This window comes from Pecten maximus, chromosome 11, assembly GCF_902652985.1.
Source record: "Pecten maximus chromosome 11, xPecMax1.1, whole genome shotgun sequence".
Lineage (NCBI taxonomy): Eukaryota > Metazoa > Mollusca > Bivalvia > Pectinida > Pectinidae > Pecten > Pecten maximus.
This window is the reverse complement of record NC_047025.1, coordinates 34,400,091-34,519,325: the sequence shown is the minus strand read 5'-3', so window position 1 is coordinate 34,519,325 and position 119,235 is coordinate 34,400,091. Positions and strand designations below refer to the sequence as shown.

General features: G+C 35.9%; 4 protein-coding genes and 1 long non-coding RNA gene across 7 annotated transcripts; 4 read left to right on the top strand and 1 right to left on the bottom strand.

The window, feature by feature from the left end:
* The first annotated feature begins 4,673 nt into the window (after positions 1-4,673).
* LOC117337114 (engulfment and cell motility protein 1-like) lies at positions 4,674-34,847 on the top strand. 2 transcript variants are annotated; one of them, XM_033897907.1, is made up of 22 exons: positions 4,674-5,086; positions 5,979-6,019; positions 6,335-6,410; positions 6,588-6,638; positions 6,916-7,085; positions 7,382-7,481; positions 8,965-9,050; positions 11,295-11,372; positions 11,887-11,959; positions 12,281-12,331; positions 13,062-13,184; positions 13,527-13,637; positions 13,828-13,935; positions 14,230-14,338; positions 21,233-21,369; positions 23,945-24,114; positions 25,415-25,530; positions 26,079-26,180; positions 27,330-27,406; positions 28,076-28,090; positions 31,573-31,713; positions 32,511-34,847. In XM_033897907.1, the coding sequence occupies exons 1-22, from the start codon at positions 4,964-4,966 to the stop codon at positions 32,664-32,666; spliced, it is 2,214 nt and encodes a 737-aa protein (XP_033753798.1). In that variant the 5' UTR covers positions 4,674-4,963; the 3' UTR covers positions 32,667-34,847. The 2 variants fall into 2 exon arrangements, with proteins under 2 accessions (XP_033753798.1, XP_033753799.1); XM_033897908.1 differs by lacking the exon at positions 28,076-28,090.
* A 79-nt stretch (positions 34,848-34,926) lies between these two features.
* On the bottom strand, positions 34,927-35,294 carry LOC117337115. Its single transcript, XR_004534755.1, has 2 exons — positions 35,214-35,294; positions 34,927-35,168 (listed from the first exon to the last, which is right to left on the bottom strand). It is a non-coding gene; the product is annotated as an uncharacterized LOC117337115 (long non-coding RNA).
* Positions 35,295-42,428: 7,134 nt separating this feature from the next.
* Positions 42,429-91,735, top strand: LOC117337581. Of its 2 annotated transcripts, XM_033898626.1 has the most exons (17): positions 42,429-42,702; positions 51,971-52,078; positions 53,900-53,998; positions 54,114-54,218; positions 54,826-54,924; positions 55,222-55,320; positions 62,838-62,942; positions 65,180-68,610; positions 68,957-69,104; positions 71,019-71,210; positions 71,863-71,974; positions 73,631-73,704; positions 76,172-76,365; positions 76,692-76,775; positions 77,189-77,270; positions 80,729-80,844; positions 91,242-91,735. In XM_033898626.1, the coding sequence occupies exons 1-17, from the start codon at positions 42,499-42,501 to the stop codon at positions 91,378-91,380; spliced, it is 5,391 nt and encodes a 1,796-aa protein (XP_033754517.1). In that variant the 5' UTR covers positions 42,429-42,498; the 3' UTR covers positions 91,381-91,735. The 2 variants fall into 2 exon arrangements, with proteins under 2 accessions (XP_033754517.1, XP_033754518.1); XM_033898627.1 differs by lacking the exons at positions 42,429-42,702; positions 51,971-52,078; positions 53,900-53,998; ... (2 more) ...; positions 55,222-55,320; positions 62,838-62,942 and adding an exon at positions 64,921-65,019.
* Positions 42,907-51,774, top strand: LOC117337584. Its single transcript, XM_033898628.1, has 6 exons — positions 42,907-43,577; positions 45,276-47,652; positions 47,899-48,376; positions 48,656-48,781; positions 48,979-49,638; positions 50,541-51,774. Exons 1-6 carry the CDS (start codon positions 43,524-43,526, stop codon positions 50,770-50,772), a joined length of 3,927 nt encoding a protein of 1,308 aa, XP_033754519.1. The 5' UTR covers positions 42,907-43,523; the 3' UTR covers positions 50,773-51,774.
* Positions 91,736-111,871: 20,136 nt separating the features above from the next.
* LOC117337024 (sex peptide receptor-like) lies at positions 111,872-114,543 on the top strand. Its single transcript, XM_033897772.1, has one exon. It carries the CDS (start codon positions 113,130-113,132, stop codon positions 114,252-114,254), a length of 1,125 nt encoding a protein of 374 aa, XP_033753663.1. The 5' UTR covers positions 111,872-113,129; the 3' UTR covers positions 114,255-114,543.
* Positions 114,544-119,235: the final 4,692 nt, after the last annotated feature.

Sequence of the window (119,235 nt, the reverse complement as noted above, 5' to 3'; positions counted from 1 at the left end):
GGTCAATCAAAAGTGTGAATTATATGGTCCTCACCCCCCAGGGGCCTGAGGGGTGGGGCCAAAAAAGATCAAATTGACTAAAACTTCACTATAGTTTATATAGGGAAATCACATTTTTGGCTATTATTTGTTGGATTTGTATTGGAATTCATTCTAACCTGGTTAACATTATCAGCATGGGATAACAGTTTGATGGTATGCACATGTTGGCCCTGACTGACCCCCAGAGGCTGATGGGCGGGGCTAAAAAGGGTCAAATTGACTGAAATTTCCTAAATCTTCTTTTCTAACTCTCAGATATGGTAGTATCAAACACGCTTCAAAGATGGAAGGGTCTTATGTTGCTTTACCAAAATTGTGAATTTCATGACCCTGGGGTCTCACGTTTGCCCCTGGGGAGGGGGAAAACTTCACTATAGTTTATATAGGGAAATCACATTTTTGACTATTATTTGTTGGATTTCTATTGGAATTCATTCTAACTTTCTTAAAATTATCAGCATGGGATGACAGCTTAATGATATGCACATGTTGGCCCTGACTGACCCCTTGGACTGATGGGTGGGGCCAAAATGGGTCAATTAGATTAAATGAAATAATTCAAATCTCAGGTGACCGTTAAGGCCCATGGGCCTCTTGTTACTCAATTAAGTGATGTCACTAAAAGTTTTAGGTGATATTCACAATGAAAGGTTGACGTCACCACAATTAATTGGTGTTATTACTGTAACAATTAGTTAGGTGATATTACATTAACTATTAGATATTACTTTAACGATAAGGTGATATTACTGTAACGATAAGGTGATATTACTGTAATGATTAGGTGATATTACTGTAACAATTAGGTGATTTTACGTAAACGATTAGGTGATATTACTGTAACAATTAGGTGATATTACTGTAACAATTAGGTGATATTACTGTAATGATTAGGTGATATTACTGTAACAATTAGGTGATATTACTGTAACAATTAGGTGATATTACTGAAACGATTAGGTGATATTACTGTAACAATTAGGTGATATTACTGTAACAATTAGGTGATATTACTGTAATGATTAGGTGATATTACTGTAATGATTAGGTGATATTACTGTAATGATTAGGTGATATTACTGTAATGATTAGGTGATATGACTGTAACAATTAGGTGATATTACTGTAACGATTAGGTGATATTACTGTAACAATTAGGTGATATTACTGTAATGATTAGGTGATATTACTGTAAAGATTAGGTGATATTACTGTAACAGTTAGGTGATATAACTGTAATGATTAGGTGATATTACTATAACGATTAGGTGATATTACTTTAACAATTAGGTGATATTACTGTAACGATTAAGTGATATTACTGTAACAATAAGGTGATATTACTGTAACGATTAGGTGATATTACTGTAACGATAAGGTGATATTACTGTAACAGTTAGGTGATATTACTTTAACAATTAGGTGATATTACTGTAACAATTAGATGATATAACTGTAACCATTAGGTGATATTACTGTAACGATTAGGTGATATTACTGTAACGATTAGGTGATATTACTGTAAAGATTAGGTGATATTACTGTAAAGATTAGGTGATATTACTGTAAAGATTAGGTGATATTACTGTAAAGATTAGGTGATATTACTGTAACAATTAGGTGATATTACTGTAACGATTAGGTGATATTACTGTAAAGATTAGGTGATATTACTGTAAAGATTAGGTGATATTACTGTAACAGTTAGGTGATATAACTGTAATGATTAGGTGATATTACTATAACGATTAGGTGATATTACTTTAACGATTAGGTGATATTACTGTAACGATAAGGTGATATTACTGTAACAGTTAGGTGATATTACTGTAATGATTAGGTGATATTACTGTAATGATTAGGTGATATTACTGTAACGATTAGGTGATATTACTGTAACGATAAGGTGATATTACTGTAACAGTTAGGTGATATTACTTTAACAATTAGGTGATATTACTGTAACAATTAGATGATATTACTGTAACAATTAGATGATATAACTGTAACCATTAGGTGATATTACTGTAATGATTAGGTGATATTACTGTAACGATTAGGTGATATTACTGTAACAGTTAGGTGATATAACTGTAACAGTTAGGTGATATTACTGTAACGATTAGGTGATATTACTGTAAAGATTAGGTGATATTACTGTAAAGATTAGGTGATATTACTGTAACAGTTAGGTGATATAACTGTAATGATTAGGTGATATTACTATAACGATTAGGTGATATTACTTTAACAATTAGGTGATATTACTGTAACGATTAGGTGATATTACTGTAACAATAAGGTGATATTACTGTAACGATTAGGTGATATTACTGTACAGATTAGGTGATATTACTGTAACAGTTAGGTGATATAACTGTAATGATTAGGTGATATTACTATAACGATTAGGTGATATTACTTTAACAATTAGGTGATATTACTGTAATGATTAGGTGATATTACTGTAATGATTAGGTGATATTACTGTAACGATTAGGTGATATTACTGTAACGATAAGGTGATATTACTGTAACAGTTAGGTGATATTACTTTAACAATTAGGTGATATTACTGTAACAATTAGGTGATATTACTGTAATGATTAGGTGATATTACTGTAATGATGAGGTGATATTACTGTAATGATTAGGTGATATTACTATAATGATGAAGTGATATTACTGTAACAATTAGGTGATATTACTGTAATGATTAGGTGATATTACTGTAATGATGAGGTGATATTACTGTAACGATTAGGTGATATTACTGTAACAATTAGGTGATATTACTGTAACAATTAGGTGATATTACTGTAATGATTAGGTGATATTACTGTAACGATTAGGTGATATTACTGTAACAATTAGGTGATATTACTGTAACAATTAGGTGATATTACTGTAACCATTAGGTGATATTACTGTAATGATTAGGTGATATTACTGTAACGATTAGGTTATATTACTGTAACCATTAGGTGATATTACTGTAACCATTAGGTGATATTACTATAATGAATTAGTGACGTTACTATAATGAATTAGTGATATTACTTTAACAAATTGGTGATATTACTGTAATGATTAGGTGATATTACTGTAATGATTAGGTGATATTACTGTAACGATTAGGTGATATTACTATAATGAATTAGTGATGTTACTATAATGAATTAGTGATGTTACTATAATGAATTAGTGATATTACTATAATGAATTAGTGATGTTACTATAATGAATTAGTGATATTACTATAATGAATTAGTGATGTTACTATAATGAATTAGTGATATTACTATAATGAATTAGTGATATTACTATAATGAATTAGTGATGTTACTATAATGAATTAGTGATATTACTATAATGAATTAGTGATGTTACTATAATGAATTAGTGATACTACTATAATGAATTAGTGATGTTACTATAATGAATTAGTGATGTTACTATAATGAATTAGTGATATTACTATAATGAATTAGTGATGTTACTATAATGAATTAGTGATGTTACTATAATGAATTAGTGATATTACTATAATGAATTAGTGATGTTACTATAATGAATTAGTGATGTTACTATAATGAATTAGTGATATTACTATAATGAATTAGTGATATTACTATAATGAATTAGTGATGTTACTATAATGAATTAGTGATGTTACTATAATGAATTAGTGATATTACTATAATGAATTAGTGATATTACTATAATGAATTAGTGATGTTACTATAATGAATTAGTGATATTACTATAATGAATTAGTGATATTACTATAATGAATTAGTGATATTACTATAATGAATTAGTGATGTTACTATAATGAATTAGTGATATTACTATAATGAATTAGTGATATTACTTTAACAAATTGGTGATATTACTATAATGAATTAGTGATGTTACTATAATGAATTAGTGATGTTACTATAATGAATTAGTGATATTACTATAATGAATTAGTGATATTACTTTAACAAATTGGTGATATTACTATAACGAATTAGTGATGTTACTATAATGAATTAGTGATGTTACTATAATGAATTAGTGATATTACTATAATGAATTTGTGATATTACTGTAACAAATTGGCGATATCACTTGATTCTCCAGAATTATTGATACTGTATCACCAATTCAATTTGAATAGGTAATATATCACTAAAACGATTAGGTGATATCTACAACTGTCAACATTATAGTGATAGATAGTATATCTGGCCAAATCAAATGTCATTAATGTTCATACATGTATAAGAAATAAAACTTAATTGTTTGCAAAAGGGTGGAATTGCATTACATTTATCTTGATAATAGGGTTATGACGTCATAAACACAATATTAACTCGTTTCTAGAAAAATAGAAACATCAGGTTAATTAGCCCGAGTTTCCTCTGGCCCTGACACCATATACAGTTTTGAATTCGCCTATATCTTTCTAATAATAAAAAAAAATCAAAATTATGTGAAATCAGAATAATTTATCCCCAGTTTTAAATAGAAAACATCGTTTGAAAATTATCGTTTTTAATAACTTGTGTTTCCCGCTAGAGTAACATTTTCCCACCGGAGCCCCACAGTTCAAGCTCTTGTGTGACACTGATGAGGAAGACGAAAACAGGAAGCTGAAAGGAAAGGGGAAGAGAAAAGCAACAACTGCAGTTATAAGTGTAAAGATGATTTGTTAACACACAATGGAGACATTAGATGGGCCTACCAGAGTAGTATTGGTCTCATATTTATATAGTTATTTCCATTTAAACATTTGTACAACTTCATAATACGAGTAACACTGCGAAACCAGTTGACAGATCGAACATAGTGAACTTCTCGAATTCATATTAGTTTTCATGTGGGTCTAAGTTTGGGTCACGGAAGACCTAAAGATCTGCATTTTATAACCAAGATGGATCCTCCGAAAACTTTACCCATCAATTCTCGTCTTTCTGCCAAGAACCAACAGGAAAACATCAAGAAAGTCGCTGTTACAAGATCGGGAGAACAGGCACTGTTTTTGGAGCTTGATCAAGTGGGTAGTTTCCTGATGAATTCAATAATTTAAATATATAATTCTTAAACCATTTGGTTGACCTACTTTACTGTATAGGCCCGTATATCGTAAACCCATTTCAACTTTTATAGAAAGAAACCTCTCTACTGTGTAGTCACTTTTAATTTATATCATCTGTATCATATCAAGTTTATAAATGTACTTGTCTGTGAAGGTCATGATCACATCCCGCACAAAACAAGAAGTTTCCCACTACTTTACAATAAGTATGATCTATAAGTATAAGCTTCGCAAATAACTTTATTGTATTATACATAAGCATACTATTTCCGTTCCATTCACCATGAATATAATTATCAACAGTATGCAGTAATTAAAGTTCCATTTAAATGTTTATTTTTTATTGAAAAGTCACAACTAGGACAAACAATGGAAAGTGTTATGTCTCATATAGTTGTCACAAATTAAATATGCTGCAATTGTCATTTGGAGAAATGAATGCAACTTACTGCTCTGAAAACAATTAGGACTCCCTTTAGTTTTGTCTTACAAGTGTTAAAATTTGGATCAATGAACTTACACATGTAATATTTCTGGAACCAATATAAATTGCACTGTATAATCTATATCAGTGATCATACTACATCCTAGTCCGAATTTTCTGACAATCTTACCTCGTAGATTAACATCAGAACCCTTATACTAGGATTAGCTACATCCCTACGACAAGGTAAGGGCAAATTCCCACCAGTTGACCATGGAGTAAGTAAGAAGACTTGTACTAAAAACTTTTACCATACCATGTACAGTACTCATTTCTTCATACAATCTAAGTTTATATTTACTGAAGCCCATTATTCTGTGAAAAAAGGAAAATTCTCATAATGTGTAAAATATTTTTGAATTTCAGAATAGACCACTTGCTGCTATTATACAAGACATTTCTAAGAGGTAAAGGCTGAGAAACAAGTCATGACTGTATTTCAAGTGAAAGACTTTAATTTGTTCAGTTGACCATTTAAAAATTTGATTAAGATAACTGTTCATTCCATGCATTTCTGATCATAATAGTCCCCAAATGATTCTAATCAAATTGAAATAAAAGAAGAAGTCAAACTATAATAGGAGATTGATTCACGATCATGTATGCACCTGATAAGTCCACCAAGATCAATAATTCTGTTAAATGGTGATACTAACAATGATAATTTCATTTTAATATACAGTATATTTATATATGTTTTAAGTTTTTCATTGTATTTACAGATGGAATTTGGCGAATCCCGATGATTATGCCCTGCAGTTTTCAGAGCCTAACAGACAGACATACATCACAGAAAGGGTGTGACTGTTGTATCAAATTATTCTTAAATGTTGAAATGATGAATTTCTATATTTCACTGGCCAAAATGCAATAAATATGAATTTCATTTGATTTAGTCAAATATGAGGACTAAAATGGTCCATTAGTTATGAAAGTGGTACCATTGGTCTTAATTTGGTCTTTATTTATTTTCAGAATCGATCTGAGATTTCCAATGGCAACGTGCTTCAGCTTACCTCCTCACCGGTTTGTAGTTTTGCTCCATACACAGACTTGAAATTTCGAAAGATACATTTTAGCTTGAAAGAGTTAGAATTCAAAGATTTTGTAAGGACATTGAAATGATGTAAGATAAATCCTATTTATTTAGCTGTTTTAGAGTATTTTTGCTGATTGTTGAGCGGTAATTTAATTGGATGATTATTAAATCAAAGATTATTACTGATTTGATATTTCACCCATACATATTCCTTAATTTAGAAAAAAAAAGATGAATTATCATTGATTACAACTGTTTGTTAAGGCAAAGACGGCTCTTGGTATTTATGCCAAGCTCAAAGACGGAAAACCAGAGGAGAGACTTGAGTCCATGAAGAAATTGGCCAGTCTCTCATCAGACAGTACATTTGCTATGGAGTTCATTAACAAGGACGGCCACCAGCTCATCATTAAGTTTGTTGTGGATGGAAAACAGTAAGCTTTTTAGTATACTCTTGCTAAAGAGTGTGTGTGTGTGGTGGTGGTGGGGGGGGGGGGGTGTTATACTGAATATCAGCTTGTCCATCCGTCTTTTTTTAATTATTTTGGGATTGGCCAGTACAATATAAAGTTGTGCCCCCGCCGTGATTTTCTGTCGGGCTGTCATCGTAAACTTGTGGAGGTTGCAGGGGATATTCAACAGTTCTATTTATAGCCTGAAAAGAAAGAGATCATGTATTAAGCTTTAGTTTAACCTCTGAAGTAAAGTACTATTTTGTTGTTGTTGACAGTCACGGTGAGCCCTTATCCTACATCCTTAAGGGTTTTGTGGCATTGATGGATCACAATGTGGTGTCCTGGGATGTCCTCCAGGTTGACTTCACAAAGAAGGTACATCACATCCTACAGTATATCACATCCCACAGTATATCACATCCTACAGTATATCACATCCTACAGTATATCACATCCCACAGTATATCACATCCTACAGTATATCACATCCCACAGTATATCACATCCCACAGTATATCACATCCCACAGTATATCACATCCTACAGTATATCACATCCCACAGTATATCACATCCTACAGTATATCACATCCCACAGTATATCACATCCCACAGTATATCACATCCTACAGTATATCACATCCTACAGTATATCACATCCCACAGTATATCACATCCCACAGTATATCACATCCTACAGTATATCACATCCTACAGTATATCACATCCTACAGTATATCACATCCTACAGTATATCACATCCTACAGTATATCGCATCCCACAGTATATCACATCCTACAGTATATCACATCCCACAGTATATCACATCCTACAGTATATCACATCCTACAGTATATCACATCCCACAGTATATCACATCCCACATTATATCACATCCTACAGTATATCACATCCCACAGTACATCACATCCTACAGTATATCACATCCTACAGTATATCACATCCCACAGTATATCACATCATACAGTATATCACATCCCACAGTATATCACATCCCACAGTACATCACATCCTACAGTATATCACATCCTACAGTATATCACATCCCACAGTATATCACATCCTACAGTATATCACATCCTACAGTATATCACATCCTACAGTATATCACATCCTACAGTATATCACATCCCACAGTACATCACATCCTACAGTATATCACATCCTACAGTATATCACATCCCACAGTATATCACATCCCACAGTATATCACATCCCACAGTATATCACATCCCACAGTATATCACATCCCACAGTATATCACATCCCACAGTATATCACATCCTACAGTATATCACATCCTACAGTATATCACATCCTACAGTATATCACCAACAACAGTACATCACATCCTACAGTATATCACATCCTACAGTATATCACCAACAACAGTACATCACATCCTACAGTATATCACCAACAACAGTACATCACATCCTACAGTATATCACCAACAACAGTACATTTTGTTTATCTGCTATAAAAAAACAACTATTGGTAGTGGAAAGTGTATATTAATTTTGAAATCGAACATAAAATGGTGGACATTATGTATAGTAAAATCATGTCTACTTTTGTGTTTTTAACAAAATAATAGTATATAACTGATGTGTAGTGATAATTTATTGAAACTATAATAAAAAGAGTCATAATTTACTGCAGGAGTTCATGCAAGCAAAGTGCTAAAGTAATAGCACTGCCAAAATAAATATATTCACCGTTTAAATTACATCATTAATTCAAAAACTGATTCTTACTTCGATCTTCTAGATGTAGCAAGCCATATGTAAGGTTTATTATACAAGATGGAAAACAATGGTTGTGTATTGATGTTTAGGTGACAGAATGTGTGCTTAGTTCAAAGTCTGGAAATAGCTGTATACAGGCCGGTCTGGAGATCCTGGAGTGTATAGTATTACATAGGTATGTATACAGGCCGGTCTGGAGTGTATAGTATTACATAGGTATGTATACAGGCCGGTCTGGAGATCCTGGAGTGTATAGTATTACATAGGTATGTATACAGGCCGGTCTGGAGTGTATAGTATTACATAGGTATATATACAGGCCGGTCTGGAGATCCTGGAGTGTATAGTATTACATAGGTATGTATACAGGCCGGTCTGGAGATCCTGGAGTGTATAGTATTACATAGGTATGTATACAGGCCGGTCTGGAGTGTATAGTATTACATAGGTATATATACAGGCCGGTCTGGAGATCCTGGAGTGTATAGTATTACATAGGTATATATACAGGCCGGTCTGGAGATCCTGGAGTGTATAGTATTACATAGGTATGTATACAGGCCGGTCTGGAGATCCTGGAGTGTATAGTATTACATAGGTATGTATACAGGCCGGTCTGGAGATCCTGGAGTGTATAGTATTACATAGGTATGTATACAGGCCGGTCTGGAGGTCCTGGAGTGTATAGTATTACATAGGTATGTATACAGGCCGGTCTGGAGTGTATAGTATTACATAGGTATATATACAGGCCGGTCTGGAGTGTATAGTATTACATAGGTATATATACAGGCCGGTCTGGAGATCCTGGAGTGTATAGTATTACATAGGTATATATACAGGCCGGTCTGGAGATCCTGGAGTGTATAGTATTACATAGGTATATATACAGGCCGGTCTGGAGATCCTGGAGTGTATAGTATTACATAGGTATGTATACAGGCCGGTCTGGAGATCCTGGAGTGTATAGTATTACATAGGTATATATACAGGCCGGTCTGGAGTGTACAGTATTACATAGGTATGTATACAGGCCGGTCTGGAGATCCTGGAGTGTATAGTATTACATAGGTATGTATACAGGCCGGTCTGGAGTGTATAGTATTACAAAGGTATGTATACAGGCCGGTCTGGAGGTCCTGGAGTGTATAGTATTACATAGGTATGTATACAGGTCGGTCTGGAGTGTATAGTATTACATAGGTATGTATACAGGCCGGTCTGGAGTGTATAGTATTACATAGGTATGTATACAGGCCGGTCTGGAGGTCCTGGAGTGTATAGTATTACATAGGTATGTATACAGGTCTGTCTGGAGATCCTGGAGTGTATAGTATTACATAGGTATGTATACAGGCCGGTCTGGAGTGTACAGTATTACATAGGTATGTATACAGGCCGGTCTGGAGATCCTGGAGTGTATAGTATTACATAGGTATGTATACAGGCCGGTCTGGAGTGTATAGTATTACATAGGTATGTATACAGGCCGGTCTGGAGGTCCTGGAGTGTATAGTATTACATAGGTATGTATACAGGCCGGTCTGGAGATCCTGGAGTGTATAGTATTACATAGGTATGTATACAGGCCGGTCTGGAGATCCTGGAGTGTATAGTATTACATAGGTATGTATACAGGTCGGTCTGGAGTGTATAGTATTACATAGGTATGTATACAGGCCGGTCTGGAGTGTATAGTATTACATAGGTATGTATACAGGCCGGTCTGGAGATCCTGGAGTGTATAGTATTACATAGGTATGTATACAGGCCGGTCTGGAGGTCCTGGAGTGTATAGTATTACATAGGTATGTATACAGGCCGGTCTGGAGTGTATAGTATTACATAGGTATGTATACAGGCCGGTCTGGAGTGTATAGTATTACATAGGTATGTATACAGGCCGGTCTGGAGATACTGGAGTGTATAGTATTACATAGGTATGTATACAGGCCGGTCTGGAGGTCCTGGAGTGTATAGTATTACATAGGTATGTATACAGGCCGGTCTGGAGTGTACAGTATTACATAGGTATGTATACAGGCCGGTCTGGAGATCCTGGAGTGTATAGTATTACATAGGTATGTATACAGGCCGGTCTGGAGTGTATAGTATTACATAGGTATATATACAACTAGTGAAGATAATCTGCAAGTGTTTACATATCATGGAATTGTGCTTGAATATTTCACAGCTGTATTGAATACAGTTTTTTTTACATTTACGATAGTATGTACTACTTACAATATCTCTTTGGTACATGTTTATATTTGTGAAGTTCAAATTGATGTGAAAGTTTTGAGATTGACAATAATTTTCAGTCTCTTTTATTCAGTGTATTTATTAAGTCATTTTACCTGTCTCAGAGCAAGAGGTCAGATACACTGCTATTAAATCAGCTTATTTTAATGCCTTACAGTAGTGCATCAAACAAGGTGGACATTGTGGAACATTACATCCTCGGTCAACAGGAGAAAGTACACAGCCACCTCCAGACGTAAGTACAGACAAGTCTGACACTACAGGACAATTCAGTTTGTGTTGGCTCTGTGATATATTTCTTGTTTTATCTTGTCTCCTTGATTTCTGTTACCTTTAAAATTGTCTTTGTTAGTTTATATTTTGGTGGGTGTTGCTGTTGTCCAAAGCAAATATAATTCATTTTGTAACTGTGTCAGCAAGTTAGTTTGTAAATCAGTATAGCTGCATTGATTTAAAGTTTTTATCTGGGGGTGTGACTGTTTTACCAGATAATAGTGCCATTAGTTGTCTATTTGTTGAATGTCAGGTATGTTGCATCACATCAGTAGAACTGAACCAAAACTGTCACAAGTGGTACAAATCCATATCACATGTCTATTTACCTTTGCCACTCATTTCTTATCTTTTGATCTTTCTTCACCAAACTATGACATAGAATATAAGATGTAGACAATACTGCATTTTACTTTCCATTATAATTAAATTAAGAGGATTCCCTTTCTGTTTCTAATATCACTGTTTATATTTAGGCCTGAACTACAGAAAAACTCCATGGCTCTCCTGAATGCTTTGTTTTCAAAAGCTAATCCAGTGAAGAAGAAGGTAGTGCTTTATTTTTGATGATGTACTCGATAATGCATTATCTGAGATACTTTAATTTTCAATACACGTCAGTTCAGAAAAATGCTTTCCTGTGGGTCATTTAAAATAAAATACCTACTTTTTTTATCCAGGCAAAGTCTGTAAATATTGGAAGATACCATTAATCTAGTCATTGGTAATTTGATAATTTGGAACCTTTCTGAATGCTTAAATTGAACTAATTGTTTTACTATACAATAATGAAACTTAATTGCTGAACTTGTGTCTTATTTTTCAAACCTATAAAGAAATGTTATCATTTGTTAAAAATTTTGTTTGTAGGAAATATCAAAAATGGTGCAATCAAAGAGATTCAGAAATATTATTTCCACGGTAAGTTGAGGTCTGATGGGACAACCAGAATCAATCTAATCAAAATACGGATCATCATTATACACTGCATTATGGAGATCTGACAAATGCTGGGAAGGGGTCATTTTCAGATTACCTTTCAACCAACCAATCAAAATGTGACTGGCGTAGTTTTTCTGGAGTCTGATTGTCTTTACTGGAATCTGATTCTCCTAGGCAGCCATTATTAATGATTATTATTGAATGGATAATATCGAATGTACCCAAATTAAGATGGCAATACCTATCATAATCCACTCCACACTCAAGAGGATGCATTTATTACTCAGAGTTTGTATAGTTTGTGGATTTTCTTTTGCTAATATGGACGCTACTCTGGAGTTAACGTAGCAAGAAAATGGACAGATCAGACTTTATTCAATGTTTTTACAACTGTTAAATTAATTGATTAACTTCTGATTATCGTTCCATTTGCACACAATGCCAAACAGGCATTATATCATAAGAAACAGGTTTGATTAACTAAAAAATCCTGTTGTATGGAAATCATTAAGGTCAACTAAACATGACTCCATACCGACCATCATCTGTATTTCAATCAGTAAACCAGAATTGCTGTCTAAAATGGAACAAAAAATAGCGGAAAGATAATTAGTCTAACATTTGAAATTTTTATTTTTCATGATAAGAAAGTTTGACTATATATGTTGAAAATTGAAGGTAACTGGGTTTTAATTATTTTGTGTTTCAGTATGTTATTGGGAGTGGGCGTGTCCCAGGCAATGACATGGCCCATCATCTGTACGTCTTACAAACACTAATACTGAGTATGTTTGAGGACCGTATGAACACTCCCGCTGATCCACAGGACCAGGTAGGTTACTGTATAGTAAGGTTACTCTAATTAGATCTGTATAGTCTAATTAGATCTGTATAGTCTAATTAGGTCTGTATAGTCTAATTAATTAGATCTGTATAGTCTAATTAGATCTGTATAGTCTAATTAGGTCTGTATAGTCTTATTAGATCTGTATAGTCTAATTAGATCTGTATAGTCTAATTAGATCGGTATAGTCTAATTAATTAGATCTGTATAGTCTAATTAGGTCTGTATAGTCTAATTATGAAGAGAGAAAGTTATCTTGTTTATTTTCTAATTTTCAAATTGATGTAAAAAAATTATCTCTTATTTATGATGCGATAAATTTTCCTGTAGATGGTGATTAAGAACATCGATACATTGAGGCCTACAGCTATTGCCATAGACAGCGACTCCAACCAGCCAGGGACACGCAAATCTAACCTTTACAGAAAACTGGGGTTTGAGGTGAGATGATTCCCCAGGTAAAACTGAATATTTATGTAAATCAAACCAATTCCTGTCTATAGAAATAGTCCTGAATTATCATTGGATATTGCACAAATGAGGTCATGAAACCATTCTCAATTCTGATTGGCTGACACGGTTAAACATATGAAGCTATACATTATCATTCTTATATAATGTATTTCTATAGGATCTTTCAATGCCAGCACAAGACTTTGCCAGAAACACACCTCCAGGAATTTTAGCTCTTGACAATGTTGCTTATTTTGCTGAAAAACACCAAGAAAATTATGTAAAGGTAATGATGCTTTCTGTCAGTTTACACTGTATGTAAAGGTAATGATTCTCTCTACTAGTTGACATTGATCATCAATTACATGTATCATATTTTCTAGATCTCTGTAGACTAACTATATTCCATGTTGAATATATGTTCATCATTTTTTCAATGACCAATCACTATCATTTTATGACTTTAAATATTACTTTTATTCTTATTACATTGTATTTTATATTTTGGGATTGCTTTTGAATTATATTAGATAATTTTCTTTTGATGTATCTGTTTATATATTAACTGTTGATATTGTAGGTAGTCCTTGAAAACTCAAGTCGTTCTGATGAGCATGACTGTCCATTTATAAAAGCCAGCATCATGCTAACCAGGATCCTTTGTGAAATCCTAAAGATAGGAGAGCCACGTAAGTTTAATCCTAAAGATAGGAGATCTATGTAAGTTTAATCCTAAAGATGGAGATACACATAAGTTTAATCTTAAAGATAGGAGATCCATGTAAGTTTAATCCTAAAGATGGAGATACACATAAGTTTAATCTTAAAGATAGGAGATCCATGTAAGTTTAATCCTAAAGATAGGAGATACACATAAGTTTAATCCTAAAGATGGAAATCCACGTAAGTTTAATCCTAAAGATGGGAATCCACGTAAGTTTAATCCTAAAGATGGAAATCCATGTAAGTTTAATCCTAAAGATAGGAGAGCCACGTAAGTTTAATCCTAAAGATAGGAGATACATGTATGTTTAATCCTAAAGATAGGAGAGCCACGTAAGTTTAATCCTAAAGATAGGAGATACATGTAAGTTTAATCCTAAAGATGGAGATACACATAAGTTTAATCCTAAAGATGAAGATCCATGTAAGTTTAATCCTAAAGATGAAGATCCATGTAAGTTTAATCCTAAAGATAGGAAATCCATGTACGTTTGATCCTAAAGATAGGAGATACATGTAAGTTTAATTCTAAAAATAGGAGATACACGTAAGTTTAATCCTAAAGATGAAGATCCATGTAAGTTTAATCCTAAAGATGAAGATCCATGTAAGTTTAATCCTAAAGATAGGAAATCCATGTACGTTTGATCCTAAAGATAGGAGAGCCATGTAAGTTTAATCCTAAAAATAGGAGATACACGTAAGTTTAATCCTAAAGATGAAGATCCATGTAAGTTTAATCCTTAAGATGGAAATCCATGTAAGTTTAATCCTAAAGGTAGGAGAACTATATTTACAGATTGTGAAGTTCAATTTATATGTTGTGTAATCACAAAGTTTCATCGATGAGTTGTCGATCTTAGAAGAGCCTTGACCATGACTCACTTTCTTTTCTTCCTATACAATATGTAGGATGGAATATAAACATGTCCACAATACTTAGAGATTTTACAATTAATTATTGATTACATTTTAACCTAGTGTGTTTTTATGGAGGCGTTTACGCCTGCCATATTACAATCACCTACGAGTTGTGACGTCACAATCTCTCACTTTCATTTTCGTTATATTTCCTTTCACAGTTCATTTTGTAGTTTCTTTCGGTTCATATATGATGTAGTTGAACTATATATACATTTATGAAAACTATCACGACTACAAATAAAGTGCTATTACATGAAAAAAGGTATATTCAGTATAAATTTCTCTTCGGCGGAAGCCCGGAATTTGAGACCTCTGGTGGTAATTTCTGTAACTAGGGGTAATGATTCGCTTAGTCCAAGTATGAGGCACGTCATTGTAGTCCGTCATTCAAAGTAGATGTGCACAGAAATGTATTAACTATGCTGATAATGTTGTGAACATTTCAGGAACTATTTTGAATAAACAATAAGAATAATGTCTTGTAAATATCTACACCTGCATCGATTTTTGCAAATCTATATCGAAAATACTGATTGAAGGGAGATAACTGCGATATTCTGACGTTAGCTTACAGAGGACACTTGTTTAACTACTAGGAATAAAGACGGCATAACAACCCAAGCGCAAACAAATGTCCGATTTTCATAATACCCTCCAGGTTTTGGCTAACAACATTTCTTTTGTTTACAACTTGGTAGTTTGTTCACGAGATTTTATGAGATTTGGTCCGATATTTAGCGATCACGTGTTTCGTCTGTTTACGTGAGCGAGCACTCTGTCAAAATGGAGGCACGTGGACATGGGCTTCACACGAAGCATCAAAGTGCGATGATTGTCGCTAGAAATTAATATCTATCATTATGAATTAAAGGCAAGTTGCTTACAAAGTTTAAATCTGTTTGTTGACCCACTGAAATAAGCGTTTGTTTATTTAGGACGAAACTGTTTACGATAAGTTGTTCAAGCCTGGCCAGACCACAAAATCACAATATCTACTGCGATTATAGTCCGAATTTTCTGACGATCTTGCTATATACTATATGCAGACTTTAATCAGCTTTAAGGCAATATCAACACCAGAACCTTTCGGATTACTGCGATAACTGATCGAAGTCCCTGTGTTTCAAATCTATGAATCGGCAGACCTACGTGATGGCGTGATGGAATTCGATCGTTTATTTTTCAAAACTAAGAAAACTGGCACATATCTGTCGTGGTGGTCATTTGTGCTGTACCTTCCCCGACAGAGACAATATACAGAATCTGGATTTTTGTGATAAGGTTAACTGCAGTAGCTACTCGCACTCGTAATATATATGAAAATGCTAAATTATTATTGAACCAGCTTGTCTTATTTATATATTATTCAGCTCACGATTCAATGCAACCTTTTCAAATGTTTTCATGTAATATATATATATACATTTGTATGCACCAAGCTGTGAAATGTTTGTATTACATAGAATATTTAAACAATACAAAGTAATTGTAGATTAACAACATGTATACCAATTGCATTTTAACGTACTAGTACAACTTTTTGTTGTTTTCATGTAATATAACTTTTTGTTGTTTTCATGTAAAATGATAAATACATGTATATCTATTGGCAATCGATATACAATCCATATAATATAAGACTTTCTCAAATATCAATATCCTCATAACTTTCAAAATAAATCTATATTTGCTTTTGAAATTTCATTAAAAATGTTTGATTTTCATGTCACGAACAAATCCCTTAAAATGATCATCAATCTCCTTATTGGTCTCCAGAAAGTGTGAAAATAAATGAAACTTGTCAATAATTCTATTCATTATGAATTCATGTATAACCATTTAGGTTTTTTCCAATGTTGACCTTTAAAACTATATATATATACAAGCAACAATCTGTGGGATGTCAAATATGGAAGGCTATAGCTGTTTCAGGATAAATTGCCAAAAATGCTTATAAGTACTGTTTCGTATCACTGATCACATTTATTGGGTTTTTGACTATTATGTGTTATTACTACTTAAGTGTGAATTTTTTCGGCTTGTTATTGCTACTTAAGTGTGATTTTTTTCGGCTTAAGTGATAATGTATTTCTTTGTACTTATGTGCAACAGACATCGCGAGAGTTTAATTCTCCTACATATAATATTGACTCCTACAAAAAGAAGTTGAGTGATCAAGATTGGTTGACTACGAGAGGCATTTTATCAAATCTCATATTTACCATACTGATTGCTCATGATCATATTTCATCCGGCCTAGTAAACTCTAGAAAAAACATCTTAATTTATGAAAGTAGCTAACTCCTTTAATGTATGTGTAAAAATTAAGTATATATATACGTGTATATCGTACAAAACATCAAACTTCTAATATGGTAGATATGAAACATACATTTAGGCTGACTGCCTGATAATATAATACAATTTGTACAGAGTTTACAATCCTTTGACATTCAGCTCATAATATACACCATTATAATTTGATCTGTCGTCATGCGTCGGTCTTCTTCTTAAGACCAAGATATCGCAGAATGGTGTACAAAAGATTCTTAAGCTGTTTTTATCAAAATTGTTAATTTCATGGCCCCCTATGTGTCCCATTCTCCCTGGGGAGAGGATACATTTTACTATAGTTTATGTAGGAAACTCATCACACATATTTTAGCATAATTTGTTACATTTTCATTGGAAATTGGTTAGCACGTGGTTAGGGCAAACTTTTCTCAATGATATATTGTCAGAGAATGTCAAGGCCAACGACTTGTTATGGGTTCGAATGTCAAAAATAAAAATCTTATATTGATTATTTTTTTCATTTCGTATGAAAGAACATAGTCCACTGAAACAGAATGTGCATATTTTATTGTCATCAGATAAAAATATGGCAGAAAGATATGGCACTTGGAAAAGAATCATAAAGCTATTTTCTCCAGCCAAAATTAAAAAATAATTCAAAACTGCAGAATAAAGGTTTCTGCTCTTTTATCTATAATATACACATGAAGGCTTGATGTTTGACGCATAGATAACGTATGGCTGGCTACAAATGTTATACTTATATTTGACCTTGACCTTCATTCAAGGTCGCGGGGGTCAAATGATGAAGAAAATTCAAAGTTCTTTCAAAATTATTAATTTGGGTCACATTTTAAAGAATCGGCCCTTTTAAAGGTGTGTGCAATGTATCAAGGTCAAATAATCAAAATGACGCAGATATGGCACTTTTAAAAAGAAATTCCTACCAAAATGAAAAAAAAATACCCAAAACTGCACACACACACGAAGGCTAGATATTTGGCAAACAGATACATGTAACATGTGTGACTGGCTACAAATATTGAGTTTATCTCTCTGACCTTGACCTTCATTCACATTTTAAAGAACCGGCTCTTATGAAGGTGTGTGCGAAGTTTCAAGGGCAAATTATTAAAAATGATGCAGACATGCCCTTTAAAGAATGTTTTCTTGCCAAAATCAAAAATTATCCATAAATTGCAATTCAATTGTTGACTCAAAAGGGATCAATTTGGCTCAATTGACAGAAATAACTTCTTCTCTGAAACTAAGCAATCGATATAGCTCATACTTGACTGGTAGCATCCTTTTGGGTAGGGATTCAAAATTGTAAAAATGGTGGGGTTGACCCCCGGGGGCAGGGTCAAAAGGGGTCAATTGGTTTCTCTGAAACTAAGTTATGGATATAACTCACATTGGTATGGTAGCAATCCCTATGGGGTTGTACCCAAAGTCAATTTCACAATTTGGTATAAAACCTACATTCGTATGGTAGCATGGTTATGGGGTGGGTATTCAAAATTGTACGAATGTTGGGGTTAACCTCCCGGGGGCTGAAGGATGGGACCAAAATAGGTCAATTTCGCTAAATTGACATTTTTAGAATAACAATAAACCAATGTACATGTACCCATATAAAATGCTTATGATATATTGATAAATAAACTTAAGCATCATTCTAGTTTCATATCTCATAAATCCAGGTGAGCGATACAGGCCCTCTGGGCCTCTTGTTTTATCTGTGAAACCATTCAGATCCCAACTCCATAATCTTGCTGGACACCAAGAGATGAACACAATCCTGATGTAAAAATAGGCCCAGGGTTCTTTCCACACCCCAAGAGACTTATACAATCATATTGAATTGATATCAAATATGAAAGTTTTCTTCAATATTTTGCATGTAAAACGCTGTATATTTATATACAGTACATATAGCTACTAGGCTATTATCTACATCTTGGTGGTAAATTAAAAAGCAACAAATCACAAATCACAGTTTATTGTTAATATTGCCATTGGATCTATTAAAATAGATGGAATTGATATCTAGTTTTGAAATAATTGTCCTTAAAAATGAGGTCTTTGTTGAAAAAAAAGTGTAATAACTTTTAAAAGCCGTCAATCTAATTTTGATATTATTCTAAGATCAAAATAGAAAGGAATAAACAATTTTGTTTACAAGATATTGAAAGACATTGCACACTTTCAACAAAAAAGTAGCAGACACTCCCTGTATTTTCAATACATATCGTGTATTGTTATAACTTATCGAAATGCATATCATATTGTTTCGACATTTCTAATACCCAGGCCTATAAAATATGTTTGTTTTAAACACATAAATGCAAATTTTGAACTACTTAAGTATAAAAGATGGTTTAAAGTATGAATGTTAATGACATGTACCTAAGTAGAAGTTGATTTGAAAAAAATTAAAATGTTCGACTTTTTAAGTAAAGGTTTGATTGAAATAAGAAATGTTTAACTACTTTTAGAAGTAGGTTTGCAACTTTTAAGATTAAAACCATTATGTACATCGGAACAGTCTAAACCATTACATTCATCAGGACTGTGAAAACCATTATGTCCGGTTGGTTTGACACACTTAAGTGGAAATGTTTAGTCATGTTGATATCAGTTTAATCTGTATTCTTGCTTTATTTCAAATATCTCCTTTTACATCTGATTAACGCCTCCTACAGTACTTTCAGTACTTTGATTTAGTATTATTTAAACATTAAATAGGGATTCTTTTTTTTGGCATTATACGAAAAGATGTAACAGCCGGACAATTAATGGAATCGCTAGTAAGCTGATTCAAATTTGGTGGTAAAGGTGTCAACTACAGGAACAAACAAAATATAGTTCCACAATGTGACAGTAACATATCTGAAACATTTAATTTTTTTATTGTTATAGTTAATTCTACCATATTCCATTCATATCTTATTGGGAAAAAAAAAAGTAAAAACAGAAACAATAATAGTCATTGCGCATTAACACTGTGTACTGGTCCAGCTTATGTATTCCTATCCATCAAATTTGATGTTTTCACACTTGTAAACGATGGTCTGGTTAGTAAGGTTAAATTAGAAACACACTGGAAATGTAAATATAATTGTGTGTGCATGCAGCCATGCTTGCAGGGGAGGCTGTATGTATGTGTGTCTGGCCGTCTGTAATGAACTCCATAAGTAACAGGTATCTATGAAACCCTGGAGATATTTAATCTTGTTCAGACAATAACATCACACCATCAAAGTACACACCTGCTTAGATCTTTATCGTCATCGCTCCAGGTTAAATGTCAAGGTCACACTTATCCACTTTTGAAATAAGAAAAAAATATTGTATGCAACTTGCAAGGTATTTCTTGAAATTCTACATTTGATAAAAATTTTGGTGGCCATCAGTCAAGGTAAAAGGTCCAAAGCCACTTGACCACTTTGAAAATAAAAAAAGCTTAAGCTTGTGTACAAGATATCTCATGAAACCTGAAAAGATTAATTAAATTGATTTGGGGGGGGGGGGGGGGGGTATATCTGAGTCCCCAGTATCTTTGCATTTTAAATGTAAATAATTAAATAGTATAGCTAAGGATAAGGATTGGTATGAGTAACTGCTATTTGTGTATACAGCTCGTGAGGAGGGAGAGAAGTATCACCCAATGTTTTTCGGTCATGAGGAGCCATTCCAGGAGTTCTTCTGTATCTGTATCCAGCTTCTCAATAAGACCTGGCGTGAGATGAGGGCCTCCACTGAGGACTTTCAGAAGGTATCAAATTGGTGTATTAAAGGGATACAACATGGTCAGGAAATAATGAACCGAATATCATCAAAATCGCCTCGAGTTATCTTTGTACCACCATTGTATTTTTTGCAATTTTTCAATCTTTGGATGAAAAAATGCCACTCTTCTCATAAACGTTTAGAATCCTGTTTCAGTTGCGAAACTTTTAAGTACAAGGTAAGAATTTATGGGGGTGGGGGGAGCATTTCTATTTCTCCAAAATATGTAAATTTGAAAATTTTTGCAAAAAAAAAGCAATTATTTGTCATGAATAAAATCATACAAACTTTTTTTGCTGTGATAGTTATGATAAATATTTGGTTAAGAACAAAAACATGACCAATTATGACCTTACCATAGAAAAAAAATAGCAAATTATTCTATTTTTTATATCACATGAAAGAAAGTTATCTCCCCTATATATATATATGTTTTTATCACGTCATTCGTTTTTAGCCCACCATCATCAGATGGTGGGCTATTCAAATCGCCCTGCGTCCGTGGTCCGTCGTCCGTCCGTCCCTCCGTCCGTAAACAATTCTTGTTATCGCTATTTCTCAGAAAGTATTGAAGGGATCTTTCTCAAATTTCATATGTAGGTTCCCCTTGGTGCCTAGTTATGCATATTGCGTTTTGAGACCAATCGGAAAACAACATGGCCGACAGGCAGCCATCTTGGATTTTGACAATTGAAGTTTGTTATCGCTATTTCTGAGAAAGTACTGAAGGGATCTTTCTCAAATTTTATATGAAGGTTCTCCTTGGTGCCTAGTTATGCATATTGCGTTTTGAGACCAATTGGATAACAACATGGCCGACAGGCAGCCATCTTGGATTTTGACAATTGAAGTTTGTTATCGCTATTTCTGAGAAAGTATTGAAGGGATCTTTCTCAAATTTTATATGAAGGTTCCCCTTGGTGCCTAGTTATGCATATTGCGTTTTGAGACCAATCGGATAACAATATGGCCGACAGGCAGCCATCTTGGATTTTGACAATTGAAGTTTGTTATCGCTATTTTTGAGAAAGTACTGAAGGGATCTTTCTCAAATTTCATATGTAGGTTCCCCTTGGTGCCTTGTTATGCATATTGCGATTTGAGACCAATCGGAAAACAATATGGCCGACAGGCAGCCATCTTGGATTTTGACAATTGAAGTTTGTTATCACTATTTCTGAGAAAGTGCTGAATGGATCTTTCTCAAATTTCATATGTAGGTTTAACTTGGTGCCTAGTTATGCATATTGCGTTTTGAGACCAATCCGAAAACAACATGGCCGACAGGCAGCCATCTTGGATTTTGACAATTGAAGTTTGTTATCACTATTTCTGAGAAAGTGCTGAATGGATCTTTCTGAAATTTCATATGTAGGTTTCCCTTGGTGCCTAGTTATGCATATTGCGTTTTGAGACCAATCAGAAAACAACATGGCCGACAGGCAGCCATCTTGGATTTTGACAATTGAAGTTTGTTATCGCTATTTCTGAGAATGTACTTATTAAATGGATCTTTCTGAAATTTCATATGTAGGTTTCCCTTGGTGCCTAGTTATGCATATTGCGTTTTAGACCAATCTGATGAACAACATGGCCGACAGGCAGCCATCTTGGTTTATTGGCAATTGAAGTTTGTTATCACTATTTCTGAGAAAGTATTTAAGGGATCTTTCTGAAATTTCATATGTAAGTTTCCCTTGGTGCATAGTTATGCATATTGCGTTTTGAGACCAATCAGAAAACAACATGGCCGACAGGCAGCCATCTTGGATTTTGACTATTGACGTTTGTTATCGCTATTTCTAAGAAAGTACTGAATGGATCTTTTTGAAATTTCATATGGAGGTCTTTCTCAAATTTCATATGGAAGTTCCCCTTGGTGCCTCGTTATGCTAATTGCATTTTGAGATCAATTGGAAAACAATATGGCTGACAGAGTTATCTCTATTTCTCAAAGTACCGAATGAATCTTTCTCAAATTTCAAATTTCATAAGTAGGTTCCCCTTGGTCCCTTGTATTGCATTTTTGGACCAGTCTGTCCTGAAAACAACCTGGCAAACAAACAGCCATTATCGTTAAATATCAAATTTCTTATATAGCTAGGATTCCCTTGTTTGAAAAGTACTGGAGGGATGTCTCAATTTGCACAGATTAGTAAAATGAAGGGAAAAGTAGAGAAAAGATCAATCTGACATGGAACCTATGAAGATCATTCAATGGTGGGCGCCAAGATCCCTCTGGGATCTCTTGTTCTTGGTGTCACAGCCTAGCAGGCCTCCTGGCTATATTCCTAAAAGCTGTACTCTAATGTAGTCTGATGTTCGGTTGAAAAATCTTTTTCAAGAGATACCATTTTATGAATGTTTCATATTCCATTAAAACAGAGACCACTACATGCTTTCATGTTTAAATCCAACTGTTGACTATTGATTTATCTGAAACTTTAAAGCTGAGGCTTTTTGATGACATCTGAAACTAGGAAAGCTGTATATACTGATTGAATGTAGCTTACATACTTTACTGAATCTGTTAGTATGAAACATTATTTTATATTATCTAGGTGTTGGGAGTGGTGAAGGAACAGATTGGGCGTGCCCTGGACATGCAGCCCACCTCGCTGGAAACTTTTAAGTCTCGTCTGAACCAACTCACATATGATGAGATAATTAATCTGTGGGAGAGAGAACGCTTGTCAAAGGAGGAATGGGAGTCCCAAGCCAGGCCGATAATGTAGGTAGCGGGCCAGATTAGACGTAGACGTAATCAGAAATTCTCATCAATAGTTACTGGTCTTGATAAAAAAGGCTCTGCTAGAATTGTACCTGCTGCCCCCATTGCATGATCATAACAATCAACAAAATTTGGAATCTTATCTTTTCTCTTCTTTTTTCCTCCTTTTTTTCTTCCCAATGTTGTCCCTTGACTCTGCCTCACTTTTAGCCTAGAGCTGAGTGCTCGCCGATGTGAGGAAGGCTTTGGGGTGTGTTCCCTGGCCAAGACATACCAGAGTCTATTAAAATGGTAGTTGCTACTCCTGCTTAGCGTTAGGTATTTTCAGGAGTGGGACGACTGGTTTGCCTGTTGTCAGTATAAAGTGAACAGGTGGGGTGTACTGCTGGGTCTCCTAACCAGTATGCTTCAGTGAGATAGCACTATAAAGTTAGCATCAGTTCCTTTCCCTCACAAGGAGACAAAACACAAACCTACCACAGCCTCCCAAGACACACACATTCACCACACAAGCATTTCGTACACAGGGGAGGTTGTCCTTAGATGGCCTTAGCTGATAGGACGTTAAATAATACTAATCTTAACTGAACTAGAAGCTTAGAAGAAGGGCACTCAATTTAGTTACATGTACTAGACATCTACACATGCGTGAACATTAAGAAGCATGGCCGTGTAATTTGTTGTTTATTGGTATGTAATTGTACTAGATGGTAACAGCCCGACTAAAGTAAATAGTTGATGATCGAACTTGTCCAGAGTGAGCACCCACCGATAATGTAGGTACGAAGTCAGACTAGTCATGGTGTGAATCCTTGACTTGATTTTTATGCCTCCGCCATGAAATGGGGGGCATATTGTGTTACCTATGTCCGTCCTGTCCAGCCCCATCCTGTCCCGTCCTGTCCTGTCCCATCCTGTCCCAATACAATTTGACTAGGTAATCTTGGGAACTGCTGAGCCTGAGGTTTTTGGGTGAAAAGTGGCAGCGGGGGCATTTATGTCTTAATAGACATTTTCTAGTTATAAGTCGTGTACTAGGCAAATGATACAGGATAGTTTCTTTATTTTCTGGGGCTAGGCACATTGGATAAGCCAAAGTCTATGATTAGAGGTGTAATTTCATTTCAAAAATCTGATGCTGTCAGTGTTTTACAAGTGTAGTTTTTGTATCCATAAAACCTGTAACTAAGGTGGAAAAATATGTCTGAGCAATTTCTTCTCAACTTATGAATTTGACAATGATAATTACCAAAAGTCTTTTTAAAGTGATTTGTTAAACTTGATGTTTGTGTTTCAACAGTGAGCTTCGCCAGGAAATAACGCCATGTATTTTGGATCTGATAAAACAACAACGTTTAAACTACCTGATGGAGGGGACCAGGTTCCACAAGTATAACATGAAGGGTAAAAATAAAGGTCAGTACAGAGTAGGTCCAAACAGATTTTAAAAGGCCACTTAAACACATTGAATACCAGCTACACTTCGGCTATGTTGTACAAACAGCACATTGGTGACTTGATAGACCTAAACATATTGCTGATCATGCTATTCATAAAACTGGAATAAAGTGGATGTTAAAAGAAAATTCACCCAAACCATATCTTTCAAAAATCACATTTTGTGCAGACATGTACTTGTAAATGGATCATTAAGTCCATCTTTAACTGGACCTAGAGGATTTGTCTTTGGAACCTAACTCTATTTTAATGTTTTATTATGTGTGACTAACAAGAAGTATGGCAAGATATACACCAAATCCACATGTTCCAAGTTTCAGGTGTAATTACCTTGTAGCTTACAGTTCAATATTTAATAAAAGGTTGAATACATCATTTTCTGTAAACAATACAAATATAAAATTAATGTATATTTGTCATCTATTGATGTTGACAGATTGTAAAAAAGGCTTGAAGTCATTGAGAAATAGGTGTCGTACAGTAAATCCTGTGTGTTGTTATTACAGACAAGATGTGGTGTTGGCGTCTCTCCCCCAACCATAAGTGTTTCCACTATGCTGACTGTACTGAGGGTGATATTCCTACCCTTGACCACATGCCAAATAAACGTAAGTCTGCTTCCTTATAAGGACAGGGATATTTACATTCAGCAAATATGGTATTAAAATTACTTTTCTAAACAATGAAAATAACATTTCTGAAAATATTGAAAAATTAATATTGTTTTGACAAGAATTTATTTCCATGGTCCTACTTCAATCCATTTATTTCATTTGTAAGTTTTAATGTATCAATAGACACCAGGTATCTGTCAATATTGTAAGTTTTAATGTATCAATAGACACCAGGTACCTGTCAATATTGTAAGTTTTAATGTATCAATGGACACCAGGTATCTGTCAACATTGTAAGTTTTAATGTATCAATAGACACCAGGTATCTGTCAACATTGTAAGTTTTAATGTATCAATAGACCAGGTATCTGTCAACATTGTAAGTTTTAATGTATCAATAGACACCAGGTATCTGTCAACATCGTAAGTTTTAATGTATCAATAGACACCAGGTATCTGTCAATATCGTAAGTTTTAATGTATCAATAGACACCAGGTATCTGTCAATATTGTAAGTTTTAATGTATCAATAGACACCAGGTATCTGTCAGTATTGTAAGTTTTAATGTATCAATAGACACCAGGCATCTGTCAGTATTGTAAGTTTTAATGTATCAATAGACACCAGGCATCTGTCAGTATTGTAAGTTTTAATGTATCAATAGACACCAGGCATCTGTCAATATTGTAAGTTTTAATGTATCAATAGACACCAGGCATCTGTCAATATTGTAAGTTTTAATGTATCAATAGACACCAGGTACCTGTCAGTATTGTAAGTTTTAATGTATCAATAGACACCAGGTATCTGTCAGTATATTATATTTTTTTTACCATGACATACTTAACTATACCCCAATGATTTAACACCCAGGAGGATCACAATGCTTGGTGATGTCATAATGTAGTGGTATGCTATGACATCCTGAATCCTTATTTGTCCCGTGTCCTGAGCAAATAAAATAAGAATTCACATTGGATGTGTCATTGTGGCAGGTATACTGATATGGCCTCGCTGGGGGAAATATCCCTGTAGCTCACTTGGTAGAGTGGTGGACCAGTAAGCTGAGAGTAACGGGATTGATCCTCAGTGGAGGCAAACTACTTACTTTCCTGTTACATCATAAATATTTAATTATTCAGTGCCTGTGAGCGAAATCAAAAGTATCATCAAGGGAAAAGACTGTCCTCATGTTCGAGAGAAGACCAGGGGACGACCGGTTAGTATACATATTAAGTTGGTATCATACTGTGAGATACACATGACCAGAAGATGCTGGGTTATAACCAATACTGCATTCCACTAACAGCCCATAAAAGTTGGCTAGTGCAAATTTTATTTTAATTAGGTCATACAGAGAAAATAATTTTGGAAAAAAGAAAACCAGCACAAAAAATGTTTTAATATATCATGATCAACATGGTAGTGAAGTAAAACCACAGGGAATAGTCAAGAGGACTGATAAAAAGTTGTTCTGTATTATAATTCCTAAACAGAATTTGTTTTTACCATGTGTGAATGTTTTAAGTACTGGTATTTGTGTATTGAATTAACTTTTTATGTTGTCTGTGATAGTTTCGGAGTGAGACAGGTGTTACAGTCATAGACAATGTCAATATCTGAGTTTCTCATAGCCCTCGATGACCACAAAAACCTGCAACATAGTAATGTTTCATGATAGTACATAAACTTCAGTGTAGATTCAGGAAAGCAAACTTATGAAAAAAAAATCACACCTGGTTGAAAACGAGTGTATTATGATCATAATATCATTTTTTTGCAGAACTGTTTTTATTTTTACTTTTACTATTAAAAGAAGAACTTACTGGGTATACCAAAATTAAGATATGATCACAAAATTAAAGCTTGAGTATGTGTATGCTTTCAGCAATCAAAAGTACAGGTAAGTCGATGTGGTGTCTCCTCAGAGATGGGACAACTCACTGTAACTTTTCTCAAACTGTAGTCACCTGAGTACAAGGCATGCCCACTTACAGTTAAAATGTTGATGTTGAGTGATATTAACTTTAACAATTAGTCAAGTACGAAGTCATCAAATAAGATAAAATGTGTTCATAACTCACCTGTATTGTATGTTGTTTGATTACTTGTATGACGTATTGTCTAGTCTATGTGGTAATAGACAGGTCGGTTAATATGCCTGTTGAATTTTGTTAGAGGATGTAATGTGAAAACTATTACAGGAATTTAGCAACCAATCCAAGGCTCGTAGTCCCTCCATAAATGCCCTTTGTGGTAGCACCAGGCATTCTGTCACAATACCAGAGGTTAAAATTTATGAAGAAAGTCTTGGGCCCTTGAGTAATTATAATTGCAATTCTGCTGTTAGGTTTCTGTGTTCTGTATAAATGTGGACATACATGTACAGCTTAATAATCCAGTACAATCCAGTATAGCAACACCAAGGCACTCAAAATCGAACTCTCCGCACCTCTCTCACTCTCCCTATATAAAAGTGTAGCATGTAGGAGTGATAGAGGGAGACATGTAGGAGTGATAGGAGACATGTAGGAGTGATAGGAGACATTTAGGAGCGATAGAGGGAGACATGCAGGAGTGATAGAAGACATGTAGGAGTGATAGAAGGAGACATGTAGGAGCGATAGAGGGAGACATGTAGGAGTGATAGAAGGAGACATGTAGGAGTGATAGAAGGAGACATGTAGGAGTGATAGGAGACATGTAGGAGTGATAGGAGACATGTAGGAGCGATAGAGGGAGACATGCAGGAGTGATAGAAGACATGTAGGAGTGATAGAAGGAGACATGTAGGAGCGATAGAGGGAGACATGTAGGAGTGATAGAAGGAGACATGTAGGAGTGATAGAAGGAGACATGTAGGAGTGATAGGAGACATGTAGGAGTGATAGGAGACATGTAGGAGTGATAGAAGGAGACATGTAGGAGCGATAGAAGGAGCCATGTAGGAGTGATAGGAGACATGTAGGAGTGATAGAAGGAGACATGTAGGAGTGATAGAAGGAGACATGTAGGAGTGATAGGAGACATGTAGGAGTGATAGGAGACATGTAGGAGTGATAGAAGGAGCCATGTAGGAGTGATAGGAGACATGTAGGAGTGAAAGGAGACATGTAGGAGTGATAGGAGACATGTAGGAATGATAGAAGGAGACATGTAGGAGTGATAGAAGGAGACATGTAGGAGTGATAGGAGGAGACATGTAGGCGTGATAGAAGGAGACATGTAGGAGTGATAGAAGGAGACATGTAGGAGTGATAGAAGGAGACATGTAGGAGTGATAGAAGGAGACATGTAGGAGTGATAGAAGGAGCCATGTAGGAGTGATAGGAGACATGTAGGATTTTGGTTTGGTTTGTTTTTGTTTAACGTCCTATTAACAGCCCGGGTCATTTAAGGACGTGTCAGGTTTTGGAGGTGGAGGAAAGCCGGAGTACCCGGAGAAAAACCACCGGCCTACGGTCAGTACCTGACAACTGCCCCACGTAGGTTTCGAACTCGCAACCCAGAGGTGGAGGGCTAGTGTTAAAGTGTCGCGACACCTTAACCACTCGGCCACCGCGGCCCCCAGACAGACATGTAGGAGTGATAGAAGGAGACATGTAGGAGTGATAGGAGACATGTACATGTAGGAGTGATAGAAGGAGACATATAGGAGTGATAGGAGGAGACATGTAGGAGTGATAGAGGGAGACATATAGGAGTGCTAGAAGGAGCTTTCTGCTCCTACAGGAGAACAACCAGCTCAGTTTACCTAGATATGTTGATACTGTAACATGTATACATTTAGATAAGGATTAGCGATCATGGTGATATAGATAGGGACACCGGCAAGACTCCCGAGTGGTGTAACATCTAGTGGCAGTGAATTCACTCAAAAGTAAAATACAATTGATACAAACCCAAACAATATCACAAACCTAAACATATAGACAAACAGTGGCCATGGATCAAGGTATTTAATATATAATGAGTGACAGGCCACTGTGTACTCCATCTTATTACCAAAGGTCAAAGACACTGACAAAAAAACCTACACAACAATAATCATAAAATAAAAGATAGTAAAATACTAAAAGGAATCATAGAATACTGATTGTGCAACCATCTGTCATCAGTTGGTTAAATTTTGCAAGTTTCTTCAAAGTTATAATGGTGCTACTGTATTAATTTCTTTTACTAATTATTCTTAATGAATTAAATTTGTGAAAATATCTAATAATTTTTCTAAATTTAATTTTTTTTTCTTCTGAAATTTGGATATGTATAAACTAATACTAACAAGAACATGATGCGCTTCCGGTGAACAAACATTCATGTTTCCCAAAAAATTAAATGTATAATGTTGGCATTGGAAAAGTCCAAAAGGGCCTGTTAGTATTAGATAAAACTGTCAAACAGGCATATTGTGCAGCTATTTGCGGTGCACTTGATTTTATATGGATGGTGTGATACATTTAAACTAAGTAAACCAACATAAAGAATATACACCATGTAATTTAAATCTCTATCTGAATGGATTGTTGCATGATGTAAGTCATTTACAAATATATTCATTTTATAATGTCATGTTGATACAAAATCTACAACTGGAATTTGAAATATCACAATGACATGAAGTATTTATAAGTATTTAGGTGTGTATTATCTTGTTCAGTGATTTATTTACACTTGTTTATATTCAATATGTATAATATGTACATTAACTATTGGTACAGGAAGTTATTTTGGCGTATAACTGACATATTCTACATCGTTATGCCCATGTCAGAAATATCATACTCTAAAGACGCTATTGTGATGTCATAAATACCTCATGAATAAATGATGTTACATGATTGTCTCTGTATTGAAAAGTGTACTCTCAGAGATTAAATTTTCCTATCAAATAGGGAAATGAATTTAAAACCTTAGCATGTATTTTCTCATGAATACTTGTTACAAGGTATTTGATCAATTATAGAATCTTACACAAAAAGGGGTGTAAGATAGATCATTGGAGTTAATTCCATGTTACCTACAGTAACTGTAATGGTATTAGATTGTATTGATGTCATAGTTTGTCTAAATTCATTAACTGATCATAAAAAAAAACGTCTCTCACAATTTCAAAATTCAAACTTGTAAGCAGTATTGTTGTTTTTGACTAAATTTGGTGTTTTGTATGGAATTATTTTCTGTGTTGGTTGATAAATATCTAGGTTTAAAAATCTACATTATTAATCTCCTACCAGTATTAAAGTTTTATTGTTTCGATTACAACTATGAGACTGTGATGGTCATAACTTTACTAGATACACAGTTTTATAGCCAACATAAACAGCTTTGACTTTGTGATCATTTGCCACTCACACCAGATACATTCAGCCATTCTTTCCATTACAGACTATAGCCACCAATTTAGCGTTTGCTATTCAGCCTTCCTCGACGACCACTGATTCTCCCGAGTCCTTCTGTTTCGTAGCTAAAGATGAGTGTGAGTTTGACATGTGGATGGATGGCCTGAACATTCTACAGACAGCAGAGGTATACTTCTTCATTGCTTTTAAAAGATTTATTTATTATAGAAGGTGTACAAAGTAATGTGTTTGTGTACCCATACATGCATTCGTAATACAAATGTGTTTGAGATATATCATGATTCCCTCTGCAGCTTCAGTTGATATTTACAGGGAACTGATCAATAATTGATAAACATGATAGATTATCAGACTAGTTGATGAGTTTTCCATGTTACTAACTAGTGATATGATTCATTAACCCACCAGTAAGATAGTAGACATGACTGATACATCTTGTATACACCAACATAAGATTAGTTGATTCCTGGCCCTCGACCCAGTACTAGATGCCACACGGGCTGTAGCTTACCAATGAAGAACAAAGGTCAATCAGTAGCGGACATTTATTAGTCTCCTACCGGCGAAACATAGGGACAATAGGTTTCCTCTCTGTCAGTTTGTCCGTCTGTCTGTCTGTCTGCCCAGCTGTCTTTCAGTCCATCAACTCAGTTTTCAGCATTTTTCTCAGCCTTGCTTCAAGGTATTACTTCTGTATAAGTAGCTACAGCTTCGAGTTTCAGGGTTTTTGAGTCACTGTTACTATATTTAGAGGGGGCCAGAAGGGACATGTATTGCTTAAACAATACCAAGCATGATTGTTTGATATAGAATGACTATTAATTGTATTCTATAGGATGGAATTGTATCTGATAGAAAAACTAATTTTATTGGTGACTAAAAAAACAACACAAAAGTAATTAATCGACCTAATGCTATATGTTACAACAAAAACTATTGGTGTATTTTCATATATTATTTCAGATGAGTAGCCAACAAAGAACAAAAGATTTAGAGCTACTTCTAAACATGGAGATAAAGATTCGGATGCTGGATGCAGAAGGAATAACAATACCCACAGAACCGCCACCTATACCACCAGAACCTGATAATTACGACTTCGCCCACCCAAATTTATGATTACACAGTAACTGTAGTCATAACAATGATCCTGTCAAGGTGGATTAGTGCCGAACAATTTATACTGTACATAACAGTCAATAAAACAGTGTCTTTTAAAACCAGCAGTCGTCATCTCAGTGAAGATATGTTTCTGTTGATGTCGTCATCTCAGTGAAGATATGTTTCTGTTGATGTAGTCATCTCAGTGAAGATATGTTTCTGTTGATGTAGTCATCACAGTGAAGATATGTTTCTGTTGATGTCGTCATCTCAGTGAAGATATGTTTCTGTTGATGTCGTCATCTCAGTGAAGATATGTTTCTGTTGATGTCATCATCACAATGAAGATATGTTTCTGTTGATGTCGTCATCACAGTGAAGATATGTTTCTGTTGATGTAGTCATCACAGTGAAGATATGTTTCTGTTGATGTCGTCATCACAGTGAAGATATGTTTCTGTTGATGTAGTCATCACAGTGAAGATATGTTTCTGTTGATGTCGTCATCTCAGTGAAGATATGTTTCTGTTGATGTAGTCATCACAGTGAAGATATGTTTCTGTTAATTTTCAGTGTTTTAAGCTTTACAGGGAAATTGTTTCTCGATTCAAATGTGGTATAATGAAAGTACTAATTATACTGTCTATCTAACCACAATCATGTACACGAATGGTGATAGTGGTTATACTGTCTATATAACCACAATCACGTACACGAATGGTGATAGTGGTTATACTGTCTATATAACCACAATCACGTACACGAATGGTGATAGTGGTTATACTGTCTATCTAACCACAGTCACGTACACGAATGGTGATAGTGGTTTGACAAAATGCAGCTATTTTCTGTCACTAGTGGTACATGAAATTCGTCGCTTAAGTTTAAATTCTAAAAGACTGTAGTTCTATAATGGTACTAGCATAAACCCACTGTCTGGTTGGTGCTTGTATTGTTGATTAATGAAAATTTCCAAATATCAATGAGACCCCTATCTTTAGGATAACTTTTTGTCATTATTGCATTGATTCAGTTTTTAATATCATAATTCACAAACTCATTTTGTCAATAACAGAATCTTATGATATGCTGAGTTACATGTAGTTGTTTTGTGAGGCTCAGAACACTCTCATAATGTTGGTATTTGACAATAGAACTGGTCTCACAAAACGTCAAACTCCACAACTGTTACAGTACATTTAGTATTATGTATAAAATATATTCTGTATTTTGTATTACATGTACATGGAGAGTCTGTGACCATTTTTTGTATACATTTGTAGAACAATATTTGCTATTACATTTAAATGCAAAGGATCTGTATTTCTCCAACATTCTCAGATTGTGGATCAATGTATATTAGGTGGAAAAAGAACCTTCATCTTTACTTTTATTGAAGGAAAGTTGCCTCTAAAAGTTGGATTGAATTTTCAGAATAACTTTTTTTAATGAGATTAATAATTATAACACAGCAGTATTATATCATCATTTTTTTTTGACAATTAAAGGACTTATCGTTAAGTTTAAGGTTTAGGAGAAATATAACCATTAATTAATGTTATGTAGACCAGGAGGATCTCGGCTACTAGGATCTAAACATGGTCATCACTGAAATGATGAAATATTGGAGAACTATAAAATCTCAAACATAAGCAGTTTTGCGTCTGGATGTCCATTCCTAATTTCTCTTGACTTGGGTGGTCAAGTGTCCAGTTTGATTACAAAAATTTGTGCATAAATATAGTCTGATCTATAAGCTTGATGTGTCATAAGTTGTCAGTCTGATTGGTTCCGTCAGGATTTCCATATAAATATTGATGTGATGACCCAGTTTTTGGATCCTGACATAATGTGAGAGTTAGTGGTATAAACAATCTAATTTTTTTGTACTTAATTTTATTGGAGAAATAGACATTTGTTTCAGTGGTGACCACCTTTATGATGTCCAGAGATTGGAGCTGTGATTATTGTAGATAACAAAAATCTCTTGAGGGGTTTTTCAACTCTCCTTTATACATTAAAGTCATGATAAATAAACTAAGATTGTTTTAATCTTTTTATTTTTTTAGTGAATGTGGCACTATAATTGTGAAAATAAATGTTCACAAACAGGCAGATTTTGAGTAGATGTGACCGTTATAATGTAACATGTATACGGTACATTATTTTTTTATTTACAATTCTGTTAATTTCTCTCTCTCTCTCAAAAAAAAAAAGACACATGTAAGTTTAGGGCCCGTACCTCGATGTGAAATTTGTTCTTGGCAGATTTTTATTGTTTTTTTTAAACTTTGTTGTTTATATTTAGACTTGTAACAATAAGGTTAATTCGTACATTCCTGTTAAACTAGTAGATCTGACATTGTGGTGATACTGAGCTTTACTTGTTTGGAATCCTAAGTGTAACAGCGGTCTAACCAAGGGAAGCACCTGTCTGCTTTGTCTGTGTAACAGCAGTCTAACCAAGGGAAGCACCTGTCTGCTTTGTCTGTGTAACAGCAGTCTAACCAAGGGAAGCACCTGTCTGCTTTGTCTGTGTAACAGCAGTCTAACCAAGGGAAGCACCTGCCTGCTTTGTCTGCCTCTGTGTAGCTTACACATCGTTCAACATTTCCTTCACTAAATGCAGATGTATGTAAGAAGTGAAGACACATAGATAAAGTAGTCAATATGAAGTTGGATAGTAATGTTGCTTTATGTTAACTTCCCATGTGACTGTATTGGTAATTTTCTGTTTTTTATTATGATTTTTCAGAACACTAATTTTTTTACTGGAGTATCCTATTAAATGTATACGGTTCTACTTTTCGTGATTTCCATACAATTTTGTTTGTTTGCCACTATATAGCTAGATAATGTGAAAAGTTAATGGCATATGCAGAAATGTTGTGATTCAGCATCCTGAAAGGCCTTTTGGATGGAATGAAAACTATATGGATAGATTTACAAAATGTATTATGAGATGATGACAACTTTACAGGTTTGTTCACCAACATAATATTATGGGACCTTTCTAGAATTTAAGAATTCCTGTATATCATGTGTTTTTAGCATTATGGTTTAAGTGCTACACTTTAAGTGCCTAATTAGCTAAACAATGATCTTTGAATACCTAATGAAGTCTTGTATATTTGAGGGACCAGAATTTTATGTACATTTTAATTAATGTATTTTTTAGCATGTTTATATTCAGTATGTGAGTTTATTTTTGTTAAGTGTATTATTGATACTTTCCTAAACCCCACTAGTCTAGCCATTATCATGTACGGTTATGTTATATACCTATATATGTGTGTACTGTATGCAAATAAATCATGGTCCGAGTTAGCTTTATACACAACTGTATATGAATCATAGTCTAGTTTGATAATTTGGCTGTACGTAACAAAGTGTTAAGGTAATATAAAGAACATTCTCGCTGTTAACAAAGTGTTAAGGTAATATAAAGAACATTCTCGCTGTTAACAAAGTGTTAAGGTAATATAAAGAACAATCTCGCTGTGAATCGGTACAGTAAACATCCATTTCACCAGCATTTTGTCCGTCGTTCTGATAATGATGACAGCATGGTTTGTGCTAATCCTCAGATAAGCTGAAATCGACTGGTTTTTCAGAATTTGAAATTTTTGTAAGCCATACTGATAAGTAGAAATGAGGTTAAAAATGATGCTAAACTATTATTATCAGCAATTTTTATTGCAAAATCTTTAAATGCTTCGATAATACCAATGTCCCCGAAATCAGCCATTGTACATTTGTACATCCGTGTTTCAAAGTGACCCTGACCCGACATTCGACCACGACAGGCTGGACACTTTGGATATTGTTTGCAAATTCTATACATTACTATATTAATGCATATATAAATTGTGTTTGTAGCATTGACTGTTCCCACATACCATCTATTGTATCTCTTATGGCTTAAACAACAGATATTATGATTAATTTGTTATTGACTTTGTTGCTTTGTAGAAGAAGTTTTCTACCACAAGATTTTGTGTTATTCCACTCTCAGGCCATTGTATAAATGTGCTGACTGTGGATATATATGGTATATTTCACTAGTGGAATATAACCATTCGGTCTTTTGATTGGTCAAGAATTCGAACTTTGACCCGAACTGCAATTGTTATTAACATCATCAATAATCGAATGACATCACATCACCGGGTCAAATCCATCCTTTGTAAACTTTGTTTGCATACGTCAGATTGGTTTTGGCGGCCACGTTCCCCTTTGATTGAAGCCGATATCATTGTGGTAGAAACAGGTCACACGATTGTGATTTTTGGATATTGAATTTATTCCACACTCGTAAGTTATTTTTTTAAAAGTTACCAAAGACAATCGCTAAAGCCAAGCGTTATGTTCAGGATCCTTGTTTTACAGACCTTTTTTCTCTGTCTTATTCTCTCAATCGGCACGGTTATAAAATTACTGACAAAAAACAAACCACTATTCTCTCAATCGGCACGGTTATAAAATTACTGACAAAAAACAAACCACTATTCTCTCAATCGGCACGGTTATAAAATTACTGACAAAAAACAAACCACTATTCTCTCAATCGGCACGGTTATAAAATTACTGACAAAAAACAAACCACTATTCTCTCAATCGGCACGGTTATAAAATTACTGACAAAAAACAAACCACTAGAAGTCTCATTAGAAGTACTCTTTATATATATATATATATATTTTTTTTAGAAGAATGCTAATTTCTGTGAACAGTTTCAGTTTTGTTGCTAACAGATAGAGACTTGAACTGGATATATTGATGTATTTATGCTCTACTCCTGAAGATCATTTAAAACTGTATCATTAAATCTGTTACATCATTTTATTACCCGAGACTTTAATAGAGTAAAAACGAAAACTCGCCTGTCACATTCTGTAATACCCAATATTATTGTACTTATCATGACAGGAGGTTCATGTATATGTAACGTTCTGCTTTACTGGAAGAACCAAAGTATCTGTCATAATTTGTTACTTGTGTACATCGCTTTGAAATGTATGTTTGAAAATATGTATATAGAACGGTTTAATTTCATGAAAAAATCAGTTTGAGTTAATTTGAATATCAATACAATTTTTTTTTTTCAATTAAACTTTAAAATGGTAATTGTAAATTATAATATAAACAATGATACACTATTATCTAGTTTATCTTTGTTTTGTCAACCAGGTTAGACGTATGATGGCCAGACTCTTAAATAAGGGTGTGTTTTAATTTGTTTGCACCACTACCTAATTGTACAATGTTGAAAATGAAAAGAACAAAAAGCCACACCCACATTTCTGATAGAGCTTATTATGTTTGGGGTGTGTTTTATAAGTACAAGGTATCCTACACATAAAAACAGTCATCTATTCATTGTATTCATTGTGTTATGCATGGGAAATGTGCCAATATATGTAGATGTTATCATTTCAGTGTCAGTCGAGACGGAAATCATTGTATATACCTATACATTGTAATAAATGTCTGTGCGAATACCAGTATATACAATATAGCTGTTTGTTATTCCTGTGTAGGCTAGTAACAAGGGGAGGTAATTCTAGTATAATTCCGATCTCTCTCGGAGTGTTAACTGTGGAGAGAATGGCGTTATGCTGAATCACTCGTATCTGTCAATATTCCCGGTTGAATCCCAGTTTCCACCCGGAGTAAAGTATTTTATATGCGCATACACATACCATGTTGGAAAAGTCTAGATAGAACCGCATGGCAAAGTATGGAGGGGAACTGCGTGACACAAGTATTTGCCAAGTTGTTAGTTGAAACATGATTTGAATAACGCATTGATACAGTATGCTGCCAATATACTGTCTTAAATACTTGTCTTAAAAACTTTTATACATACATAATTAAAAATCAAGACGTCTGTAATGAAAATGTAGTATACTATGACAAAGGAACAAAGTGTTTGGCCAAATTAACAGCTTCGGAATTTCAAAGAGACATACAATCTTTTTACTTTGAGATACCTTCAATTCCACCTTGGCCAACTTTTGGACATGTTGAAGCTTTGGCCAACTGAATTTGAATCATTGGTGATCTGAACCTACAAAGTATACTCAGGGTGAAAAATTAACTGGAGATGGAGTGCTATTTTTTTCAGTGTCATGTGAATGTTTTATTATAATTGCAGCTCGTTTATATCCGAGGAAGCCATACCACATACGCGTATCTGCAAGAAAATAAGGCATATGAAGTAATGCATCTCCGACATTTCTGAATGGTAAACTACAATCAACAAGAGTTGTAGTTCGCTGAGTGGGTTTTAATTCAGAATTAGTTTTTAAGCTCGTCTCTTCGAAGAAGAGAGAGAGCTTATGTCGTCACTCTGGCGTCGGTGTCGGCGTTGGTTTTTCAAATGTTAAATTTTTGGTGCAAGTGTTGAAAGGCATAGTAATTTATGGTAATATGGTCCTTGGAATTAGAATATTTCTGCATTAACTTTTTGGTGCAAGTGTTGAAAGGTATTAATACATCACTTTATAATTGTACTAGGGTGCTGATAATTGACAATAGAGTCCCTCTGGGGTTAAACTATCCCCTGCCAGAGTAAAACTGAAAGATTTATTTGGGAAAAAACCAGAATTTTCAAATTTTTTGACTTAGAATAATTATGCGTTAAGTTTTTGGTGCAAGTGTTGAAAGGTATTAATACATCACTTTATAATTGTACTAGGGTGCTGATATTTGGCAATAGAGTCCCTATGGAGTAAGACAATCCCTTCCTGGAGTAAAACTTTAAAAAAAAAGAAGGTTTTTTTTTGTTTTTAAATCTTTGGACTTTGTGTTAAGCTTATGTTGTGAGTGTTGAAAGGCATAGTAATACATGGTATTAGGTTCCCTGTGGGGATTAAACTATCCCTTGCCAGAGTTAAACTGAAAGATTATTTTGGGGAAAAAACACATTTTTTAAATTTTTGTGCAAATGTTGAAAGCTATTAACATTTCACTTTATGATTGTACTAGGGTGCTGATATTTGGTAAAAGAGTCCCTATGGAGTTACATTATCCCTTCTTGGGGTGAAACTGAAAATAAAACAATGTGGAAATACTCACAATAGACAATTTATACGGGTCCACATTTTTCAAGGGAGACAACTCTCATTAGGATAATATTTTGTCAAAAAAAATGAAGAAATATGTCCAAAAGCAATTACATTTGTATTTAATATATTCAATTAACAACAGCATAGCTTGTCTCCCGAATGTTTGTCAATAAATAATTTATATATATATAAATGTATGGTATTGAAAATTGCATGAATTCACAAAACAATCTGATCAAGTAAACAATATAAATATTATTAATGCAATTTGCGAAACCATTCCAATTAATATATTTTAATTATTTATTGACAAACATTTGTGAGACGAGCTATGCTGTTCTCCAACAGCTCTTGTTCTTTAAAGGAGATCAAAAGTCCCGGTCAAGTTGAGCAGGTTCGCAAATGTAGTACAATAGAAAGATCTTATGACAAGGAACGCACATGTCAAATATATATGAAAGCCCCATCTCGTACGGTTAATATACTGCGGCCAATTAAGGTTAACGTTAAGGTCAAAGTCAAGGTCAGCAGGTCCACAAATGTAGTACCTCAATAGCAAGGTCTTATCACAAGGAACACGCATGTAAAATACCTAATGTGTCCTCAATAGTATTGACACAACACTTGCAAAAACAAATTTAGTTATTCAATAGTTCGTTTCAGATACATTGTTGGGGAGTTGCACCCCTTTAACCCAGGAATAAAACGATTGTCTGAAATACCGAAGATCCGGGATTCGATAAGGGGGCCTGTCCGTCTCTAGACAGACGTTCATTTAGTGAGCTACTGCCACCTCGCCAGTAAGATGGAGTTTGGCAGTACATGTAATCCACCAAAGTCTGTTTAATACTGCCACCTCGCCAGTAAGATGGAGTTTCGTAGTGGATGTAATCCACCAAAGTCTACTGAATAATGCCACCTCGCCGGTGAGATTGAGTTTCGAAGTACATGTACATGTAATCCGTCAAAGTCTACTGAATACTGCCACCTCGCCAGTGAGATTGAGTTTCGAAGTACATGTACATGTAATCCGTCAAAGTCTACTGAATAATGCCACCTCGCCGGTGAGATTGAGTTTCGAAGTACATGTACATGTAATCCACCAAAGTCTACTGAATAATGCCACCTCGCCGGTGAGATTGAGTTTCGAAGTACATGTACATGTAATCCGTCAAAGTCTACTGAATACTGCCACCTCGCCAGTGAGATTGAGTTTCGAAGTGGATGTAATCCACCAAAGTCTACTGAATACTGCCGCCTCGCCAGTAAGATAGAGTTTCGAAGTGGATGTAATCCGCCAAAGTCTACTGAATAATGCCACCTCGCCGGTGAGATTGAGTTTCGAAGTACATGTACATGTAATCCACCAAAGTCTACTGAATAATGCCACCTCGCCGGTGAGATTGAGTTTCGAAGTACATGTACATGTAATCCGTCAAAGTCTACTGAATACTGCCACCTCGCCAGTGAGATTGAGTTTCGAAGTGGATGTAATCCACCAAAGTCTACTGAATACTGCCGCCTCGCCAGTAAGATAGAGTTTCGTAGTAGATGTAATCCGCCAAAGTCTACTGAATACTACCACCTCGCCAGTAAGATAGAGTTTCGAAGTACATGTACATGTAATCCACCAAAGTCTACTGAAAACTGCCGCCTCGCCAGTAAGATTGAGTTTCGTAGTAGATGTAATCCACCAAAGTCTACTGAATACTGCCACCTTGCCAGTAAGATTGAGTTTCGAAGTACATGTACATGTAATCCACCAAAGTCTACTGAATACTGCCACCTCGCCAGTAAGATAGAGTTTCGTAGTAGATGTAATCCGCCAAAGTCTACTGAATACTGCCGCCTTGCCAGTAAGATAGAGTTTCGTAGTGGATGTAATCCACCAAAGTCTACTGAATACTGCCGCCTCGCCAGTAAGATAGAGTTTCGTAGTGGATGTAATCCACCAAAGTCTGTTTAATACTGCCACCTCGCCAGAAAGATAGAGTTTCGTAGCGGATGTAATCCGCCAAAGTCTACTGAATTCTAATCACATTGATTCACTGTGGCAAAGTATGAGATAAATTACTTTATAATAATTTCATCTCTGCAGGTTAACAATTGATGAACGATATCATAATATGATACAGACGACGGATATAGCAATCCATGCATATTTTACTTTATGTGGTCTCAACTTAGAGTAACCTAAATTACAAATATGAATTTGCTGCATCTATTTTAACATTTCAGGCCTTTGTTTCTCTCTCTACTTTTTAGATTTTGTTTCCCATGCCACACATGACTTCCTTTTTTGTTTGGCTGTATTATTGAGCGCCCGCCCAAACGAGCAAGGGTATGGGCATTGTTTCCAAACCTCTCTAGCTGATTAGTAACATTTGGGTAGCCAGCGATATCTATAAATTATAAGTTAACCCTGTCACCATGTCCAGGTTTTATATCGGTGACCATCGTGTTGCGATGACGTATACACCAAACAACCCAGTTACTAACAAGCTTACCTCTTAGGAGGATTTCTTTACCTAAAGTACCCGTATATTAGTCAGATTCAGCATTCAAACATCTATTCCTGTCTTTACTTTTAGTCTATTGCGCCTCAAAGTACTGACCTCGACACGTCACGTCATTTCGCGGAGTATACAGCATTGGGGTATTGTATTGTGACGTCATATCTACTATGACGTCATCAATAGACGAAAACGTTTCATAACATTCACAATTTCTATTCAAGAAGATATTGAGATTTTTCAAAGTTTCGATATTCTGTTGTGAAAATGGCAACTCGATTTGGTAAAAAGACCAGAAAATGCAAGCAATGCAAAGGGGACATTTGCATTCACGAAACTGCGAAGCAAAAAGACACTCTCCCTTTCGGACCCAGCATAGCAGAACAATGCATGGATATTTTGGACAAACTATTGAAGGACAAAAAAGGAAGTCCAGAAGATATTCTGAAACTTGCAACACAAGATCAACTGGTACGTTACTTATAAATTGCATTAGTTTGGAAATTCGGAATTAAAATTATGGGAAAATCTTGGAAACATATTTGGATAACTTCATATATAAGTCCATCTTCAGTACTGGGACAAATTTGCATATTGCATATAAAATGTAAATATCTAATAAAATAAACATATTTGAAGTATCAGTTTTGTTTTGTTGTATGTGGCATACTTCTTGCAAATAAATCATGATATATGATTGGTCTGCATGTTATAGGTTATTTTGTAGACAAATAAAACCTAGCAAAAATGTGCACTTTTCAAGTGCAAAAGTGTGACATTTCCAACAGGTGATATGATACTGGTTTTTTTTACATTTATTTAATCTCCCAGTACAGTTTAAATGTGTCATTTTGCCAGAGCAGTCATGTATAAACACATACACTGTAAAAAAAAATCACAAACACGAGTGTACAATGAAGAATAATCATTTGAAGATGATCTTACGTTCACATCTCTCCGTGTCCTTTTTAAACCATTACTACAAGTTACCAGTTCTCTTACCATGCCGTGGATATAGTAGCATATTTTGTGCACGTAATGTTGAAATCATCTGACATAACATATTTTGAAATGATTTAGTGCAAAACTGTTACGTAAACATATTTTTTGAAGTCATCTATATCTCGTACACACTTCGTGTCCTCAGCGATACGAACATAAGATGCGGTGCTAACGCTGCTTTACGAAACAATATTTGCTAGCTTTACATCTCCAATGAAAACAACATCACGTGACTGCTTTGACACTGCAGCGTTCTTCATCGCTGATCACTCGGGCATTGTAAACGGACCATGGATGCGTTGGTGTCCCGTCTCCGGCCGCGACGGGACGAACGTAAGGAAGAGGTAAGTTTTCGTGTGTATACCCGATTAAAAATGAATGTATGATTTATATCCAAACTTTTGATTTCTAGCATCCGAAATGAGGACCCAACAAGTTATTTTAGTGCACTTTTTTGGTTCTGATAAGCATACATACGATGTTGTGGGTGTTTATTGACAAGCTGTTTCCAAAGGATGTTCGTGTCCATAGATTGAACAAAAGTCTACCATATACGTTCTCGAGTACTGCAAATGTTTCAGACCGATTTAGATGTGTTATATTGGATATTTTTCATTAATCAATTCAGTCAGCGAAAATATCGTTTGTGAAACTTGTCGATCACTTGGATTCCATCCATATTATGTTCGTATCGGAGACACGATAACAGTAGCCAACGGGAGTGTCCTTATAAGTGAACAAAAGCGAAAGTGAACAATTCATTATTCATATAATGCCTGCATGGAGATTTATTTTCAAATTTCAAAATTATATTTGTACAATCGACAGAAATGGTATTGATGCCTGAAATAGTTGTATTAGTGTTACATGTCAATGCGAGTTTACGTACGTATTGGAGACACAATAATTTCCCGGTGTTAGGTGTCTTTTATCCGAACATAAGATGGTTTGAAATAGTAGTAATTCCATAATGTTTACTTGATTGAAAATTACCAGTTGACTTCTAAATACAGAGATGAATTTCATTTTAACTTCTTTTGTGTATATTTATTTTGAACTTATCATCAATGTCAGAAAACAAATTATGTACGTATGATGGACACTACAAGATATTTAACTTGAAGTGTCCTACTTTGAACATAAAAACATACAATTTTCTTCTTTCAAATTTAAATAAAAAGGTATTTGTTTTATAAATCATATAGCTCTTATTAATGTTATTCTTACAGAATTATGACATTCAAGTTTAATATGAGAGTTTGACAGATTATTTCATTTACATTTTGTTCATATCATTGGACACCAAAATGAATTATTGTTTTCCAGTGTCTTTCTTTGAACATAAGGGCATATTGTTTTACAACCTAAAATTGAAATGATTCCATGACTTATTCAATTGTACAATTAAAAGGTTATATTAGTGTTTAAATTATGTCATTACAATATTTAATATGTGATTTTGAAGAACATTGCTTGATGTATTATGTTCATATCATTGGACACTGAAATTAATTCAGAATCCAGTGTCTTTCTTTGAACGTAAGACCATTCCATTTTATCACCTCAGAATGAAATGTTTTCTTGATTATAAAATTTTTGAAGTTATTATAGGCAATAATTATAAGGGTTTGAATTATGACATTGAAAATTATTTGTTGGTTTTATGTATTTTAATTTTCAATGTTTTATGTTCATATCAGAGGACACCAAAAATTAGTTCATACAATTTATCACTTTTAAACAGAAAAAACTTTAACTTTGCAATAATAGCAAATTATTGTAAATCAATTTGGTATTTATGGTATTATTATCCCTTTGAGTAAAGACAGTCTGCCGTGGGTTTATAGCATTCTTACCGTAGACCTTATTTACATACATGGTCCAAGTTGTCAGCACTATACATCTTCATTTCTGAAAAGATTTTGATCAAACTTCACACAAAGGTTATTAAGTGTGTGAATACCTTGATCAAGTTTGATGTTAACTTTGACTGAAATATTACCTACAAAGTGTAAATAACCCTTTGTTTATGTCTTTGTTAGGTTCCACCAATCGTTCGACAAAAAAAGAAAACAAATGCACAATACCAAAAAGATTTTCGCGAGAGAATGAAAAAAGATGTTGCTGTATATAAGAGCTACAGGGCATATGAAAGTCTTCGTATACAGGCTTTTCGTGCATCAATGACAGAAGAACAAAAACAAAAATATAATGAAAAGGCAAGAATTCGCAATCAGAGGTACAGACAGAAAAAAAAGTCAGAACCAGGCTTCAATATATATATTACAAATAAACGGGCATACACAAGAAATGCTACAGAAAAACAGAGAGAGACTTGGAAAAAAGTCAAGAGAGATCAAAGAAGTAACATGAGTGCACAGAAAAGGAGGAGGGTAAATGAGAGACGAAGAGAGTTATATGCCTTAAAGAAGCAAGGAAAAAAAGCAGTTTCCAACGCATCGTCATCTTCACGAAGTTCAAGTTCAAATACATCTGTCGTTCCATCTGGTGGATTCCCATCTGCAGCTGCTAAGCGAAAGGCTATTTCTAGGTCACTGCGAATACTCCCCACAGATGCAAATAAGTTTGCGGATGTTGTATCCAGTATCATCGCAAAAACTACACCAAATAAAAAAGCTGCCCTTATGAAAAAGTGCATTACATCCCCAGGTGCAAAGAAACGGTTAGACTACCTTGAAACAACACAGATGGGCATTAGGGACAAAATTGAAGAATTGAAATGTAGAAGAAACTCCAAGGACAACAGGCTGCGACGCATTCTACACAGTGCACTGCTTGCGAAAGGGAGAGTAAACAAAAGAATCAAAACACAATTTCAAATAAGCAGAAAATTGGCGACACAGTATGAAAAAAATAAAGATCTTGAAGTGAGGAGAAAAGAGCGAAAAGACACATTACCAATTGAAGTTGTCAACACAGTGGAAAACTTTTATGGCAAAATGTATATCTCAAGAGAGCTACCAAATCAGAGATCGGTCAAGAAGGATTTGTCGGTAAGGAAAGCACTGGAATGTTCTCTGAAGACAACATACACCAAATTCACTGAGGAAAACCCAGACCAGCAGATTTCCTACAGCAAATTTGCCAGTCTGAAACCAGATAATGTACTCCCAATGACAAAAAACAAATATTTACAGTGTTTATGCGAGTATTGTATAAATATTGATTTTAAAGTGAAAAGCTTGAAGTGTTTTTGTGTCCAGAAGAAGATACCTGTTGTTGCAAGTGACCGGTATGAGATGTCCCGTAATACTCTATGCCCAAAAGAGGGTGAATATTATCAAAAACATTGCATCGACAGAGAGTGTGAAAAATGTGGCATTGACAAGTTTGGGGATATTCTTGCCAGGCAATTTCAAGACTTTTCGGACAATCAGACAATATCGTGGCAGAAGTGGGAACAGGACGAAAAAACAACAGTTGTCAATGGGAATCCTGTTTCAAAAAAGTACATGGCCTTGAAATGCAAGACTGGATTGGTTGAGGAATGTCTGGATGAGTTGAAAAAACAACTTGTTCCCTTTTCAAAACATCTTTTCAATGCATTTTGGCAGACAAAGGAGTTTGAATATTTGAAAACAAATATTCCTAACAAATGGATGCTCATGTGCCTGGATTTTGCAGAAAATTATTGCTGTCGTCACCAAGACGAGGCACAAAGCGCACACTGGACATATGAACAGGTGACTATTCATCCTATTGTCGCTTATCATCGATGCCCAGTCCAAGACTGCAATGAGTCAATGCATCATTCCTTGGTGTTTATTTCAGAAGATCATAAGCATGATTACCACTTTGTACAACATTCAGTAACAAAAGCAAATGAATTTCTGATGCAAAGTGGTCTGGAAATTGAAAAAGAAATTCACTACTCTGATGGGGCACCTTCTCAATACAAATGCAAATACAACTTCATGGATTTGTCATCTAGCCAAGATGATTTTGGATTTGGAACGGAAAAGCATTTTTTCGGTTCGCGTCATGGGAAGGGGCCATGCGATGGTGAGATAGGCGTCATCAAACGTAGTGCGTCCCTGGCCGTGTCTTCACGTAGAGCTGTCCTATCAAACGCAACAGATTTTTACAACTTTGCCAAGAACAACTTATCAATCCCAAAGGAAGAAAGTAGCCACTGTCACAAGAAAAGATCATTTTTCTTTGTGAAACATAATGACATCAACAGAAATCGCAATAGCAGAATGGAAAACCTGAAAACGTTAAAGGACTCCAGGTCACTGCATTCTTTTAGGGGTATCCAGTCAGGCATTGTAACATCAAGAGAAAGAAGTTGTTTTTGTAAAGAGTGTGTGGGGCCACAGAATGAGATGGGGGTGTGTCAGCATCAGAATCTCACTGGCACTTGGAAAATCAGCAATCTGAAGACCAACCCCAGGAATGGTTAGTATACAATAATACATACATGTAAAAATCAACAAAATCATATCTACTCAAAATGATTTACTACTCCTGTACAATTTATCTATACATTTAATGTATGTCATTTATTCATTATTGATAAGTATAAACACAACCAAGTAGTATTTATATAGATTAAAATTTAAGAATTTAAATGTCATGAGTAGCACTTAAAAACATTCATTCAAGTAATATATTATAATTATATTGTTCTATTTCAAAACATAGGTGCCCAGCGAGGAGCAAGAGGTGCGTATCGAGCAAGAGGGGCCCGGCGAGGAGCTAGAGGGACACGGCGAGAAGTGACAGCAGGAAGTGACACCAATAGTGAAAGTGAATATGATGTAGACATGACAGAATGTGAAAGAACAAGAGGTGCCCGGCGAGGAGCAAGAACAAGAGGTGCCCGGCGAGGAGCAAGAGCAAGAGGTGCCCAGCAAGGAGCAAGAACAAGAGGTGCCCGGCGAGGAGCAAGAGCAAGAGGTGCCAGGCGAGGAGCAAGAGGTGCCCAGCAAGGAGCAAGAGCAAGAGGTGCCCAGCAAGGAGCAAGAGGGACACGGCGAGAAGTGACAGCAGGAAGTGACACCAGTAGTGAAAGTGAATATGATGATGTAGACATGTCAGAATGTGAAGATGAAATCATACCAGAGTCAGACCATGGAACGTCGCAAGATTTAGATGATCCTGTTGGTCATCAAGAAACAAGGTACAATTATATAACTGTAGAAATGTCTGCCCTTAGTTTTACTGAAAATTGCCTTATTTCTGCAATAAAGTAAAGTTACTATTTCAGTACAGGTCATATTCCAATTTCTTCATAAAAACTTGTAAAGATCAAGACCAAAATTATTGATAAAAATATTTTTACTGGTACAAATTGTTGAAAAATGAGACTATAAACTGAAGATGAAAAATGATGCTATTATATATATTGTTTTCAATTGGTTAATGCAGGAGTTTTGTTTCTTATATATATTTTATTTAGTTTTACAAGTGACAGGGATGCATTGGAAATTCTAAATATTGAAGTACCTGTGTTGTTTGACAATGAAACTGATGAATCCTACTGTGTCGACATGACAAGTGCTGTATTGGACTTCCTCAATTCCAGGTATGTATGGTTAAAGATTGGATCATAACTTTTCTAAAGGTAGGTAAGTTACGTACAGCTTGAAAAAGTAAATGCAGAATTTAAGACAAATGCTGTATTTATCCATATTCAATACATATTGATTAATTAATTAACTGGATCTAATTGTTTTTCCTGAATGTATTATGCAGAGGTAACCTCTCCTTGTCTATCCACAGCCTCATTGAAGAAAAGGAGCCACCAGCCATGATGAATGATGACGGGCAGCCTCCAGTGAAATCTATCCACAGCCTCATTGATGAAAATGAGCCACCAGCCATGATGAATGATGACGGGCAGCCTCCAGTCGAGTCTATCCACAGCCTCATTGATGAAAATGAGCCACCAGCCATGATGAAAGATGACAGACAGCCTCCAGTGAAATATATCCACAGCCTCATTGATGAAAATGAGCCACCAGCCTTGATGAATGATGACGGGCAGCCTCCAGTGAAATCTATCCACAGCCTCATTGATGAAAATGAGCCACCAGCCATGATGAATGATGACGGGCAGCCTCCAGTCGAGTCTATCCACAGCCTCATTGATGAAAATGAGCCACCAGCCATGATGAATGATGACGGGCAGCCTCCAGTGAAATCTATCCACAGCCTCATTGATGAAAATGAGCCACCAGCCATGATGAATGATGACGGGCAGCCTCCAGTCGAGTCTATCCACAGCCTCATTGATGAAAATGAGCCACCAGCTATGATGAATGATGAGAGGCAGCCTCCAGTTGAGTCTATCCACAGCCTCATTGATGAAAATGAGCCACCAGCTATGATGAAAGATGATGGGCAGCATCCAGCTGACTCTATTTCGACCCCAGTTACAGGGTAAGGCAAAAGAAATAAATTACTTTGTCCTCAGGATCTCCCTTATACTGTTTTTAGGAAAAAGGCAGTTTTTTTTCTGGGACACTATCCAAATTGATTTCAATCAAAATTTCTCATGTTAAACATGAATTAAAGAATGTCCATATGAACCCTCGTACGTTTTTTTTAGCTCATCGAAGTGGTGGATATATTTTTATGGGGGAGTCTTTACAAAATGTTGATGCAGTGAACATGTCCCTTTAAGCCACATGTATTCCTTTTCGATTGTAGACTTTCGTTAGAATCACTGGTTTTAATCATGCCTGTTGACAATAGTCATTAAATAATATATAGATCTATGATATGACAGCTAATTTATAAATACCCTTTAAATATTCGACGTAATGATATCGTCATTAATACACTATTGATTGTTATTGTCCCAAGCTGTTTTAAGTGTGGTGATCATAGTTAAGTTAAATCATTTTTCTAATCATTTGTTCAGGATTAATGTTGGAACACATGTTGAAATTCAACATGGTTCACAGCATTTACCAGCTGTTGTAAGTAATTTTGAAGTTGTGACAACTTCCTAAAGTTTGCATGCTGTTATAGTTTGTACTATTTTTTCATCTTGTTTATTAGTTATTTGTTTTGTATAAATTAAAAATGAAGAAAATCAATAATGGTTGTAAAGGATAACATGGAGAGGTACAGTTAAATTGTGTTTAAGTTTGAATTGTTAATTTTGCGAAAAAATACTGTGACTGTTTAATGATATGTAAATTTTCATCAACCAACTTCATTTGTTATATTCTGTTCACTCATCAAATTTACTTTTCTTATCTTCCATTTTTAAAAGAATTGTTTAAAAAACTTTTATCTTGTCTTAAAATTTAACATGTACCTAATTCCTTTGACAGGTTATTGATATGCAGCCAGATAAACTGCTGTGGATACAGTTCTTTGAAAAGAAGGGGAAGAAATCAAAATGGACCCTTAATTCCAAAAAGTTTTGTGCTGTTGTTAACGACATTGTCAGAGTTATTCCAGCCCCTGATCTCGTATGGGAAGGAGGCAGTCGATTTTACTACACATTTTAAGTGTCGGCCAAAATTGGAATTCGGGAAGGAGACTGAATTTTGTTATAAATAATTTTCAAGTATCCTGCCTGCTGTAATTTCTACTTCTTGTACATCCTACCAAAATTTCTGTTAGCCATGCAAAATGAATCTCTCTTGTCAGTTACGCCACCTGATTGATTTATCCATGGTTTGTTGATACAGCATAACACAATGCAAGTCATGTTTTTTTAAGGTAAAAGAAAAATCATTTGCAAACATGTAACTATCTATCATAAAGACTTTATTAATAATCATATAAACATCAATGAATTATAATTCCTTTCATTCAAAATGTAATATTATTGGTTCTTTCATTCAAAATGTAATATTATTGGAACCAAAATTTAATGTAACGGACTGTCATGGTCACTGATTTCAAATATTTTGAAAAGCATACACTTTTTTTTGAAAACTTTAATAATGGTGTTTGTGATCATTATTTTTGTTTGTTGATCACTTTCTATGACTTGCCATTAATCCATGAAGATTACTAGATGTTTGTTTGTGACAGACATTCAAAAACTTCACAAAATAATTTGTCATAAATTCTAGTGTGACTTTTAGTGGAGAATGTTGATTAAGTTTCAATCTTACGTAAGTAATGGTGTCCAAATTTACCATTTGTGTCCCAGTTACTTACATAAGAATACTAATTTACAACTGAAATGATATAATAGTAACAACCAAATGATATGGGAAAGATGTACACTTTGTATTCATTGGATTAATCAAATAATATATAGACTTGAATGAAGATAGAAGCGCCATATTCAAAATAAATATTCAATCTTATGTAAGTAATGGTGTCCAAATATTTTTATCTGATAATTTTTTTTGTTTTAACATTGAACTTTTTAGAAATAGTTTTGCCTGAGTATATAGAGACTGAGTTATAATATACATTATATAAATAACAATTTAGTGTTTACTTTTAAGGTCTAGTGTGCTTTCTTGGACACCATGTTACTTACGTAAGGATTCATGTGGCTTCAATGAATTGGTAGATGAGGCTAAAACGATCCATTGTATTATCTCGCAGCATTTAATTCTTGAATTGTACATATGTCAACTACATAAAACTACAATCTGTTCTAAAATAAATTCATTTTGAAAATTCTGACCTGCTGTCACACTATTTGTCCCAGTACTGAAGACATGCTTATATGAAGAATATTTTCTACATTGTCTGAAATCATGCAAAAACGTATAAATAACTCGGAGGCACACAGTTTCAGATTGGGATGGATCCTCTTTGTCTAGTGGCCGCAGTGGGAAATGTGGACGTGATGCGCAGATTTCTAGATGCGGGCTCGAATGTCAATGTCAGGTCTACGGCGGTGAGTAAAATGGCATAGACGTACATTATATTGTAACAGGAGAGGAGAAAATGTAGCAGTCAGACCGGGGTTCGAACCCGGGACCCTCCGAACTCTAGACGGACACTCTACCACTGAGTTACCTGGTCGCCGATGATCGACCCAGTCCAGTTCCGCTACATTCCTCCCTCCTTTTTTTCAAGTCTTCATCCCCGAAGACCACAAGTTCGGATATCCCCTTGCTAAGCATACACCTAAAGCTTTAAACAAGGGTAGGCAAGCTCGCCAATTATGTAACAGGAGAGGAGAAAACGTAGCAGTCAGACCGGGGTTCGAACCCGGGACCCTCCGAACTCTAGACGGACACTCTACCACTGAGTTACCTGGTCGCCGAAGATCGACCCAGTCCAGTTCCGCTACAATATAATAGTATTTCTCCCGATTTTGTTTTCATTCAAAAACATTTCAGAGTGAAATAGAAATTGATTAAAAACCGGCGGATTCTGAATTTTCTGGTCCTTAAATAAATCTTTGTTGAGTTTACAACGATTATGGAACACGGGCCAGTATACAGGGTACAGGAATAATGATGAAACCGGGTCAGCAGTCAGAAAAAAACTCTGGATAATTATCCACCTTCCTCAAATGGTTGGCGACTGTTCCACACCCTGCAGGCGGGTTCTTAGTGGGACGTACTCTTGGTAGCTCCAGCTTATTTTCATTCCTAAGGTTTCAAAGTTTAGATATTGCATAGATAATCTGGGACTGCATTGGTAATATAAATGAAAATCTTCACAAGCCATGGTTTTCATTTTGTTTATATTAATTAGTTTTCTTAAAAAGATCAGAAAATGACGTTGTGACGTCATTATCAATAAGACGAATTGCTTTTTCTTGTATCGTCTTCATCCTCCGTGTGGAATTAAACTGCAGAATTATGCCATGCCAGGGGACAATCATTACAATTTGAAAGACTACAAGATTTAAAAATCAAGATATCCCCTGCTTGCTTAGGTTACACTTCATCCTGTTTACACACGTAACTGTTAAGATGCTTTCTTGCAAATATTAGAAACATGAAGATCAAACTTTTAAGTTGAAATCAATGTATGTACCTTCTAAAAGTTAAACATGTTGACATTTTACAACTTCTATAGTACAGGAAGCTATCCTGTTATGTGTATCCCCATGAATCATACCATTATTCGCTAAAAACTTAATTAAAATATCTTCCCTTCAAGTTTATTGTTGAACAGGGTCTTAGACAATATGCCACTGTGTGTTATCATCTGTATACTTATAGAGGGCACCCTTACTAACAAAATAAAATGTTATTCATAAAAATAAAGGTCCTAAAATACATCCCTGAGGTAACCCTGTCCAACTGCTCCCAGTCAGAGACTTGGACTCCAGTCTTATCCGTTGAAATCGGTCCCAAAATAGCTACTAATGTTGATTTTACCAAATTAAAAGAAAATAAAATAGGTGAAAATGGAACAAAAGAGAATGTGAAATGCTGTCAAGCCTGTGAATGTTTACACAAGAAGGATATTAGATCACCTCCTGTAAATTAGGTAACCTCCTGTAAATTAGATCACCTCCTGTAAATAAGACCACCTCCTCTAAATTAGATCACCTCCTGTAAATTAGACCACCTCCTGTAAATTAGATCACCTCCTGTAAATTAGACCACCTCCTGTAAATAAGACCACCTCCTGTAAGTTAGACCACCTCCTGTAAATTAGATCACCTCCTGTAAATTAGATCACCTCCTGTAAATTAGACCATCTCCTGTAAATTAGACCACGTCCTGTATGAACGAATGCTGTTTATCTTTGGTAGGACGCCAGCACCCCATTGATGTTAGCCACACAGAACCGACACGCCGAGATGGCCGAACTCCTTCTGAAACACGGCGCTGACGTCACAGCGGTCAACATGGTAAGAATATAGCGCATTGAGGAAGCGGAAAATGTCTTTTTACTGCATATTTCATCTGAATTTGAATGTTTTCTCAGCGACGTTGATTCTGTACAGATTGTTTTATCGCCTGCAGGAAAAGAACAATTCGTTTTGTATAGCGGTAAGAACTGGGGACGCTAAGCTGGTGAATGCCCTTTGGCCATACCGTGGGAATCTAGACATCAATCACACGAACTCCGTGAGTACAGACACACTATATCAGACCGGAGGGGCGTTACCTCAGAAAAGATATACAGCGCTTATTGAACATTGGCATAGCCGGATTTTAGAACAGTGTATTTTTAAAGCGAAGGATATATGGCCCTTATATTTATAAAAAAAGAAGTAAACATATATCTTATTTTCACTGAATGATTTTCTTTGGTTGATTTTAAGAATCAGATAAGGCAGTGGAACAACCAATTTCGTTAACCGTATTTTCCATGGTGGCCAGTTTGTCTGGTTACAGACATTGGATGCAATTGTTGAGTATACCACTCTGATGACCTATATTCGACTTTGTTGTTGTTTTCGGTCCATTTATTAGAGTTATTGCCCTTGGTTGGTATCGTTAAGTTATCAGGAAATCGACATTTGAATAATATAGCTTGTTCGAAATCTATTTGTTATGGAATTTCACATCTACATTTACCAGAGAGAACGTCGAGTGGTTTGTCATCGTCTTCTGTAGTCAAAAATGTACATAAACATATATACATATATGTATATCCCTTTACGACATCTTTATGTAAACTGACCAGTTGGTGACATGTCTGTGAACTAACACTGCTGTAATTTCCTTCCAGGAAGGTCAGACGGTCCTTCACTTTGCTGCCGAGAAGTTGTGGGAGGCTTGTGTCGGATTTCTGCTGACTAATGGAGCTCAGATCAACAGGCAGAACAATGTAAGTGTCGCCATACTGTCGTTATGTTAAAACAAAAACCCAAACCATTCATCGTTAATGTCGCCATACATTCAACGTTAATATCGCTATACCGTCGTTATGTTAACACAACCAACCATTCAACGTTACGGCCACTATATACCGTCGTAATGTAAGAATAGTTGCTATACCGTCGTAATGTTTAAGCAAACAAGCAGTAAACGTTAATGTCACTATACCGTCGTAATGATAAGATGAAAATATAGAACTGAATATTAAACGCCGTTTTTTTTTATCCTTTATATGAATATATTACAGGAAGGCTTAACCCCACTGATGATCGCGGCAATGAAGGGAGATGCCAAGACTGTAGAAAAGTTCTTGTCATCGGGTGCAGACTACCTTATAGAGGACGTTGTGAGTATATTATGTTGCCGTCTATATCATACAGGTTTGGTGAGTACCATAATTATATTTCACGGATGACTCGGCGGCTTCATTATGGCGTCGGATATCTGATGGAGTACCTTATGTCGTCGGCTATTTAATGGAGAACCAGGCGGTTACTTCGCTATGTCGGCGACTATTTCCTGGAGAACGTGGTTACTTCGTTATGTCGGCGACTATTTCCTTGAGGACGCGGTTACTTCGTTATGTCGGTGACTGTTTCCTGGAGGACGCGGTTACTTCGCTATGTCGTCGACTATTTCCTAGAGAACGTGGTTACTTCGTTATGTCGGTGACTATTTCCTGGAGAACGCGGTTACTTCGTTATGTCGGTGACTATTTCCTTTAGGACGCGGTTACTTCGTTATGTCGGTGACTATTTCCTGGAGGACGTGGTTACTTCGTTATGTCGGCGACTATATCACATGGATGATGCACGGATTTCGTTATGTCGGTGACTATTTCCTGAAGGACGCGGTAACTTCGTTATGTCGGCGACTATTTCCTTGAGGACGCGGTTACTTCGTTATGTCGTCGACTATTTCCTGGAGAACGCGGTTACTTCGTTATGTCGGTGACTATTTCCTGGAGAACGCGGTTCGTTCGTTATGTCGGTGACTATTTCCTTGAGGACGCGGTTACTTCGTTATGTCGGTGACTATTTCCTGGAGGACGTGGTTACTTCGTTATGTCGGCGACTATATCACATGGATGATGCACGGATTTCGTTATGTCGGTGACTATTTCCTGAAGGACGCGGTAACTTCGTTATGTCGGTGACTATTTCCTGGAGGACGCGGTTACTTCGTTATGTCGGTGACTATATCTCATGGATGATGCGGGGATTTCGGTATGTCTGCGACTATTTCCTGGAGAACGTGGTTACTTCGTTAAATCGGCGACTATTTCCTTGAGAACGTGGTTACTTCGTTATATTGGCGACTATTTCCTTGAGGACGCGGTTACTTCGTTATGTCGGCGACTATTTCCTGGAGAACGTGGTTACTTCGTTATGTCGGCGACTGTTTACATAAGGACGCGGTTACTTCGTTATGTCGGCGACTATTTCCTGGAGAACGTGGTTACTTCGCTATGTCGGCGACTATATACTTGAGGACGCGGTTACTTCGCTATGTCGGCGACTATTTCCTGGAGGACGCGGTTACTTCGTTATGTCGGCGACTATTTCCTGGAGGACGCGGTTACTTCGTTATGTCGGCGACTGTTTCCTGGAGGACGCGGTTACTTCGTTATGTCTGCGACTATTTCCTGGAGAACGTGGTTACTTCGTTATGTCGGCGACTATTTACATGAGGAAGCGGTTACTTCGTTATGTCGGCGACTATTTCCTGGAGAATGTGGTTACTTCGTTATGTCGGCGACTATATACTTGAGGACGCGGTTACTTCGTTATGTCGGCGACTGTTTCCTGGAGGACGCGGTTACTTCGTTATGTCGGCGACTATTTCCTGGAGAACGTGGTTACCTCGTTATGTCGGCGACTATTTCCTGGAGGACGCGGTTACTTCGCTATGTCGGCGACTATTTCCTGGAGGACGTGGTTACTTCGTTATGTCGGTGACTGTTTCCTGGAGGACGCGGTTACTTCGTTATGTCGGCGACTATTTTCTTGAGGACGCGGTTACTTCGTTATGTCTGCGACTATTTCCTGGAGGACGCGGTTACTTCGTTATGTCGGTGACTATTTTCATGAGGACGCGGTAACATCGTTATGTCGGTAATTATTTCCTGGAGGACGCGGTTACTTCGTTATGTCGGTAATTATTTCCTGGAGGACGCGGTTCGTTCGTTATGTCGGTGACTATTTCCTGGAGGACGCGGTTACTTCGTTATGTCGGTGACTATTTACATGAGGACGCGGTTACTTCGCTATGTCGGCGACTATATACTTGAGGACGCGGTTACTTCGCTATGTCGGCGACTATATACTTGAGGACGCGGTTACTTCGCTATGTCGGCGACTATTTCCTGGAGGACGCGGTTACTTCGTTATGTCGGCGACTATTTCCTGGAGGACGCGGTTACTTCATTATGTCTAATTAGCTTACTTCCGCTCCACAGTCGATGTATAGTCCGATATATTAGGAGTAGTTTTCCCTATAAATATTACCCAGATACAGACGCCTGTGGTGGTTTGAATGTACTGGCGCAATCAGAAAGCTGCACCTCACTCGTGTTACGGTGGGGGTGATTTCAGCTGTACTTGAAGTAGACGGAATTCGAATTGAAGGTTGACTACACAGGAAAAATGGAAAAGAAATTCGCATATGATTTTGTATTCACTCATATCCACATTAATCAAATGTTCAGTTGTTCAATTGTGTTTATATGTAGATGGTGTTGGCAAAAAGTTTGTCACGCATGCCGAAGTGATGTGGTAGTCTAGAAGATTCGTAATCTTTGTTAAACTTGTTTCGAATTACAAAAACATGTTCTTCTCTAACCTAATATAAGCTTCCTTATAACCAGTCAGCCTTCTGTATAACCAACTGATTTATTTTGCATTAAATCATATGGATAGCATAGCTTGTGCAGATAGTACAAGTTCGAATTTTCCCTCGTGGATAACCTCTGTACACAGCCGGTTACACAAGCACAACAATTCGGTGTCGTTGAAAGGCCTTGTAGCCTCTCCTACTTTATATGGGAACGTTCAATAAAGAAACTTTTTCTTCTTGAAGCTGTAGAATTGATACTGACTGCACCTGTGTTACACTTTCATCGTCCACAGATAGGGTTATACGGCATTAATTTGAATGAATAAAAAAGAGTGCTCTTTGTTGTTAATCGTGAAGTGGCTATAACATTTTTACAACACTTCATGCACATTATTTTCAATTCATTAAAACTTCAGGGTATGAAACTGAACACCTAATACACATTATTTTCCAGTCATCAAAACTTCAAATTTGTTTACTGTTCACGTGAGATAGAACACTGACGTCACCGATTACGGACCAAGACAAGGACTTACTGTTTCATTGTTGTACACTTCAAATGACATTATTTAACACATACATGTCTTTAAATAGAACATCACTCACTGAAATTGCTACAAACAATTTAATTCTAGAGTTTATATTTCCCCCTTTCAGCCTAAAACAATTTTAAACTTAGTACACACCGTAACAATGGGCTGTGGGCATCATAAGTTATAGATTTAAAACTGCCGTTTTCACACAATTAATCCGTTTTGGGTTTTCCATATATCATATATCTATTATACCCGAATACAACATTTTCTCTCATATCTCGCCATGTTGGATAGAGTTTGCCCATGTAAGATAGCTATGTAAGATAAATCTATCTTACATAGCATTTCACGCGCGCGGATTAATCTGCGTTCAAGGGGGACAACTCTCACAACGTCGTCTGCTTGTGTTCACATCCGACAGTCCTTATCGTCGGTGTCGGTTTTGAAACATTGGACTTAACTATAAAAATACATATATTCTTAGATAAATATATTTATCATATGACTACCGTTATATACGGTGTCATAAACCCATCACATAAATTTTCTTTATGATACTAGTGTAATAACACCTTTCGCTACGCTGATTGGCTGGTTCCGTGAGAACTGTATTCATACGCGTGGGAACGACCTACTTCTTTTTACTACGACTCGTAAAAATGGCGACTAGTGCTTGTAAACTTTGAAAAAAAATCAACTGAACGACAAATTGGTCTATTAACATAACATATTGTACAATCAAAGATAAAATCCAAGATGTAAACATCCTAAGTTTTTTAATTATATTTATACTATAAGATGTTAAATTAGGCCTGGCAAATATCTATTTTATGACCCCTAGTTAACATATTTCAACTCCGATAGAAAATTGCGGTTGCGTTGTCCGATGAGACATATCTAGTCTAGATTCTTTTCAAATAAACAAATAATAACATTATTTAATAAAATCCTCATGAAAAACGGCAATGTAGTTTGTTACAACTTGCCTTCAACGGTTACTCAGAATAACATGCTGACACTGTCGTCGACAAACACGTGTAATGTCAAAACAAACAACACTGACAACAAATCGGCATCCAAAGTCGCTTTTCACGGCAGTCTGAACACAATGTTCATTTGGAATATTCACGGTGGAACATTTCACATCTCCATAAACTCCCGCGAGGACGAGGATAAACACAAAGCAGTGAAAAGGCGCCGTACAATGGTTCTGTACGACAGCGACAGCGAATAGACATTTGTACAACGAAGCCTCCATTATCGCGCCAAGTGACGTCACGGCTTCGTCACATCAAAAACAGTCGCTCATAAACTTTCAAACTAAAATATTTTCCTCATTGTTTCAAACACCAAGGACAATTTATCTATTATAGATTAAATGAAAAAATGCTGAAATTTTGTTTTGAGACGTGTATTTAATAAAATGAATCCTTTTCAAGAGTCAGTTGTGTTAGAACTATTTCTTCTCTCGTCGGTATAATTGACCTACTTCGAAGGTTCGGGTGATTTGGTTGAGATGTGACGATTCAAGGCAAAAGAGAAAATCGGTTTTTGATGGGGAACGATGAAAGAAAACGTCATATGATAAAAAGAATCTGTCATTCGTTTCCCTTCATATTAGATTTATGATACTCGTTTAGAATTTTTTATTTTTGCTCGCCAGAGGCTCGCAAAAATAAAAAAATTCAAAACTCGTATCATAAATCTAATATGAAGGAAAACTCATGACAGATCCTCTATATCATATCAGCAGTAAATCAATAGGGCTACACGGTTAAATGATTAGACATTTCGTCTGAGCGAACATATAACTCCGTTACTGTAACAAACAGTTAGACTCTGTAGAATTGATACTGATTGCACCTGTGTTACACTTTCATCGTCCACAGATAGGGTTATACGGCATTAATTTGAATGAATAAAAAAGAGTGCTCTTTGTTGTTAATCGTGAAGTGGCTATAACATTTTTACAACACTTCATGCACATTATTTTCAATTCATTAAAACTTCAGGGTATGAAACTGAACACCTAATACACATTATTTTCCAGTCATCAAAACTTCAAATTTGTTTACTGTTCACGTGAGATAGAACACTGACGTCACCGATTACGGACCAAGACAAGGACTTACTGTTTCATTGTTGTACACTTCAAATGACATTATTTAACACATACATGTCTTTAAATAGAACATCACTCACTGAAATTGCCACAAACAATTTAATTCTAGAGTTTATATTTCCCCCTTTCAGCCTAAAACAATTTTAAACTTAGTACACACCGTAACAATGGGCTGTGGGCATCATAAGTTATAGATTTAAAACTGCCGTTTTCACACAATTAATCCGTTTTGGGTTTTCCATATATCATATATCTATTATACCCGAATACAACATTTTCTTTAGCAGACTCGTGGAATAATTAACAAATAAATGATAAAATCTACATTTTTAAGCCCCCCCCCCCCCCCCCCCCCCCCCACCCGCCCCGCCAAAAAAAAAACCAAAAAAACAAAAAAACAAACAACATCGCTTTAACAAGACTAACAACGTAAATATGTTATGGTACATTTGTAAATCGATTGTCTATACACAGGTGATAACTTTGATGATTGGTTATGCGTTCTAATGCTTCGTCATTTTAAGTATAGACTGTGGAAATAGTTATAGATTTTTATTAGGTCATCAGACCCGAAGGGTCAGGATGACCTATAGTCATCATGCTTCGTCCGTCGTCGTGCGCCGTCCGCCGTGCGCCGTCCGCCGTGCGTCGTGCGCCGTCCGCCGTGCGTAAACTTTTCACATTTCAATCTTCTTCTCAAGTTCCACCAGTGGGATTGAGCTGAAACTTGCCTGAAATGATCCTGAGATGGTCCTGACCAAGTGTTGTTATTTTTCGGGTCAGTCTGAAATCCAAGATGGCCGCCATAGCCGCCATTTTGAAAACACATTTTAAACTTCTTCTCAAGTTCCACCAGTGCTGCTGGGCTGAAACTTGCTAGAAATGATCCCGAGATGATCCCGACCAAGTGTTGTTATTTTTCGGGTCGTTCCGAATTCCAAGATGGCCGCCATAACCGCCATCTTGAAAAACACATTTTAAACTTCTTCTCAAGTTCCACCAGTGCTATTGAGCTGAAACTTGCCTGAAATGATCCTGATATGATTGCGACCAAGTGTTGTTATTTTTCGGGTCGGTCCGAAATCCAAGATGGCCACCATAGCCGCCATCTTGAAAAACACATTTTAAACTTCTTCTCAAGTTCCACCAGTGCTGTTGGGCTGAAACTTGCCAGAAATGATCCTGAGATGATCCTGACCAAGTGTTGTTATTTTTCGGGTCGGTCCAAAATCCAAGATGGCCGCCATAGCCGCCATCTTGAAAAATACATTTTAAACTTCTTCTCAAGTGCCAACAGTGCTATTGAGCTGAAACTTGCCTGAAATGATCCTGATATGATTGTGACCAAGTGTTGTTATTTTTCGGGGCGGTCGAAATCCAAGATGGCCGCCATAGCCGCCATCTTGAAAAAAACATTTTAAACTTCTTCTCAAGTTCCAACAGTGCTATTGAGCTGAAACTTGCCTGAAATGATCCTGATATGATTGCGACCAAGTGTTGTTATTTTTCGGGTCGGTCGAAATCCAAGATGGCCGCCATAGCCGCCATCTTGAAAAACACATTTTAAACTTCTTCTCAAGTTCCACCAGTGCTGTTGGGCTGAAACTTGCCTGAAATGTTCCTGAGATGATCCCGACCAAGTGTTGTTATTTTTTAGATTGGTCTGAAATCCAAGATGGCCGCCATATCCGCAATCTTAAAAAACACATTTTAAACTTATTCTCCAGTTCCACTGGTGTCATTGAGCTGGAAATTTGTGAGAATGTTAAGGAAGGAGGGCAAACAAAGTGTTGTTGTTTTTTTCGGCCTCGTAAAAACTTTGACATGACAGCAATGACGGCCATTTTGTAACATGATTGCGCAATCATGGTTTTCATGAACAACACCTATTTCAAACTTCTTCTCAAATTCCACCAGTGGGATTCAGCTCTTACTTACCAGAAATTATCCTTAGATGGTCCAGACCAAGTGTTATTATTTATTGGGTCGGTCAGAAATCCAAGATGGCCACCATGGCCAACAGTGCCACTATATACTTGCTACAGAGAATGCATACTACAATAATATAAGGGTTTTAATTTAGAGTCAGATGACCGTTAAGGCCCCTGGGCCTCTTGTTGTGAAAAGAAATCTGATTCGGGTTCTCCACCGCTAAATGCTTATTCTAACTTTAATATGAGACATTTTCGAGTTTCTTTAATAGATTCCTTCATATGCTTCAATAACTACGCTACAATTACAAAAGGCGGCAAACAATTCTAGCCAGTATCAATGCTAGTTTCACACAGGTTAAAATTTGCTCAATAACTTTATCAACACAGTTGTGTATTTGTGAATTGAGTACCTGATAATGGAGTATGTTGTTTACAGACAGGGATGACGGCAGTGTGCTGGGCTTTTGACTCCCAGAAATTTGATTCCTTCAATTTGATTCTCGGCAAGATGTCTCCGAAAGACAAGGAGCAGTTCATCAAGGTATGCATAATATAAACGTAAACCAAAATACAACACTATATACCTGACATATTTTGAGACGTTTTGGATTTTTCTTTATAATTCAATAATATATGCGATGTTTATGATTCGTTTTTACTTTTTTACTGTGTGTTGTTATATTTGATTGTTGCGTTTGTAGAGCCGCACAGAAAGAATGAAGAATCCTTCACTGGAACACGACAGTGAAAGTGATATTGCGTTTTATGAAGACATACTGATTCCGATGTTGTCATTTGTCATTAAAAACATGTAAACACACACAATCACCTGGCAATGACAGGAAGTAAAATAAAAGCCATACATAAAAAAATATAAAAAAGAAAATGTCAAACGTCACAACCTATGAAATGGTTCCGTTTGCGTCAGCAGGGGGCCCTGGAATTTGTTTACTCTACTGTACTGTCAGTAACTGTTAGGCCTACTCAGTAACTTGTGTATTTGGAAGTTGGGAATTGGCTCTTAAATGAACGAACATTCGGTAAAAGTGACACCCCTCGATGTTCATATAAAAATATTTATTTTAATTGTAACTCAGAGTCTATATTTGTGTAGAGTAACCATGAAAACTAACTGCCATCCTAGCCTTTCAATATGATCATCGTTAGCCTATCGACTGACCTACCTTCGTCATTCCATCAAGACAACCGTTTAAAAAAATGTCACAGAAAAGATCGAATACTCGTATAGAGTCACTGTTCGCTGGTTCACACACGAAGTTGCCAAAATCACAGTGAATTTAAAATTACCAGCCACGAAACATCGCCGCGTCATGGCGATCGAGATCGACATCACTCTCAATATCCTTGAACTATGAATGGAATTCCAATGACAGTCGTGACGTCATGCAGTGACGTAGTATTTTATAAAAAAAAAATTGACTTGACATTTAAAAGTACAGTGTGTTCTGTGAAATGATTAAATATGTCGAGGTGCAAATCAAATTATATGTGAAGTTGGAAAACTCATTTCAGCGTTGGCTTTCAGTATTGTTGATAGAACTTCTTTTTCTCGGATGTTGACAATTTGATCACGGCCACGTAAAAGTCGGTCAAGTTACGGTAATTTTTATCGGCGAATTGTTCATTCGTTCATCACTTAACCACAAAATGAATGAAAATTGTGTGCAAACATAGTTTGCCAATATAGGGTATGATCTTTCAGAATATCACAAGTATATTTAGTAAAAACGTCAAATAAAGAAATTAAAAAATTGAAGAAAATGGATGGCTGAGGGACACTTTCGCCAGAAATTCGGTAATGATATGAGAGAAAAAGACTCTTTCATTATGTGTGTATGTAGGATAGGGATATTCCACCCTCGGGATCACAAAATGTGGTAAAACCCTCGGCAAGCCTCGGGTTTCACCACATTTTGTGACCCCTCGGGTGGAATATCCCTATCCTACATATACACATATGAAAGAGTCTTATATTCTTTAGCAGACTCGTGGAATAATTAACAAATAAATGATAAAATCTACATTTTTAAGCTCCCCCTCCACCCGCCCCGCCAAAAAAAAAAAAAAAAAAAAAAAAAAAAATCAAACAACATCGCTTTAACAAGACTAACAACGTAAATATGTTATGGTACATTTGTAAATCGATTGTCTATACACAGGTGATAACTTTGATGATTGGTTATGCGTTCTAATGCTTCGTCATTTTAAGTATAGACTGTGGAAATAGTTATAGATTTTTATTGTGAAAAGAAATCTGATTCGGGTTCTCCACCGCTAAATGCTTATTCTAACTTTAATATGAGACATTTTCGAGTTTCTTTAATAGATTCCTTCATATGCTTCAATAACTACGCTACAATTACAAAAGGCGGCAAACAATTCTAGCCAGTATCAATGCTAGTTTCACACAGGTTAAAATTTGCTCAATAACTTTATCAACACAGTTGTGTATTTGTGAATTGAGTACCTGAAATGGGGTATGTTGTTTACAGACAGGGATGACGGCAGTGTGCTGGGCTTTTGACTCCCAGAAATTTGATTCCTTCAATTTGATTCTCGGCAAGATGTCTCCGAAAGACAAGGAGCAGTTCATCAAGGTATGCATAATATAAACGTAAAGCAAAATACAACACTATATACCTGACATATTTTGAGACGTTTTGGATTTTTCTTTATAATTCAATAATACATGCGATGTTTATGATTCGTTTTTACTTTTTTACTGTGTGTTGTTATATTTGATTGTTGCGTTTGTAGAGCCGCACAGAAAGAATGAAGAATCCTTCACTGGAACACGACAGTGAAAGTGATATTGCGTTTTATGAAGACATACTGATTCCGATGTTCAAGCGTCTAGCCACAATGAAAGAATTCCGCGACGCCATATTGAAACAGAAGTTCATTCCGAGTGCAGTGGCTGTGTTCACTAAGCTGATGAAACAGCCAGCTTGTATTACTGGAATTTGTTTCGTCGTCTCTCTTTGCATGACTAAACACGCTGTCGTAGTAGACGAGGCCGTTGTGATGCAATTCATCAGATGTCGTGGACCAGAATTCCTCATCAAAGCACTAAAGTGTTACTCTGCAATCCCAAGAACAGAACCCGAAACCTTGGTCGCGTGCTTCTTCCCACTTTCCTGTATGGGTCAAACGTCAGAGGGCAAGGATTGGCTGGAGAAGAACAGTACCAAAGTTATACAACATGCAGATGTTAAACCGCACTACAACAATATCAAGAGTGCTATAGAGAGTTTCGGTGACAAAGGTGTCGCGATTTGGACCAGTTTCTGGGAATATTTTGAAAAGATGACTCAGTACCAGATGGATAGAAAAATGGCAGAGCTTCTTGAAGAAGAGGAGCATGAAAAAATTATGAAAACGAAGAAAAGAGAAAAGAAAATACAGAAGCGACAGAACAAGCGGCAGCAACGAAAGGGTGTGCAGGCTACCGTTGCGAAACCCTGCGAAGAAAAGATTGTTGGAAATATTAACGAACAGCAGGAGGAGAAATCTACCAGAGGAAATACAGATATAGTCAACGACGCAGTGGTCATGTCTACAAGACTACCGGTTACAATGAAGGACTTCAGGAACAAAAAAGATAATCGGGCCACAGACGATGTCATCACTATTTCCAGAAAACCCCAAGTTCCAATGAAGCAGAGGAATGATGACGTCATCACGATATCCCAGAAACCCCAGGTTCCAATCAAGCAGAGGAATGATGACGTCATCACGATATCTCAGAAACCCCAGATTCCAATGAAGCCAAAGAATGATGACGTTGTCATTATTTCTAAGAAGCCACCAGTTCAATTCAAGAACGAAAAACGAACGAACAAGAAGGAAATATCTGATATCACATTTGGAAATTTACATGATAGTGAAAACGACGACGATGCGTCTCTTCTATTCAAAATGGAGTTGGCGGCGTTGGAAGGTACCGTAGATCCAGGTATATATGACTTTTTTGACATGCGCAACGATAATCAGTGGGTGACTGTTCAGGGAAAGAAGGAACGGGCTAAAGCAAACAAAAGCACAGAGGAAGCTACGGAAACGATGCCTGGTACCGACCAAAAGTTTGACATAGAGCATCAAATTGATGAAGTTAAAAATGATGACTTCAAAAAGCGCCCAAACCAGCGTCAACGGCGTGCGAACAAGGTAAATAATGGCCCTAGATGGGCCGACATGGTGAAAGGCAGTGGAGTGATTGAGAAAGAACCAGAGCCCGTCAGGCAAGGAACTTATGCCGACAGGGTTGTGGGGAAGACATATGACGAGAATTTTCCTGTTTTAGGTGGAGTGTCACACGTCAGGGGTGAACAAGGTCATTGTGAGCAGCAAATGCCACCGGGGCAACATGATCAGCAGCGCGTGTGCAATTTTGCTGCTGCGGTCGAAAGTACGACGACAGATAGTGACGACTTTCGTTCAGATCTCACCTCAACTGAGAGTGTTGTCGATGGTGACTGTGGCAGGACAACACCGTCCTCGGGGATCAATGACAACAAGGCTGCCATGGACGATTGTTCTTCGATTCACAGCGGGGAAATCTATATTTCGCCAGAAAAAGATGCATACTTTGAAAGTGAATGGGAAGTCCGTCCTCAACAGAATACCATATATACAGCAAATACATGTGAGCGAACAACTAACTTGTTTGACATCGCAGCGAGTGTCCTGTTTGAAACGAAAGTCCCCAACAATCACAAACCAAAAGAAAACAATGCACTTGAGACAGACTTCCTTGGTTTACCTAAAAGAAGTGGACATCACAGTTTCGAGTTTTTATCATCCGCTAAAACATTAACACCAAATGAATGGGATCTAGCAGAAGATACGCCAAGGGATGAACGTGTCAATAAAGCCGAACAGAATGTGCATAATCTGGAAAATGGTAAAGGTGATTTTAGACAGGGGCATGTCCCAAAAATGGAGAAGAGAGGCTTTTCCGATTCTGTAAAAGATTGGTTAAAAACTTGTACACCACTTCATACGGCGAACAAGACAAACAAAAGACCGTCAGATAACCTGCCTAAGAATCCAGTCACGCTGCTTGAACAGATAAAGGAACCTCAGCAAACGCAACCTCCAAAGATGCCAGTTGGAAATCAGGAGTATGACGCGCAAAGGCTAAAACACATTCCAATTCAAAATGATGTGTCAGACCATCAGCTTTTAAAAAGACAACAGCAGGAATCAAAGCAAAACATTGCCGTGATACAACCGATAGGGCATGGTGCAAATAGAGAAAAAAGAACAGCGCAGGAAAACATAAGCAGCAACGTCAAAGCAGAGGACAAATGCGAGGACTGCCATCTCTCTTTCGGGGATTCTCTTCTGAGAAATGTTTCAAGATTGCCTACAGAAGACGACGAAATCTGGCTTCCATCTGACTTGTCCGGGGATGGATTGCTTAATCAGGATAACTACAGCATAAACGCTAGTGATCAGGGAAAGGATCTACCGATCTTTCCTGGTTTCCATGACGATACAAAACCACCATCACCTGTTGTGCCATTTCAGCGAAACATGGACGTGTTTCTTCAAATGCAACTTCTCGGTTACTACCAGACTCGTTGCAAGCAGCCAGGGATCAAAGGTTCTGTGTACGGCCACGATTTATCCTACTACTGCTCAGCCATGGGCATTTCAGAGGAGAAGCTGAAGTCGTTTGAAAGTGTGATATCGTCGAGCAATGCAAACACATGTGGGGCACAACAAAAGAAACGAGATGCACTCGCTACTGAACCTGTTAACACCCAAATACCGCAACAGAGAAATACCGATATCCATCATGACCCCGCAGTACTTATGGCATTAGATGAAGGGCCATACCTAGCAAACAATCCTGAACAAAACATGACAACAAAGGATAACAGGCTAGTAGGAGAACATGTCGCAGAAAAGAAGGTACCAGACACAGCGGAATCATATGTCCGGACTCAATCTTCAGCAGAAGTTATTGATAGAGCGAATATGAAGTATCAGGAGAGAACTGCATTCCGGGAAGAAATTAGTGAAAACTTTACTAAAAGCTCTGCTATTAAATGGACACAGAGGAGTAAACGATGGAAAGACAAGATGTCGGAGATATCGAAGATGCCCTCTGTCTTCCTTAGACAGATTGGAGACATCATAATTCCGACGGAATACAGGGAGCGGTATACTATTCCTTACTCGTGAGTCTATTAATGGCTTTACTTTTTTAAAAGTTTCACAGATTTGGATGCAAATTATATGATAAGCAGTCGCACGGAAAAAAAGTAACATTGAATAATTTTCGATTTAAAATTGTCTGTTGGTTGTTAAAGCTTATAACAGCCTTTAAGTTGTTAATGAAAAAAGAAAAAAAAGAAAAAAAGCGTTTGCAAATTGATAATATATCAAAAAGATGCCATTTCATTCAGCTTGCTTCAGAAGAGTCTGTAAGATGCTAATTTTACATTTACATTGGTTGCTTTCACGTGTCACTCATTAGATTTGCATGTACACATCTGGGCTGTAATCCTATCTAAACTGTTACAGAGACAGCACGGCTGTTCTTGGACTCCTTGTTGACGGGACGGAGGTTGCAGTACACATTATCGAGTTGTCTAGTCGACCAGTCACCGAGGCCATTCTACAGAAATTGACGTCACAGGATATCTCGCATTATTTTCTTGTAAAATACCGGGTATGTGTATGTCGGCAGAGTAGGTGTTGTCAGTGTGTGAGGGGAGCATGACTCTAAATAGAAATAGAAATTAAGTGTTTTCGATTGTTTGTTAAAAAATTGACGGGTCAATAGTATACAGTTGTTCCATGCCTTATCAGTCAACAGTCGAAACTCATTCCCCGAGGCCGCTTTCCTGGGGCCGCAGAACCCGGACATCGAGGGACAAAATTTTGACTGTTTACTGATATTAAAGGCTCGAAACAGCTGTTTTATAATCCGAATAACTAAATATAATAAGATACAGGTCGGTCTGTGTTTCTCGGGAAACTGAGAAACGGGCCAGTCTGTGCTGTCATGGTTGTAACCCTTGGCAAGTCACTTTACCCTAATTGCTCTGGATGGCATGTGATTGGCCTTTCATATATTCTGCAGCGAAGTAGTCACCGACAACTACAAGGAGACCCAATCTCAAAATTACCCTGGCTGTTCACGAGCGAAAAACCAAGCAAACAAACAATCATTCAAAAATCAGATGCAGAAGACCCTTTTCTGATATATTCTTAAGCTTTCCTGTAGCAGACGTCGATAATCGAGATCAGAATGATGCTTCATCATAATCATTTAAATTCTTGGACGAGTTCGGATCTTTCACGCCTGTCTACATTTTAAAAAATCTTTACCTGTCTCTCGAGTTATTGTTTGCTGGGTTTATCGCAAAGACCGGCCCGTTGACTGTTGATTGATAAGGTATAGAACAACAGTTTAATATCATGTTAAACATGATCACTAATAGGTTTTATCGTTGTTGATTTTCATTTCGATTCTGAACATGTAAACTGATAACTTAACATGGTTATACTTTGTTCTGTGTAATATCCACCAAATTCCGCTACAATGAATATGACAAATGATAACATTCCATTTATTTGAGATAGAGTTCCGATACATGGGTTTACTTTCTGTGTCATTCGGCTACTACATTGTATTCTCAATGAAGGAGTACATTGATTTGCCCTTCATTTTGTCGTTAAGAGATTCGTCAATATTTTTACCTTTTAATTGTGCTGGTATCGATTTGGATACTCGAATCAAGATCATAGCCTCATTAGTGCGTCTGGCAGCCGTCACTGATCCGAACCTATCGTTATGTGCTTAGTGTGCCCTGTTATAGCGCTCTGTTTGGCAGTGCATGCCAAGACCCCAAACATCCAAATATATCCTACAGATTTATTCCGCCTAACGCATTCGCATTATAAAACATTATTACCCTTCCATTAGGAACCCTGACTATAAGAAGCCTGGTTGCTGATATAAATGCTTGATTGTTGTTACGAGTGTGTAACTAATTCGATCTTAGTTTTATCGATATTGTTTGGAAAGATAGATAACAATCTTCTAAAAACCACAATATCATCATTTTCTTAATGACGACGTTATCGTTGCAGTATCAGTCAAAGTGACTAGAAATGTTCTCAGCACACATAATCTCAACTTTGCTTATGCCGAATTCCGTTTAATGATGCTTATATAATTACAGTGTATATTTTTGTCTTCAAACGGTGTCTTTTTCTTTTGGTTTGATACATTTTCGGTTTGCAATGTGTTTACAATAGTTCCTATGTTTTAAGTAATTTTGTCGTTAGGTTAATGTCTGTTCTGATCTCGATATTTGGTATCGGCGTTCTTCTGTGTTTTAGACCATTGTTTGATTGTTTCCTTATGTCCCGATATGTTAAGTTAGAGTTATCTTTCCCTGGCTTGTTCGTTCAACGTGTATCTTTATTTGACGTCTGGCAATAAAAGATCAGTAGTCTTTGCATTGTAACGTTACAACGTGTCATCTTAATAGAAGGAGAACATTAAGAAGACAGTTCAAATATTTGTGGATCCTGGCATGAGTTTTACGATACCAACTACACATCATCATTGCAGGCCTTCAGCATAGAGTCGGGCACGTGTTTCCTGGCCATGGACCTGCACGAGTACACACTATCGGAGTATTTGGCCTTGCAGCAGATAGACATCAACCTTGACCCATTAGCTATCAACAGGATGGGATGGCAGATACTTAAGGGCATGGGCTATCTTCACGACTGCTGTGACGTAGTACACGGAAACGTCATGGTGAGACCATGTTTTTGTGCCCAACAATAACCATAAGCGATTGTTATAAGTCCGTGTTTTGACCATGCCTTCGTCTCAGCTTCCTACTCCTGTGGAGTTATTTCATCCTCTTGTTTTAGACATTTAAATCCTTTTTGAACTTCCCAACTTCCGTTTTCGATTACCACACTTTTGACCCCCAGTATATCAAGTCTTCCTGAAGAGCGAAGCATTTTTATGGTACAATGTTATAAATACAATTCAACATATCTTATATCCAATACTAATGTCATATCAAAAGTGCTACGCACTTGTGATTTTTGGTAAGGACTTTTAGACCAGGACCATGGCCGTATTGTGAGAGTATATCACAAGCGTTATATTAAAGGATTGTTAATATTGGAGAACTCAAAAAAGTTATGGATTTATCTTGTAATGGTCATTTAAACGTCTCTATTTGATCAGTATTCTGTTAACTCTATACAATACCAGACCTATTTTCAGCCCAACATTCGTTTTCATTCTGTGATGGACTCTTTAGAATCAGAAGAAGAATATGTGTGGATACCTGGTATTAATCAAACATCGGTCTAATCTATTAACATTTACTGTGTGCTTGTCGCGCTTAAAAAAATAGATTCAAAACTGATTTTGATTTGTTCTACTCCTACAGCCCACTAACGTTTTAGTAGATGTAGACGAGAAGCTGAGGCTAAGCGAGTATTACCTTCCTCCTCCCCTTGGTGGCAGTGTTCGTACACTAATTCCAACGTCTCCGATGCCTGGTAAGACAACATATCTGTATAGGTGTTTGTAGCGATAGGTTGCTTTATTTGTGTACGCTTCTTATCACATACATGTGTTGTAGAGTTATTTTTCATGGTTTTGGAATGATTTGGATCTTGTCGAGGCAGCTTGTCAAGAATTCCCGTCACTTATCTGAGACCTCATAAGCGTCAAAATAATCACTGTGGGTTACATGTCACGTCGTCGTTAAACTTACAGTGTGGTTACTCGTAGTTTTATTGTCTTTTTCTTTTATTCTGCTAGTGACAAGTGAAACGGTTTTATGACTTCATTCTTACGTTTTACACAAAGTCATACCCTATATACCCATACACCTTAACGCACCAATCGTACATTCTTTTTAATGAAGTCACGATTATTGCGGCATATAACAAAATGACTATGAAGTTAAACTATACACATCTGCTTTACAGCTAAGCAGGTTGTGTTCGACGTAACAAATTGTTACTTGACTTATGTTAAATTGTGATAAAATCTGACTGCGATTTCCACGAATAACTGTATATATGTTTAACTTTTGATTTGTTAGGGTTTCTTAACAATGAATGTGATTGTTTTATCACTGGAATTACAACATACAAGTTTACGACTTAAAGTGGTCACACGTTACCCACTAATAAATTATTGTAGCTGTGCTGCCAGGGTATTTGTTTTCACCAGCTAGTCTAATGGTAATGTATTACTGACTGTATTACTATATTGTCGTTGACGTGATAACCACAAGTAAGAATTCTTAGTCGAGAAAAAGTATGTGTCGGGGATTACACGTACTAGGACGGACTGGATGTTGACGTTCCAGGCTCTCACACCTAGAACACACCTGGATACCAGAATCAAATATAATATTGCTCTTTACCCAAATGAAAAAGTTTTTCTTATATTGATGGCATATTTCCCTTTGTCTTAAACTCGAACAATGTGTGAATGATTAAAATGTATGAGTGCTATAAAACTAAAGATTCTTCTGATTCTTCTGGGTGCTAATACACCAAAGATTGTTTGGATGTAAGTGAGTAAATATTTTTTTCCTTTATGAAGCAATGATTTGTCTGTGTTTTTGAACCAATGGTTTGATTGGGTGTTATGAAGCAATACTTTGCCTGCGTGTTAGTGATACCACGGTTTGTTTGGGTGTCAGTGAACCCATGGCTTGTTTGGGTGTCAGTGAACCCATGGTTTGTTTTGGAGTCGGTGAACCCTTGGTTTGTTTGGGTGTCAGTGAACCCATGGTTTGTTTTGATGTCAGTGAACCCATGGTTTGCTTGGGTGTCAGTGAACCCTTGGTTTGTGTGGGTGTCAGTGAATCCATAGTTTGTGTGGGTGTCAGTGAACCCATGGTTTGTTGGGGTGTCAGTGAACCCATAGTTTGTGTGGGTGTCAGTGAGCCCATGGTTTGTTTTGATATCAGTGAACCCATGGTTTGTTTGGGTGTCAGTGAACCCATGGTTTGTTTGGGTGTCAATGAATCAATGGTTTGTTTCATTGTTAGTAAAAACAATGGTTTGTCGTTCTACACTTTCTCTCTTCATTTACGTATGCAACTTTCATGTTCGTTCAAACCGTTTGTTCACTTAACGTAATTAGAACATATAACATATAATACTTACCATACTTATTTTAAACTTTTATTACAGCTGATAGATACTGCTGGATGCCAACTGAGATCGTGACTGAATCTGGAAGTTACAACAAGCAGTCAGACATACAGGTAAAGTTATATCTCACCTTCATCTTATATTAACAATGCTTTCACGTGTCTTCACCCGTTATAAACATACTTTTGTATTACATATAGCGGTTTAATGAATTTCTTTCATTTCACTGCGGCTATGCATAGCATTAGTTTCATATACTACATTTCCTGTGTTGTGCGTTAACGCACCTCAGAAGATATGAAGATATTCCAAACAAAAAGACATCAAAAACATCAAATACAACAGTTCATGTTAAATCAGATTTACTAGTTATTTTTCATGTGAATTGACGGCAAAGAAAACACAATTTACGGAAATGAAACGGGACTGATATCAATTGCATTCGTGCATATATATATATATACCAGTGAATCTTTGTCTGACAGTGGCATTGGTTGTTAGATTGATCTATCGAGGTATTCAACGATAACCACAACGCACCCCGGATATGGCGTAAAGAATATAACTCGTAAACCGATATACACTGTATGTTCCGATATAAAGTCTGCAATAATTTATACTAGTGTAGCTAGATAGAAACATTGACGAACCAAAGGAAGTTCTCGCACACCAATCGTAACAAGTGTGTTTTATCAGAAGTATTATACGCATGGAATGGCTGCTGATTTTTTATACGACAGTTTGTCATGTATAGATATGTTTTAGACAAAAATCAGAACGTTATGGTGTCTTCGAAAGAAATTATTCCCTTTTTTATCAGCAATATATAGAAGTGTCTTACCAGATATAGTATCTACCCAGCCAACCAAAACCAGTGTTGCAACAGTGAATTATCTGACAAGCTTACTTGGCTCTTTGTTCGGCGTATATCATATGCTCTTATTGTGATTCATTTCAAGCGGTTTTTACGCCAATAATATAAACCTGGAATCGTTTGAAACATTAAAACATGACGCTTCTTGCATTTAGATAGGTTTAGATGTTCCCACCCCATATACGCATGATAACGTAATCAGCTAAATTGAACAATAGAACGATACGGATCAGTAACTGTACCATTGTTGTTATCTGGCAGTGTGATCAGGTACTCTACTAGAAACACCTCTGCTATTCAATTGGAATTGCTTTTATTTCAACTTAAATTGTAGCAAATCCTTATCAAACACGTTATACTTTAAGTGTACACACCCCGCCATCTCGACTGCGATTTAATCTAATTCGCTCATTATCACACCATTAACAGCATTAAACTGATGTTGATTAATCCCACTTTCGTCCGCAAACGGATACAATGAAATGAATTCGGTACGTCTAGTGAAGCCATCACATCTGTACGACGATTACACGATCTACACGTCATTCTCTGTATACTTTTAAGGTCGTACTTGTCACGCAATCTAAATGTTTGCTGTTGTCAATGCATCACACCAGGAATGCTTGGCGATGTTCATCTTTCGGAACTTGTCGTTATAGCTTTTAGTTTGGTAGATGATGTTTGAGGCGGAAATCACATAGTAGGTTTTAGCAATAACCCTTTGAAGTCGATCGAAAAAAAATCTTTTCTCTTTTTCAATTGCCGCTCGTGTTTGAACTAAAATTAAGTGATTTTCCGCCGACTATATCGTGTTTACATCACAAACACTTATAGACACAGATTAATATGATGCATTTAAATTCGTTATTCGCTGAAAAAAAATGACTTGGATTATGCGTCCTGGTTTCACACGAAAAAGTGCGTGTGTCCCTAACAAAAACTCTGGTTGGCATCCATTTGTTTAAATTCGTTTTACTGACTGTGTAGTAAACAGACTGACGTGGTGTGGTAGCTATAATCAAATAAAATGCCAAATCAATGTAGTTACTGCCTCATCTTCATTGACGCCATGTCTATTTCAGAGGACACAGGCAGCCTGGATCATAATTAAATTATAATACATGTTTGTTTTGTCGTTTCTAATTGTCTTCCCAGCTGATTTCGTTGCAGTTGTGCTGTGAATTTGGGAAAATAGTGGATCGCAAGGGGTATGACAATTACGATACTTCCGGACAGCTATCCATGGGAACTACAACTACAGCAACGATGTTATAGCCAGTCCAGTTCACACTTCGTTCTCTCAATGTGGAATTGGGATCATTTATTTCTTCTATGCATATTAAATGTTGGTTGGGATAAAATTCCGTGCTTTACGAGGAATACAAATTGTTATATCTTAATAAATGAACAAAATTGTATTAATACTCGAATGGATTTCCAACATCACGATGTAAAACAACTCGGTCTCAATTATCGATTTTTATCATTGAATCAATATTTGATGGCATGCAACACTGTTTTAATTGAAATGCAAGGTAGTTTATGTATTTTTCAAACAAATTATATTCATCACATTACTAGTATTGGTAGAAGTAGTTAATTCTATGCTTTCAAATAAAACTTTTTGTACCCGTGACTATCTGGTAATCATTTTCGTGTACTTTGGCGCGGTGGTGCGTCTGCTGTGCTTGTGTGTCTCATTGCAGGTAACCGGAATGTTGTTGTACTACTTACTGACCGGAGGGCATCACCCGTATGGAGAAAACAATCTGGCAATTCAAGTCAGCATCCAACAAAATTGGCCAGACATCAAGTACCTGGGCGGGGAGGTCAACGATTTGCTGTCCAATATGCTCTGTATGCCACAGGGTAATCGACCTTGTATAGGAGATCTACTGAAGTAAGATAATTGAAAGTTTGTTTTAAACAACGCATGAAAGTCACGTAATATATACATAGAAGATATTGAATGGTTTCCCGTTGAATATAACATATATTTCACGAGTATAACAAAATATCGAAATATTATAACATTGTTTTCTTGACAAAACAAATATCTAGTTGATCATTTGCTCAGGTGTTTTTGACAGACGTGTCCTTCAAGGACGATTCATAATTCGGCATTTTCCCTATCTATAATTAGATTAGTATTTGAAGAGGTTATTCCCTTTTATGTCCTCTATAAAATCCGTAGTACAATAGAACTTGCTTTGACATTGGTTACAGACATCCTTACTTCTGGGCTGACGAGAAGCGACTCAGGTTTGTCCTTATCGCTGGTTCAGACGTTCTCCGGGACATGAAACTAGGGTGAGTTTGTATCTTTGTAGAAGTTATCTTTAAATGTTACGCTCTGATAGGTGAAGGTGGGAATGGTATCTCGATCGACCAATGACATTTCATGGCTCTATGGAATTGATAACTGTCTAATTAAGGTAGCTGCATCATTGGACTTACTTCCCGCGTAAGTTTTATATTTATTTGGACACATTTATCAGTTTTTTTAGCCACTCACAGTTTTTGTGTGGTTGAGCTAACAGCTGAATGACAATACGGTGGTATTCCCGTCTTATTGAAAACAAGTTAAAACAGAATAGAAATGAAATATTATAGACTTTCTATTGAAATACAATTCAAAACCATACGGTTTGATTTTTACGAAAAATTGACCGCTAATAATGTTGCCCGACCTATTCTCCATCAACATACGTTTTGAATTCCAGAGTTCCGACATTTGGAGGGACGGGAGGCACCATGATCGACATCATCAATGCAGTCGGCTGTGACACATTCGCCAACGACTGGGTACGTATTCTCTTGTATCATTGGGAACTCATTTCTTTCGAATCATCGGATACGATTTCTATAGAATCATTAAATACGTATTTGTCAACGATCGTCGGGTACGCATTTCTTTCGAATCATTTGGTCATATTTCTCTGCAATCATTCGGAACGTTTTCCTCTCAAATAATTAGATATGTATTTTTATCGAATCATCGGGTCCGTATTTCTATTGAATCATCGGGTCCGTATTTCTATTGAATCATCGGGTACGTATTTCTATCGACTCGTCAGGTACGTATTTCTATTGAATCAATGGGTACGTATTTCTATTGAATCAATGGGTCCGTATTTCTATCGAATCATCGGGTACGTATTTCTATTGAATCATCGGGTCCGTATTTCTATTGAATCAATGGGTCCGTATTTCTATTGAATCAATGGGTCCGTATTTCTATTGAATCAATGGGTCCGTATTTCTATTGAATCATCGGGTACGTATTTCTATCGACTCGTCAGGTACGTATTTCTATTGAATCAATGGGTACGTGTTTCTATTGAATCAATGGGTCCGTATTTCTATCGAATCATCGGGTCCGTATTTCTATTGAATCATTGAGTACGTATTTCTATTGAATCATCGGGTACGTATTTCTATTGAATCATCGGGTACGTATTTCTATTGAATCATCGGGTACGTATTTCTATTGAATCAATGGGTCCGTATTTCTATTGAATCATTGAGTACGTATTTCTATTGAATCAATGGATACGTATTTCTATCGAATCATCGGGTCCGTATTTCTATCGAATCATCGGGTCCGTATTTCTATTGAATCATTGAGTACGTATTTCTATTGAATCATCGGGTCCGTATTTCTATCGACTCGTCAGGTACGTATTTCTATCGAATCATCGGGTCCGTATTTCTATCGAATCATCGGGTCCGTATTTCTATTGAATCATTGAGTACGTATTTCTATTGAATCATCGGGTCCGTATTTCTATCGACTCGTCAGGTACGTATTTCTATTGAATCATCGGGTCCGTATTTCTATCGAATCATCGGGTCCGTATTTCTATTGAATCATCGGGTACGTATTTCTATTGAATCATCGGGTACGTATTTCTATCGACTCGTCAGGTACGTATTTCTATTGAATCAATGGGTACGTATTTCTATTGAATCAATGGGTCCGTATTTCTATCGAATCATCGGGTACGTATTTCTATTGAATCATTGAGTACGTATTTCTATTGAATCAATGGGTACGTATTTTTATCGAATAATTGGGTCCGTATTTCTATCGAATCATCGGGTCCGTATTTCTATTGAATCAATTGGTCCGTATTTCTATTGATTCAATGGGTACGTATTGCTATTGAATTATTGGGTACGTATTTCTATTGAATTATTGGGTACGTATTTCTATTGAATTATTGGGTACGTATTTCTATTGAATCATTGGGTCCGTATTTCTATTGATTCAATGGGTACGTATTTCTATTGAATTATTGGGTACGTATTTCTATTATTGATTCATTGGGTACGTATTTCGATCGAATCAATTGTACATATATTCTGGTTAGTTACGTTTAACCCTAATAAAACCGAAATGATTTTCATATCTAATTCAAACGAAATTGAAGCAGACCTTGATATTGTTTTTGATGGAATTTTTGTAAATTTTACCGAGACTCATCGGCATCTTGGTGTATTAATCAGTTCATCTGCTAAATGGGGAGATCATGTTAATTCTATATATAAGTCCGCTATGAAAAAGATCAATATGTTAAGGAAATTGAAATTCATATTAAAACGAGATGCTCTACTTAGAATTTACAAAACTTTTATTTTACCTATTTTAGAATACGCATGTGAACTTTGGGACGGGTGTTCAATATCAGACTCTATAAAATTAGAATTAGTCCAACGTGAGGTAGCACGAATTATCACTGGTTTACCATCATATGTAAATGTTTCAGCTTTATACTCGGAAACGAGCCTTGAGACACTCTCTGAGAGACGAAAACGAAGAAAATTAAGTCTATTCTACAAAATGGATAGGAACTTAACTCCACATTATCTTAATTCTCTTCTTCCTCCAAATGTCGGCGATACTAACAACTACATCTTACGAACTAACAATAATTACAGAATTCCCCACTACAGACTCTCCCTTACTACCTCCTCCTTTATACCTTCATCTCTACACATGTGGAATGACCTGGATGAATCTACTAGATCATCTCCTTCCTTGGCAACTTTTAAAAAAAGTATATCCAGGTCTGATGAAGATAAATACCCAACATTTTATAATTTTGGTGACAGAAAGACAAATATTATCCATACTAAATTACGACATAGATGCAGTGCATTGAATTATGATTTGTTCCGTGTAAATCTCATAAATAGTCCAGATTGTAGTTGTGGAAATCGTTGCGAGAGTGCCTATCATTATTTCTTTGAATGTGAAAAGTATGTAAATTGCAGAGGCATTTTATTTGACAATTTAAGAAACTTAAATATTAATATAACATTGAATACTTTATTGTATGGTAACAATCTGTATGCCGATAATATGAATCTAAATATTTTCAGACATGTGCATTATTTTATAAAGTCCAGCAAAAGATTTTAAGATATGCATTCGTATTATATATACATGTATATAATGTGTTATATTTCATTAATATTGTCTAGGCCAATAGATATTATATTGTATTTAGGAGAGGGCGTCAATAAGTTGACATAACTTGTGCCTTATCCTTTTGTTCACTTCATTGACAATAAAATATGTTTAAACTAAAAAAAACTACATATTTGTAACGAATCATTAGATATTTACTACGATATGGAATATTGATAAGGCCCACTGCTATTTTACCTATTTGCACATTGTATTTTCTCATTTTTAGTCATTTTGATTAAAATCACGATATCCATCCAACATCTCGGCAAAAGCTCGCAATCAAATCTCAAATATTCCGTGCCCACTAAGCGACACCCTGCCGCTAGACAAAGGAAAGTTTACACAAGTATGATCTAAAGGTGACATTACACTCTCCACGAACCAACTGTCTCGAGATTATTTCTCGTGGCATGTCCGCTGACGCCGTATTTTTTCAACGTCGATTCACCATTGATAAGCTGAGTCCAGAGAAATATACCGGATGCGACGTCACTTCCTGTTTTGAGAAAATTTGCCGTGTTGTTGTGACCGTCAATTTTTTACTCTGCGCTCGTTTTTCTTTGAAAGTGTATGAGATGTTAAATAGATGTGCACTTTTCGTAGTTAGATGTTTCCTTTGTGATTCGTAGCCTTTCTTGCTTCCAGAACTTGGGAGACTATCACATTCTTTAGCAATTTCGCTGCTGACATTTTTAAACGCTTTGTTGTGATAAATAACACTTAACTGGCCAATCAGCAACACGAGTATAATATTGTTGTTATTATTAAGAAAGCTTTTTATCTGTAGATGTCACTGGTTGATCCGATCATCATGAAGGAGATGCGATCATTCCGTCAGTACAAGAACACGCTTGTGGAACTAGTCCTCTTTGTCTACAACTGTTGCCTCCATTTTGAAAAAATGTAAGTTACACCTCGTTGTCTCCATATTTTAATGTACACCATATTTTTTCTAAGCTGAGATGAAGGGAACATTATAAGTGTTAAAGCAATATACTTAGAGGATAAGGATGGACAGTTTCCCATTGAATGTCACATATACTTTTCATCGTATGACAGAACACAGCGTTATATTTAACTACGGTACTTAACGTGGACAGTTCGATTGTTGTTTTTCTTTTAAAGGACGTAAATATAAAAGAACATGAAATGGTTTAAAAGCGTTTTATGCTTCTACACTTTATGAACATTCTAATGGTTTATCTCGGCCCCGAACGGCGCACAAACCGCTGTTCGCAAATTGTCTCGGATAGGTATAAAGTTATCATTTGAACAAAAGAAAAATCTCAGATTAAATGTGTCAAAACAAGGCATTCTCAAATATGTTTCTCACCATACCTCATTTTTTGTAAGTTTGCCTCTAATTTCAATAAAGATTGTGACCGATGAAAAATGAACAATAGGTTTTCACATGTGAACAAAAAGCTACAAAAACAACCAAAGCAGTATCGATTTTAGTTACAAAACTGCAACTTTCACTCGTACATAATTAAATGCAATATACGAACTGACAAGATAATGATACAGCCAGACGATTGTGCACATTGCTGCCAGCGGTGTATACAATCTATTATAATACGTATAAGGTGACCATTTAACCCGATAGGCTGTGTCTGAAAGTCGTGTATTAACCTATGACAAATGTATTTAATCTATTCAACTCTGTCCCGATAGGCTGTGTCTGAAAGTCGTGTATTAACCTATGACAAATGTGTTTAATCTATTTAACTTTGTCCCGGTCGTTACTTTTAGGCGTGATGCTCTAGTTGTAGACGTTGGTTCCATTTTGAATTGATATCCCTGGTTACAATGTAATACTGTACTAACTGAAGGGTCCTTGAGGACAAACATGTGTAAGAAGATTTCCCTCTCATTGATTGTATTGCATGGTTCTATAATTGACCTCGTCTTATCTACTTAAGGGTCATCTATATAGCAAAATAATGTTGAATTTCAGACACGAATAAATATATGAAATATTTGCACAAAAATAGTCATGTAATATACCAAAATGTTTGGTAGGACATACAGTTTCTAACAATTACAAAGAATTCGCTGTAGATGCTCTCAGTTTCTTCTAAAGAGTGACTTTGTGGTAACCTTGAAATGTAAATGGCGGTCGTGAATAATATCACAAATCCACTGTACCTTATAAGACAAAATTACCATACCATTCATTAATCCACTGTACCTTATAAGACAAAATGGCCATACCATTCATTAATCCACTGTACCTTATAAGACAAAATTACCATCCCATTCATTAATCCACTGTACCTTATAAGACAAAATGACCATACCATTCACAAATTTACTGTACTTTATAAGACAAAATGACCATACCATTCGTTAATCCACTGTACCTTATAAGACAAAATTACCATACCATTCGTTAATCCACTGTACCTTATAAGACAAAATTGCCATACCATTCATAAATCCACTGTACATTATAAGACAAAATGACCATACCATTCATTAATCCACTGTACAATATAAGACAAAATGACCATACCATTCATTAATCCACTGTACATTATAAGACAAAATGACCATACCATTCATTAATCCACTGTACATTATAAGACAAAATGACCATACCATTCATTAATCCACTGTACCTTATAAGACAAAATGACCATACCATTCATTAATCCACTGTACATTATAAGACAAAATGACCATACCATTCGTTAATCCACTGTACTATAAGACAAATGACCATACCATTAATTAATCCACTGTACCTTATAAGACAAAATGACCATACCATTCGTTAATCCACTGTACTATAAGACAAATGACCATACCATTAATTAATCCACTGTACTATAAGACAAATGACCATACCATTAATTAATCCACTGTACTATAAGACAAATGACCATACCATTAATTAATCCACTGTACTATAAGACAAATGACCATACCATTCATAAATCCACTGTACTATAAGACAAATGACCATACCATTCATAAATCCACTGTACTATAAGACAAATGACCATACCATTCATAAATCCACTGTACTATAAGACAAATGACCATACCATTCATAATCCACTGTACATTTAATTAAGCATTAAACTGCCTTCTTTTGAAAGACATTGTTCTAAAATTCTCAAAGGATTGTAGATTTTGTTTTAGATTTATTTGCCTGCGTTGTCAATATGACCTGTTCTTGTGACATCACGACTACAGTCGACCGTTCCCTGCAAAATGTACTATTTCGTGGAAATAGATGTAAACTCGTCAATTTAATTTAAATTTCAATCAATACATTCAACTGTGAGGATTTCTATAAAATAACCAAATCTATATAAATTGTTGCAAATTACATTGATCAATCAGGTTTTTCTCCGTTAACACTTATTTTCGTGACGTCAAAGATTGTAACGTCAGACAAAACGACGTCATTTAGTGACGACATCACGAGCATTGTTCGTCATAATCATTACACCAATATGAACTATGAGAGACTCATGGTCTGATATCTTTGTGAAGCAAGTGTAAATATGGACGAAAAGACCATACCGTTCATTAAATGGTTCATCTGTTTTGCCTTCAATACCACCGTATCTAATAGGACGAAAGGATAATATCGTTAGCAATTGTAAAAAAGGGCTTGATAACCACAATTAATTAAAAAAAAATGTTTCCGAAAGATTTAATCCTAGTGATTATTTGATGATGCAGTTGGAATGTCAACACCTTTTCCAGTTAAGGCCATTCGAATTTTGCGACATCGCCATTTCCATTATAAGTGTTGAATTGTTCCTAGTACGTCATTTTGTTTGAGGTGAAGGTCAATAAACCTTAGTATTGGTTGGATGCCAGTAACACGGCGTGTTAGTGTTAAGCCAGCGTGAAATCCACATTCAAAAAAGACAAACAACGTCTGTTTTGGTGATTTCTCTATGAATATTTAAGCAGAAATTCACATTCAATAAATCATTTTGTCATTTCATGGAATTGTTCAGGACCACTCAAAGCGCGTGCAATTTACGAGTAATTTCTTGATATTTTCTAAAAAATCTCGCCCATACGCTATTGTCCTGGCACGTGCGTACTGTAAACGTCGTTAGGATATGCTTTCTTTAAACATTTATATATCTAAATCTTACGTATTTGAATCTTTGAAGCTGAAGTTACTACATTCCACGAAATCAAAATTAACTTTGTATATGTTTTTTTTTTTTAAATTACTGCACGCTTTACACCAGATATTACTTGTATACACCCTATACAAGAGATATAACTAGTACACACCCTATACACCAGATATTACTAGTATACACCCTATACACCAGATATTACTAGTATACACCCTATACACCAGATATTACTAGTATACACCCTATACACCAGCTATTACTAGTATACACCCTATACACCAGATATTACTAGTATACACCCTATACACCAGATATTAGTAGTATACACCCTATACACCAAATATTACTTGTATACACCCTATACAAGAGATATAACTAGTACACACCCTATACACCATATATTACTAGTGTACACCCTATACACCAGATATTACTAGTGTACACCCTATACACCAGATATTAGTAGTATACACCCTATACACCAGATATTACTATTATACACCCTATACACCATATATTACTAGTGTACACCCTATACACCAGATATTAGTAGTATACACCCTATACACCAGATATTACTATTATACACCCTATACACCATATATTACTAGTATACACCCTATACACCAGATATTACTAGTATACACCCTATACACCAGATATTACTTTTATACACCCTATACACCATATATTACTAGTATACACCCTATACACCAGATATTACTAGTACACACCCTATACACCAGATATTACTAGTATACACCCTATACACCAGATATTACTAGTATACACCCTATACACCAGATATTACTAGTATACACCCTATACACCAGATATTACTAGTATACACCCTATACACCAGATATTACTAGTGTACACCCTATACACCAGATATTACTAGTGTACACCCTATACACCAGATATTACTAGTATACACCCTATACACCAGATATTACTAGTATACACCCTATACACCAGATATTACTAATATACACCCTATACACCAGATATTACTAGTATACACCCGATACACCAGATATTACTAGTATACACCCTATACACCAGATATTACTAGTATACACCCTATACACCAGATATTACTAGTATACACCAGATATTACTTGTACACACCCTATACACCAGATATTACTAGTATACACCCTATACAACATATATTACTAGTATACACCCTATACACCAGATATAACTAGTGTACACCCTATACACCAGATATTACTAGTGTACACCCTATACACCAGATATTACTAGTATACACCCTATACACCAGATATTACTAGTACACACCCTATACACCAGATATTACTAGTATACACCCTATACACAAGATATTACTAGTATACACCCTATACACCAGATATTAGTAGTATACACCCTATACACCAGATATTACTAGTATACACCCTATACACCAGATATTACTAGTGTACACCCGATACACTAGATATTACTAGTATACATCCTATACACCAGATATTACTAATATACACCCTATACACCAGATATTACTAGTGTACACCCTATACACCAGATATTACTAGTATACACCCTATACACCAGATATTAGTAGTATACACCCTATACACCAGATATTACTAGTATACACCCTATACACCAGATATTACTAGTATACACCCTATACACCAGATATTACTAGTGTACACCCTATACACCAGATATTACTAGTATACACCCTATACACTAGATATTACTATTATACACCAGATATTACTAGTATACACCCGATACACCAGATATTACTAGTATACACCCTATACGCCAGATATTACTAATATACACCCTATACACCAGATATTACTAGTATACACCCGATACACCAGATATTACTAGTATACACCCTATACACCAGATATTACTAGTATACACCCGATACACCAGATATTACTAGTATACACCCTATACACCAGATATTACTAGTGTACACCCTATACACCAGATATTACTAGTGTACACCCTATACAAGAGATATAACTACTACATACCCTATACACCAGATATTACTAGTATACACCCTATACACCAGATATTAGTAGTATACACCCTATACACCAAATATTACTTGTATACACCCTATACAAGAGATATAACTAGTACACACCCTATACACCATATATTACTAGTGTACACCCTATACACCAGATATTACTAGTGTACACCCTATACACCAGATATTAGTAGTATACACCCTATACACCAGATATTACTATTATACACCCTATACACCATATATTACTAGTATACACCCTATACACCAGATATTACTAGTATACACCCTATACACCAGATATTACTTTTATACACCCTATACACCATATATTACTAGTATACACCCTATACACCAGATATTACTAGTACACACCCTATACACCAGATATTACTAGTATACACCCTATACACCAGATATTAGTAGTATACACCCTATACACCAAATATTACTTGTATACACCCTATACAAGAGATATAACTAGTACACACCCTATACACCAGATATTACTAGTGTACACCCTATACACCAGATATTACTAGTGTACACCCTATACACCAGATATTAGTAGTATACACCCTATACACCAGATATTACTATTATACACCCTATACACCATATATTACTAGTATACACCCTATACACCAGATATTACTAGTATACACCCTATACACCAGATATTACTTTTATACACCCTATACACCATATATTACTAGTATACACCCTATACACCAGATATTACTAGTACACACCCTATACACCAGATATTACTAGTATACACCCTATACACCAGATATTACTAGTATACACCCTATACACCAGATATTACTAGTGTACACCCTATACACCAGATATTACTAGTGTACACCCTATACACCAGATATTACTAGTGTACACCCTATACACCAGATATTACTAGTATACACCCTATACACCAGATATTACTAGTATACACCCTATACACCAGATATTACTAGTATACACCCTATACACCAGATATTACTAGTATACACCCTATACACCAGATATTACTAGTGTACACCCTATACACCAGATATTACTAGTGTACACCCTATACACCAGATATTACTAGTGTAGACCCTATACACCAGATATTACTAGTATACACCCTATACACCAGATATTATTAGTATACACCCTATACACCAGATGCTACTTGTATACACCCTATGAAAGAGATATAACTAGTACACACCCTATACACCAGATATTACTAGTGTACACCCTATACACCAGATATTACTAGTGTACACCCTATACACCAGATATTACTAGTGTACACCCTATACAAGAGATATAACTAGTATACACCCTACACACCAGATATAACTAGTGCACACCCTATACACCAGATATTACTAGTATACACCAGATATTACTAGTACACACCCTATACACCAGATATTCCTAGTATACACCCTATACAACATATATTACTAGTATACACCCTATACACCAGATATAACTAGTGTACACCCTATACACGAGATATTACTAGTGTACACCCTATACACCAGATATTACTAGTATACACCCTATACACCAGATATTACTAGTACACACCCTATACACCAGATATTACTAGTATACACCCTATACACCAGATATTACTAGTATACACCCTATACACCAGATATTACTAGTATACACCCTATACAACCAGATATTACTAGTACACACCCTATACACCAGATATTACTAGTATACACCCTATACACCAGATATTACTAGTATACACCCTATACACCAGATATTACTAGTATACACCCTATACACCAGATATTACTAGTATACACCCTGTACACCAGATATTACTAATATACAGCCTATACACCAGATATTACTAGTATACACCCTATACACCAGATATTACTAGTACACACCCTATACACCAGATATTACTAGTATACACCCTATACACCAGATATTACTAGTATACACCCTATACACCAGATATTACTAGTATACACCCTATACACCAGATATTACTAGTATACACCCTATACACCAGATATTACTAGTATACACCCTATACACCAGATATTACTAGTATACACCCTATACACCAGATATTACTAGTACACACCCTATACACCAGATATTACTAGTATACACCCTATACACCAGATATTACTAGTATACACCCTATACACCAGATATTACTAGTATACACCCTATACACCAGATATTACTAGTATACACCCTATACACCAGATATTACTAGTATACACCCTATACACCAGATATTACTAGTATACACCCTGTACACCAGATATTACTAGTATACAGCCTATACACCAGATATTACTAGTATACACCCTATACACCAGATATTACTAGTACACACCCTATACACCAGATATTACTAGTATACACCCTATACACCAGATATTACTAGTATACACCCTATACACCAGATATTACTAGTATACACCCTATACACCAGATATTACTAGTATACACCCTATACACAAGATATTACTAGTATACACCCTATACACCAGATATTAGTAGTATACACCCTATACACCAGATATTACTAGTATACACCCTATACACCAGATATTACTAGTGTACACCCGATACACCAGATATTACTAGTATACATCCTATACACCAGATATTACTAATATACACCCTATACACCAGATATTACTAGTGTACACCCTATACACCAGATATTACTAGTATACACCCTATACACCAGATATTAGTAGTATACACCCTATACACCAGATATTACTAGTATACACCCTATACACCAGATATTACTAGTATACACCCTATACACCAGATATTACTAGTATACACCCTATACACTAGATATTACTATTATACACCAGATATTACTAGTGTACACCCTATACACCAGATATTACTAGTATACACCCTATACACTAGATATTACTATTATACACCAGATATTACTAGTGTACACCCTATACACCAGATATTACTAGTATACACCCGATACACCAGATATTACTAGTATACACCCTATACACCAGATATTACTAGTGTACACCCTATACACCAGATATTACTAGTATACACCCTATACACCAGATATTACTAGTATACACCCTATACACCAGATATTACTAGTATACACCCTATACACTAGATATTACTATTATACACCAGATATTACTAGTGTACACCCTATACACCAGATATTACTAGTATACACCCGATACACCAGATATTACTAGTATACACCCTATACACCAGATATTACTAGTGTACACCCTATACACCAGATATTACTAGTGTACACCCTATACACCAGATATTACAATATACACCCTATACAAGAGATATAACTAGTATACACCCTATACGCCAGATATTACTAGTGTACACCCTATACACCAGATATTACTAGTATACACCCTATACACCAGATATTACTAATGTACACCCTATACACCAGATATTACTAGTGTACACCCTATACAAGATATATAACTAGTATACACCCTATACACCAGATATTACTAGTGTACACCCTATACACCAAATATTACTTGTACACACCCTATACACCAGATATTACAATATACACCCTATACACCAGATATTACTTGTAAACACCCTATACACCAAATATTACTTGTACACACCCTATACACCAGATATTACTAGTGTACACCCTATACACCAAATATTACTTGTACACACCCTATACACCAGATATTACAATATACACCCTATACACCAGATATTACTAGTATACACCCTACACACCAGATATAACTAGTACACACCCTATACACCAGATATTACTAGTATACACCAGATATAACTAGTATACACCCTATACACCAGATATTACTAGTATACACCCTATACACCAGATATTACTTGTACACACCCTATGCACCAGATATTACTAGTACACACCCTATACACCTGATATTACTAGTATACACCAGATATTACTAGTATACACCCTATACACCAGATATTACTAGTATACACCCTATACACCAGATATTACTAGTATACACCCTATGCACCAGATATTACTAGTGTACACCCTATACACCAGATATTACTTGTACACACCCTATACATCAGATATTACTAGTACACACCCTATACACCAGATATTACTAGTATACACCAGATATTACTAGTACACACCCTATACACCAGATATTACTAGTATACACCCTATACACCAGATATTACTAGTATACACCCTATGCACCAGATATAACTAGTATACACCCTATACACCAGATATTACTAGTACACACCCTATACACCAGATATAACTAGTACACACCCTATACACCAGATATTACTAGTATACACCAGATATTACTAGTACACACCCTATACACCTGATATTACTAGTATACACCAGATATTACTAGTATACACCCTATACACCAGATATTACTAGTATACACCCTATACACCAGATATTACTAGTATACACCCTATACACCAGATATTACTAGTGTACACCCTATACACCAGATATTACTAGTATACACCCTATACACCAGATATTACTAGTATACACACTATACACCAGATATTACTATTATTTAGGCTACATCCCGTTTTTTTGTGTTAGCTCCATAACCAACAAAAATATATTTATTCAAGTTAATCCGTATGATCTAATTTACGCTATTCCTGTTGAAATCCATTTTTATTGATGGCCTCTTTTTTCTTAGAAATTATTTCTCCGTAGCCAATCAAAAGCGACGTTACAAACGGCGACTTTTTTGCGTTATGAGCTGATACCACGAATTTCTAACCCATTGAAAATGCTTGTTTAAAGCAAGATGAAATCATTATTTAAAGTTCCGTTGATCGCATTAAATTTACAGTTCCTAACACAATCTACTAATTTCATGTAGAAATAGAGGAATAAAAAAGTCATCTCTAATGTTGAAATGTGAAATCTGAAGAGTTTCTTAACTGATGTTCACGCCTAAAATAATATAATTGAAAAGCAGTCATCCACTCTAAAAAAGTCCGACATACAACAGCAGACATTGGACAAATATGGAAATGTACCCCGACTAACGTGGCCCGATAAGATACATCTGGTAGTTAATTCATAATTTACATGTTGATTCACATTTTGGTTAAAGTGACTTGTTACTGTTGTCCACTTAAAGGTCTGAAGAAGCACGAGATGTACTTGATGAACCCTGTAAGTACTTCCTGACGAAGTTCCCAGTGCTGTTCATGTCTGTGTTCAGCGCCATCAAAGGGTCGGACCGATCCCAGAAGATTTGCTACAAACCATTTTTCTGAAGCATGCGCGGTTTCCTCCTCTTTCCAGCGGAAACGCTCTTCGAATAAGTTCCGTAATGATTTAAAAGTTTTTATTAACAATCCGGGAGAACTTGAGCACAAGCACAGGAAAAACTAACTAATTACTTTTCATGATGTTGAAACAATCGTGGACACGTGACTGGCCAACAGCACGTAACGGAAGACAGTCTTCTAATGGTAATTATATTTACGGAAAAAATGTTTGAAATATTCATGTATTTATGAATTGATAAACTAATGTTTTAAAGCATGCATGTATCGGAAAAATAGCAAGTGATATATACTATCGCCATTCAACTTCGCAAAAATGTGCAAATAAAACAATTTAAACGGGGATTGTAAGCCAAATGTCTTCTTTGTTCTGTACCTACCATAGAACACTAAATCGTTAAGTCATTACAAGCAATTCAATATATCAAATGTTGTCTTATTGTATTGTATCTCGAATTCCGAAACGACTAAATAAAATATTGAACATATAGAATTTCTATACAGAAAACAACCAACAAACTGAAAAATAGTCTTTTGAAACTTGCCCCCGTGTATATTAAGTTGAGCCAGGGAGAAAATGTTTGGTAGCCACTGATTGGCCAGTTTATCATGAAGTTCTAATAGCTATGTAGCCTGATAGGTAACTATACATAGGTAATGTTGAAATAAATTTGGTAAGTCAGATTTATTTTTTCTTCAAACATTCAGGTCATAATAATTTATAGGTGAACATTTCAGATTTCTTAGAATTTCAACGGCGGAAAACATCTGATTTTAAAATGGCTACCCAAGGATCAGTTTGAGCGTAAGGACCCAACTTTTTTTTTATTAAGTCTTACCCTAAACTTTTGTTATAAATCATAATTGCCAAATTGATTTCAAGAATTCTAATGATATACTCCAAAACAATAACACTGAAGTCTATGAAAAAACAATTATTTGGTTGGTTTTTAAACGAGGATTGCTTAAATAATCTAAAATATTATTCATAAGCCATTAGCTCGAAATCGCGTACATGTAGGTCATGACGGACGAGCATTCGGAATTTCGATTGCAGGAACGTTACTAACCGTTGACTGGCATATTGGACGAGATCTTCCGAGTAGGCAGAGATTCCTATGGGATAGAATGGTCGGAGGCGATGGCACACATAACATGATTTTGTTATTCATTTGCTCAGAAGCCGATAGTCTGATGTGCTCCGTAAGGATTTCTAATAATTCCCGTTATTATTAGAACGGTCAGAACAAAATAGGATGGCTTTCAGAGCACATTATAGGGAGAAGAATGTCCCGAACGACTTCAAATAAACTTGACTACGTATGTGGAGTATGCCTTGAGTTGTTGGCGGCACTGCCAATGGCATATTGCTCTAGGCATTGTGTTTTAGTGTTTCAATAATGATGTATCTGGAAAAAAATACGTAGCGCACCAATTTAAAAAAATAATTGGTATAAAACTATCTCATGGTGAGAGTGTATCTGTCTTCAACACCACTTTCTTTACTTCCTTAGTTGTGAGATGTTCTAAACACAATTATGAAGGAATTAAAACAATAAGACAATCTCACAACTCGAGAGGACGTATAAATAGTTTCGACTGCGTGCGGTCACGTTACGTCCGACCTATTGATAGAGGTGTCAACTGAAATGGCGTGGGTGCCAGATAAACAGTGTATCTTAACAGTAACTATGGTGATCTCTTGTAACACTAACTATGGTGTTCTCTTGTAACAGTAACTATGGCGATCTCTTGTAACAGTAACTATGGTGATCTCTTGTAACAGTAACTATAGTGGTCTCTTGTAACAGTAAACTATGGCGAGCCCTTGTAACAGTAACTATGGTGATCTCTTGTAACAGTTACTATGGCGATCTCTTGTAACAGTAACTATGGTGATCTCTTGTAACAGTAACTATAGTGGTCTCTTGTAACAGTAACTATGGTGTTTTCTTGTAACAGTAACTATGGTGATCTCTTGTAACAGTAACTATGGCGATCTCTTGTAACAGTAACTATGGCGAGCCCTTGTAACAGTAACTATGGTGTTCTCTTGTAACAGTAACTATGGCGATCTCTTGTAACAATAACTATGGCGATCTCTTGTAACAGTAACTATGGTGATCTCTTGTAACAGTAACTATGGTGATCTCTTGTAACAGTAACTATGGTGATCTCTTGTAACAGTAACTATGACGAGCCCTTGTAACAGTAACTATGGTGTTCTCTTGTAACAGTAACTATGGCGATCTCTTGTAACAATAACTATGGCGATCTCTTGTAACAGTAACTATGGTGATCTCTTGTAACAGTAACTATGGTGATCTCTTGTAACAGTAACTATAGTGATCTCTTGTAACAGTAACTATGGTGTTCTCTTGTAACAGTAACTATGGCGATCTCTTGTAACAGTAACTATGGTGATCTCTTGTAACAGTAACTATGGTGATCTCTTGTAACAGTAACTATGGTGATCTCTTGTAACAGTAACTATGGTGATCTCTTGTAACAGTAACTATGGTGATCTCTTGTAACAGTAACTATGGTGATCTCTTGTAACAGTTACTATGGTGATCTCTTGTAACAGTAACTATGGTGATCTCTTGTCAATATATTGCTCAAATGCTTTCACTATCGGGTAATTGATAATCTTGATAACACTCAGCTTCTACAAACGCGTAATTTTACCGTACACCGCCTTCTGCTGTAATGAAGATGTGAAATGCTCAGCTGTTCACTTTCATTTAAACAAAGATAGGCCTATATACTGATTAAGCATCTGAAATAATTTCTGCTTAGAGTGTGTAAGGTTGGGCTTTATTGTGCAACATGCGTTATTTATTTTTTTCTTAATCATACCCTTATTCATAACACAGTTACAGTTTTGATATAAGATCCATACGTGTCGGTTTCTCATAATACTGGCGAAGTGATTTCAATTATGAAGAATCCCTGGCTTGCTATTGATCTCTGAAGGTATGACTTTAAAGAGGATTGTTCGATGTTGATTTCAACAGTATCTCATCTGCTACTCGAGAAACCTCAGTTGATGGTTATAATCGACTAAAAGAGGATATATTCATTAAAGTGCATGATTATTTTTGACATGTTTTTCATCAGTCGCTTCGGTCAGTTTTACCTACAGATAGATAGATAGAGAGAGAGAGAGAGAGAGAGAGAGAGAGAGAGAGAGAGAGAGAGAGAGAGAGAGAGAGTTTGTATCAGGAATGTGGATAGATACGCATAAGAGAGCACTCAGATGGTGAACATAAGAGGTGGGCGTCCATAAATGAAATTGCCATTACACTAACGTGATCAGACGTCTGACGCAAAAAAGTCCAACCTGACGATGATCGTGGTGAATCCCCAGTAAAACGGCGGGAAAATTGGATAAATGTCGTCTGCTTCTTGACTACCCATAAATCGTTAGTCGGTGTCATCTGCGACAGTGATGGCCAGGTGATTACATTAATATTCTCTATCTGTGTAGAACCCGCTGGCTCTCTCTTTCTCGGTCGTCTGTCTAAATCATCATTTTACATTTCAGTTGTCGACAGACTGACACAAGAACATTTCTCCTCCTGGTGGCCTTATTCGAGTATGAACATTTTAAAACATTTTGAAACAACGCTTCCAACAAATAGAGGGGAACAGTATATATTCTATGCAAGTAATTGCGATATTTAGAAACAAACAAACTATTATAGGTATATCGTGTTGCGGTGGGGAGGTCCGGTCCGTCATTACCACCCTAACGATGTAAATGAACCTATTTATCTATACTCTTTTGGCCCTCGCGAAATAACTTGACTGAGGAATATCATAATTTCAAACCGCATACGAAACAAATTCACATTGCGTATCCATAAAAGGCTTTGAAATAACTGCCCGATTCGTGAATATAATTCTTGTTACTGAAAACATTATTAAATAATGTGTCCATTACATTTGCGATTGCCGAAAGTCGTGAAGGTTAAAGTGTCTCTCTGGTAGTTTTATCAAAGGGTAGAGTTCAGTATGTTATATATATTTTAAATGGCCATGCCTTAAATTTTCACTCTTAAACTTTTGCTAGATCAATAATGCTCACTGAGATTAAATTGAATAGTATAGTTTAGTTTTGACAGGCTCTGGAAACAGCCGTCACGTGACATTGGGAGTTCCCGCGATCAGTAAACAAGTAAGCAAAATAGTTTCGTTAGATGAAACAGTTTCATTTGGGTTTTTTCATCGAAAGGCTACCGGGACCGCTTTCTTAATCTAATATAGCGAGAATTAAATTAATTTGTATAGTATGACGTCGAAACTTTTCCCATACCTGTTAACAAGACGTAAAGTAGTTGTGACGCGGCCTCGAGTTTAAATCGTAGGTCAATTCAGACGTAAAGTACGTTGTTTATTCCACTTCAAATGCTCGACTAACGATGATACGGAAGATTTTCATAAGCATAGCACAAGGAAAGATGACACATGGTCGACTGTAAAGGAGTTTATTCCAGATTGATCCACATGGCACACGGCAACATCGTCTTGTGAGGAACATGTGCAATAAGCCTTACATTATCTTCGCTAACCAAGGCTTCTGGTTCGTGGAGTGAAACGTAATCAGAAGCCTTGGCTAGGGACGATACTTAACACAGGCACACACAGATACAATAGATCGTATTTGATTTGATTAATTAGTTTAAGACAATTTCCGTAGACATACTGTATCTTGTAGAACCGTTATTCGTAGAAGCTTGTTGATTTCAAAACTGTCCATCGTCCTTGTCGTAATCTCGAAAAATGAAAGTCGAAGTCTCATCCGTTTTCTTGAAACTCTTTCACACCTCGTGTTGTCTGATGTATTTTATGTATTATATCCACAATTTTAGCACAACAAATCGTATGAAAAACACTGAATCCCGCACTGTGCATCCTTTGTGTCAGGCAGTTCAGACACAGTCGGGAACAGATAATTAATGAGATGTCATCGGAATAATTTGTAAAAGTGTTATATATATGACAACTGTGTGTTTACCACACACACATATATATTATCAACCATCAAGTGAAATTATGCAATGTCATCTTTCTATGTTAGTATATTGTTCCGTAATTTGTGTCCGTCCATCACCGGAAGTTGTTTTTATGTTAAGTTGAGAGGAATAAAAGAAATATATTTCTATATATTTACACTTGCAAAGTTTTGTCACTATATAACAATACCAGACCGATTTGTTTACCATTCTTGCATGGAAACATTGACATTTGAACTTGCGTATGAAAATATGACAGGGTACGGGAACTACTTTCGCCAAGCACATGGCTTTGTTTACATTTACAATTTAAGTTACAAAGGGCTATTTTTTAATTTGAAAACATAACTTTATCATCGGTTGCCTGTACCAGTGGTCCACGAGTAGATAGCTGTCGTTCCGAGCCGCCGGCCCTTTGCCCTCCTGTAACTGTGTGCGATCAACCGTCAAAACATGTCGTTCCTTTCGGGAGCATTGATCACGACACACCTTCAGTTTCTATAGATGTTGGCCTAACAACGGCATCACAGAGTCAAACATCCATATCTAACACTTCCAGCTGTTTAAACTCTGGGTTGATGACAGCGTATTCCACGGGTGCACATTTAACTTCGGAAAACTGTAAACTCCTCAATGATCACACGTCAGCGGCTGAGCGGGTAGCGAGTGCTTCGGTCGCGGTCTGTTTTCTGTTACTCTCGATGAACGCGTGATGAAATGTTTCTTAAAATAAAACCACACGCTTTGTTTACCATTGTTAAATGTATAAAATAACATGCCTGACAATATTAAATATGATAATCTATCAAAATGTTTTTGTTATTTATGTTAATATCATAATAAAAAACAGAACTATTTTTTACCGCGGAAAAAAAGTCTCAATTTATTGTGAAGCGTCACCATTGGTTGTTCTAATAATTGACTCATCCCACTGTGTCCGACTTTTATATGATTTTTTTTAATTACAAAGAAAAAATATTGTAATCACAAAGACTTATAGGAATAACATCCGTAAGTGTAAATATAGGGATTGGATTTCACTTTTATGTTAACCATGCTTTTATGGAGCAATTCCTCTAAGTATATATTATATACTTAGAGGAATTGCTCCATAAAAGCATGGTTAACATAAAAGTGAACTCCAATCCCTATATTGATACACATCCAAGCGATTGCCAACACAACAATAGTGTACAACAATGTTTATTTTATATAAATGCACTAAACTCTCTGCGTGTGTGTTATTTATGAACATGTTTCAGCTGTTATACTATCAATTTACCACTGACTAAATATTCATTAGTACACAGATAACAATACACATCAATGGCCTGTCTTCAAATACAACACGTCACCGAATGTGAGATATCGTTATGTACGTTGGTGTTCATCGTAATAAGATGGCGGGATGTTTGAATGAATCGTGCTAGAAAACGAGGCTCTCTGTAGCTGATGACTTTTCGGTATCAATGACACACGAGTTGTCTATCACACGACTTATTTAGTTTAATCCTTTTCTTGTCATCATATATAAGAAGTGCTAAACAAGTAACAGTGATAGACAGACGCCTTTCCTTTGGGAATGTGGTCGGATTTCGGTATACGTTTGTTCGAACTGATGCTGCCAATGGAAATATAAATTAGCGTTATAGTGCAGGGTGTTGCTACCAGAGAACGTCACACCTCCACAAACACGGCTCTCGGCGAAGGGATGCATAATACAAGGTTTATATATGTTCTATGTTTTCATTTGTGAGTCTCTAGTGAAAATAGTGAACAAAGCAAATGTGTTCCATCCCGGAGACATCAATATTTCACAGATTTTAATTCCTCTTTAATCTCTACGGAGACAACTTTTATGATGTATAGTGACGCCAGAGGTACTAGGATTGCATAACATACAATAAAAACTCTGCAAATTGTATTAAACAAGTGTAAATCGGAACGTCACAATGCATCGGTGTGCAAATTATCAAAACTAAAATCAAAATACTTTGAAATCAGAGTCGAAGATGTTATTTTTTCTGCTCAAACTACCAGTATTCATACAAGTATGAACCCATGGAAACAGTCCGTTTGATATGAATTTTGATTAATGTAGGTCTACATTGAAAAATGATCAGATTATCAGGTCAACATCAGAACACAGAAAAAGTCTTAGCTAAAAGGCTGTTTTACTCACGCCCAGCACAGGGATATAGTTATATTCCATACATCTTTGGCGCCTGTCTCGGAAGCTCTGTACTCTTCATGGGAATCGAGTCGTGGTTTGACAGCGTGATATCAATCAGGTTAGACACTAGCGTTTCGGCCCTTAACGATGAAAGATAGCAGCATTCATATTCTGCAAACACAAACAAGGACATTGCTCTCACGGAGAAAATTTCTTTGAACGGAAGTCGTTTATGTAAAGAAATTGAAATATTTAACATTTACGAACGCTTATTGCGTTTACCCATCACTCCTCGAAATAGAAATTTGCCGCTATTATTTTTCTCTGGATTTATGAGTTCAGAATGATTGATGGGTCTGCCATGTTTCAAACTTCAGCATAAGGCTGATCCTGAAATCAGAAGTAATCTCGCCACAACCGTGATTGATAGTTCCTCCGTGATGCGAGTTGTCGCGTGCACACAGATGCATCACATATATGGGTTCTCCATCACGTGATGTAGGATTTATCACGCGACTGACCTTTGCTGCAAATGGAGAGAACAACTGATTGACTGGGACAATGATTATAAATGAGGCATGTGCAGTAAGATATCACTCATGGAATACTGTAAACCTTCTAAAGATAGAAAGCTGAATACTGTAAACCTTCTAAAGATAGAAAGCTGAATACTGTAAACCTTCTAAAGATAGAAAGCTGAATACTGTAAACCTTCTAAAGATAGAAAGCTGAATACTGTAAACCTTCTACAGATAGAAAGCTGACTTGGGTGTTCAGTCAGTCGTCTGTGCAGAATATCTAAAATGTTTATTTAAGGATTGTACCTCATTTTGACTGCCCGCTGTTGGCAACGAATATTTCCTATGGTTAGAGCGTTAGTGCTCCAAGGGATATGTTCGTTGGCAACTGAGGGCCCAACTACCGTATACGCAGTCAAAATGAGGTACAATCCTGATATTAACATCAAACAGATCGTTGAAATACAGTACGAAGAAAATAAAATTCAGAGTTTTTTTGCCACGTTGGTAACTATGGCAGCCGTGGTTGCTTAGTGATATAGTTCCATTGAATATACGTAACGACGCTAATATTATTAACAAAATCAAAAGAACTGCTCAACATTTTTGCTAAATACCTTTTGCATTTTTGATTAATTGAAATATTCACAAACCAGAATTTCTGTCTCAGATTAGTTAACCAACTATGGTTGTCAAGCACAGTGTGTATTGACACAGATTTAGTAGTGACGTGGTCAAATGTTCTCTAGGAACTGTACGCTTCAGCCATTTGTTGTTAGCTTACCTCACGGAGAAGATAAATATGCTCTCATTTCCGCAATATGCTGTTAAGATTTTGACAAAATACTTACTTGACGTTAGCTTTTTGTCCAGAGATCATATAGTAACAGGAGAAAACTCTGAAATTGCGTTGATCAGTTCTTTCAAAACGGCGCTGTCTAGCTGACGTTCCGATAACGTCACAAGTAGACGTCATAGTTTTGTTACCGATTCCAGCGCTTATTAATCCGCTGAGCCTTTTTTCATGGCGTATATGCTAATTATTCGCAGTCAGAGTTTATTAAGCTAAAGAAGGGAGAGATGTGAATATAAACATGTACATGTAAGAGTTCAGATACGTCAAATACCCGATTGTATTTTTTTTTCTCAAATCAAATTAATGGTGAGGGATCACTTGAGATGACGTAGAGGGTCACGTGACTTCAGTGTTGAGAGTAGATTCATAAGATATCGAACTAGATAAATAAGGGTGGGAATTCAAAATTACAAAATTAAACGCATTATACATGTATAATAAAGGTCGACAAAACATTTTGGCATGAAGTCTTGCCTTGAAATCTAGACGACTATCTATGTTATGAAAGATTGGGCAAGTGATCTCCTGAACGCGACCCTGATCAGAGCACCTTCAGATGTTCAGGCGTAGTACGTAGCAAAAGTAGCCATGTAATAGCTGATTTTAATCAGATTGGTAAGGGCCCCAACATGCCATTTACCCTACCACACCATTATTGTATTGCCAAAGCTGTATTGAAGGCGGGTAAGTCCCCAACATGCCATTTTCTTATCACTATTATTATATCAATGTGTCCATAACATTTCATGTCGTATTCTTCATGTTTAATTCGTGTAAAATGATAGATGAAATGGTAAAAACATACTTAAATTGATTCAGACACCAGAATTTTAATTTAATTATCTGTGATGGTGCAAATAAAACAAACATCAAATTGATTAAATAGTAATATTTACACTGGCGCTGCATTACCACATCACTAGATGAAGCCCAATGTTATTATTCTTTGATAATTATGCACGGTGAAGACATATATATATTTATGATAAATTGTCAATTCACAAAAAAGTAACGTCTCGATATTTTAATGAAAAGTGTTTAACATATTGATTGTAAGTGTTTTCTTTCCAAACTATTTTGTTTACTCTCTGTCGTCAATGTCGGATTTCGCGCAACAAGCAATATGCACTTACCCAATGTAAATACACATCAATGTAGCTAAAACATCAATCCTTAATGCATTGTTACATATGTGATTGCCAATTTATGAATTGGCAATAGCACACCATACTGTACAATATAATAATGTTGACTGAGGTAGTTCCAGTCACTGATACAGAGAACAATAATTCAAGCGGCAGGAGAAAGAAGCCATCTGGAGACGTCGCAACTGGCAAGTCCTAAACCGGGACGAGAGGGCTCATATACTATCGCACACTATATCACAGTTATTTAACTAAGTGTAGCCGAGTCAACTTCTGTGTATAGTAGTCGAACTGTCTTGTATACTGTTTGTCACCTCAGAGAACATTATATTATAATGTGGATGAAAATGACCTATCGATCTGTTTACTTAAGAATTGAACTGCTTTCAGTTGGAAGTTATGGGCTGATGAATGCCAACTGGACAATGCAAATTTAATGACGCGCGGTAGCGCTTCATGTTGAATTTGCCTTTGTCCAGTTGGCATTCATCAGTTTGTTTGTTTGTTTTTGTTTAACATCCTATTAACAGCCAGGGTCATTTAAGGACGTGCCAGGTTTATGAGGTGGAGGAAAGCCGGAGTACCCGGAGAAAAACCACCGGCCTACGGTCAGTACCTGGCAACTGCCCCACGCAGGTTTCGAACTCGCAACCCAGAGGTGGGGGGCTAGTGTTAAAGTGTCGGGACACCTTAACCACTCGGCCACCGCGGCCCCATTCATCAGCCCATAACTTCCAAATGAAAGCAGTTCAATGCTTATATTTACATTTGACAACGATTTTTAAAGACTATATGCAGGAATTTCGCTTCTACGATGAATGAACAAATTATTATCGTCAAAGACGGAACAGCCTTTTCAACAGCCATCTTTCGTTATCACTGACGTTACAATTATGACGTCACTTTAATAATGACGTCATCATCAAGATTTGGAAGCTATGCACTCGTAACCTTCCAGTGAGTTTGGTTAAGCTATATAGTGGGGCTGCGGTGTAAATGTAAATATAATCTCGTACACGTGGTCATTTGTGTGATGAAGTTGACAGTGTAGACGCTCAAATCATGTACTGGTTGTGGTATACCAGTCTATTACTGGTCATTTGTCTATTCCAATGAGTCTAATAAGCCACAGTTAATGTAATTGATTAGAACTGACTTAATTTTCTATATCAACATGTAGCTTGTTTTACAGAGAGCTAGGTTATCTAAAAATGTATCCACCTCAGGTTGTAACCATTAAGGCTGCATACGACAAATAAACTCTCTGGATAATTTGTCTGTAAGGGAATGAATTATATGTTTAATTGCTATGGTTATGTACATAACTATCCAGTAGGCTTCACGGCAGGCAAAGACAATAACTGAAATTGCCTAAATTGTCAAATTGTGAATTGTATTCAATAACATCCAATCAAGACAATAGCACCTTTACGATAACAGGTTCATTTTGGTACGGCATGTGCTGTTTCTGGAGTAGCTAGAACCTATTGATTAGGAAACTCGCCAGCAGCAGGCTATACAAGCGATTGCTATATCTCCTATTATCCTGATAATGATAACAAAATAAACACGGACAGATGCATGGCTTCTCTTCAAATGTCATAACAATTATGATAACTTTCCAACTTTAAAGATCTCCCAAAATACACCAGGGAACATTGGCCAATCTCTACTAACTGTGATTGGATTCTGTATAACGAAAACGAACTTTGTTGTTTGGGTTAAAACAAGGAAAGGTCAGTATAGGTTCTAATCTGATTAAACTCGTGTATGTCTTTGTGTCTATGTATTAAGCTATTTGAGAAGAAAAGAAACGTGGACGTTTTGGTCGTTTTTAGAATCTGACCATAACTATTACCTGATGTCTATAACCACAATTTTAACTGATATTCAGTTGGTTCATTCATCCTCGTCTCCATTGTTTTGGGTCACACATGGTGTCTTATTTCTGAACGTTTTGCAGAGTATGAACATATGGGATATTTGGTTCCATGTGGTTAGAGAAGTTTACCTAGTCATAAATCCATGTTTCTAACTGTTCTGACGTTTTGGCTTAGTTTTTTCCTGAACATATGTTGACAGAAATATTCAATATCCGCGTGTTGTAATGACGTCAGCGATTCTTGAGTAAACCAGTGTATTTTGTATATTTGCGATGCTATCTAAAAACATAATTCGTTAAGATGGGTTGTATGTTTACTGTAGTACATTACTTAGATATGCCATATATATGATACCAACTAGAAACCAGACAGTCGATATCAGAATTATAATAAGAAACATCCACAAATAAAACGACAAGATCATTGAGGTCATCAAGAGCCAAAACATTAGGGATCTTGAAAGCAAAGAATGCTTATCGCGATTGGATTAAACATTAAAAATGGGTACATTTGTTTCCACCAATCTTAGCGAGAAGAACGGAGTAGGGAGTTACATGTTTTAATATAGTAATGTACTATAATCGTCTATCCAGACATGTTTCTGTTGATGTTACTAGAGGAGTCAGGTTTTGATTGCCAAGAAGTGGTACTTGTATCGAATAACGGTTTGGATAAGGATACTCGTAAGAGTCGAAACCAGAAAGACATTTGGTAAAATGTATTAATTACAAAAATTTAAATTGCAGATGTGCAGATGAATAACAATGAAAACAGGTATCCGTCCTTTCAATAACCCGAATCGTAATGCCGCGGGTTACAGTGACATATTGTTTAGTATGCTGGAATCTCGTTCTTAAACTTACTTAAAAATTAAAAAAAATCCTCTAAACAGCCCAACACGATAACACATGAAAGATAGTTTACGACATTTTTCGGAATACAAGTAATTTGTGAAGCTACGACATGTTAAATCCGACTGCGTTAATCATGTTAGTCACGGAAGCTACGCCAGCTTATGTATCGTCTAACCAGACGGCATTCCTATCAGCAAATGCATGTCTCGTTGGGAGATGTTCAAAACATGCTGAATAGAAGCACATAAAAGGAATACATTTCTTTAGTAGATTTATGCATCTCCACTCGATTTAACCTTGGGTTGCTGCGGGATGTGCCTCGTTAATGCCGTAGATACAACTGTTCTTGCCTATTGCGCAACCAGATTCGTATAATTGGATAAAACATGCAGATTGATGTATGCAACATTTATACTTGATAAAGTGTCTGTAACTTAATTAAGGACTGTGTCCTTCGATAATCTGTTCGATTTTTTTTCTGAATTTCACTCCTTCCATCTCTTAAACATTAACAAAGGTTTAAATAGGTATCGGCAGCTGTTAGGAAATCTATCTCACAACAACCTTGTGAAGCGCTTTCCTAGAGTGAACAGTGTACTTCTTTAGAGATTACTGGAGAATTATAGTGGCGAGCTGAACTGAAATATGCATTATATACCAATTACCATGAAGTAACATTATTGCTCCTTATAATAATGATAAAGTCTTTATTTAAAAACTTGATAACAAAACAAAATGAGTCAAAGACTCGTCTCCGTTTTGGTCAAGTTCACAAAGCATAATATGTACAGTATATTACAAAATAGACATAAAAAACATATAAAAAACATATATTGTGTGTAACTTGTTACAGGAAACACCGCACAGTGATAAACAATATAGCAAATATAGGGCGTTATCTGACCTGTTGTACTGATCAACCAATGGGGTTGAATTGGGTCACATGATGTAACAGAACAGTATACCCCGCGTCTTCATGTTTATAGCAATAATTTGGAGCTTTAGATACCACTATATCACATCAATATAGCCGTCTCAAAGTGGTTCACAAATTATTATCCGTGGTTATTAAGCCTTTAGCGGCTAGGCAATGTCGTTTAAAAAAAAACACCTGGGGAGAATACAGCCGGAGCTGCCGTATGTCGGCTCTAACAGATTACACACGACATTTATTGCACCGCCCTACCACGTCCTGCTTTACAGCTCAGTCGACACACGGAGTAAGGATTTTGAGCAAAATACTTTTTTTCCGTGTCGGGACTCGAACTAGCGACTCTTCGGTCATGCAGCCTAGCGTTCTACCACTAGACCACCGTGCGTCCGTGGACAAGTTATAGAGAATAACCATCAAAGCCTCCATCTAGATTGATAATAAGTTACTTTTGTATTACTGTACTTTATACTCGATACATGCAAAATGCAGAAAATATGCATTCAAGCTATCATAATCATTCCTCGATAAGCTCAAGGCATATTATTTTCTTATTACAATTGCAACACGCCTAAACATTGAGAATGTATTAGGTAGCAGTATACAGTAAAAGTGTCAAATTCTGAAAAATAAGGCACATGTTTTAAATATGTAAACATAGCCAGTGAACCGTTGATATATATATATTTGTAATCTATACACCATTTGCAATTTTAATACAACTGTGAAGAATAAGCAACCTAATTTATCTCTGTTTTTCAGACTTGTGAAACAAATGGTATAACCATTTCAAAAAACCTTAAAAATTGCAAAATATCTAGAATTGTTTACCCAGAATAACAAAATTCACTACACAATTTGTTTTCTGAAACCTATTTGAAATCAAATATCTATATTCTAAAGACAGTATTAATCTTGTTTAGACACATGTTCATCATTAAGATTTTCTGTAATTTTAACTCGTCTACTACGTCCTAATGTTTTGCTATAGCCAAAACTAAATTTCCGGCGTAAACACACTTTCGGAAAATCCGGAAACTTAGAATGTCGAACGTATTTTTTTTTTTAAATGAATGTGAAGCCTGTATATACTTCATCATAATGAATCTGCCAATTGTAATATACAATTGTACATCTATTTTTCCACTTTTTCTGCATATGATAATACAGGAGTTATTTGCTTAATAAAAGATTAGGTTATCCTACTGTGGCCTGCTACCTTAATATGTAAAGGAAGCAATCATGATCAGAAAAACATAATATAATAATCTTGTACACTAATTGGAAAAGGATACATATTGTAATTGTAAATCAATGTTATGGTAGGAATTATCATATAAAACAGAAGGAAACTAAAAAGTGGAATCTTAAATAGACTTTGACCCGTCCATATTGGTTTCCGGACAAACAACCAAGACTGAACACGTGTCCTAGCGGTTTGGGAATACATGTCAGTATTATCCGAAGCCATGGGATCAGGAAACGGACGTGTAGTGAGCACTCCCAGATCACATGTACACAAACCAACATGTATCTCTCCTGCTGATGCCGTTGTGGCTATCTTTAATCTACATAAGAGATGTACATGTATGTTAACGAGCTTTGGTAGTCGGGAATTGCCGTGTTGACCGATCCCGAATGATGAAGCAGAGAAACGAATTCTTCACTAAACAATGTTTATCTTGGTTTCTAATCCCCACAAAAGGAACAAGAGTACATCTTCCTGAGGTCATTAACATCTCCCAACTGGCCAGTATAAGACAATCACGTCATAATACTAACATCAAACAAGCTATAGATAACTTTGTTCGCCATGATCTGACACGACAACGTTCAACTCATTTCAAGATTTGATAAAGTCTTGCAATACTCATCGCCACTTCTTCGAACCGGTCGCTCTCGGGATAAAGAAACTGAAAAGAACTTCAGTAGATGTTACATAAATCCACTCTGAATTAAAATCTTAACATGAAACAAGCTAGACAGATTTGTTTGCCATGCCATGACGTGGCACGACAACTTTCAACTCATTTCAAAATTTGATAAAGTCTTGCAAGACTAATCATCATTTCAATAAATGTTACACCGATCCACTCTAAACCACTGACACTTGCATAGAAAATGTGCATTAAAAAATATGATATGGCAGTGGTAGGTGAACTGTGGAATGTGGAAAGTAATTTCCACAGTACACATACCACTGCCATATCAATTTTTTTTATAATTGAAATTTTCTAAGCAATCGCCCACGCTCTAAACTAACAACATGTGACATTAAAACTACGGACTCATTTTACAGCCGACAATATGACATTATTTAGCGCATTATTCGGGTCATTCTAAAGTTCATCACCTTTGTCATTTATTTATTGTACTACAAATTACCTTCTTTAATTGTCCAAACATGACCATACATATTGTTTCAGATGAATCTCAATGGCTGAACCCGGTAGGCATGCTGACTGTAATTAGCCTCATTCTTTTATATATAGGTCAAGTGAATAGATTGTATTTTCTCACACGACCTACACAAACATATCAACTGTCGTTAACATAGTATGCTAGTTCCGTTTAAGTACCTACCCATTTCAAGACATTTGATGAGTATGAGGCATGGCATTAAACAGTAAGTATCAATTAACCTGTGAAACACACCTATGGAGTTCAACCATAATAGCTATCATTGTTGGTTTAATAGAATGTAAAGATAACATCAAAACATCAGAGTGCATGTGTTGTGTTTGTGTAGATTTGACAGGGGATTATATATATGACGGTGAGGATTCAATTGTTTTTGTCCTGCCTACAACAATAGGTCAGGAAAGCGAGACTGGTGTTATATTTCTGGCGTCGTCGTCATCAACTTTTGAATTTGAAGTTTTGCGTTTAGATATGTCGCTCAAAACACACCTCAAACTTTATTTAAGCTTGGAATAGTTCGATCTCACAGTGAACATTTCAGCACGCACATTATTTTTGGTCTTTGTTACAGATTCTATGGTTCAGGGACGCTTGGAAACTAGACTTTGAAATCTTCCTTTAAGCGCAGTTTCAGAAAGTACCAGTATTATTCCAACACAAACAGTAATATGTTTACACTCTCAGATCTCAGCCCATCATATGACAATTGAAGGACAAATTATGTACATACACATATATACATTGTATCTATCTTCAGTAATAAATAAAAAAAAAACAGCAAGCAAAATAGAAAAGAAATACAAAGCAAAAACAAACAAACGAAACAAATGCAACAGTTTTCAGTAAAAATATCCATTTCTGAAAAAGGCACATGTTGTAGATATGTAAACATAGCCAGATAAACCTACATATTACCAATACTAAAGCATATATATTTGTAATCTGTACAACATTTGCAAATCTAATTCAGCTGTAAAGGACAAGTAAACTTTTTTCTATATTTTCAAACCAGTGAAAACCATGGTAATCACTTAAAAAAACATTGAAAATTGCAAAATATCGTCATTTTTTTTAATCCAAAATGACACCATTCCCAAAACTATTTTTTTTAAACCTATTTGAAATTAAATATCTCTATCACAATGACAGAATTAATCTTGCTTAGCCACGACACACATGCTCATTGTTAAGATTTTCTTTAATTTGCTGCAGGCAAAACTAATACCAATCAAGGATACATTCATTTTTTTTTTAATTTTTATGCATATCATAATATAAAAAAAAAAAAAAAAAAAAAAAATTAAGTAAAAACCAAACAAATAAGAAATAAAAAAAATCTCCCATGGCCAGGCTATCCTATATTGTTGTCTGCTACCAAAGCAATGTAGACGTTAACATCTAGATATGATTAAACTAAGTATTGACATGCATCTTCGTGTCTATGCAGCCGTTTTTATGATTATTGACGTTATGATACAGTGCTTGGCCGAGAAATAATGTCCGTTTAAAGTCGCAGACAAAGGCTAATTGATAATATTCAGTATCTTACAGTTACCTGAAACACTAGACGTTTAGCAAGCATTAAACATTTCTCCGGACACAAAAAAATAGTCAATATCTACAGAGAAATGGTCAGGATTCGAGTCGGGATCGCAAATACATTTATCTTGCCTTGCCTTAGAATGTATTTCCAGTGTGTCCTTGCGTTACACTAGCATGTTTCTGAGTTTATCAATAAAATCTGCTTATCTTTGATAAGAAAATAATACATGCCAGGATTAAGTTGGTATTACACAGATTGATATAAATACGCCTGTTTTGTGTTTTATTTATAAAAATATAAGACAGTCAATCGTGTTTGCGTTATTTGGTGAGACGTGTTGAGTAAAAGGCATGTCATCATGCGATCTGGCAGAGGTGATGTTTTCCTCTGTAGTAATGTTGACCTGTCTATTTACTGTGGAATGCAGACAGAAAAATGTGTATTTGTGTATTTAACAAGATATTTACACCAGTAAAATCAATATAGATTTTTCTCGCTATCTTTTTGTATTAAATACATATTGTCCTCCATTAGAGAATGTCCTGTTAATGTTTCCTTTGCTAATAGATAAGGCAGGGCGTGTTTGACGAGATAAACCCGGTCTTCTGTATTACGTAATTGTTCCAGATGCCCTACTGTGGCCAATGTTGGCTTCTTAAGATACTGTTCTAGGCCGTCCTAACCTGGCATTGATTTACTACCGACAAGAAAATCGCTGGTCTTTTTCAAGCTTAATGTCTCAAGTAATATCGCGTCTAGTTACTTGTGTACAGTCGTGGTATAGTTGGTATAGTGTTTAGATTTAGTTACGTCTTTATGTTTACAGAGTTTAACCAAAAGTATTTTGATCAATAATGAACCACTGATAATACTGATACTAAGAAAAAAAAAAAATGAAATAATTTATTTATTTATTTATTTCTAATTCAACAGACCCGGGGGTCCACTTACAGAATGGATAACAAATACAACATAAGTATAAATATCACAGTTCGTTATGAATGTAACACAGACATATATGTACAAAAGTATTGAACTAGTGGAAAAAAATATGCTGTAATCGAACTTTGAACCCAGTGAGAGACAAATAAAACATATCACAGTCTGTAACAAGATCAAAAGTATAAAAATTACATTGAATCCTGTTTAAACCACTATACTTTCTAATATTTCTAATAATAGACAAATAACGTTTCAATTCAATGTTTCTAAGCTGATGTCTCAAATTCGTTTTTCAATAATACTCATCTGAAAGAAAAGTCATTATTCAACGCACACATGTCCAAATCACAGACGCGATAACGACTATACCAAGTGTATGTCAATGCCTAGTTGGACGAGTTAAACTTAATGTCTAGCATCTCAGCAGAAATACGCAACAGTAATAACCCTGTTGTATTTTTATCCGTTTTTCCAATGTTCTACGTAAGTATTTTTCTCTTGATAACCTTAACAACTCGCATTTATTCTTCGTGTAGCTGGGTCATTATCAAGGACTTGGTACTCTAAAATGGCAATTCATCATTACTCGAATCCATAACCGAAACAATGTACACCGCAGCATTTCACACACGCTGTTTATCTGAATATTAAGGAATGCTAAGGTATGGTTAGTCAGCGATACGCTGCGGTTAATGAACGTGGAGTTACCGTTATGGAACATTAAATTACTGTTATGGAACATTGAGTTACGGTTGTGGAACATTGAGTTACCGTTATGGAACATTGATTTACGGTTATGGAACATTGAGCTACCGTTATGGAACATTGAGTTACTGTTATGGAACATTGAGTTACTGTTATGGAACACTGACTTACGGTTGTGGAACATTAAGTTACGGTTATGGAACATTGAGTTACGGTTATGGAACATTGAGTTACTGTTATGGAACGTTGAGTTACAGTTATGGAAAATGTAGTTTCGGTTATGGAACATTGAGTTACGGTTATGGAACATTGAGTTACGGTTGTGGAACATGAAATTACCGTTATGGAACATTGACTAACGGTTATGGAACATTGAGCTACCGTTACAGAACATTGACTAACGGTTATGGAACATTGAGTTACAGTTATGGAACGTTGATATAAGGTTTATGAACGTTTAGGTACGGTTTATGAACGTTTAGGTACGGTTTATGAACGTTTAGGTACGGTTTATGAACGTTTAGGTTCGGTTTATGAACGTTAAGTGACGAGTCAGAATCTTTAAGTTACAGTAAATGAACGTTGCGTTACTGTTAACTTCCCGTAGTTTCCTTATTTGTTTTTAAGTCAATTATTAAAACCGGCTTATTGAATATTTTTTTATGTGTTGATGCTCTCCGTATAAACATTATATTAAAATCAGTTCTATCAAAGTGAGGAGATAAATGTTTGTCCTATATCTACCGACAGTCATTAGCTTATAAAATTACACAATTCTAATTTATAATAGAGAAGTGTGTTTTATAGAAATGCCGTATTGAATGATTTTGTTATTCAGTCTGGCAATATGACCATATATAGGCAGTTGAGTATATGTTGCTTTACATGCTTTACATGAAGTATCTATCTTTTACTCTTTATAGAAAATTCATTCCAAAGGTTGCTCATACCGGAAACGATAACGGTAAAATAACAAAAGGCTTCGTTTATATTAAAAGGTCTTTTTTTTCGCAAAGAGGACTTGTCCAAAACGATTCTGTTATAAACAAAAGAACGATATATCTTTATGACTAGGCGCTTGATGGAATTGTCACTTTTGAATTTCACAGCTGCATTGATCAATTTTTACATGTTAGTTTTCACTAAAAATTATTGAAGCGGCTGTTATCTATAAACACATCCTTCGGTTGGTCTTACTTTTCAGGATGATTTATGACGTCCGCCGTCAGTAACTGGAGGTGTGTATATTACTGTCCACGACAACATGTGGTTGGTACCCTTATTACCGTGTGTGCCGAATCCCGTGCATGTTCTACGTTAATATCCTGGTATGCATTGGTATCACGAGATTAATCAGGCCGATAACGTGGAGGATAGGGACGAAGGGCAGGTCGTGAGGAATACATTGATTGATAACGAGATAACTGATTAACTTTGATAGAAACAATTCGACGGTGATTTTATTCAATCGACTGAACAACATATTTGAGAGGCAGCAAGTCTATGGGTGCAGCTTATGTGTCATCTCGACAATTCCACAGTAACACGCGGGCCAGGACTAGCCAGGAGTGACATTTAAAGTCGACCATTCAACGGTAATATGCGGACTAGGACTAGCCAGGTGTGACATTTAAAGTCGACCATTCTACAGTAATCTGCGGACTAGGGTTAGCCAGGAGTGACATTTAAAGCTGTATGCTTAGAGTTGCATCTCAGTTGCTTGTTCCGGAAATATTTCAGGATTCTTTCGCCATTGGATATTTTTTAAAACAAATTTATAGTTTTGTATTGGTTGTACACGATTGCTTTAAGTGCAGCAGGGAGACCATTATTATACATCAGTTGATACGGGAAAGAAATCGCACCGATTTTAAAGGCCATGTTTGGTCGGGTGCTAGAAAAAAATCTCTTCACCATTTCGACAAAACCATATCAACAGGCTCAAACAATCTCGTTCAATACTTTCACGAAATTGATATCTTCGTTCCATGCTGTGTTTAATGATGCAAAAAGAAACCATCGGTCCTAGTAGTGAAGAATATATTGTGTGTACCACAGTTTTTGGCAGTGAGTTGTAGCCATGGTGACCGAATGATTGAAGCCGTTGTTTCGCAGTGTCTAGGTACCAGCGCCTGATAGTTCTTTACAACATACACATTATATAAAGTCACTAACACTAACACGTCATTATCTAAATCGCCTCGTAAGATTGATGACGAGGGCGATATGTAGACGGCCGAATTGGCAGTGGCGGAGAAATAAACGACACCGTTTTTGGGACGGTAATTTCCGGACATTTTAACATGTGTCTTATGTGTTCTCAGAGCGCTTATAAAATTACACAAATCTAATATATAAAATAGAAGTGTGTTTTATAGAAATTCCGGATTGGGTGATTTTGTTGTTCTACCTCGCAATGACCATAACTAGATGGGAAAGGATACGAGTAAGTCTAACATACATTCATTGTACTTGTGTTGGACTCCAGCCATCTTATCTGGACATTGTACCATTGTACCCGTGTTCTAGACAACTAATCCCTGCAATAATGGACTGATTACATTACACGCGCATGTGATGCCGAACGCTCGTATTTATGGAACGGGTTCCTTCATCTGGCCGACAGCTCCGTACAATCTAGTTTAATTTGAAATAACCGGAGGATCGGGACATGATCTATGGTTTACGCCTGACAACACTCTGTGATCGTAATACGTGTTATTACGTTTTAGTTTTGCCAAGGAAATCATGATGTATATGAATTCGACAAACGAGACCTTTCTGGAGAATTCGCTGAACTGCCTGCCGATATTGTACCCGTATTGGTTCCCAATGTACGGTGTACTCTGCCCCCTATTGGCTTGTACAACTCTTTGTACAAACATCCTCGTCATCATTGTCTTTACGATGAACCGGATGCGCTCCCCGACAACCATCCTTCTCACGGCTCTCGCTGTCAGCGATATTTTGGCAGCAATGGTCATCACGCCAATGTACGTATACTTCTACAGTATGGGGAACGTATTGAACTATCAAGGGGGACTACCATATCCACTTTGTATTTATCACAGTATGGCTTACAAAATTACCGCCGTTTTCCACGCGGTGTCAATATGGTTGACAGTTGTACTCGGCATTCAGAGGTTCATTGTTGTCGCCTTTCCAATTCCCGGCAGACGGCTCTGTTCAAAGAAAAACTCCGTTTTAGTTATAATTCTAGTATATATCTTAGTCCTTGGTGTCTACTCATTGTGGTTTTTGGAAGATCGGTTTGAGGAGAGGACCCGGATTGACGAGAGCGGTTTGGTGGCTCCTTATTGTTTATGTTACCAAGAGGAAGTCATCATGTTTGATTATAGTATGGAAAAGGTTATGAAATTCATCCGCCTCGTTTTCGGACAGTTCTGTCCATGTGTGATATTGGTGTGCGCGACTATAGCATTGGTTCAGAAACTGATTGTGGAATCCCACCGGATACTGGACTTACACAGAGAAGAGGACAACGAAAGGGAGAGAACTGACTTCCGGTTGATTCGTAGAACTACGGTAATGGTGATTCTGATCGTTATAACGTTTTGTCTGGTAGAGATACCACTGAGTATAGTGTTTCTCATAGATGTATGTGACATACAAATCATTCAACTCGATGCGAAACTGGAAATAGCGGTGATATCCAACTTCTGTTTATTTATAACATACCAGGTGAATTTCTGGATTTACGTATCCCTTAGTAGACATTTTAGAAACAATTTAAAGAGGCTTTTTCACATTGGTGACAGTTCGTTAAACCAAAACGGTTTTCCATCTTTGAATTATAAATCCTACTATTCACCACGCATTCTCCACAGTAGGCGTGTGTCCACGTTCCACTGATGTCTAAAGCACCACTTGTAAGAGTTTTTTTTTAATTTGTTTGATTAATCAACTGTATGTGACATTTCCATAATCATAGGATAACTATTATTACCATATAATAACTGTTATTATCATAGAATAACTATTATTATCTTAGAATAACTATCATTGTCATAGGATAACTATTATTATCATAGGATCATTATCATAGGGTACCTATCATTATCATAGGATAACTTGTTAAAATATTAATTTCTTAATTGCAATATCATTACTTTTATTCTAATAGCTTCGTAGAATGTTAACTTAACAGTATGTGTAATAAAAAAGCATTTTGTTTCAATCCATCTTTTTTCTTCTATTTTATCACTCTCAGAAGACGAGAAGTGAATATCTAATATAGTTGGTCAGTAGATGAGAAGTGAACATCTAATAAAGTTGGTCAGTAGATGAGAAGTGAATACAGCTGGTTTTATATATTTCTTGTCAATGAGTTGCCCTTTAATCAACAAAATGAAGATTGACAGAAATGGAATTCTAGCTTCCACTAGAATTCATATTTGATTTATCGATCAAATCGTGAAGATAGCTCCCTCCGAAATACAAATCTCTAGTTCTGATGAAAATTTTAATTGTTGTTGCCTCATCAAATTACCGCCAAATTTCAGTGTGCCGTTAACCCCGAGTCAATCATTCATCCCGCAGCTAACAAACCCTGGAACATCACACTTACTAGAAATATTCACGGATCACGTGGAGATTTTAAAGCGATGGCGTAACCTTGTTAGCACGAGTCCCGACCGCTTGTGGAGTAATTGCGTGATGGCGTGCTAGGTTTTTGAAAACATGATACATAACACAATTATGAAATATGGAAACTAACAGAGCATTTTTTAATCCAAGTTCGCAAGTACAATTAGTGAGTAAATTGGCGTATTTTGATGATTCTCGAGGAAAAGTATAAAAAGCCGATTATATTATTGTAATTTGTCAATGAAATATTTTATTCGCTAGTTTAAATCGCAAGGAAGGGTGGGGAGCGTTGTGGGTCCTCAATTACAGCACACAACTAGATACGATGAAAATATGTAGACACATGTTCACTGTTTTATAACTTATTTGTTTATTGTAATTGTTGGTGCAAAATGTAGAAAGGTTACTAAATAAACCCGTCTAATTTAAACCAGCAATTCAACCCTAAGTTTTTTCTGACCATTCTACTTGCCTGGGGTTTGTTATCCTTTACAAGTTTGGTTTAAACGAATTAACGTCCTGGCAATAGTCAAAGCATGTGAGGACATGGCCATCCACAAGACAAGATTCATCCTGTCCTTCAACAGATCAGTCAAAATCTGTCCTCCGCCAGGCAAGAGGTCACTTTTTAACACCACGCAAGGCGTCGTTGTAATGGTCCCATGAAACAGGAGGTTATATGTGTTCGACCAAGCAACATACCTTTTCTCTTCCATCCGACCACAGACCGCTTATTCTACACAAGACGATTAATTCTAAATCAGAAACTATTTCTGTTACGTTTATTTTTGTGAAGACTGTGCGACGCATATAATTATTTGCAGAAGAATGACAATAATGGCAAAGGGCACGCAATGGCCTGCCACGTTAAATAAGAAAAAAAATTAAGGAGAAAAATTGAATCGATAAAAGATAAAAAAGGACGTTCATGATGAATATCATTGTGTTTTTCAAGAGACAGATTTTGCTCAACAATAAAAGAAAACCGACAACTTAAAATTGATTTAAATGAGGTAATCAAGTTAATACTGCTCAGCAAAATACGTCGAAACTGAACTTTTACATCAGCCGGTTTAGCAAATGCAATTTCGAAGTGCATTTATAGGTTTTAATTAAATTGCAGGGTGAAAACAACGCATACAGTTTAGTGTACAACTTTCATTTAAATAGTTTTATGATCATGATATGCGTCATCATTATCAAAAGTAACATCGAGACTGAACATCATTGTATTCATCATATATTCTCTTCTGACGCCGATGCATATTGGAATATGTCATGACAAGTAAGGTGCTGCCATTGTACAGGAATTGATTGTGGCAGCGCCCCCTGTTGGAGCTGCTCTTCATAACTGTCACCAGCGGCAGCGTCTGTGATGTACAGCGTCACCCGTTATGTTAGACAGATTATCCAACAGATACATCTAATGAATATCTAGACAATATTACTGTAAAAGACGTTTTCGACATCATTTCTAGATTGACGATATTTTCTCCATTTTTTCCCAGCATGCCCTATCTAGCAATCGTCCGGAGAAATTAATGAAATGAAGCGTTATCAGGAGAGAACATGAGACTTCAAACAAACTAACGACATGGTTGTAGTGCAATGTCTTCTTTCATGACGACAGTCCTGTACATCAAGTAGCAATTTGCCCATTGTTTATTTGCAATCTTTGAACTTCGTGGCAAAATATGAAATCTTCTTTAAAAACAGTATGAAGCTAAACATCTTCGATACTATCCATTGTGGACCCTTATGATTATGAACATAACAACACAAATATTTCTACAAACTACAGACAAAAACAAAATCTGTTTCACGTGACTATTATCATTAAACATCCGCTAGATCTTGTTTATGCACGACATGCTGCAACATTTGGAAACAGTTTTGATTTAAATCAGATTGCATAGATGCCACCATAGATAATTGCTATGCACTTTCCTTGATTTTTTTTCAAAGTTAATATAAGTAATAAGATTTGGAAGAAATACATTGCAAACCATCATAAAAACAACACTTTTTCTCATATGAAAAAGGTGAAAGCCAATTTTCTTATAGAAGTGGTTTTCCTTTAAATTTTGAAAACAAATTACGGAGATTGAGCGAGATAATACAAAATGATCGAGTTATAGTGCATTACAGCATATGACAGTGAACTTCAGTTATGACTCTTATAGTTATAGACCAGTTTACATTTCAATAATTCCCCATCATCCATAGACCAGCTTACATTTCTATAATTCCTAATTATCCATAGACCACTTTATATTTCTATAATTCCCAATCATCTATAGACAAGTTTACATTTCAATAATTCCCCATCATCCATAGACCAGCTTACATTTCTATAATTCCTAATTATCCATAGACCAGTTTATATTTCTTTAATTCCCAACCATCCATAAACCAGTTTACATTTCTATAATTCCCAATCATCTATAGACAAGTTTACATTTCTTTAATTCCCAATCATCTATAGACAAGTTTACATTTCAATAATTCCCCATCATCCATAGACCAGCTTACATTTCTATAATTCCTAATTATCCATAGACCAGTTTATATTTCTATAATTCCCAACCATCCATAAACCAGTTTACATTTCTATAATTCCCAATCATCTATAGACAAGTTTACATTTCTATAATTCCTAATTATCCATAGACCAGTTTACATTTCTATAATTCCCAACCATCCATAAACTAGTTTACATTACTATAATTGTCTTGTCAGCTAGATCCTCCTATTATAATGCGTACATTTATGGTCGGCATACGAGATAGTTATGATATTTCAGTTTTAAGCATCAATAATGAATAGAAATGTGAAAACCTAATTCACTTAGTTTGGTACATTTTTGTATATCCTATTTATTCATTATTGTTCACTATATTCTATATATTAATACTGTAATGTCTGTGTATTCATTATTGTACATTATATTATATATATTAATACTGTAATGTCTGTGTATTCATCATTGTACACTATATTATATATATTAATACTGTAGTGTCTATGTATTCATTATTGTACACTATATTATATATATTAATACTGTAATGTCTGTGTATTCATCATTGTACACTATATTATATATATTAATACTGTAGTGTCTATGTATTCATTATTGTACACTATATTATATATATTAATACTGTAATGTCTGTGTATTCATCATTGTACACTATATTATATATATTAATACTGTAATGTCTGTGTATTCATCATTGTACACTATATTATATATATTAATACTGTAGTGTCTATGTATTCATTATTGTACACTATATTATATATATTAATACTGTAATGTCTGTGTATTCATCATTGTACACTATATTATATATATTAATACTGTAATGTCTGTGTATTCATCATTGTACACTATATTATATATATTAATACTGTAATGTCTGTGTATTCATCATTGTACACTATATTATATATATTAATACTGTAATGTCTGTGTATTCATTATCGTACTCTATATTATATATATTAATACTGTAGTGTCTATGTATTCATTAGTGTACACTATATTATATATATTAATACTGTAGTGCCTATGTATTCATTATTGTACTCTATATCATATATATTAATACTGTAGTGTCCATGTATTCATTATTGTACACTATATTATATATATTAATACTGTAGTGTCTGTATATTCATTATTGTACACTATATTATATATATTTATACTGTAATGTCTGTGTATTCATTATTGTACACTATATTATATATATTAATACTGTAGTGTCTGTATATTCATTATTGTACACTATATTATATATATTAATACTGTAGTGTCTGTATATTCATTATTGTACTCTATATTATATATATTAATACTGTAGTGTCTGTATATTCATTATTGTACTCTATAATATATATATTAATACTGTAGTGTCTGTATATTCATTATTGTACACTATATTATATATATTAATACTGTAGTGTCTATGTATTCATTATTGTACACTATATTATATATATTAAAACTAGAGTGTCTATGTATTCATTATTGTTCACTATATTATATATATATTAATACTGTAGTGTCTATGTATTCATTATTGTACACTATATTATATATATTAATACTAGAGTGTCTATGTATTCATTATTGTTCACTATATTATATATATTAATACTGAAGTGTCTGTATATTCATTATTGTACACTATATTATATATATTAATACTAGAGTGTCTATGTATTCATTATTGTTCAC

Excerpts from the sequence above, each read along its gene's own strand:
- LOC117337024 (XM_033897772.1), top strand. The coding sequence starts at position 113,130 with ATGATGTATATGAATTCGACAAACGAGACCTTTCTGGAGAATTCGCTG.
- LOC117337114 (XM_033897907.1), top strand. The coding sequence starts at position 4,964 with ATGGATCCTCCGAAAACTTTACCCATCAATTCTCGTCTTTCTGCCAAG. Across the intron at positions 11,960-12,280 it reads CTAATCCAGTGAAGAAGAAG|GAAATATCAAAAATGGTGCA; the intron begins GTAGTGCTTTAT and ends TTTTGTTTGTAG. Across the intron at positions 14,339-21,232 it reads CCTAAAGATAGGAGAGCCAC|CTCGTGAGGAGGGAGAGAAG; the intron begins GTAAGTTTAATC and ends TTGTGTATACAG.
- LOC117337581 (XM_033898626.1), top strand. The coding sequence starts at position 42,499 with ATGGCAACTCGATTTGGTAAAAAGACCAGAAAATGCAAGCAATGCAAA. Across the intron at positions 52,079-53,899 it reads TCAATGTCAGGTCTACGGCG|GACGCCAGCACCCCATTGAT; the intron begins GTGAGTAAAATG and ends TATCTTTGGTAG. Across the intron at positions 76,366-76,691 it reads TGTATAGGAGATCTACTGAA|ACATCCTTACTTCTGGGCTG; the intron begins GTAAGATAATTG and ends CATTGGTTACAG.
- LOC117337584 (XM_033898628.1), top strand. The coding sequence starts at position 43,524 with ATGGATGCGTTGGTGTCCCGTCTCCGGCCGCGACGGGACGAACGTAAG. Across the intron at positions 48,377-48,655 it reads GTTGGTCATCAAGAAACAAG|TTTTACAAGTGACAGGGATG; the intron begins GTACAATTATAT and ends TATTTTATTTAG. Across the intron at positions 49,639-50,540 it reads ATTTCGACCCCAGTTACAGG|GTTATTGATATGCAGCCAGA; the intron begins GTAAGGCAAAAG and ends TTCCTTTGACAG.